The following is a 144,179-nucleotide window of genomic DNA, read 5'->3' as shown; positions in this document are numbered from 1 at the left end:
GAACAGTTCAGGGTAAAAATAAAACCAAGTAAAACAGACTGCGCTTTTTTTTTATTTTGTGCTTTTTTTTATTTTGCGCTTTTTGTCTATCTATTTTACCCAGTTTCATTTTTACATTGAACTGTTCCTTTGAAAGACCAGTACAACATTTCTGGTCTAAGTGTAAGAACATTTTTGTACACATGGAGGCATTTATGAAACAGTTGCTTGACACCACTGTGACTCTCCAGCAAGCTGATCCAGCTCAAATGGAGATAAATACAGCCTTCTAGCAAGTGACTGTTGCCTAAAGAGACTGAAAGAGTTAAATAGATTTTGGCAGGAAGACATTCTGCAACTTCACCCGGAGCAGTAAGAGGACAGAGAACCTGTAAATGCTCAGGTTTCTGCCTTGAAAGAAGCATTGGAAGTTCAACAGCAGCATGGGAGAACTAACTAACAACAAAACCGGGGTTTGGCCATTTCAAATAGCCCCCCAACCTTCCTTTCCCCTAGGACAGCCATACTTTTTGTCATGGAAGTCCAGGTCATTGGTGTTGGGATGTGTAGCGATGATCTTGGGTCCACCAGATCCTCAGCTGCCGGGTACCTCTCAAAAATGTCTACCATAAGAGTGGAAGCTTTTACATTACATGGTATAACTGCTGGTATACCCTGGTAACATGATCACATAACAGATATTGCAGATTAATACTAGTGGCTTTTACATAGTTTCCATCATTTAGTGAGTAATTCTAATGTTGCAATCTTATACAGTAGTGCATTACAACAAATATAATTGTAAAGAATCATTGTTCTAATTTAAAGCAGAAATCACATCTTTTTTCTGAAATAAAAATACAAAGCAGTTCTTGAATTTCAGACTTTGGTGTATTAGGTAAGAGGAAATGACAAATATAAGAAATAAGTTCATGTTTGCAGAATTGTTTTCTTTATGTATATGCATTAATATATATATGAGTGGAAGATTTTACATTGCATGGTGAACTGCTGGTATGATTAAAAGGTTCACCATGCTGCAAAAACAGGTTGCAAGAATGGGAAGATGGTAAAATTTGCTCTTGACACCTTAGGATACTCGGTGGTGATTCTGGGCAGGCCAGTGGTGCCCCCTCTCCTCGCTTACAACTTCACAATCACCCATCATTTTTGCATTTTGCACACTGCATTTCAGTTTGCACAAATAGCTGAAGGCCTTGGAGTGTGCTTTAAATACAATGCTGGCTGCATTAGTCAGTACTCCATTTAAAGGAAGCATGTAGGTGTCTTTTTCTCCCACCCCTTACCTACTCTCAGAATTACGTGCAAGGTAGGAACAGCAGGATGCACAGCTCTGCTCTGGGTTGCCTTTCAACCCAGATATTTTAAAATGCTCAAACATCACCACACACAAACACGCGCAATTAATTTATTAAGCAATAAAATTGCACGATTGTACTGACAAGCTCGCTCATCAAAAATTAATGCAGCAGTTCCCAACAAGTTTTATCGTAAAGCAACTTCATCAGAGGTAGGATGCTTTCCCAAATCTGAAGTTTTAAGATTTGTACATGATCATTCTTTGGCTGGACATTCTGGTATTCATAAGCCAAATCTCCTAAATACAGTTACATTTCTTTACGGGGTAAACTCACCAAAAATAATGCTGAGGGCCTTAAACCTTCAGCTTTTAATAACTGAAATGAAAATATTTCACGATGAAAAGGCTGGCACAACAGATTGGATCATTGGAAAATAACATGGTGCAGTTAAAAAATACATTTTATTTTGTTTAAAGAGAAAGCATCTCAAACACAAGCAGCCTAACTCATGCCATGCCAAAAAGAGGGCACTTAATCAAAGGATAAAGAATTGTTGAAATTACACATTTATAGATAAAAACAAAGTAAAATATCCAATCAGGTGATCGAGCCTATTTACCAATCAGAGGATCTTTTGCAAAACATAGTGAATGAATCAAAGTATCTTTTACAAAATATAGTACATAAAAAATATACATATATACAAAGTTTGCGAATCCTTTAGCTTTTCCAAAACCTTAATTTAGTATTATACTAATATAAGAAGTCAGTGTAGTAATATAATAATATAGTAACATGGTAAGTTAGGTTAAAAAAAAAATATGTCCATCAAGTTCAACCTTTTATAGTAACATAGTAAGTTGGGTTGAAAAAAGACATTTGTCCATCACGTTCAACCATAATGCCTATATATAACCTGCCTAACTTCTAGTTGATCCTGAGGAAGGCAAAAAACCCCACCTGAATCCTCTCTAATTTGCCGCAGAGGGGAAAAAATTCCTTCCTGACTCCAAGATGGCAATTGGACCAGTCCGAGAGCTATCTCCCATAACCCTGTATTCCCTCACTTGCTAAGAATCCATCCAGCCCCTTCTTAAAGTTATATAATGTATCAGCCAGCACGACTGATTCAGGGAGGGAATTCCACAACTTCACAGCTCTCACAGTAAAAAATTCTTTCCGAATATTTAAATGGAACCTCCCTTCTTCTAAACGGAGTGGGTGCCCTCGTGTCCGTTGGAAGGAACTACTGGTAAATAAAACATTAGATATTATATATTTATACATAGTTATCATGTCACCTCTTAAGCGCCTCTTCTCCAGTGTAAACAGACCCAACTTGGCCAGTCTTTCTTCATAACTGAGACTTTCCATACCCTTTACCAGCTTAGTTGCCCTTCTCTGGACCCTCTCTAACTCAATAATGTCCGTTTGAGCACTGGAGACCAAAACTGGACAGCATATTCTAGATGGGGCCTTACCAGCGCTCTGTAAAGGGGAAGAATAACCCACTCCTCCCATGAATCTATACCCCTTTTAATACAACTCAAAACCTTATTTGCCCTTGCAGCTGCTGCCTGGCATTGCTTGCTACAGCCAAGTTTATTATCTACAAGGACTGCAAGGTCCTTCTCCATTATGGATTTGCCTAGTGCAGTCCCATTAAGTGGCTTGTATATTTTTACATTCCAGGTGCATGACCTTACATTTATCCACATAAAATCTCATCTGCCACTTAGCCACCCAGATTGCCAGTTGGTCAAGATCCTGCTGCAGGGATGCCACATCCTGGATAGAATTGACTGGTCTGCAGAATTTTGTGTCATCTGCAAACACTGATACATTGCTTGTAATACCCTCCCCTAAGTCATTTATGAACAAGTTAAACAAAAGTGGACCCAGTACAGAACCCTGAGGGACCCCACTGAGAACCTTATTCCAAGTAGAGAACGTACCATTAACAACCACCCTCGTACCCGATTCTGTAGCCAGTTTTCTATCCATGTGCAAACGACTTCACTAAGACCAATAGACCTTAGTTTAGAAAGCAGTCGTTTGTGGGGAACGGTATCAAATGCTTTGGCAAAATCCAAATAGATTATATCTATTGCATCCCCACTGTCCAGCTTCTTACTCACCTCATCATAAAAAGCAATTAAATTGGTCTGACATGACCTGTCCTTCATAAAGCCATGCTGATTACTGCTCATAATTCCATTCTCCAGTACATAATTTTGTATGTGATCCCTTAAACAAGCCTTCAAATAACTTGCCCACCATGGATGTCAAATTTACTGGCCTATAATTGCCAGGCTGACATCTTAATCCCTTTTTAAATATAGGAATGACATTCGCCTTCTTCCAATGCCTAGGTACCATACCTGATTAAAGCGAGTCTGAGAATATCAGAAACAAGGGCCACTGTAATTCTGACCCTAGCTCTCTCAGTACCCGAGGGTGTATTCCATCTGGCCCAGGTGCCTTATTTACATTTATCTTGTGTAACCCTTTAAGCACCATATCCTGTGTCAACCACTGTGTAGTTCAGGGGTCTCAAACTCGCGGCCCTCGGTACAATATTTTGTGGCCCGCACCAACGCCTTCTCAAAAGCAATGAATGGATCGCGATCTTTATTGCGATTCAAGGGATAATGCAAGGCATGGCGGGCGGGAGCTGCTGATTGCGGAAATGACGTTATGCCATCATAACAGTTATTATGGGAAGGCGTTCTGTGTGCACAAGGAGCTAATTGTGCACACAGAACGCCTTCCCATAATAACTGTTATGATGGCATAACGTAATTTCCGCAATCAGCAGCTCCCGTCCGCCGTGCCTTGCATTATCCCTTGAAAGCCAATTTTTTGTGAAATCCCTTATGCGGCCCAGCCTCATCCTGACTTTGCCTCCTGCGGCCCCCAGGTAAATTGAGTTTGAGCCCCCTGGTGTAGTTGGAGCTGAGGCAACAGTGCAGCTATTGGGTGGGACTTGGCCCACTGGCTCCTCTACTGTATACACAGAAGGAAGGAACTGGTTAAGCACATCTGCCTTTTCTGTATTTGCTGTAACCATATTGTTACTATAACTCAATGGGGCCACACCCTCAACCTACATCTTTTTACTATTAATATACTTAAAAAACTTTTTGGGGTTAGTCTTGGCCTCTGCTGCAATGCGCTCCTCATTTTCTATCTTAGCCTTCCGGATTGCTGTTTTACAACACTTGTTATAGTGTTTATATTCATTAAACACAGCTACTGTCCCCTCTGACTTATATTTATTAAAAGCTTTCCTTTTTTTCCCTATTAACTTCTTTACCTCAGAGTTAAGCCACATAGAGTCATTCTTAACACTTCTACTTTTCCTTATTAATGGAATAAATTGAGAACAGTAATGATCATAATAAATGATCATAATAAATGATCATAATAAAAATATCATTTTAAATGACAACCATTTCTGCTCTGTGTTTTTATCAGAAAACATAATGCCCTGCTGCCCTTAAGGAGCTAAAATTTGCTTTTCTAAAATTCAGTGTCTTTGTTGCCTCAGTGTAAATTTTTTTCCTGCACCAAACATCAAATGAAATAACATTATGGTCACTATTACCCAGGGGTTCAACCACTTGCACATTTGCTATACGTTCTGGATCATTAGAGAAAACTAGATCCAATATAGCATGATTCCTGGTTGGCTCCTCAACCACCTGTGACATAAAGTTGTCATGCAGCAAGTTTATAAATTTGTTCCCATTTACTGTCCTGGCAGTACTATGGCTCCAGTCAATATCAGGATAATTAAAATCTCCCATTATTATCACTTGCCCCAAACTAGCAGCCTTTTCTATTTGCAACAGGAGCTGAGCCTCCTCCTTCGCTTACATTAGGGGGTCTATAGCATACCCCTACCATTAATTTGGTAGATTCTTTACTATCTGTGAGAAGCTCAACCCATAAGGATTCAGCTCCCTCTGTTACCCCCATCACTTCCTCTTTTTATATTTGCTTTTAATCCCTGCTTATGTCTGTTTAAAACCTGCCTAACTGCAAATTGATCCAGAGGAAGGCAAAACCCCCTTCCATCCTAACTCCAAGATGGCAATCGGACTATTCTGTGGATCAATTTGTACTAAGAGCTTTTTTTTTTTTTTTTTTAAATTATCTTTTAATTGAGTTTTTAAACAGGTGCAAAGATAGGTCCATCTATACATATGGCATGAAGACAAGGTATACCAAAAGCAGGTCATGTCAAATAACATTTGGCATACAAAAATAGGTCAGATAAGCATGTTAAGGCTTCGTATGTGTTCAGTTAGCGAAGTCTGTCATGATATGTCATAAGTAGCTCTTGCATTGCAGGAACTGGTTGTTTGCCATAAGGTAGCCCATCAAATTAAGTAAAACATTATAACAGCGAGATAGGTAAGAAACAGGGATACCAGCTTGGGGGGGAAGGGGAAATGAGTGGGGTATAAAGAACCGGGATAAGGGGTAGGTGGGGTAGAGGAGTGGGAGAGATCCTGTCTGGAATAGTTATGGGATTAATGTGTGGAGAATGTTCAAGAGCGTGTAGGTGGGATAATCTTTAGAGAACTTGGTGGGTACGGGGAGGGAGAATGGCTGAGACTCTAATATCCTGAGGGGTACGTACCTGGGGTCGGAGTGCCACCCGCGGCCCTCATCTGACCCAGCTCAGCTCATCCAGGATAGTATGTTCCCAGCTTTGGGCAGGAAGGTTTGCATAATTAAGACCTTACGCGAGACATAATCGCCTATAGGAATCTGTGTTTGTGAATTCCCTCCAATGAAACCATTTAGTGATAAATTTCTGGGAGTCCGCTGCAGAATTGGATTTCAGCTCCTCAAATCTATGGATCTCTGCCACTTTTTTGTACAGCCAATCTCTTATTGAGGGACTTTCAGTGGTTTTCCACTTGATTGGTATGAGGGCTTTAGCAGTATCTAGCAGTATCGGAACTAGATAGTTTCTGTATGCTTTGATTGAGATGGGGGTATCATGTAGAAGGATTGTCGAGGGGGTATCTGTGATCTCTAAGTCTGTAACTGTTTTGATGGTGTCTCGTATTGTGAACCAGAAAGGAGTTAGGACATGGCAACTCCAGAATGTGTGTGTAAGGGTGCCTGGGTGTTTCCTACATCTTCAGCAGTTTGGGCATACAGCGCTGTATATTTTGTTCGTTTATGTTAGTGTTGAGATGTTTTTCCCATTTTACTCTAAAGTGTTCTGCCGGGTGTGGTCTAAGACCCAAGATCTGTTTGTATAGAAGGGAGATTGCCCTTTTGGGGGCTCTGTCGTTAGACCATATTTGTTTACTTTCTGTTGGTTCTGGCTTCACTTTACGTGGTGGGAAGGTTGATTGTATAAAGTGTCTAATTTGGTGATATTTAAATCTGTCTGTCAGTCAGTGGGGAGTGTCGCCTAGTAAGTCTTCCAGGGTTTTAAGCTGGTCTCGTTTGTAGAAGAAGCTGGCTCCAGAGTGCAGTCCTAGCTTCCATCTCTTGTAGTTGTCTAGATCTAGGCCTGGGGTAAAAGCAGGGTTACCGAAAACGGGAAGGAGGGGAGTGGGTGAATTACACCATTTTTCTGACCTAGTTAGTGAATCCCAGGTGTCTAGGGTGTATCTTAGTTTAGTATCTGTTCTATCTCTGTACATTCTTTCAATGTGGGGTAACCATAGGGCTGCCCATAGCGGGATAATGGACGATTCCTGTTCCACTCTAGTCCATAATTTAGAGGTTCTGTGGAAGGCCCAATCTAGGCATCTGTTTATGACAGTCGCCTTGTGGTATCCTTCCCAGTCTGGGAGGCTGAGACCACAATCGGGTTTTAAGGCACAAAGTGTGTTTCTAGCCAGTCTGGGTTTTTGTTGCCCCAGACGAATGATTAGGTTAATCATGAGACAAAAGCTGGTGCACCCGAAAGACCCAACACCCAAGCACATGAAAAGTAATGTGGTCTATGCTGTCCAGTGTAGTGAAGAGTGCTCAGACTTATACATTGGGGAGACAAAACAACCTCTCTGTAAGAGAATGGCCCAACATAGGCGGGCAAACTCCTCAGGACAAGACTCAGCAGTCTATCTACACCTCAAAGAAAAAGGTCACTCTTTTGAAGACAGTAACGTGCATATTTTGGACCGAGAGGACAGATGGTTTGAAAGAGGTGTGAAAGAGGCCATTTATGCCAACCTGAAAAAACCATCCCTGAACAGAGGAGGGGGCCTGAGACACCGCTTGTCACCAACACACAATGGCGCGTTGACATCCTTACCCCGGCAGTTTCACAACAGTTCACACTTCCAGTCATGTACTTTGAAGGATTAACACCTTCATCAATGAGAATCTTGGTACCATTGTGATTGGATCATACCTTCTTACACCTGTCAGTTTCAGCTAACACCTAACTGAACAAGTTCAATGGAATGTTTTCAAGAAAAACTCAGAAAAGTCCAGTTGTTTTAGACTTAATTCTACTAGATACTGTATATCTTGACCTGGATGAATGAGAATCTTCATAGACAGATTAGGTTAAGGTGTTTAAGGTGCGGAATGTATTTCTTGGTGGGGGATAGCCTGTAAGATATAAAGGAATCTGGGTAGGACATTCATCTTAAGGGAGTTGACGCGGCCTATCCACAAAAGATTTGTTTTGGACCAGTTATGTAGGTCTAGTTTAATGGAATTGAGGATGTCTCCGTAGTTTTTGTCTATTGTAAGCTTTAAGTCTGGATAGATCTTTATTCCTAGATAGGTGAAGTAAGAGTGGAAGATTTTAATGGGAAAGTTATGCAACACCTCAGCAAACTTTTTTGCAGCTACTGATTTTGTTAAGTTAATCTTAAAGTTGCTTATCGAGGCAAAGTTTTTGAGCTTGTTTAGCAGATTGGGTAGCGTGATTTGTGGATTCTTAAGAAAAAAAGAGTAGGTCTTCTGGGGAAAATGGAAAGAAAGAAGCATAAAGAGAGAAACTCAAAACTTGAAATACTTGAGGTATAAGTGACCAAACAATGGGTGTCACATCCATGATATACCCAATGGTCTATAATCTGAGAAGCGTGGGTTTGGTGTTTCGGGGCCATGTGAGTGTGACTCCCACTCGCAAGCCGTAAGTGGTGATTTGGAGCGCTAGCCCCGCCTATTATGCCTACCGCTAGTATGGGGGTATTGGGTGACTGTTTTCTGAAAAAAAAAAACCCTAGGGGGGGGAAGGGAGGGGAGAGACACAGCAGAGTGATTATGAGGGGGATACTTTTAGATCTGAGAGAAACTCTTGTCCGTCTTTTCTCGCCCGAGTTACTTCCCACCCTCTCCTCACACCATATACCATTCCGGCCCTTTCTGTTCTCTGTCCCTGTAGCAGTGGGACTGACATTAATGCGTGGGAGTCAAGAGAGTTGATCTGGCTGGGTGTGTTTCAGATAAGAGATATATGCAGGAGAGTATAACCTTTCAGAGAGCAGTAACAATATATGTCAGATACTATAACCAGCATTAAGTCCGTTATGGTTTAGTTAGGCATGGGACTCCCTAGATTTTTCGGTAGTGTCCATGATGTATTGGAAAAAAAAAAAAAGGTATAAAGAGATTCATCAGTATGCTGATATTCTGAGTCACAGTGAGAATAAACCATGGTGTTCCGACAGTGTCCAGCATGCCCAAATGTTCAGGTTGTCCGTAGCTGAGAGGTAGAGATGAGAAGTGGTACTGGATTTCCACAGCTGATCATTGTATGCCGATGTGTTGTGATATGGAGTCATAGTGCGTATAGTTACATTTTGCTCATGTTTACTCCTTGTGCTGCAGGAGATAAAAAAAAGGTACAAAAAAGGTACAAAGAAAACAAAACAAAAATGTTCCTTCTTCCCTTTTCTCTTCTTCTTTCCTTTGGTTGTGTGTGAGAAGGCTGGGCTGGTCGTATTATAAATAGTTCTTAATGTTGAAAATATTTGTTGTCACCAGAGTCAGATATGTTACTTGTTGTAGTAGGAGTTATAGAGAGAACAGTTTATTCCAAGCGTTCTGGTGAGTTTGGGCTGGGGAGTTTATGCTTTCTGCCTCTGCATTCCCAGTGCTGTACGTCAAGAACATCTAGTGGGTTGCCATTGTAGGCCAATTCTCTCCATTCCTTAAGATCGATTTCAGAGAGGCCCAAAAAATGACAAAACCCGTCTGTTCCTTCTGGCTCTTTAAATGTATATTGTTTGCCATCTTTCATTGCGGTAAGGGCAAATGGGAAGCCCCACCTGTAAGCTATGTTTTTAGCTCTCAGAACAGTGGTGAGCGGTCTGAGGGCACGCTGCTGTTGTATTGTTAACCACACTAAGTCCTGAAATATGGCAATATCATAGTCCTGGTATTTGTAGCGCTCTACATTGCGCAATGCCCGTAATATGTCTTCCTTTATGGTAAACTTATGTACACAGTATATCACATCCATCCCTGGGTTGTTCGGATCTGGATCTGGGGGTTCCCAATGAGCGGTGGACTCTATCCAATTCCAGTAGGGTTGATGGGTCTTTACCCAGGATAGTATTAAAGATTCTGCTCACCGTTTGGCGTAACTCTGATGGAGGGACCGATTCAGGAATGCCACAATTCCTGAGATTGTTGCGTCGCCCCCGGTTGTCCAGGTCCTCCAGGTCATTGATTCTGTGTATTATTTGGTTGTGCGACTGTTCCATTGACTCGAGCCTGGCATCCATCTTACTGCGTGTGTCGCCCATGGCCCTTAGTTCAGCTTTGATCTCTGCAAAATCTGCCTTGTGGGACTTGTTGCGTTTTAGCCATAGCCCGTAAATCTTCCTTAGTTAGAAGGGCAGTGAGTAAGGATCACAGGTCTGGCGCCAAAGAAGTGGTGCTGTAGCCTGATGCTGTGGATCCGGTGGGGCTTGGGCTGTGGGCCCTGTCCTCCGCCATCGTGGATTCTCGGGCATCAGATCGGTGAGGGTTTTTTTTTACCCAGAAACGGGGACATTGCGCTCTGGGAGCTCTGTGTGGAGTTCTACTAGGGTTGCTCTGTCTTTTTGTTGTGTTTCCCTATAGTTAAGAGTTTGGGGCAATGCTTGTTCTAGCACTTCAGTCAGCTTGTGGCGGGAGAGACAGAGACCTGCATCCTTTAAGCATGCCATCCGGCCACGCCCCCCCGTACTAAGAGCTTTTTAACCCTGTATTTTCTCACTTGCTAAATCCCCATCCAAACCCTTCTACAAGCTATCAAATGTATCTGCCAGTACAATTAATTAAGGGAGAGAATTCCACTGTAAAAAAATATTTTCAGAATAATAAGATGCAAACCTTGTTTCTTCTAACTGGAATGCCCTTGTGTCTGCTGGAAGGACCTACTGGTAAATAAAGCATTATGATGCCCTTATATATTTATACATATCTATTATATTTCCCCTTAGAATAAGAACCCACAGAGTGAGTTACTCGCCCACGATAGATCTCTGCTATCGTGAGTGAGCAACCGCTCAGAAAAAGCTTTCCACTAGAAACAATAGAAATCGCTGCTGGAAAGCCCTTTGCATCGCTTTGGTAATCTGAAGTCACAAAAAGTTTACTACTGCAGGCAACTTCGGAAAACTAATCGATTTGAAGGGCTTTCCACCAGAGAAAGCCTTTTCTGAGTGGTTACTCACCCACGATAGCAGAGAAATATCGCAGGCGAGTAACTCGGTCCATGGGTTCTTACTCTTAAGTGTGTCTTAGCCAGTCTTTCTTTATAACATAGACTTTCCATACCATTTACCAGCTAGTTTGGACCCTCTCTAACTGAATAATGTCCCTTTTAAACACTGGAGACCAAAACTGCACAGCATATTCTAAATGGGGCCTTAACAACTTTGTAAAGTAGAAGAATTACCTCCTCCTGCAAATCTAAGCCCCTTTTGCTAGAATTCGAAACCTTGTTTGCCCTTGCAGCTACTAACAGCCAAGTTTATTATTTACAAGGACTCCAAGGTTCTTTACCACTATGGTTTTGCCTAGTGCAGTCATATTGAGGGCTTGCGTATTTTTACATCGCAGGTGCATTTAACCAGGGGTAGCAGAAGATGTTTTTTTGGGGGGGGGGCAAGAGAGAGAGAGAAGATTAGGTATGTGTAGTGCGCCGCTGAGAATTTTGGACACATCCACTATTTGTGCCCAAGCCCTTTAGATTCCACCCACTTTAATGTGTGTTTTCACCAAATTTTCAGGAAAACCAAACATTTGCTTCATCTGGTAACCCAAGACAAAACGATTATAAGATTATAAGTGCAGTTAGCCAACAGATGGCTGGTTGCTATGTATGGGTTATACGACCTTACCAAACCTGGCACCATTTACTACATTTCTGCTTAAAAGTAGAAACTGATAGAACAAGGGAGCTATATACCAAGTAAATAAGTTTTACTTTCTTTACTTTTGAGTAAGTTTTTGTTCAAAGAGGGTGAGAATAATCTTTAAGGGTTACATTTTGGAGTATATGGCAGGTGCTGCATAAGACATAATACATTTATGGGTATCAGGACACTGTTGATTTGTAGCATGTTATAGTTACATAGTTACATATAGTTACATAGTTACATAGGGTTGAAAAAAGACCATTGTCCATCAAGTTCAACCCATCCGAGTAAACCCAGCACACAACCTATACTAACCAATCTATACACTCACATACATAAACTATATATATACAACCAGTAATACTAACTGTAGATATTAGTATCACAATAGCCTTGGATATTCTGCTTGTTCAAAAACTCATCCAGGCCCCTCTTAAAGGCATTAACAGAGTCTGCCATTACCACATCACTAGGAAGGGCATTCCACAGCCTCACTGCCCTCACCGTGAAAAACCACCTACGCTGCTTCAAATGGAAGCTCCGTTCCTCTAATCTATAGGGGTGACCTCTGGTGCGCTGATTGTTTTTATGGGAAAAAAGAACATCCCCCAACTGCCTATAATCCCCTCTAATGTACTTGTACAGAGTAATCATGTCCCCTCGCAAGCGCCTCTTTTCCAGAGAAAACAACCCCAACCTCGACAGTCTAACCTCATAGCTTAAATCTTCCATCCCCTTTACCAGTTTAGTTGCACGTCTCTGCACTCTCTCCAGCTCATTAATATCCTTCTTAAGGACTGGAGCCCAAAACTGCACTGCATACTCAAGGTGAGGCCTTACCAGGGACCTATAAAGCGGCAAAAATATGTTCTCATCCCTTGAGTCAATGCCCTTTTTTATACAAGACAGCACTTTATTTGCTGTAGTAGCCACAGAATGACACTGCCTGGAATTGGACAACTTGTGATCTACAAAAACCCCTAGATCCTTCTCCATTAAGGAAACCCCCAACACACTACCATTCAGTAGATAGTTCGCGTTTATATTATTCCTACCAAAGTGCACAACATTGAACCTCATTTTCCAGTTTGCTGCCCAGTTTTCCAATTTTGTCAAATCGCTCTGCAAAGCGGCAGCATCCTGCATGGAACTTATAGTTTTGCACAATTTAGTGTCATCAGCAAAAATAGAAACAGTACTCTCTATGCCCACCTCCAGGTCATTAATAAACAAATTAAAAAGCAAAGGACCAAGGACTGACCCTAGCGGTACTCCACTAACCACACTGGCCCAATTAGAAAATGTTCCATTTACCACCACTTTTTGTAATCTATCCTTCAGCCAGTTTTCTATCCAATTACAAATATTATGTTCTAGGCCAATATTCCTCAATTTGATCATTAACCTTCTGTGAGGTACTGTATCAAACGCTTTAGCAAAATCTAAGTAGATGACATCAACTGCCATTCCAGCATCAAGGTTCCTGCTCACCTCCTCATAAAAGGCAACTAAATTAGTCTGGCAAGATCTGTTACGCATAAAACCATGCTGGCACAAACTAATAGTATTGTGAACTGCAATGTATTCATCTATCCTATCCCTTATTACCCCTTCCAGAAGCTTTCCTACTACTAATGTCAGACTAACAGGCCTATAGTTTTCAGGCTGAGAACGAGATCCCTTTTTAAATAATGGCACCACATTAGCAATCCGCCAGTCTCTCGGCACCATGCCAAACCTCAACGAATCCTGAAAAATTATGTGAAGAGGCTTGGCAATCACAGCGCTCAGCTCATTTAATACCCTGGGATGAATCCCATCCGGTCCTGGACCTTTGTTTACTTTTACATGTTCAAGTCTCTTTTGAATTTCCTCCTGAGTGACCCACGCGTCAGTAGCTAAATTACTAGCACTGGGTATATTAAAAGGGAAGCCTTCATTATCTGGCTCCTCAGATGTATAGACAGATGAAAAATAAGAGTTCAAAATTTCTGCTTTTTCCCCGTTCTCATCAACCAACGTACCCCCCCGTGATAATAAAGTTCCCACCCCTTCTTGCTTCATTTTTTTACTATTCACATAATTAAAAAATATTTTTTTTTACTCCTTGCTGCAATATCCCTTTCCATCTCTATTTTAGCTTGCCTGATAGATTTTTTGCATGCTTTATTTGCTTCCTTGTACCTGATGAAAGTTTCCGCTGTCCCAGCTAACTTGAATGCTTTAAAAGCACGTTTTTTATTACCAACCTCGACCTTAACTCTTTTATTCAGCCATAAAGGTTTTGCTTTGCGATGCCTCTCCTTGCTTACAAGGGGAATATACTGTTGTGTATACTTGCAAAGCAATGTTTTAAAGATGTTCCATTTTCCTTCTGTGTCTAACCCCATGAAAAGCCTTTCCCAGTTGACACATTGCAGAGATGCCCTTAAACTGGCAAAGTCTGCACGTCTAAAATTGAGCGTTTTAGTTACTCCCTTATAGAGCTGTCTCTGTAGCATTATCTCAAAGGAGACCATGTTGTGATCACTGTTCCCCAAATGCTCACCCACACAAATGTTAGAGATAAGTTCAGTATTATTAGATATTACCAGCACTCACTGCCATGGAGACATTGCAACTGTTATTCCCAACACATTATACCAACACAGAAATGGTTAATAGCATCAGCATATCAACACATATATGGTTAGAGTAGTCAGCACACAGCAGCAGAAACTGGCACTGTAAGCTCATTATATACAATTAACACTGAGAATTGGGAATGCAGGCACTACAAGCACATTATACCATGAGAGGAAAGTAATGCTAGCACCCAAAGTACATTATATGCAGAGTCTGTGGGGTACCCCAAGGACATTATACACAGAGAGAAGCAGTGGGTACTGATCCCCTAAGGACATAATATAGAGCAATTATGGCACCCCAAGCACCATACAGAACATTATATAGTAATAACATAGGGCACTGGTACACCAAGTGCATACACAAGAACCAATGGATAAAAACATCACAAGCAGTAAGAGGCAGCAAATACTGGCAAACTAAGCACAAAATACAATAAAACAAAGTGGGCACTGACATTAAAATATAGTAAGAAGCAGTGAGCACAGGAACTCCAAGCATATTCTAACATTTGAGATTTTAGCATCTCCCCAAGCACTGCTTGACACTCTCCCCTGCCAAAAAGCAAGGTATGTGGAGCTGCAGGTACTGTGTAACCTGTTGGAGGGAAAGCCATGCAGTGACTGCATGGGTAATGTTGAAAATTCAAATATCTCTCACTGCATTGGTCTTTTTTCTGCTGATAAGACATATTATAATGGGATAGTTGTACAATCCTTCCAATCCCAAAGCATCAGCATTAAAGGTCCATAATTATATATAGACATAGTAATTAATACATCCCAACAGGGTTGTACTGGGCCACCGGGAGAAATGCCAGTGGGCCCTGGCGGGCCAGACCTGACTCTTGCCAGCGCTGTAGAAATAGAAATTACGGTAAGCTGATAAAATTTCTCTAATTCCCAAGTCACCATGGCAGCAAATCACAAACACTGTGAATTGCCATGCTAAATGAAGGGAGGGATACTGGAGGCTGCTTACCGTATATACTCGAGTATAAGCAGAGTTTTTCAGCATGGAAAATGTGCTTAAAAACTCATGCTCGGCTTATAGAAGAAGAGCACAGAACCAAAGAGCTGGAAGGGGTGAGACAGAGGAAATTACTAAGCTACAGAGCAATAAATCAAAACAGAATGGTAAAAAAAAAAACCCAAGATGAATTTATCAGTAAATATTGTTGAGCTGGAGAGCAGTATGTTTTGTGTTGAGTCAAGATTTCAGTTAAACACTGGCTTTGGTGGGTTGCGTTATGCAGCTGCTTTTATGTAACAAATTGCAGTATATACAGCTTCTTCCTATTCGGTTAAGACTGGAAATCACCAAAACTCAAAGGTTCCGAGCTGTGCTATCTCCACTAGAATGCTGTATGCAGAAGTATAAAACAGCAACAATAAGTGCAGATGGGTTACAATCTGTTTGGAGAAGTGTTTAGCACTACTTGCAGGGCCGGATTTCAAAACCGCCCGCCCCAAGGCCGCCCCCGGTCGCACGCCCCCCCCCCCCCCAGTGCGCATGCGCGCGTGACCAGCGGTACTGCGCATGCGCGAATGGGGGGTGGGTGCAAGCGGGCATGCGACGTGGGCCAACTTGCATACGGAGCAATGGGGACTTCTCATATGGGAGCACACATTTCAAGATTATTGTGCGGCGGGGCGGCATGCCGCCCCCAGATCTCTGCCGCCCTAGGCCCGGGCCTTTGTGGCCTCTCCACAAATCCGGGCCTGACTACTTGCCACTGAAACACGTAACACATTAACACTAACTAGAACAGCCAGCTATTCTGAGAATCCTAGTAAGGTTTTGGATGTACTACTGTCAAGACAAATATGTTGTAAAACACTGAGATCTGACCTAATGCCTTTCATTCTATAAATGTAAATTACAGGGTAAAGACCTGCTACTTGAATAAGTTATGTTCATTTCAGCTGCTTTGTCTTTTATATTTATATGTATTACATCTAGCATAGGTCATGGTTTATTGTTCAGGGTCCCATACCTGGGAACAGGTTGTTGGAAACATCTTATGGTGGCTATACACAGCCAGATCTGCTTTTTTGGCTGAAATATTATAATATTATTTAAAACTGAAATCTGAAATGATCTATCATCTATCTAGCTCAAAAAGATCCAGCACAAATGTATTTTATAAAATCTGCTGCTGCCAACATGATATATTTATGAAGAGTTCACAGGGGTCACGCTGAGTGTTCTTTTATTATTTATTTGATTATTGAAACTTAGTAGTAGCGGCTGCATTTCCCACCCTAGGCTTATACTCGAGTCAATACGTTTTTCCAGTTTTCTTAGGTAAAATTAGGTACCTCGGCTTATACTCGGATCGGCTTATACTCGAGTATATATGGTAATGAATTTATTACAGAACATTCAGTGAATGACTGCCTAAAGAATTTTCCACCCAAATCTCGCCTCTTGGGACTGCAACACATCCAACCATGTAGTGCCGGATAAAGGTAGATGCAGAAGACCACCTTGCTGCTTTACAAATTGCTTCCGGTGGAGCCCTGGCTTCTGCCACCCAGGATGTAGCCATTGCTCTGGTGGAATGTGCCTTAAGATCTCTTGAGATCTCCCAGCCAACCAACTGATATGCTAAGACTATACAGGAATCCACTCACTGACCGTCACTTTAGATGGGGCACACCCTGATCGGTAATAATGAGATATTAATCAAACCAAATCTAAAGTATGCCAAAGTCTCTCCTGCTTAGACTTGGGATTTGAACAGAATGAAGGGAGAACCTCTTCCTTCTCTGAACAGAATTGCGATATCACCTTTGGTAGAAACCCGTACACTGGCCTCATCACCACCTTGTCCTCAAATACCACTGTGTGCGGCTCCTTGGCTGAGAGCGAACATATCTACCCAACTCCACAGGCTGACGTGATAGCCACCAAAAACAGCACCTTCAGTGTTGTTTGCCAGTCAGAGGCTTTCTCCAGTGGTTCAAATGGAGCCAACATAAGACTAACAGCAGATCCCAGAGAGGTATTCTGGGTTTAAAATATTGGGGAACCCTCTTTAAGGCATTGAAAAATCTTTTCACCAAGACATCCTCGGACCAGGCCCTCTCCGTCAATGCTGACACTTGGCCCTGCAATGTGCTATTGCTGTAGCCTTTCTTGTATCCAGAGAATAGGACCTGAACCACTAGGCTTGAATCAGGACTTTGAGGATCCGCATCTTTCTCTAAAACTATTCCACACTTTATAGCACTGAGCAGAGGTAGAGGTGTTTCTTGATTTTAAAAGCAATGATAACAGTTCTTCTTGACAACCTTTCCTCAACAACCTCTGCCTTTCAACTTCCAAGCCATCAAGGACAGATGACACACATCCTCGAAATAGACTGGGCCTTGCGACAACAGATTCTGCCAAGGAGGAAGTTTCCTTGGTGTCACTACTGCCAACTGCCGGAGCAGTGGGTACCAATGACATTTCAGCCAATGGGGGATTCCAGCTATGAATAAAGCCTTTTCCCAGTCTACTTTCCTCAATATTCTTAATATCATGCAAATTGGAGGAAATACATAAGCTAACATCCTGCTTCTGTCTTAAAGCAAAGCATCCATCCCCACTGCAGATTCGCAAGGATTTCATGAGAAGAACCGCCAATTTAAGCTTTGCTTTACTTCCTCTGGCAAGTGAAGATGACGATTCAACCTCAGGGGATTTAGAACCCCTGACTCAACTAGGAAGTTTTGAAGAGGCCTCATATGACATCTTGCCATCTTCACCATCTGTATGGCAGAGGACATCAGCCCCAGAACTGACATACTCATTTTCACTGACACCTTGGCCTGACTCCCGAGATACAGCATCTATTCCATTATCTTTTGGATCTTCTTCTGTGGAAGGCAGACCAAATTGTCAAACGTCTTGAGATGTACTCCCAGGAACACCAGGCTCTGTGTGAGAACTTTTCTGCCAATTTATGATCCAGCCAAACTACTGCAGTCTTCATATGGTTTTGTCCATGTTCCTGGCTGCCTCTGCTTCTGTACCCGCCACCAATAGAACATCATCTAGGTAGTGATAAGCAGCAATTCCTTCCTCTCTTAGGATTGCTATAATCGCTACCAGCACCTTCAAAAAGGTTCTGGGCTAAGTGGAAAGGCCAAAAGGCCGGCATCTGAACCGCACATGATGTTGCCCCACTGCAAAATGCTTCCTGTCTGCCCTGTGCACAGGGACATGGAAACACACATCTTTCAAATCAAGATTTATTAGCCATGCTTTTGGAGGAACTGCAAGAATTATGGATGCCAAGGACTCCATCTTGAACTGTCTGCAATGAACAAATTGATTTAACGGTCTGAAGGCTCCTGAGGACCTCCGTACCAGATAGAAATTTTGAGTAAAACCCACACTTCTGGGATGAGGGAGGGATCTTCTCCACAGCTCCTGATTCCCTGAGCATACTCCTGGAAAATTACATCTGCCTGGGGGATTTATGGAGGTACTGATTTTTTAAAAACATTTCTTCTGGATCTCCTCTGGAATTCGATCCGATGCCCTTCTCGGGAAAGACCCAAGAGTCTCTTACTGCTAAGGCCCAGACTTCATAGAAAAGCTGTAATCTTGCACCTACCTTCAAAGTCTGGCCCGGCTGAACCTCATTGTAACTTCCCAGAGGTTGAAGTGAAAGCAGAACTCTTTCGGCTTGTCTGCCTAGCCTCACCACATTTTGACTTTCAGCCTGGTATATGATCTCTCGTGCCTGGAAAATCTTGAACTCTGAAAAGGACCATTTACTCCGATAGTCTGTAGACTCTGTAGTCCCTTCTCCTGGGGCAAGAAGACACTCTCACCCCCTGATGCCTTCATAATTATGGAATCCAACTTCTCCCCAAACAGGCTAGCTGGCAAAGATTAGACTTGGAAGAAGAATCAGCCATCCACGGCTTCAGCCATAATACTCGTCTTGAGGCCATAGACAGGGCCATGGATCTAGCAGTCAACTTGACCAAATGTAATGAAGCATCCGCTATAAACTCAACTGCCAACTCCATTTCAGAGAGCATCTCCTTTTTGATCTCTTAACATTTGAGTTAATTGCACTCTCCAAACTATCCAGCCAGACCTTCATAGCCCTGGTTGTCGAAGTTAAGGCAACTGCCGTTCTGCAGGTTGCTCCAGCAACCACAAACAATTTCTTCAGATTAAATTCCAATTGTTTCTCCATCGGATCCCTAAATGCTGCAGCATAATCCACAGGAAGAGTAGTCTTCTTTGCCAATAGCAGAATGCCTCCTCAACTGGATATCTCTTTGCAAACTTCCCCTGTATCAACACCTTTTTCTCCATTACCTTTCATTCTCAGGTGATTATTTCCTTAATTGACTCGTGAACCAGAAAGGTGGCTACTTTTTTCTTCAGGGAAAGGAAGAATTTATCAGCCGCTGAACCTTTAGGGGTCTAGTTCAGTGCTGTCCAACTGGCGGCCCGAGGGCCGCATGCGGCCCGCGACCCCCCTCTGTGTGGCCCCCCACCTGTCTGGCTGCTTTGATGGCTTACCACCTGTCTGGCTGCTTTGATGGCTTTAAATGGTATCAGTACTGTGATTAACTGCCCCCCCCCCCTGCATGGTTCACACCTCAGATTCAGGCTGTAATCAGGCTGTATTGTTTAAATATGTAATCCCCTGTACTGTTAATCTCTGCATTGTTCACCCCCTGCAGTGTTCACACCTCAGGCTCAGGCTGTAATCACCCCCATTGTTCCCCTGTTCACACCTAAGGAGCAGTAGAAACCCACAAATAATCCCTGCATACTACAAAAAGAACATATACTGAGGTGGTACTGCAATTAAAAAGTTTTTTAATATATAGTTATTGTGCAGACTGTAGGAGCAGTGCCAACATTGTGTCACTGTAGGCTGCCTGTGTGTGCCATACACACAGGCAGCATAGGGCAAGCAGAGTATGGCATGCACAGGCAGGGTAGGGAAGACAGAGTATGGCACACACAGGCAGAGTAGGGCAGGCAGAGTATGGCGCACACACAGGCCAAGTTTGGCACAAACCAGCCAAGAATGGCGCACACAGTGAAAGTATGGCACACGCAGGCAGGGTAGGGAAGGCAGAGTATGGCACACACAGGCAGAGTAGGGCAAGGTATGGCACACACAGGCCAAGTTTGGCACAAACCAGCCAAGAATGGCACACACAGTGAAAGTATGGCACATGCAGGCAGGGTAGGGAAGGCAGAGTATGGCACACATAGGCCAAGTATGGCACAAACCAGCCAAGAATGGCACACACAGTGAAAGTATGGCACACACAGGCAGGGTAGGGCAGGCAGAGTATGGCACACACAGGCAGGGTAGGGAAGGCAGAGTATGGCACACACAGGCCAAGTATGGCTCAAACCAGCCAAGAATGGCACACACAGTGAAAGTATGGCACACGCAGGCAGGGTAGGGCAGGCAGAGTATGGCACACACAGGCAGGGTAGGGAAGGCAGAGTATGGCACACAAAGGCAGGGTAGGGCAGGCAGAGTATGGCTTACACAGGCAGGGTAGGGAAGGCAGAGTATGGCACACACAAAGGCAGGGTAGGGCAGGCAGAGTATGGCAGGTTTTTGCTGTACTACAACCATTAATATGGGTATGGTCATGTGATAACATGGGTGTGGTTTCAAGTGGGTGCGGTTTCAAAAAGGGGAGTGGTCAAAACTGGCTTCCATTATCGGCCCTCCACCACGTAGGTCGGAAAAATTCCGGCTCTCGGTACAACAGAAGTTGGACAGCACTGGTCTAGTTAATGCCTTTCTTACAGCTTTGACTAGGCTGTCTATAGCTGCAGAATCCAACAGAGTCTCATCCTCCGACAAGACTTTACCCTGTTCAGATAAAAATGACTAAGGGATGGGGGGGGGGTGGAGGCTTATATGGCATGTTAACTTTTTCCTGTCCAGTGACCTAGAGGGGCGGGATTACCCAATGTTGGTGATTTGCTGCCATGGTGACTTGGGAAATTTTCTTACAGGAAATATCAATATTTTGAACTGTAGAAGACACCTTTAGGGTAAGAACCCATGGTGTGAGTTACTCGCCCTCGACAGATCTCTGCTATCACAGGCGAGTAACTGCTCCAAAAAGGCTTTCCACCGGCAATTATAGGTCTGTAAATTTGACATCCGTGGTGGGCAAGTTATCTGAAGGCTTGTTAAGGGATCACATACAAAATGATGTACTGGAGAATGGCATTATGAGCAGTATTTAGCATGGCTTTATGAAGGACAGGTCATGTCAGACCTATTTAATTGCTTTTTATGATGAGGTTAGAAAGAAGCTGGACAGTGGGGATGCAGTAGATATAATCTATTTGGATTTTGCCAAAGCATTTGATAACATTCCCCACAAACGACTGCTTTCTAAACTAAGGTCTATTGGTCTTAGTGAAGTCATTAGCATGGATAGAAAACTAGCTACAGAATCGGGTACAGAGGGTGGTTGTTAATGGTACATTCTCTCTACTTGGAGTAAGGTTCTCAGTGCGGTCCCTCAGGGTTCTGTACTGGGTCCAATTTTGTTTAACTTGTTCATAAATGACTTAGGGGAGGGTATTATAAGTAATGTATCAGTGTTTGCAGATGACACAAAACTCTGCAGACCAGTCAATTATATCCAGGATGTGTCATCCTTGCAGCAAGATCTTGACCAAATGGCAATCTGTGCAGCTAAGTGGCAGATGAGATTTAATGTGGATAAATGTAAGGTCATGCACCTGGGATGTAAAAATGTCACGGTCGGCACCCAATACCAGAACAAGTGCCGAGCACCCTGGTCTCGGCTCGTGCTTCACCAGTAGCGTGACCGCCTTTGGCTTCGGGAGGAGCCCTCAGCTACTCGGATGCCACCTGGACTTATACGAGAGGTGCAGAGCAGGAGTTCTGGCTAGCAATGGGGCACGACGGTATATAAGTCTTAAGGCCAATGGTCACGGTACAGAAAGGAGTAGGCAAATACGTGGTCAAACAGGCTGGGTCGAGGCAGGCAGATAACTAGGATCGTCAGGCAGGCAATAGGTCAAACCGGGAATCAATCAGAAGGATGAGGCAGAAACAGTAGTCAAGGACAGGCACGGATCAGGATACAGAAATCCAGGCAGGGTCAAAACAGGAACAACAAAGAAGCATAAAGCACAATACAGGCACCAGGAATAAAACTTATCACGGGCAATGAGTAACAAAAGAAAGGCCCTTTAAATATTTCAAATTTGGCGCCATTGCGCGCTGACGTCATGCGCCATGCGTCATGACGTCATGCGTCAGCGCGCCTGCGCCTTTAAATAGAATGAAGGCGCGCGCACTAGTAGGAAGCCGGCAAGACGAGCGGCGCGGCGGGCGTCCCCGCCGATAGCAGCGCGGCGGGCGGCCCCGCCGCACCGGTAATTTTATTACATTACCCCCCTCTCTAGGGGGGGCCACAGGACCCCCAGGTTTCTCAGGAAACTTGGCATGAAATTGCCTCCGAAGACGGTCAGTCTTGATGTCCTCTACTGAGACCCAAGAGTTCTCTTCAGAGTCATAACCCTTCCACCTGACTAGATACTGGAGCCGACCACGCACCACACGAGAGTCCAGAAGCTCCTGGACCTCAAACTCGGACTGCCCGTCAACCAATACTGGGGGAGGAACAGGTAATACACGGACCTGAGGAGCTGGCTTTAAAAGAGAAACATGGAAAGAATCAGAAATCTTAAAGGTTTGCGGAAGTTTAAGACGAACAGAAGAGGGGTTTATAACCTCAGTAATAGCATAAGGACCAATGAATCTAGGCCCCAACTTAAGAGAAGGGATTCTCAACTTAATATTCTTTGTGGATAGCCAGACAGAATCACCAACTTGATAGTGGGGAGCCTCCCTGCGAGATCTGTCAGCAGATTTCTTTTGGATCGCAGTGGCTTTAGAAAGAGAATCATGAACATCAGACCAAATCTTAGCAAACAAACTAATCGAGGAATTAACAGAGGGCACAGACGACAATGAACCGGAAAACGAAAATGCTTTTGGGTGAAGACCATTAACAATGAAAAAAGGAGACTGACCAGTAGAGGAGTGAGTGGCGTTATTATACGCAAATTCTTCCCAGGGTAATAGCTCCGCCCAAGAGGATTGGTTGTTAGCCACATAACACCTCAAGAATTGTTCAAGTGACTGGTTAACTCTTTCAGTTTGGCCATTAGTCTGAGGGTGATATGCGGTAGAAAATGATAATTCAATCCCCACCAGAGAACAGAATGCTCGCCAAAACTTAGAAACAAATTGCACTCCTCTATCAGAAACAATGTTAATCGGAAATCCATGCAGACACAAATAAATCAGCCAAGGATTTAGCAGAAGGGAGGTGTGGGAGGGGAATGAAGTGGCTCATCTTACTAAACCTATCCACTACCAACCAAATTACAGTTTTTCCTTGGGACAGAGGAAGATCTACAATAAAATCCATCGAAAGATGGGACCAGGGTCTGCCAGGGATTGGCAGTGACCTTAACAATCCCTGTGAAAGGTTCCTGGAAGACTTAGATCAATGACAGACAGAACATGAATTAACAAAGGCTTTGACATCTCGAGTGAGAGAGGGCCACCAAAGACTACGAGACAGGAGAGACACGGTCTTGGCAATGCCAAGGTGCCCCGCCATTTTGGAATCGTGAGCTTCTTTTAACACCTGTTCTCTGAGATTTTCAGGAACAAATAGCCTCCCGGAGGGAGTCCCAACTGGGGCAGAAGACTGAACTGTGGATAAAAGGTTGGTGAGATCAACCCCTAGAGCTGCCACAATCAACTCACCCGGGATAATGGGTATGCACTCCCTAGGGTCAGGAGGATTAGCTTCAAAACTCCTAGAGAGTGCATCAGCTTTAGTGTTTTTGGAGCCAGGCCTATAAGTAATAGAAAAATTAAACCTGGAGAAGAATAGAGCCCACCTAGCCTGTCTAGGGTTCAACCGTTTGGCCGACTCAATATATAATAAATTTTTATGATCAGTAAACACAGAAACAGCATGTTTAGCCCCCTCCAGTAAGTGCCGCCATTCTTCAAAGGCCCACTTAATTGCTAACAGTTCTCTATTACCAATATCGTAGTTGGCTTCAGAAGGTGAAAATTTTTTTGAGAAAAATGCACAAGGATGCAGTTTGTTAGTCAAAGGGTGCCTTTGAGAGAGAACCGCCCCTGCCCCAACCTCAGAGGCATCAACCTCAACAATGAAGGGAAGGGCAGTATCTGGATGACGGAGAATGGGGGCAGACACAAATTCTTTCTTAAGAAAATTAAATGCTTGCACAGCTTCTGAGGGCCACAAGCTAGGATCTGCTCCCTTCTTTGTAAGGTCAGTGATAGGGGCCACAATCAGGGAGAAATTTTTAATGAACTGACGATAATAGTTGGCGAAACCTAAAAACCGTTGAGTAGCACGTAGGGAAAGAGGTTGCGTCCAGTCAAGAACAGCTCTTACTTTCTCTGGATCCATTTCTAGACCCTTACTGGAAATATGGAACCCCAAAAACTGAACGGAATTAACCTCAAAGGTGCATTTTTCAAGTTTCGCGTACAAATTATTCTCCCTTAATCTTCGTAACACTTCTTTAACATGACTACGATGGTCACTAAGGTTAGAGGAGAAAATCAGAATGTCGTCCAGATAGACTACTACGAACACCCCCAGCAGGTCCCGGAAAATATAATTGACAAATTCCTGGAAAACTGCCGGAGCGTTGCAAAGACCAAAAGGCATTACTAAATATTCGTAGTGGCCATCCCTTGTGTTAAAAGCGGTTTTCCACTCATCCCCTTCCCTGATACGAATGAGATTGTAAGCACCTCTAAGATCAAGTTTAGTATAGATGTTAGCACCCTTAACGCGATCAAAGAGCTCAGAGATTAGTGGAAGGGGATAGCGGTTCTTAATAGTAATCTTGTTAAGCCCCCTATAGTCAATACAGGGGCGAAGACCTCCATCCTTCTTGCCCACAAAAAAGGATCCAGCACCGGCAGGGGAATTTGAGGGCCTAATGAACCCTGTTTCTAGATTTTCAGAAATATACTCTCTCATTGCCTGGGCCTCGGGCAATGAAAGGGGATAAGTTCTCCCTCTGGGGGGAGTAGAGCCAGGAATGAGGTCAATTGGACAGTCATAATGCCTATGAGGTGGTAGTGTCTCAGCAGCTTTCTTTGAGAATACATCAATATAGTCATTATAAGCTGCAGGTAACCCCTCCAAGGACGTGACTGCCATTATAGGGGAAATACACGAACCCACACAATTAGGGCCCCACTGAATAATTTTCCCAGATGCCCAGTCAATTGTGGGGTTATGAGCCTGGAGCCACGGCAACCCTAAAATGAGTGGAGAGGTGGCACCCTTTATGATGAATAGTGCTAGCTTTTCACAATGAGAATTTATATTCAGAGAAAGAGACATCGTTTTCTCCGAAACCAATCCTGATCCTAAAGGTCTTTGATCTACTGCCATGATTTTCATGGGGGCACTTAAAGGAAGTAAAGGTACACCAAATTTGGCTGCAAAAGCAGCATCCAAAAAATTCCCCTCCGCCCCCGAGTCCACAAAAGCAGATACCTTGACCGAGCCCGTGGGCCAGGTTAACTTGACAGGAATCAAAATCCTAGAGGCAGATAGGGGAGAGGAAACACCTGCACCCAAATGGAGCTCCCCTTCTCCATTTAGGCTTGGGAGTTTCCCGGCCTCTTAGGACATTGTTTTAGGAAATGACCCTTTTCCCCACAGTATATACATAACCCTTGAGTACGCCTGCGAGCCTTTTCCTCAGGAGATAAGCGAGAAATGCCCAATTGCATGGGTTCTTCCTGAGGCAAAGGTACGGAGGGGCCAGCACATTCAAAATTAGACACAGCTTTGGAAGAGCTGAAGAAATTAGATCGAAGAGAGGAATTCCTCTCACCCCTTCTTTCCCTCTGTCTCCTATCTACCTGGATGGCTAAAGACATGAGGTCGTCCAGGTTAGAAGATAGGGGGAAGTTGACCAGACTATTCTTGATAGACTCAGACAGGCCTATACGAAACTGGCTGCTTTCTCAGAGTCCCGACTTGCTGGGAAGTAAGAAATATAAAGACAAGAAGTAGAAACAAAAGGGGAGAAATGGTGTTATATCAAAGCAAAACCAAACAAAACTGGTTAGGGCGCCTTCTCTCTGGGATCCGGGTTCTACCTGCAAGTTTTCTTTTTTGTTTCAGTTCTGCCTCATCCAAATGTCTTTTGGTAACATTTTTTTTGGTAACATTTTTCCATCAATTTCCCTCTACCCCCTTTATTTTTTCTCCCTCCTCCAGGTTTCCTTTTGTCTTAATATAAGGGGAAGGCATGGTTTAAATAGAGGGGATGGAATATTGCACCCAGGGGGCCCACACTTTTTGGAACAGTTCATGAGTGTCATTAAGAATGCTAGTTAATTTTTAATTGACAAATATCCAGTTTTTTTTAATTGTACTATGGGCAAGAATGGGGATTGCCATGATCTGGCTATTGTTATTTTAGCTGCAGTAAAGATTTGGTTTATTAACATCCTTGCATATTTGTCTACATTGGCTTGCAAAAGTATTCAGCCCCCTTGAACTTTTCCACATTTTGTCACATTACAGCCACAAACATGAATCAATTTTATTGGAATTCCACGTGAAAGACCAATACAAAGTGGTGTACACGTGAGAAGTGGAACGAAAATCATACAGGATTCCAAACATTTTTTACAAATAAATAACTGCAAAGTGGGGTGTGCGTAATTATTCAGCCCCCTTTGGTCTGAGTGCAGTCAGTTGCCCATAGACATTGCCTGATGAGTGCTAATGACTAAATAGAGTGCACCTGTGTGTAATCTAATGTCAGTACAAATACAGCTGCTCTGTGACGGCCTCAGAGGTTGTCTAAGAGAATATTGGGAGCAACCATGAAGTCCAAAGAACACACCAGACAGGTCAGGGATACAGTTATTGAGAAATTTAAAGCAGGCTTAGGCTACAAAAAGATTTCCAAAGCCTTGAACATCCCACGGAGCACTGTTCAAGCGATCATTCATAAATGGAAGGAGTATGGCACAACTGTAAACCTACCAAGACAAGGCCGTCCACCTAAACTCACAGGCCGAACAAGGAGAGCGCTGATCAGAAATGCAGCCAAGAGGCCCATGGTGACTCTGGACGAGCTGCAGAGATCTACAGCTCAGGTGGGGGAATCTGTTCATAGAACAACTATTAGTCGTGCACTGCACAAAGTTGGCCTTTATGGAAGAGTGGCAAGAAGAAAGCCATTGTTAACAGAAAACCATAAGAAGTCCCGTTTGCAGTTTGCCACAAGCCATGTGGGGGACACAGCAAACATGTGGAAGAAGGTGCTCTGATCAGATGAGACCAAAATGGAACTTTTTGGCCAAAATGCAAAACGCTATGTGTGGCGGAAAACTAACACTGCACATCACTCTGAACACACCATCCCCACTGTCAAATATGGTGGTGGCAGCATCATTCTCTGGGGGTGCTTCTCTTCAGCAGGGACAGGGAAGCTGCTCAGAGTTGATGGGAAGATGGATGGAGCCAAATACAGGGCAATCTTGGAAGAAAACCTCTTGGAGTCTGCAAAAGACTTGAGACTGGGGCGGAGGTTCACCTTCCAGCAGGACAACGACCCTAAAACATAAAGCCAGAGCAACAATGGAATGGTTTAAAACAAAATATATCCATGTGTTAGAATGGCCCAGTCAAAGTCCAGATCTAAATCCAATCGAGAATCTGTGGCAAGATCTGAAAACTGCTGTTCACAAACGCTGCCCATCTAATCTGACTGAGCTGGAGCTGTTTTGCAAAGAAGAATGGGCAAGGATTTCAGTCTGTAGATGTGCAAAGCTGGTAGAGACATACCCTAAAAGACTGGCAGCTGTAATTGCAGCAAAAGGTGGTTCTACAAAGTATTGACTCAGGGGGCTGAATAATTACACACACCCCACTTTGCAGTTATTTATTTGTAAAAAATGTTTGGAATCATGTATGATTTTCCTTCTACTTCTCACGTGTACACCACTTTGTATTGGTCTTTCACGTGGAATTCCAATAAAATTGATTCATGTTTGTGGCTGCAATGTGACAAAATGTGAAAAAGTTCAAGGGGGCCGAATACTTTTGCAAGCCACTGTATATTGGGGATTTTTTTCTCCAGCAATGCATGTTCTGGAGATTTAGAAAAAAATTAAGTTTTAAAGTAAATGCTTGCACTGTAAACATCACTGTATTCTTTTACAGAGCCAATCTGTTATTTGATATAAAAACACTTTTCCTTTTCTGCTTCTTCAGCATGAATTACTGCACCCGTGGCTACACAGCTGCTTGTTTAAATAAACTATAGTAGTCTTTCTGAAGCAAAAACAGGTGTTACTGTTCTTTTAAGATGGTGGGCAACAACAAAATCTCCTTGTTTCAGATAAAATAAATTACAGGACTACATAATATCTCAAAGAGTAAGATATCAGTGAATTCTATACATTAAAACAAAAAAAAAAAAGGTGTAAGCTTCCACGTCTCCTTGCAGAGACTTGGCTATAGACACTAATGCTGTTTAGCATGTCTATGCATGATCCAGCAACAGGCAGAAAATGTTAGACAGAAGCATAGAGTGCTCTGCAGAATGCTGGAGAATTGACAGGGCAACAAAAATTTTACATTTATTTATTTATTTTTTAAAGGCAAACAATTAAGGAGGGAGATGTACCAAATATTCTTCTCACACACAAGACTAGTAAAACTACAATGTAGTATTCTTAATGTATCTGACTTTCTACAAATTGTTAATACTGTACAAATTAGTTACAGTTTAACTAAATGACTAGGCTAATTACTGACCATTTTAATTAGCTGTTACTAAATTATACCTACAAAGAAAACAAACAGTTCACACTTGTCAATCAGTTTATTTTAATATAGTTTACCAGGCCTGTTAGGGTAACAACCCACAGAGCAAGTTATTTGCCTACGACAGATCGCAGCTATCGTAACTCCTCTGAAAAGGCTTTCCACTGGCAACAATAGAAGTTGCTGGTGGAAAGACCTTCGCATCGCTTTGGTAATCAGATGTCGCACAAAGTTTCCTCCTGCAGGCAACTTTGCGCAACTTCGGAAACTGAAGCGATGCAAAGGGCTTTCCACGCTTACCCTTAGGGTATAAGGCTGATAACAGGTCATACAGATGATGTAAAGACAATTACTATTTTATGGTTAGGCTATACATGGGATGATATCTGTGGATGCCTCTTTTCTTTTAAGATGTGAGAAATTTGTAGATACAAAAGGCAAATCTATCTTGTTGGGCCTCAGAATGGGACTTCATTAGAACCAATAGATTACTGCAGTGTTGGCACAGTGTTGCCTACCAACAGTCTATGACAGCAGATACATATTTTTGGAGTAAAATGTATACAAACAGCTTACATAGTAGCATTATAGGTCCAATTGGGGCAATTACTGGTTAGAGACTGGAATAGTTCACCCAATGTAAATCCGATGGAAGTCATTTGCTCCAAAAGCTGCATTGCACTTGGGACATTTTCGCTGCCTTGTATCATAGCGAGTCTTAACACACTCGAAGCAGAACACATGAAAACATTTTGTTAGAACGGCATCCATTTTACGAGAGTTGCAGCATGGGCACGTAAGTCGGGCCTGAAATAAAGACGATCATAAATTACAAATTAGAACATTTAATTAAATTTAATTAAATTTTTATATTAAATTTTGATGAAACTTTTCCCTTCAACTCCCTTTGTGTACCTAATTATATGTTTTTTAGCTGATAATTTAGCTGAATGAAATATACATTTGTATCTAAAAGGAAAGGTGTAGCAGATATTCCCCCTCTCCACAGAGAAACACAAAAGCTACTATATCAGATAAATGTGATGTAAAAACTGAAAAAATAAAAATAAAAACTTAGCACTATGCAAGAACAAAACAAAGGCAGGGTATAGGCTAAAGGGATATTAAAATATAGATGGCAGAAGACTGAAAGAGCAATAAAGAAGAAAAGAGCAAAGTTACAGGATGTTTTGAATGTTGGGATGCACTATGAGTCACCCCAGACCCATAATTAAAAAAAACCAAAAAGCATATTTCCCCCTTAGTTTTACGATGCGGAAATCCTAACATTGAAACCAATAGCGACAACCAGAGATACTTTGCAGATTAAAGTGAAGTATAGCAGCTAAAGCTAAGCAAGGCAATGTGTTAGATGGTGATGTCCATGATAAAAAATACTGTAAAAAAAAAAAAAAAAAAAATGTAGAGGAGCATTAAAAAAGAGCAGTTCTGCAACAGATGAACATTGTATGCCAACACCTAAATTCAAATCGTATGGCATGACACTTTCAATGAAAGGGGATTATGCTTCCAAGTACGTTAACACACAGTTCTGACCAGAAGAAGCAAAATCAGCTTGTCAGTGGTGTCTTTCCTTAAACTGTGAAAATGGGAGTACACCATTAAAGGAGATTAAGGGGCCCGTTCATTAAAGCACAATGACCACGATTAGAAAAAAATTCTTATTTTTTCTAAAGTTTAGAACTTTTCGTACTGTTAACTATAATATCTTTAAAAAAGTATGACTTTTTTGTGATACGTTCGTAACAGCACGAAAAATTTGTACTTTTCTTACTTTGCGCAATGATAACGAAAATTTCGGAATTCATTCAAGCTTTGGTATCGTGAGTATCTTTTGGCCAGGTTGGAGTTGCAGAGTGCTAAGAAAGGCTTACAAAATCATGCATTGAAGGTTCAAAGTCAGAAAAGTTTTGCGCCATTTACGATTGTTCGAATACGAAAATTTTGTAACTTTCGGATCGCAAGCACGATATATTTTCGTACGACCTTGATACAAATTTTCGTGCAATTTCCGTGCATCAGAAATGACTGTTGTTGCTTGGAATTTTTTCCAATCGTACTTTGATAAAAAAAAAACAAAAAAGAAAGAATAAGGTAGCACCCTCCACAGGAATGTTCCAGGCCTGACTCAGTTCCCCCCCTCGAGGGGTCTCGAGGTGAGGATGGGAGGGAAATGTGCAGCAGGAGTGTGAGACCAATATAGAAAAGAAAAAAGAGCACGATACAGGTGAACCTAATAGACTCCTAATGAGTGCACCATTCCCTTCCCCATCTGCCAGGTAAATTCATGTCCAGGAAAAAATAAAACGTAACTTTTATTTGTAAATTAATTAAAATTCCATATACCACTCTTATTGAGATTAAAAAGGTTAAAAAACACGTAGGGTGAAATATGCACCTCGTAGCTTTAGAGGACAATGAGGATCATTCACAGAGAAATGATAAGCGTTTTACTGCAGTGTTACTGAACTCTGAACAAACGCTTATCATTTCTCCGTGAATATTCCTCATTGCCCTCTAAAGCTACGAGGTGCATATTTCACCCTACATGTTTTTTAACCTTTTTAATCTCAATAAGAGTGGTAAATGGAATTTTAATTAATTTACAAATAAAAGTTACCGTATATACTCGAGTATAAGCCGAGTTTTTCAGCACACAAAATGTGCTGAAAAAATCCCCCTTGGCTTATACTCGAGTCACAGACCCTCCTGATCCCCTGCATGTGCTGCACGGACAGTCAAAATCTCCTGCAAGTCGCAGTCTTACATACTGGCACTTGCGTCCCAGCTTCCCAGAACTGCTAAGCATTATCCTGCTGACTGTGCTCTCTTCTGCGCACCGCAGTGCCGTCGAGGCACGTGACGTCACTTCCGCCCGATGCCACTGCGGTGTGCAGAAGAGCAAACAGCAGAAGAGCGCAGTCAGCAGGTTCTGCTCAGCAGTTCTGGGAAGCTGGCATAGAAAGAGAGCGGGACTGAGGGAACATTAAGACGGGAGTGCCAGTATGTAAGACTATCTTTTTTGTTTAAATAGATTGCTCATGGGACACCTCCATTCATGCATCTTTCCACCCATTAATCCACCCACCCAAATACATAGGTGCTGTGATATGGATTTGGGCAACAGTGATGCCTTCAGTTACTCATGGCCTCATCTTCCACGGTACTTGCCATAAGGATATATATCTATATGCAGTATATTTAATATAATATTCCCATTATATTAGATGCCTATATATCCTAATTATAGTTAATCATAATTGACTGGAGTTAAACACATATCATGTGTGTTTAACTTCAATCAATCAATAATTACCTATAATTAGTACCTAATTACACTATTTCCCATTATTAGCAATGCTGATCAGGTATATCCATATCATGTAATCAGCATTGCTAATACAGGTGAATACTGTTAATTATTATTAGTTACCATAATTTAAAGTTACACACATACAGTACAGTACGGTATAGAAGTAAAAAAAAAACAAAACTCACTACCACCCTAGGCTTATACTCGAGTCAATAAGTTTTTCCAGTTTTCTTAGGTAAAATTAGGTACCTCGGCTTATATTCGGATTGGCTTATACTTGAGTATATACGGTACGTTTTATTTTTTCCTGGACAGAAATTTATCTGGCAGATAGGGGAGGGAATGGTGCACTCATTAGGAGTCTATTAGGTTCACTTGTATGGTGCTCCTTTTTCATTTCGTACTTTGATAAATCTGCCCCTAAAAATCTTCTCAACCCCAGGTTACTGTAGAAAGTGTCCCTAGCTCTCTCTCGTGTTGCTTAAGATCCTCTTCTGTCAGATTTCTGACACAGAGCCTGGAGGAAAATGCAAAGTTGAAGATTGTGATAGGGTGTAGGGTGACCTTTTTGTTTGGGGAGGCTAAAGATGGGCTCCCAGTAGATAGGGCAATACATAGACTGACCTAAAGCTAATGTGAGATTCGCTGCTGGCATAAAAACGAACCTCCTAACCACCACCTGCGGTTCCCAATGACTTCCAGGGATACTGTGCAAGGAACCTAAGTGGAGCAAGATTGTGCCTGTCAACCCTGATGCATGACTCTGCATTTTTATACTAGGAACATTTTTCACAGTAAACAGTGGAGAGGGGAGGGGGTCGCTAAAGGGTGCCTGGGGTTGGGGGAGGTTTTTGTTCTCCTTTGTTTTGAATGGCAGATAGAAAGTACAAAGGCCTTTCTTACTAAGAGCAAGATTTCAGCAGCCACCCCACAGAAAAATTATTTTTAGGACTCATTTACCAATACTCATTTAAAGTGTTTATTATTCATAGTCTTATGGGGCCCCCTATATCTCTTGGGCCACCTCACAGACACGGGGTCTGTTTCTTCCTTAGTTACACCCCTGTTTTTTCCTATTGCTATGTGCACAGTTGATATGCAAACTTAAAGATGCTTCTACCTTATACTCTTTGATTTCCTCCATCAAAATCTTATCGCAAGTTGGCACCAGATCAGGTTTCTTTGTAGATTCCAATTTCTTTCGAAGGCGAGAGATATCTTCCTGCATGTACAATAAGAGAGACATGTAAAGTTAAAGGAATACTGTCATGGGAAAGTTAATAGAGCTTCCCCAGCAGAATCTTGCATTGAAATCCATTTTTTTTAAAAGTGCAAACAGATTTTTTTTTAGATTTCATTTTAAAATTTCCTGTGGGGCTAGCTATGATCTTTATGATCTTGCGCTCAGCCATGTGACTTGTGCTCTGTTAAACTTCAGTCACTTTACTGCTGCACTGCAAGTTGGACTGATCAGCCCCCAACCTTTCCCCTTCAGCAGCCGATCAGCAAAACAGTGGGAAGGTAGCAAGATAGCAGCACCCTGACACTTGTATTGCTAAGTCCAGCTTGGGACTCCTTTAGCTACGTGGCGAGTAGGAGAATTAATAGGTTATATCTGAAAGCTCAGGATCATACATAATGCAGAGTTGGGTGTCTACACACTATTAGAATTAAAAAAAATACATTTGTTGGTTCAAGAATTACATATTAAATGGTAGAGTGAATTCTTTGCTATATCAACAGTGTAATATAGTAATAAAAAGTGCACCATAAAAATCAAGACAGAATAACTTAAAGCTACTGCTACACATGTGAATCTATCTACTGTATGTATATTATTGTGGCATATTATTCTGCATCTGTTTAGTGTATATACACTTGATATAACAAATGTAAACACCCCTGCAAAATGGCAGATTTTAGTTTAAGAAAAAAAAGAAAAAGAAACCAAGATAAATGCCATCAGAACTTATTCCACCTTCATTCCAAAACTGCAATCTATACAGTGAAAAACAAATCAGAAACAGTTTAGTGAAAAATGAAAAAAAAGAAATCATACAGAATCCTGGTTGCCCTAGTGTGCATACCCCCTAAACAAATACTTCGTTGAAGCCTATCAGATTGGCACATCTGGACTGCAAGTTCAAAAATCTACTTGTAGAGGTGGTAGAAATAGGTTTTTAGCAAGATGCAACTGAATCATACTGATGATGGTTTCTAGTGTAAACAATGCCAACTTGGCAAGTCTTCCTCCATACACTTTACCAGGTTAGTTGCCCTTCTCTGGACCCTTTCTAACTTGACAATGCCCTGTTTGCACACTGCTGGTTTCTGCTTACAATGCCATTCTCTAAAACATTGCTGTCCAACTTCTGTGGTACCGAGGGCCAGAATGTTTCTGACCTAAATGGTGGAGGGCTGATAATGGAAGACAGTTTTGACCACTTTCCTTTTTTAAACTGCACCCACGTCAAACCACACCCATGTTATCACTAGAGCTTTTAAGACCATACACACATTAATGGTGGTAGTGCAGCAAAAACAAAAATGCTTTGTGCTCACTACGGGGATATCAACCTTCATTTATATATTCATATATTATGTCATATTAAGGCACACCCTTAAATCAATAAGCCACCACCGCCTCCTACTCCCCTGTGGATAGCACAGCAACCCCCAGCACATACTTACACACCTTAGGGACCATTTAATGGCTATTTCCAACTACTAACAAACTCCCAGAACAAACCCCTGCCAGATTCACCTCCCCAGGCAGCATAGGGCAGGCAGAGAATGGCACACACACAGGGAGCATAGGGCAGGCACAGTATGGCACACACAGGCAGGGTAGGACACAAACAGTATGGCACACACAGGCAGTACTCTGCCTGACTTAAGCTGCCTGTGTGTGTGCCATACTCTGCCTGCCCTACCTTGCCTGTGTGTGCTATACTCTCCCTGCCCAATGCTGCCTGTGTGCCATACTCTGCCTGCCCTATGCTGCCTGTGTGCCATACTATGCCTGCCCTACGCTGCCTGTGTATGCCATACTCCGCCTGCCCTATTCTGCCTGTGTGTGCCATGCTCCGCCTGCCCTATGCTGCCTGTGTGTGCCATGCTGTGCCTGTACTATGCTGTCTGTGTGTGCCAGGCACACATACAGCATAGGGCAGGTAGTACATACAGTGACACAATGTTACACAATGTCTGAGGTGTGAACAGGTGAACAATGTGGGGGTTTATAGTCTGAGCCTGAAGCCCCTGTGTTGTTCACACCTTTTAGTATCTACATTGTTCAAATACAGATACTAAAAGGTGTGAACAACACAGGGGCTTAAAGGTGTGCAGTACAGGGGATTACAAGATTACACAATACAGGGGTCTACATCTTGAATCTGAGGTGTGAACCACGAAGGGGGCAAGTTAATGTCAGTATTCACACCATTTAAAGCTTACACAAAGGTAAGCAGTCACAGCAGCCAGACAGGTGGGGGGGCCACACTGAGGGGGTTGCACAGCACTGCTCTAGAACATAATTTTGAATGTGATCCCTTAAAGAGATACTGACACCAGAAAGTAAATCTTTTTTTACATCTATCATAACATTGTCTTTGCAAGAACTTTATAATTTTGCCATAAAAATATTTGCCTGATGCATTTACATTACCTGTCTGATCCCCTGTGTTCCTCTATGAGGGGGCGGACATATTTGTCTGTTAGCATTAGAAGCTATAACTGACAGGTTGGGAAGGGACAGTCAGGTTGGCAAAACAGTCAGGTTTAGGAACTTCAAGTAACAATTACTTACAAAACCAAACCTGTCAGCAAAAACCGTCAACACGACCTATAGGTAGCTTTTTATGTATATTCATATTTTGAAAAGTAGTTTTTTTGTTTCAGTATCACTTTAACAAACCTTCAAATAAATTGCCCACCACAGATGCCAAACTTACTGGCCTATAATTGCCAGGCTGAGATCATAATTCTACAACTTTCTAGCTCCGCTGTAAAAAAACCCTTTCAAAATATTAAGATGGAAACATAGTAACATAGTAAGTTGGGCTGAAAAAAGACATACGTCCATCACGTTCAACCATAATGCCTATATTTAACCTGCCTAACTTCTAGTTGATCCTGAGGAAGGCAAAAAACCCCATCTGAAGCCTCTCTTATTTGCCGCAGAGGGGAAAAAATTCCTTCCCGACTCCAAGATGGCAATCGGACCAGTCCCTGCATCAACTTGTACTAAGAGCTATCTCCCATAACCCTGTATTCCCTCACTTGCTAAGAATCCATCCAGCCCCTTCTTAAAGCTATATAATGTATCAGCCAGTACGACTAATTCAGAAAGGGAATTCCACAACTTCACAGCTCTCACAGTAAAAAATCCTTTCCGAATATTTAAATGGAACCTCCCTTCTTCTAAACGGAGTGGATGCCCTTGTGTCTGTTGGAAGGACCTACTGGTAAATAAAACATTAGAAAGGTTATTATATGATCCCTTTATATATTTATACATAGTTATCATGTCACCTCTTAAGGGCCTCTTCTCCAGTGAAAACAGACCCAACTTAGCCAGTCTTTCTTCATAACTGAGACTTTCCATACCCTTAACCAGCTTAGTTGCCCTTCTCTGGACCCTCTCTAATTCAATAATGTCCCGTTTAAGCACTGGAGACCAAAACTGGACAGTATATTCTAGCGCTCTGTAAAGGAGACAATTGACCCTCTCCTTTCACGAATCTATACCCCCTGTGGTAAAATGACCCAACAAATGAGAGAAAAGTTGAGTTTTCCCTTTAAGTTCTCCATAGTGGCAGAGAATGTTTTCTGTGTTTAAAGGGTTTTGCTGTCTGGCCCTGGAAGCTATAGGGTTCTGGAAGGAACAAGCTGATCAGGCGATCCATTCCAGTAGTCCAGCTCACCTATTGTAGTTTACATTCCACAGGAAGGCTGTCCTGTTGAAAGGTATTTTATTGTATGAAAAGGTGTGTAGCACTCTCTCAGAGCAGGGCACAGAGTAGGAAGGATACCTCTCTGTGTTAGGACTCCCAGATGGGCTGGGGGTGCTTCCTGCCACTGCAAGGAGCAGAGAGAGCCCAGACTTGACTTGAGAAAGTGATCAAGAGACTGAGGATCTAAATAGCTGAAAGGAAAGCCAGGAGGCTGAGCAAATCCCCCAGAAGTGTTGTGAGTACAGGGGTGACCCCCAACATCTGTGTTTTCTCGCTAGTAGTCCACAAGGGGCCCAGGTTAGTGAGGGAACTAATTTAATGTGTGACGGTAGCGCTCAGAGGGCAGGATTTATTTTTATGATTTGTTTTGTATTCTGAAATGGGCACTCTTGTGTAAATAAACTGCCTTAAAGCTGAGAAAGTGTCTGTCGTGGATCCTGCAATTAATCTTCACTACTGCGGGCGACTAATCTCCTAATCTCCCGGACATGCCATCCCACCGGCAAAAATGTAAATCGCCAGTGGGATTGCATAAGCATTGCTTTCCGAAGTCGCCCAAACTTTCCTTGTGAGGCAACTTTGGGCAACCGAAGCAATGCATATGACATCCCACCAGCGATTTACACTCTAGCCGATGTAATGGCATGTCTGGGAGATTAGTCGCCTGCAGTAGTGAAGATTTATCGCACGCAACTAATCTCCCTGTGTGTCACTGCCTTAAGTGGCTAGCATATTTTTACATCACAGGTGCATGACCTTACATTTATCAACATTTAATCTCACTTGTCACTTGACCACCCAGACTGCCAGTTTGTCAAGTTCCTGCTGCAAGGATGCCACATGGAATGTGGATGGAATTAATTTGTATACATTTTTTTGTACCATCTGCACACACTAACATTCCCTTACAATCTACAATAATGAACAAAATAAATAAAAGTGGACCCAATACAGAACCCTATAAAACCAAATTAAGAATCCTTCTCCAAGTAGAGAATGTATGACAGCCATCCTCTGTACCCAATCCTGTAGCCAGTTTCCTATCCATGTGCATACAACTTCACTAAGACCAATAGACCTTAGTTTAGAAAACAGTCGTTTGTGGGGCACTGTATCAAATGTTTTGGCAAAATCCAAATAGATCACATCTACTGTAACCCCACTGTACAGCTTCCTACTAACCTATCATAAAAAAGCAATCAAACTTGTCTGACATGATCTATCCTTCATAAAGCCATGCTGAACATTATTTATAATGCCATTCTCCAGAACATAAAATGAACTGTAATCAAAAAATGTTCCCACTACAAACTTACAGGCCTATAATTACCAGGCTGAGATAGTTATCCCTTTTAAAATACATAGTAACATAGTAAGTTAGGCTGAAAAAAGACGTACGTCCATCACGTTCAACCATAATGCCTATATATAACCTGCCTAACTTCTAGTTGATCCAGAGGAAGGCAAAAAACCCCATCTGAAGCCTCACTAATTTGCTGCAGAGGGGGAAAAAATTCCTTCCTGACTCCAAGATGGCAATCGGACCAGTCCCTGGATCAACTTGTACTAAGAGCCATCTCCCATAACCCTGTATTCCCTTATTCCCTCACTTGCTAAGAATCCATCCAGCCCCTTCTTAAAGCTATATAATGTATCAGCCAGCACAACTGATTCGGGGAGGGAATTCCACAACTTCACAGCTCTCACAGTAAAAAATCCTTTCCGAATATTTACCTCCCTTCTTCTAAACGGAGTGGGTGCCCTCGTGGGCACTAAGCATTAGAGAGGTTATTATATGATCCCCTTATATATTTATACATAGTTATCATGTCACCTCTTAAGCGCCTCTTCTCCAGTGAAAACAGACCCAACTTAGCCAGTCTTTCTTCATAACTGAGACTTTCCATACCCTTAACCAGCTTAGTTGCCCTTCTCTGGACCCTCTCTAATTCAATAATGTCCCGTTTGAGCACTGGAGACCAAAACTGGACAGTATATTCTAGATGGGGCCTTACCAGTGCTCTGTAAAGGGGAAGAATAACCCCCTTCTCCCGTGAATCTATACCCCTTTTAATACAGCTCAAAACCTTGTTTGCCCTTGCAGCTGCTGCCTGGCATTGCTTGCTACAGCCAAGTTTATTATCTACAAGGACTCCAAGGTCCATTATGGATTTGCCTAGTGCAGTCCCATTAAGGGTATAAGTGGCTTGCATATTTTTACATCCCAGGTGCATGACCTTACATTTATCCACATTAAATCTCAAATAGATTAAATCTCCTGCATCCCCACTGTCCAGCTTCTTACCTCATCATAAAAAGCAATTAAATTGGTCTGACATGACCTGTCATTCATAAATACATGCCGATTACTGCTCATATTGCCATTCTCCCGTACATTATTTTGTATATGATCCGTTAACAAGCCTTCAAATAACTTGCCCACCACAGATGTCAAAGTTACAGGCCTATAATTGCCAGGAGATCTTACTCCCTTTTTAAATATAGGAATGACATTTGCCTTCTTCCAATCCCTAGGTACCATACCTGATGAAAGAGAGTCTGAGAATATCAGAAACAAAGGCTACTGTAAATCTGACCCTAGCTCTCTCAGTACCCGGGGCTGTATTTCATCTGGCCTGGGTGCCTTGTTCACATTTATCTTGTGTAACCCTTTAAGCACCATATCCTGTGTCAACCACTGCATAGTTGGAGCTGAGGCAACAGTGCAGCTATTGGGTGGGACTCGGCACTCCGGCTCCTCTACTGTATACACAGAAGAAAAGAACTGGTTAAGCACATCTGCCTTTTCTGTATCAGCTGTAACCATATTGTTACTATAACTCAATGGGGCCACACCCTCAACCTGCATCTTTTTACTATTAATATAATTAAAAAACTTTTTGGGGTTAGTGTTGGCCTCTGCCGCAATGCGATCCTCATTTTGTACCTTAGCATTCCGGATTGCTGTTTTACAACACTTGTTATAGTGTTTATATTCATTAAACGCAGCTACTGTCCCCTCTGATTTATATTTCTTAAAAGCTTTCCTTTTTTTCCCTATTAACTTCTTTACCTCAGTGTTAAGCCACACATAGGGTGATTCTTAACACTTCTACTTTTTCTTATTAATGGAATAATTTGAGAACAGTAATGATTTAATATCATTTTAAATGACAACCATTTCTGCTCTGTTTTTATCAGAAAACATAATGCCCCCAAACTATGCCCTAAAGTGCTGCCCTTATGGGGGTAAAATTTGCCTTCCTAAAATTCAGTGTCTTTGTTGCCCCAGTGTAAATTTGTTTCCTGCACCAAACATCAAATTAAATAACATTATGGTCACTATTACGCAGGGGTTCAAACACTTGCATATTTGCTATAGGTTCTGGGTCATTAGAGATCACTAGATCCAATATAGCATGGTTCCTGGTTGGCTCCGCAACCACCTGTGACATAAAGTTGTCATGCAGCAAGTTTATAAATTTGTTCCCATTTACTGTCCTGGCAGTACTATGGCTCCAGTCACTATCAGGATAATTAAAATCCCCCATTATTATCACTTGCCCTAAACTAGCAGCCTTTTCTATTTGCAACAGGAGCTGAGCCTCGTCCTCTTCGCTTACATTAGGGGGTCTATAGCATACCCCTACCATTAATTTGGTAGATTCTTAACTATCTGTGAGAAGCTCAACCCATAAGGATTCAGCTCCTTCTGTTACCCCCATCACTTCCTCCTTAATATTTGCTTTTAATTCCTGCTTAACGAACAGACACACTCCTCCTCCTTTTCTATTGAAATTATGTCAGCTTTCCTGCAATCAGTAGGTACCACACCAGAGGGTCTGAGAAAATCAGAAAAAGAGGCCTGGCTAAAACTAAAAACTGCCTAAGTTTCCAATAATGCATTATATCTGATCCTGGTGCCTTATTTATATATATAATTTGATTTGATTTAATATATATTAATCAAAACGGTCTTGATTGAGCTGAGCCATCTTTGCCCCTATGTGGTGTGTCTTGAAACTCTGCCTTTTCTATTGTATACACCAAAAAAAGAAAATAGATTAAGCACACTGAGTTATTGAGCACACAGAGTTATTATACACAGGGTGGTCCTTAAAGGACATGTAAACTTCCCCCAAAAAATGTAATATGTGGACAGTACAAGTGATGCCGTTTAGGTGTCGGAGATGTGCCCAACATATATACATGGTGAGAATATTTAGGGTTTAGCATCCTTTAAAGTGGACCTGTCACCCAGACATGAAAATCTGTATAATAAAAGTCCTGTTCAAATTAAACATAAAACCCAAATTCATTTTTATATTAACATATCCAAACCCATTATAAAGGCATTTAAAAATCACAGCTGTCAATCATATATTGCTCGCCCCGCCTCTATGCCTTAGGCATAGAGGCGGGGCAGACAATAACTTTAGCTTTCCATTCAGCACTTCCTAGATGTCACTGCACATCTCATTTTCCCCCTCCCTTTCCCCCTCCATTTCTGTTTTGTTTAGTTTTAATATTATTAGTATCTGGGCTGTACATTTAGGATGTAGCATGCAAAAGTACATTAACCAGATTGCTTTGTTAAATGGGTTCTCCATTGTGTCAAAGCATTTTACAGATTTGCTATTCAACTAGTTCTATGTTCTGCAGCTCAATTACCCTTCATCTCCCCTCCCTTTAAAAGCTGCCTGCAGAAATCTTTAGAAGGCCACTGGCTGGAGAACTGTGAAACTATCAATGCTACTCTGCATTATAAACAGCAGGAAGCAATATGTGGGGTTGTTCCATGTGTTTGCTTCTCACTGAGGCTAATCGTGGAGAACCAGATAATTGGCTATATTTTTTGCCTTTACAATCCCATTTAAACGTTTAGGGGCAGATACTCGAATTTAGCTTTTATTTATTTTTGAAACTACAAATTCATTTCCATAAATGTCAGACATTTATCAAAAAATCTAAAGTGAAAAAGCACAAGGGAAAAAGTTGCAGAAAAGTCTTGAAAAGCGCAACCTTTTCGACTTGTTACATGATTTACTGCAAGTTTTTCAAATTTTTGCACAAAACCCAGCATCAAAAGTGCAAAAAACTTTCAAAATAAAAAAGGGAAATCTGCCATTGACTTCTACATGAATTAGACAGGTTTTAGGTAGAGAGTTTTTGGATTATCATGGAAAAAACACATAATAAATCTCTAAAAGGTTGTGCCTTTCTTGGGGTTTGTGAATTTTTCGGTATCAAAAACCTTGACCCAAAAGAGCCGCAGGTTAGTAAATGCCTCCCTTAATCTCCTCTTTTTGCAACAATCTTTTCATCATTTTGTCCACATGTGTTTATGCATCACACTAATAAAATGTGATGTATATTTAAATGTTTAGAGTTAGGGAGTGTCTTCGATTGTGATGTCACATTTGGTTTTAAGTTAACTGATGTTAATATGGATTGTACCTATAATGACATGTCACTGAACACAAAACGCATCAGCTGTATTTTTTCCTTAGTGCAAAGGCAGACAGGGTGGATTGCCAGCCTGCAAATAAGTCTAGGCTAACATTCCCCTTTACACAAAATCTTCACGTTGCGCATGCACCACTTTTTTTAGCAGATATTGGCTGTGTGTGCACCCGGGCGGATTCAATACTTCCGGGTGCAGTTACAGCTAGAAGATTCTTTTAAGTGTTTGGGTAGATTGTCAGCATGCACTTATCCGCAGGCTGACATTCTGCACCATGTGCCCTTGCCCTTATTCGCATGTACGAATTAGTGACAAAAGTGTTTACTGTTCTTTTATTGTTCAATTTAATCCACCTTCGGCTATGTGTTCGGGGCAATGCACCTAAGTCAACTAACAAACTCCATAAAAGCCAACTGTAAGGAGATAAATACAATAACTCCTAATGTTAGGACACTATAAAGTAAAATGTATAAATTTTTAAGAAAGAGATAATACACCAGCTGCAGTTAAAGTATTTAGCAAGGTGCGACTTTTCCCATGCTGACTTTTTCAGTTCATAAATGTAAGACATTCATGGAAAGAAAAAAAAGAAAAAAAAAAAAAAAGAAACGTTAGAGTTTTAGCAAATCCTCAACTGCTCAAATTCAATTGGAGGGCAGGTTACAGATATTTTTCTTCAATACTAAGCCACTGCAGGAAGTTCAACATAAAACTTTAAATATTAGAAAGCAAGTAAAAGCCATGCTTTTAGTTTGTGCCCATGCCAAGCTGTTTTGTTTACTGCTTATATGTTTATGCACATTTTTGAAAGTTAAAGAATGCAAGGATGCTGCAATAAGACAGAGGGAAGAGTAGGAAAATTAAGGGTTAATCCACCAGTATCATACATGCTTGGTGGAAGAGTGTATTAACAGCGTAAGACACTGGGGGACAGGTTACAGAGAATTTTTAGATTGGCTATAACTCTTAAACAACAATTGCAGTGCCCAACATAGTTCAAACAGGATAGTTTGCTTCATGGGGACCTCAACACTGATCAAGCTAAACCTAATTTAATTTTTACTACAATACTCCTCAATTACTAGGTGTTGATCACAACATATGCCAAATAACTGGATTTAAAAGACAGATGAGACTTGCAAGAAAAGATAAAGGAAGACTGGGACTATATAAAATATCTGTATAACAGCCATGGAATCCATTGGCACTCTAAAAATAAAGCATAACAAAATCCATACGCAAGAGTGGTGTTTTGGAAGCAACATTCTGAGGACACAAGGCAAGGTTTAATCCCCGTATAAAACATTAAGGATTTGGTTCTTTTAAGTTGCAGTATTCCCCCTTGTATAATATGAATTGAATAAATAGGGCTTAATCGTAAAATATTTTTTGCCCTTTTTAAAAAAAAAAAAAAAAATCACAGAGGATATGGAGGCTAAAGTAACATAATAATCACCAGTGGACAGATAATCAGCATAATCTACTTCTCAGGAACAAGCATGGGGTAGCACCAGTTATTGGTGTTTAGCTCATAGGTTTTCATGATTAAAATATATTAGTTCAAGCACTACTTACTTAATTTATGCGGGGAAAAAAGAGCATACTGCCTCTTTAAAATTATAGATGAAAATGAGCAGTACCATAAATTTCCTTCACTGCTAAGCCATTGCAGGAGGTTCAACATAAAATTTTAAATGTTAGAATGTAACAGCTATGCTTTTAGTTTTGCTGTCCCAAGTTTGTTTTTCTGGAGATTAACTGTACCCTGGCAGATCTTAAGTGAGGCTACTGAAGCATGGTTTATGCGGTTTATGTGCTTATGTAAATTAAAGTTAAAGTTAGGATGTTGCATTTTTAAGAGCCGAGTGCAGGGATATTAAGGGTATCATACATTGCTTGGTAGAAGAGTATATTAAAGTGGACCTGTCACCCAGGCATAAAAAGCTGTATAATAAAAGCCCATTTCAAGTTAAATATGAACCCCAAACTCATTTTTTTATTAACACATCCATACCCATTATAAAAGAATTTAAAAATCCCAACTGTCAGTCATTTATTGCCTGCCCCGCCTCTATGCCATAGGCATAGAGGTGGGCCTGGCAGTTACTTTCACTTTAAATTCAGAACTTCTTAGATGTTGCTGCACTCCTCACATTCCCCCTGACTGCCTGCTTGCTGCAACTGTGAATTCCAAGGCTGAAGGAAATAAGATTAAACTAATTTATATGATGTAAGTAAAGTTTATTTTGCTTGACAAACGCAACAATCTGGAATTATTTCTTAGGGTGACCGATCCCCTTTAAAAGGTAGTGAATATCAGGTTAAAGAAACAGTACAATGTAAAAATAAAACTGGGTAAATGAGCTGTGCAAAATCAAAAACGTTTCTAATAATTTAGTTAACAAAAATGTTATCTATAAAGGCTGGAGTGAGTTGATGTCTAACACTACTTTCATCTCTCAGCTCTCTAACCTCTTAGGCTAATGATGAAAGAGGTGTGTGTATGTATGGAGGAGGTCCAAACATACACAATACTGATGTGCAGGTAGAGTTTTAATCAACCTGCACCCGACTCAAACCAGCCCACTCCCAGCCGGAACCGTACCCGGCTAGTCCCATCTATTTATAGACCCGCGCCTGGCCTGCCCACTGAGTTTCTATGGGAAACAGCAATGCTGTTTACTGGCTGCTAGACTGGAGGGCGTCTTTAGTAATCTGAGTCTAGAACAAACTGAGCATGCCCATAAGCCAGAAGTCAAAGCAAATTCCTGAGGGAGGGACAGAGTGGATTTCAGGAGGAGAAGGAAATCTAAGTGATTAAGGAGATGTTGCAGCCTTCTTTTTAACCTCTGGACAACCAGTGTGAAAGATTTTAAAGAGGCTGTTCATTGATTACATTTGTGTGTGGGGTTTACATGTCCTTTGAGAATAGTCATTACTATTGAGATAAATGCTTACATTGTCCATAGTCTCAAAAAGTCCTGTTTCCCTTTGTAACTGCAGCAGTCTTTGGCAACTTCTCCTTTCCTAAATGTGTACATCTCTGCAGAGATTTTCTAGATCACATGAATAAAATGTGAACATGCAGACAATTTTATTGAGTTTTTGGCAAGCTATAAGAATAAGTAGTAGTCGCCAATGTCTTTATCCAGCCAAGACACTCTCCTTTCTCAAACCACATCTCCCTGAGTTCTTCTACTGGGTGCTCCCTTGTACTATACACCACAGTGCAGAGGCCAAAGAGGCCTAAAAGAAAATGTTCAGTGAAAAAATTAAACTAGGGTAAATAAATAGGCCTTAACTGTAGTGTAACAACATAAATGTAGAAATATACAGCCTCACAAACTAAAAGAAGCCAAGGTAATACTAACATAATAAAGAAAAGATGCAGGAAAACAGCAGATATGGAAAACTGACCTGAGCTCTTTTATAATTAAAAGCATCCTTCTCTCGACTTGAACTGTTCTCAATTATTTCCTCACGTAGATCTTGCAGCTTCTTTTGAGACAGCTCCAGCTGAGCTCTCAATTCTTCTGCTTGCTGAGAGGATTCTGTTGTCTTAAAACACATAATTCATATTTTCATGTGAGTAAGCAAAAGGTAAACAGCATGTTTCGAAAGCATCAATGAGCTGACAAGCCAGTGCCATGGTGATCAAAAAACACTTTTCTCCACTGGCAGTAATTTTCAGTCAGCAGAACCTTGAATTTTATGCCTCCAGATTTTACAATTTCACAAAACTGATAATAGTAGTTGAGAAATGTCCACAACATTCTGCTTAAGTATATCCAATATTTTAGCAGCATAATAGAAACTGTTTTACATTTTTGGGATCCTGAAACTGTTTTCTTCCTTGTGAGGTCTAATTGGCTGAACTTCACTGCTTTTTTGTTCCCCATATACTACGGTGCTATGAGATATAGAACTGGTGACCTACCTTACGTTTGCACAGATCCAGAGCCTGGGTTCGGAGAGCAAGTTCTTTCTCTCCAGTATTAATGCTACTCTGAAGTAAATGTTCCTTCTCTTCCAGCTTCCTTAGAACCTGGAGTTGTGCATCCACCTGTCAACATTTTAAAAAATAACAGACAGATTAGGCTGATGAATGCAGAAAACTTCAAAATATAAAATTAGAAAAGTGAAAAAAGGCAACCAAAAGACATGTATCTCGGGGATAGGCTCTATATTCTAAGAAAATAGGAGATACTTTCTTGCAGTTTCAGTTTCTTTCTGCACAAGTGTAGAGAGTCAGTAGCAATGACAACCCCCTCAGAAGTAAGCCAAGGGCACTGTCATGTTGGTCCAGAGATAGCTAGGCACAGAGAGCATGCAGACCCTGGACTCAAGTGCTTTTTGAATACGTACTAAGGGGTGCGCATAGACATGGCAACTGTTGGGATATATCCTACCTATCTAAATATTATCTGAGGTTAATTTTTGATGTTATTAACCACCATCTGGTTATACCCTGTCTTTGTGCAATTATATAATGATCAAATTCCTTTCAAAAGAGGGTTTTTTTTTTTTAGTAAGCCCACTAAATATTGCCCTTTTAAAAAAAAAAAAAAAAAAAAAAAAAAAGCTGCCTAACAGCTAGTTCATCCAGAGGAAGTAAAAAAAAAACTCCATCTGAGTCTCTCCAATTTGCCTTAAAGGACAAGGCAACGCAAAATATAATTTTTTGGCTTATAAAAGAAACCAAAATTCTAAGCAGCTTTGCAATATACATTTATTACAAGTTTGTAATGGTTTTTTATTTATTTGTATTTATAATTGCTATTAGAAGCAGTGATTGCCTTCCTTTTCTATTCTCTGCCCTGGTGGCTCTAACTGTTGAAACATTGTAACACAAGCCAGCAGACTGACAGACCTGCCACTGGAGAAAAACACAGTGGGCCGACCCAGACCTGATCCAATAATTGGCCCTCCCTCGTTCACCTCCCTTCCCCTGATCATGGAAAAGTTAAGTATAAGGCAGTGCTGTCCAACTGGCGGCCTGCGGCCCACGACCCCCCCTCTGTGTGGCCCCCTCCACCTGTCTGGCTGCTTTGATGGCTTTTGTGTAAAATTATAATTGTATCAGTATTGAGATTAACTGGCCCTCTGCATGGTTCACACCTCAGATTCAGGTTGTAATTCACCTGTATTGCTTAAACGTGTAATCCCCTGTACTGTTCACACCTTGTAATCTCTGCATTGTTCACCCCCTGCAATGTTCACACCTCAGGCTCAAGCTGTAATCACCCACATTGTTCACCTCTTCACACCTCAGACTGTAGGAACAGTGCCAGCATTGTGTCACTGTGTGGCACACACAGGCAGCTAAGGGCAGGTAGAGCATGGCACACACAGGCAGCTAAGGGCAGGTAGAGTATGACACACAAAGGCAGCATAGAACAGGCAGAGTATTACATACACAGGTAGGGTAGGGCAGGCAGAGTATGGCACATACAGGCAGCATATAACAGGCAGAGTATGACATACACAGGTAGGGTAGGGCAGGCAGAGTATGGCACATACAGGCAGCATAGGGCATGCAGAGTATGGCACACACAGCAGGGTAGGGCAGGTAGATTATGGCACACCGGCAGCATAGTGTATACCATACTCTGCCTGCCCTATGCTGCCCGTGTGTGCCATACTCTGCCTGCCCTATGCTGCCTGGGGGAGGTGAACCTAGCAGGGGTTTGTTATGGGAGTTTGTTAGCTGTGGGTTGCTGTGTTATCCACAGGGGAGGAGGAGGCATATGGGTTTAAGGGTGTGTCTTAATATGACATAATATAATTCTTTCACATATGAATGATGGTTGATATCCCGCAGTGAGCACCAAGCATTTGGGTTTTTGCTGCACTACCAACATTAATGTGGGCATGGTGTTGTGATAACATGGGTGTGGTTTGAAACGGGTGTGGTTTTAAAAAGGGGAGTGGTCAAAACTGGCTTCCATTAGCGGCCCTCCACTATGTATGCTAGAGAAATTCTGTCCCTCAGCACCACAGAAGTTGGACAGCACTGGTATAAGGTGTGGACACTCTGGGACCCCTGGGGTGGCAGCCCAGTGAGCCCTGCATACCCCAGTTTGATACTGCTTGAAGCTATCCAATGATCTGCCAATACAACTGGTTCAGGGAGAGGATTCCACTACTTCACATATCTAGCATAAATAAACAAGTCTAGTTGCTTTAGATTTCTTTAAACTAGATATACTATGACCTGGATAAATTAAAATCACACTACTTCACAGCTCTCACTGTAAAAAGCCTTTTCCAAATATATAGACAGAAACTCGTTTCTTCTAATTAGAATGGATACCATTGTTTACTGCTAAAATTGCAAAGTATATGCTAGATTAGGCCTTACCAGATGGCCCTTTCATCCTGCAAATCTATGCAGGGTATACAGTGCTTTACTAAAGTATTCAACCCCCTTGGCATTTTTCATATTTTGTTACATTTCAACCAGTAATTTAAATGTTTCTTATTCTTATTTTATATGATGGATCTGCACAAAATAGTCTAAGTTGGTGAAGTGAAATGAGAAAAAAAAAAAAAAAAAATCGGCATGGGCATATGTATTCAACCTAGTGCTGGGCGGTATGACCAAAAATTTATATCACGGTATTTTTCAAAATTATATCGGTATCACGGTATTTGACGGTATTTTTTTTTCCCCATGCATGATTAGGTGACCACCCCAAACACCCGCCACCCGCACCCCCCCCGCCACCCCAAACACCCCCCCATCCGCACGCAGCCCCCCCACCCGCACGCACCCCCCCATCCGCACGCACCCCCCCACCCCAAACACCCCCCCATCCGCACGCACCCCCCCACCCCAAACACCCCCCCATCCGCACACCCCCCCCCACCCCAAACACCCCCCCATCCGCACACACCCCCCCCACCCCAAACACCCCCCCATCCGCACACACCCCCCCCACCCCACCCCAAACACCCCCCCATCCCCTTCACATAAATATAACCCCCCACCCCACCCCCCAAACACAACCCCATCCCCTTCACATAAAATATAATTACTGGCCAGGCACCCCCGACAGCTCACATTGGTATCCGACTCTGAATGCGTCCTAGCGATGGCGCTTTTGTAGAGTGTGCGCGCTGACGTCACGTGCGCGCTGACGTCACGTGCGCACCCGGAAGTATTCAGCACACCGGTATGTAGAAAATTCATATCGGTTTCAAAAAAAAAACCGGTGATCGGTTTTTACCGGTATACCGCCCAGCACTAATTCAACCCCTTTGCCATGAAGCCCCTAAAAAGTCCTGGTGCAACCAATTACCTTCAAAAGTCACATAATAAGTGAAATGAAGTCCACCTATGAGCAATCTAAGTGTCACATGATCTGTCAATATAAACACATCCTTTCTGGAAGGCCCCAGAGGCTTCAACACCACTAAGCAAAAGACATCACACCATGAAGACCAAGGAGCTCTCCAAAGAAGTCAGGGACAAAGTTGTTGAGAAAAGTCAGGGTTGGGTTATAAAAAAAAAAAAAAAATATCCAAATCTTTGAGGATTCCCCAGAGCACCATCAAATCCATCATGTTTAACCCTTTAAGTGCCAGCAGAATTTGACATTTCGGTTCCCCTCAGTGCCAGACGTTTTGTAAACATTCTGTGCTCTCTCAATTTAGGGGCTTTTATTGGGGGAAGGGTAAAGTTTAGGTAGGCAAACTATATATTGTTTTTTCAGGAGAACCTGAGCTTTTCAAATCTGCCTGAGTTTTTGTGTATTTCCACTTCTGGAACAAGATTTAGAGCTTGAAATACAAAAGAAAAAATGCTATTTTTCATGATATAGGGATTTATACCAGAAACATGTTTTATTTTGTGGACAAAAATTCAACTGATTTGGAAAGCCTCATGTCTCCTGAACGAGCCAATACCTGATATGTATAGTTTTATTGAGATTTCTGACTTCTATAGATCAAAAACTCCCAGCAGAATACAGCATACTTTAGATTCCAAAGCCAAAAATCCTAGAACATTAGGTTTACCCCAGGAAACCATATATTTTTGAAAAGTACACATTCTGCCGAATCCGAAATGGGTAACTATGTCTTCCAACTCCTAAGTACCAAACGGCAATGCTTTACTGAATTTAGCATTTTCTATAAAAAATTAAGAAAATTCTAAAAAATCGCCTCAAATCTTCCACTTTCAAGCACCTTATCTCCCACATAACATTAGGTACCAAGAAAACACACCCTAAATATGAAAGCCAAGGGTCCGCTGAACAGTTTGATGCCCATTGTGCATAGAATCACCAATGTATCTGGCTAAAGGAAGTTAGTGCATAGAAATTGCCCCAGAGGTCTCTTTAGCTACTGAAAATTCAACACGTTGACTGTATTTTCTGTGGGGTAAAAACACAAAAAAATACATTGACCCCCCCCAAAACCATATATTTTTGGAAAGTACACATTTTGGTGAATTCAAAATTGGTACCCAACTCCAAACTACAGAGTCGCAATGCTTTCCCAAAATTGCCAGTTTTGCTGAAATACCTGAAAATCACATCAAATCTTCCACTTTCAAGCACCTTGTCTCCCACATAACATTAGGTAAGAAGAAAACACACCCTAAATATGAAAGCCAAGGGTCCGCTGAACAGTTTGATGCCCATTGTGCATAGGATCACCAATGTATCTGGCATTTAGAGACCCCAAAAGGAAGTTAATGCATACAAAGTGTATACGCTGCAATATAAGCTACCGGCATGTGCATTATGTGCCATAAGACCCCCTAACAGTACGGAGACCCTAGAAAACTATACATTTTTCGAAAGTACACCCTACACAAGTACAACCCTTTTAGTGCCACAGGACGTAGAATCTACGTCCTATGAATCAAAGTACCTAAGTACCACATTGCACTTCCGGGTTTGGGAGCGGCTTTTCAAGCCGCTCCTTCACTCCCCACTCGTTCCCCAGCCCCTAGGCAATGAGCACAGGGGGGGAATGAGATCGCCCAGGGGCCCCATGGGAAATACATCTTCAAAGCTGTAGGCATGTTCTGTAAATGAAATGGTGCAAACTCTCACAACAATTCATTTTAATTCCAGGTTGTGAGGCAACAAAACATGAAAAATGCCAAGGGGGTGAATACTTTAGCAAAGCATTGTATCTAGCTTGCATAATTTTACATCCCAGGTGCATGAACTTACAGTTATAAATGCCGAATTTCATCTGACACTGATTGCCAGTTTGTCAATGCAAGGTTGGCACATCCTGGAAGAATTACATGAGCTGCATAGTTTTGCCAACACCGATACATTACTTAGTATGGCCCTAAATCATTATTGAATGAATTACTGATTCATTATATAAAACATGGCATTTTAGACCATATTCATTTAGTCAACAAGCTTACATTTGAAACACATGCTAGTACGATTACAGCTAGCTGTGACACCTTAGGTTTTGTAACTTAAAATTACACATGGATTACAACTACACTTATTTCATGGCATTTTTAAATCTGTTTACAGCATCTACCTATCAAATTGGCTAGTGGGTAATTTTACTTGGGCTTATCTGCAAAAAGCAACTTGCTCAAAATTCCACATTAATACTACTAGGACAAAAAATGTTTATTCAACATCTATTTTATTAACAGCTATTTCAAGTTTTCTGGGTACAAGCTTATTCATACCTGTGTCCGCAGTGTAAGAAGTTGGTCTGCCAGCTCCTCCTTTTCTTCCTTGAGCAGCTTATGGATTTGGTTTGATTTGATTCTCTCAGACATAAGTTTAAAGTTTGCATCATCCTTCTCCCTCAATTGCTGCATAAGACGAATATTTTGCTCCTGCATGTCTTCAAATGCCTGTCCTGTGACATCCATTTCTGAAAGCAGGGCCTCTTCCTCCTAACATATAAACATATGAATAACTTGGCATTTATACACAGAAACATAAATAACTGGTACTATTCATCTAGAGAAAAAAAACATTAAGCAATGTTTGTTTTTTTACAGTTGCTTGCACTGCTATTTGCAGTCAATGAGCTGATGCGGTCCCCAATGCGAAAGGAAAATCAAATCTACCCACTCAACACCTGCCCAATTTTCAGCAAGAGGCCTGTTGGGGGTCCCCATACATGGGCTGATAAGCTGCCAAATCAGTCTGAAGGACTTGAATCTGCAGCTTAAATCCTCCCGTGTATGGCGACCTTAAGGAAGTGTATTTTCACCTGCTTAGCCACTGATAGTCTTTTTTGAAGAACCTCTGTCTGCTCCTCAGCTGTTCTCATTCTACGTAAGGCATCTTCGTCTGCCATCTTCTTGCTGTCCCTGCGTTCCCTTTCTTCCAGCTCTCTAAGCCGAAGACGAAGCTCCTCCAACTAAGAGAGGTTATAAAGATTAGTTAAAACAAGAGAAAGCAATCCCAAGGAAATATGCACATACTCCTGGGTCACCACTACCTCTGCTTTACTTTTTTTCTCCGCTGCCATCAGCTGCACTTTGTCTCTTTGTTCCTTTGGTGCCGAACGATACATATCTAATAGCAGCTTCATGTCTCGTAGAGATTCCTGGACTCTCCTGAAAGACATATAGAAAGACTATAAGTGAGACAGCCATTAAGAAGAATTCATTGCCTGGTGCAGATAGTTCTTTATTAAAGTAACATAATGGAATTGTATAAACAATCTGTTAAAAAAAAAATTGTAAATGGAACCATTATAACCATTGCAATTTAGCACAAGAAATGCCACTATCCTATACAAGAAAGTGTAAAGGCTATTTCTGTCATACATCATAAACTAGGAGAAGAATAAAATGTTTCAGACTTATAAATCTACTTATAAAGTTTACCTAAATATTTCAGCTCAAGAGACAGCCTACATTCTCTACTTGGAGAAGGATTCTAAATGGGGAGCTACAGGGTAATTTGGTCACTATTTTAAAGTTTGTTCTTGGGGTGGGCACTGTAAGCAATGTATCTGTATCAAAACAAATCAAGCCAATTAATTCCATCTGGGATCCTTGCAGGGGAATCTGGACAAACTGGTAGACTGGGCAGCTAAGTGGCAGATGAGATTTAATGTTAATAAATGTACAGTTATGCATTTAGGACACAAAAATATCCAAGCCACTTACAACATTAATGGAGAAGGCCCTGGGGGTACCTTTAGACAATAAAACATGCACAAAATATAACCATTGATGCAGTGGACTTCACCCACTTACTTTAGCTCTGCCTTCATCTGTTTGACCGTCTCTGCCTCTTTGCGCTTAGTGTCTGCCTCATGCTTTGGTTTCTCCTTTGAAGTATCCCCTCTCTCCTTCTCTCTTCCACGATCTCTTTCACGCTCCCTTTCCCTCTCTCTTCTATCCCGCTGTGGTTGTTGCAGTGGTGGCTGTACCTCCTCCTCCTCCCTCTTTGGAACTACCTCTGGCTGAGAAAGGGCAGAAGCATTTGTGGTTGTATCTTCAGGTTCAGTCTTAATTTCAGCTGTCTCTTCACGAGTGTCCTCAGTGCTGGACTGTGATGGCAGAAGGAAAAGACTACTGCTACTGCGAGAACGCATCTAGAAGAGAGAATTCATGTGTTATAGATCTCTCTTTCCTATATGTCACCCCTGTTTGTCCTCACTTACTTTGCTTATATCCCCTTGGATCTCTCTCAGACGTCTTTTATACCGCAATACCTCTCCTTTAAGTTGGTGATTATGATTCTGTAGACTGCTGATTAAATGTCTCATTTCTCGGTTAATAGGCCCTGAAGCAAATAAAACAAACTAATTATACTCTGAGAAGATAATAATAAAAAGCCCTGTTAATATAACACATACCTGCTTGCTCATTGGCTGCCAGGGTCTGCTCAAACTCTATCCTCAGCATTTCATATTCCTTGCGCACCTGAGCAAGGGTGTCCTCTAACTGAATAACCTCAGTGCGCACCTTTTTCTGGAGGGAAATTTCATCACGCTACAAAAATATGTAAATAAAAGATTAGAATTACCAGCAGCAGTTTCAAAAAAGTGGTGAGGGCAACAAGTAGCTCCTGGAGCTTGATAACCTGAAGACCCAGCAGACACGAAAACCACGTGTGCCTGCATTTAGGTTAGTGTTATTTAGACACACATACTTTTTAGGGAATGGAGGGGGTTTGCACACAGCAAAACCTATTTTAAATTGTGTGTGTTTTTGCCCTAAAAATGCTTTAATGTAAGTGTAACTGGATTGATTAACTGTTTTAATCACAGATCTATGCAAAAAAAAATTGCTTTGATCTTTTTAGTGTTTTTAAATACTTGTTTTGGCCCATGAAAACTGTAAGGAATATTTTTGATTTGGAAGTCCCAGACAGTTTTTTCCTCAGGCTACAGTTACAGGTACAGTTTACTCATAACAGGAGCACCCGTCTAGGGAAAAACTTAGCAATAAATTACCTTGAGAGAGCAATCAAAGTACGGACAGGAGTAAAGTATTTATTATTTAAAAGTATAACTTTTATTAGGCACAAAACACATTAGGCTTTGTATGACCTAAGGGGCACTTACTCATAGGCTAAGATACAACAACCCATGCAAATGAACATGAGAGAATAGCAAAAGTAATGAGCCAATAAGAATGGTGTAAAGAATTAACAAACTGAAAAAATGAAAAAAAATAAAGTAATAAAAATAAGAAAAAAAAATAAGATGTAAACAAAAAACAGTCCCCTTACAAAGCATGGCAAAAAAATACTACACTTATACAAACTGAAGCCTCCAATCCTATCCCCACACTTGCCATTGAGGGGAAACTCCTACTTACCCAACTTCCAACAAATTGCCCCATACCGGGTGTGGCCTCACCGGGGCATATGTACACTAGATGTGACCAGTTCTGGGGCCCTGCTACCTAGGAGCCAGATCAGACACACAGATACTGGAGAGCTGTTACCCTAGTTCTCATATTTACAACTCCAACAGGCCTTCCAACACCAATTCCAAAGAACCATAGTCCCCTTTGTGCTCACTAAGCTCGAAACCACCTTTCGAAACCCCTCCTCTAAAAAGCTGATCACTACACTATACTCCCTGCTTCTCTCTACCCTCCAATCTCCCTTTCTCAAAGCTCAAAAAGCCTGGTGCCAGGACATACCGGAGTTAGACAACGAAGATTGTGAGGAAGCGACAGACAGGGCCTATGACTATCTGATCTCTACAAGAGACAAACTAATCCAATTCAAAATAATACATAGGCTTCATCTGACCCCATCCTACGATTATATTGCATGGGGTCGACTTTTCTCAGTGCCCTAAATGTGGTGCCCCCAAGGCAAACAACTTTCATTTGTGATGGTTGGAGAGACAAGATCAGATGGCATCAGAGGCACTTTTACTGCACAGGATGTGACCAGCAGGTGGGACTGTTGTTACAAAATTCATTATATGAACAGTTAAATAGCTTAATAACTTTAAAATGTTCATAAAATAATCAAATACAAAATGGCAAACCTCAATAAGCTCTAGCTGACGCTGATGATTGGACCGTGTTCCATGTAGAAGTGAACGAGCCTCGTCTAGCTGAGTTTTTAGCTGCAGTGATTCATTGTACAATACAGAGAATTGAGACTGCATGCAGCGATACTCTGGAGACAACCGCACATTCTCTTCAACTGCACTGGCTAACTCAGCCTGCAACAGAACACAATGTCAGTCAGAAATACAGTATGGTACTGGGAGTCTCTCAGCCCTTACCAGACATGAAATACACAAGATGAATATGGATATGGGGTCCCTCAGCAGAGGTATGTGCAGTAGATAAACATTTTTTAGATTTTACTCTACTGTAAGTGCATGAGTCTATGTATGAACCGGCATGGTGCTGTCCTACTTTTTATCCCTGGGCTGCTGCGTTATTTTTTTATAAAAAATAAATAAATAAATCTTCCAGAAAACTGTATTTTTATTACGCTTCCAGCCTTAGCAACCAGAAAGGCAACAGCCGCAAACAAGTAGGGTGTAGAAATATAATGGTTTGTTTGCTTAACAACCACTGCTACACTATACAATTCCACTACTATACTACTCTGTTGCTTTATCTATAGAGGAGAGGCTGTGGCTTTTGTACAGGTTTTTATGCATTGTGTTAGTAAAAGCCCAAGACAAAACAAAATCACTTAAATTAAATATTTTTGTTAGCTCTTTATTGTTAAACCAATAGCACCTGTGTCTCCAATAGTTAAGTACCGACTGGTGCATCTTAACAGTCTGGACAGAGAGTCAAACATCTACAAAATGAGAAAAATGTGTCACCTGTAAATCCTGATTTTCTGAAGTCACTTCTTGTAAATCCTGCCTCAGTTTTTCAAGCTCTTGCAGTCGATTTACAGCCAGCTCTTTATTCAAATCAACTTCAGAAGTCATTTCTTCAAACTAGGACAGAAAGACAAGAACATATAAACTTGTTGTAGACTTGCAGCATATGCAAAACTACAAGGTACTTGAGGAAAGACACATAAAAAGAAAGCAGCTAAAAGACAGGTTTGGAACAACACTACAGAAAAAAAAGGGGTAAACAACTAGACTGCAACATACCTTGCGAGAATTTATAGTGATTGTTCCCCCATAGAGACTGCTTCCTGCTCCATAAACCTTATAACCTTTCGAGTTCACCTGTTGATCAGTAAATCAGTAAGTATAAAAACTTTCATAACAGATTATTGATTGATTTATAACAGATTTCTTATACTTAAAGGAGAAGGAAAGGTAAAAACTAGGGATGCACTGAATCCAGGATTTGGTTCGGTATTCCGCCAGGATTCTGCCTTTTTTGGCCAAATCCATGGTCCTGGCTGAACCGAATCTGAATATGCTAATTAGGATTTTGAAGGGTTAATGCCGCCACATAAACACGGAATTGTAAAATTTTCGACATTTACCCCTTCCAAATCCTAATTAGCATGTGCTAATTAGGATTCGTATTTGGTTCGGAATTCGGCCGAATCCCTTAACATTCGGGGATTTGATCGAACTCGAAAAACTGGGTGCATCCCTAGTAAAAACTAAAGTAAGCTTTATCAGAAAGGTCTATGTAAATACAGACATAAGTACTCACAGAAAAGCTGCATCAAGTCCATTATCAAAAGGAACACAGGATGTCTTGTCTCCTTTTTTTGTAAACATGTTCTTTGGTTATCTGACTTCCTCTCTCAGAAAAATCCTTCATTCCTGGGGCAAGAGTCTGCACAGTTCTCCCCTCTCCTGCTCCCCCTCCCAAAAGAACTCCCTCTGAGCTACAAAGGCTAGAGCTATACAGCAGGAAGCTATGAAGACCAAGCTAAAATGGCAGCTGTAATCTTAAACAAACAAAGAATGCTTCTATGGCTGTTTACACAGGTATGGTAATGCTTTCTGCAGAATAAATATAGTGTTCTAGGTAGCAGTAATATGGCAAATCTATTGGCAGCAAAATGCCAAAATGACTTTCCTTCTCCTTTAATGTAACTGATAAGTTAAATTTTCAGTTCTCTCTCTTACCCTCTCAAGAACTTCAGATAAATGTCTGTTTAAGCGCTGTTCCCTTTTCCGAATTTTATCAATGTCCCACTGAAGATCTTCAATGTGACCATCTAGAACTAAGACTCGAGATTCAGCACTCTCTAATCGTGACTGCAACTGGAGGAACTGAAGGAAAGAAAACAAAACAAAGCACACATAAGGAGTGAAAGCACTAACTCCAACATCTATCTCATATATGATATATTTCACTGGAAGGGGCACTCAATCCAAAAAATATATAACTTGCCTGGGTGCATATAAAAGTTGCCATAGATGTACACTAAGAATTATACTCAACAGGACTTTATATCAAGTGAAAAACGTATTTATAACCCAACATTTCAATCACTTAATGTGAACTTTACCATGGGAAACAAGCAATGAAACATTTTTTGACATAATATAAAGTCCTATTGAGTGCAATACGTCATCTATAACTGTGGAGCCAGTGAATGAGTTCCCCCATTCTGGTGCATAAACTAGATTTTGGGATGATGCAACGCATGCCTTAACAGTGTCCACAAATCTGCCTGCTTGCTGTGATTGTGAATTCCAAGACTGAAAGAAACAAGATTTAAAATAATTTCTACACTAAGTTTATTTTGTTTGACAAAAACAATGCTAAAAACAGTTTGGAATTATTTCTTAGGGTGACTGGTCCCCTTTAAAGAAAATGCTGCATAGAAGTGAGCAATTAAGTAACAAAATACAAGACAATCATATATTAGTATATAATATAAATATAATATTTTTCTTTGATCAAAAACAATAAATCAGAGTTTGGTGGTAGTGGTGGAACTCCCATCAATATATTCAAAGTTATACTTCCTCCCTTCTTCCCTGTCTATGTATTAATCTGTCAAATCAAATGGAGGGAAAACTCCCTGGTGAATGCTTCCATGGAAAGTGACCAGGAAACAGAAATTACAGTAAGTAGGTAACCATTAACTGTTTTTCCCTAGTCACACATGGTGAGCATTCACCAATGGGAAATCCCAAAGATTAAAAAAGGAAGGAAATGCTTAAAGGAGAAGTAAAGGTAAAAACTAAGTAAGCTTTATCAGAAAGAAATACAGGTATAGGACCCGTTATCCAGAATGTTTGGGACCAAGGGTATTCCGGATAAGGGGTCTTTCCGTAATTTGGATCTCCATACCTTAAGTCTACTCAAGAATCCATAAAACATTAATTAAACCCTATGGGATGGTTCTGCATCCAATAAGGTTTATTTATATCTTAGTTGGGATCAATTACAAGGTTCTGTTTTATTTCTACAGAGAAAAAGAAAATCAGTTTTAAAATTCTGAAATATTTGTTTAAAATGGAGTCTATGGAAACGGGCATTCCGTAATTCGGAGCTTTCTGGATAACGGGTTTCTGGATAAGGGATACCATACCTGTACAGCCATAAGCACAGAAAAGCTGCACTGAGTTGGCTATCAAAAGAAACACACAATTTCTTGTCTTCTTTTGTGTAAGCATGTTCTTCGGTATCAGACTTCCTCTCCTTTAGGGCTCCTTTAGGTTTGGGGCACGAGTCTGCTCAGCTCTTTCCCTCCAATAAGAATTCATTCCCCCTTCCATAAGAATGTTTGATCTGAGCTAAAAGCTGCTAGAGCAACAGCACGGAAGCTACAGAGACTGAGCTAAAATGGCAGCTGCTATCTTAAACAAACAGAGGGAGCTTCTATGGCTGTTTAAGCAGGTATGGTAAAGCTTTCTGCAGAATAAATATAATTTTGTAGCACTTTCCTCCCAAATGTATCTTCTTGGGAGGCAAACACATATAACTTATAATTAGGGATTCAGGCAAGATTCAGCCTTTTTCAGCAGGATTCGGATTCCACCAAATCTGCAATCCTAGCCGAACCAAATCCTTAAAATCATGCGACTTTTTGTCGTATATAACATAATAGCCAGAACTCAAAATATTTCTAATATAGTTAGCTAGGCAAAAATGTAATCTATAAAGAATGGAGTGAGCAGATGTCTAAAATTATAGCCAAAAATGTACTTCCTGCTTTCAACACTCTAACCTCTTAGTTAGCCAGTGACTTTAGGGGGGGGGGGCACATAGGACATAACTGTTGAGTTAGTTTGTGAGCCCGCAGGTTCAGATTCAAATGCAAACTACCTGAACAGTTATGTCCCATATGGCCCCTATAGTTGGTGCTTGTCCTTTAATGAAACCATTGGACATGGTCAATTGAACAATTGCTCTAACTTCCTCCATGACTCAGTCCTTTGTAAATAAATCTTAATGGCTTTTGTAAGATGCAGAGTGTGCCGCAATACCTTTTTTTAGGAGACTCAGAAGCTGCTTATGCCAATACCTCTCTTAACCTATGGACAGAAATCACTGCCACTAGGAAAACTACCTACCTTTAAAAGTCAAATTCCACAAGGAGAACTCCTCTAAAGGCTCAAACGGGGAACCAGGTTTTCAAAACAAACTGAAGATCCCAAGAAATTATACAACTTCTCTTAATGGGTCTGACTTTGATTAGGGCTCTACTACCCAAGTTCTCATAGTTAACGCTGAAATTGATTAAACTTGGCCTTAACGTCCTAAAATGAAGATCCTTCTCATAGCCTGAAAATAAAAACTCTACCAGCATGAGGGTAAGGGAGATAAGGGATTTTAATTCCTGGATAAGACAAACTCTGCAAACTTCTTTCATACTTATAATATTGCAGAGCCATACTATTGTTTCTTGACAGAACATAGTAACATAGTAAGTTAGGTTAAAAAAAGACATACGTCCATCACGTTCAACCATAATGCCTATATATAACCTTCCTAACTTCTAGTTGATCCAGAGGAAGGCAAAAAACCCATCTGAAGCCTCTCTAATTTGCTGCAGAGGGGAAAAATTCCTTCCTGACTCCAAGATGGCAATCGGACCAGTCCCTGGATCAACTTGTACTAAGAGCTATCTCAAATAACCCTGTATTCCCTTCACTTGCTAAAAAGCCATCCAGCCCCTTCTTAAAGCTATATAATGTATCAGCCAGCACAACTGATTCGGGGAAGGAATTCCACAACTTTACAGCTCTCACAGTAAAAAATCCTTTGCGAATATTTAAACGGAAACTCCCTTCGTCTAAACAGAGTGGGTGCCCTCGTGTCCGTTGGAAGGACCTACTGCTAAATAAAGCATTAGAGAGGTTATTATATGATCCCCTTATATATTTATACATAGTTATCAAGTCACCTCTTAAGCGCCTCTTCTCCAGTGTAAACAGACCCGACTTGGCCAGTCTTTCTTCATAACTGAGATTTTCAATACCCTTTACCAGCTTAGTTTCCCTTCTCTGGATCCTCTCTAATTCAATAATGTCCCGTTTAAGCACTGGAGACCAAAACTGAACAGCATGTTCTAGATGGGGCCTTACAAGCGCTCTGTAAAGGGGAAGAATAACACCCTCCTCCTGTGAATCTATACCCCTTTTAATACAGCTCAAAAACTTGTTTGCCCTTTGCTGACTGGCATTGCTTGCTACAGCCAAGTTTATTATCTACAAGGACTCCAAGGGCCTTCTCCATTATGGATTTATGGATTTGCCTAGTGCAGTCCCTTTAAGGGTATAAGTGGCTTGCATATTTTTACATCCCAGGTGCATGACCTTACATTTATCCACATTAAATCTCATCTGCCATTTAGCTGCCCAGATTGGCAGTTGGTCAAGATCCTGCTGCAAGGATGCCACATCCTGGATAGAATTGACTGGTCTGCAGAGTTTTTTGTCATCTGCAAACACTGATACATTACTTATAATACCCACCCCTAAGTCATTTATGAACAAGTTAAACAAAAGTGGACCCAGTACAGAACCTTGAGGCGCCCCACTGAGAACCTTACTCCAAGTAGAGAATGTACCATTAACAACCACCCTCTGTACCCGATCCTGTAGCCAGTTTCCTACCCATGTGCAAACGACTTCACTAAGACCAACAGACCTTAGTTTAGAAAGCAGTCGTTTGTATCAAAAATTTTGGCAAAATCCAAATAGATTAAATCTATGCATCCCTACTGTCCAGCTTCTTACTGACCTCATCATAAAAAGCAATTAAATTGGTCTGACATGACCTGTCCTTCATAAAGCCATGCTGATTACTTCTCATAATGCCTTTCTCCGGTACATAATTTTGTATGTGATCCCTTAAAGGAACAGTAACACCAAAAAATGAAAGTGTATAAAAGTAACTAAAATATAATGTGCTGCTGCCCTGCACTGGTGAAAGTTGTGTGTTTACTTCAGAAAGTCTACTATAATTTATATAAATAAGCTGCTATATAGCCATGGAGGCAGCCATTCAAAGGAGAAAAGGCACAGGTTACATAGCAGATAACAGATAAGCTCTGTAGAATACAATAGTGTTTTATCTGTTATCTGCTATGTAACCTGTGCCTTTTCTCCTTTTTTCCAGCTTGAATGGCTGCCCCCGTGGCTACACAGCAGCTTATTATATAAATTATAGTAGTGTTACTGTAGCAAACACACCAGTTTTACCAGTGCAGGGCAACAGTGCATTATAGTTTTATTACTTTAAAGCTCTTTTATTTTTTGGTGTTACTGTTCCTTTAACAAGCCTTCAAACCACGGATGTCAAACTTACAGGCCTATAATTGCCAGGCTGAGATCTTACTCCCTTTTTAAATATAGGAATGACATTCTCCTTCTTCCAATCCCTAGGTACCATACTTGAGAGTCTGAGAATATTAGAAACAAAGGCCACTGTAAATCTGACCCTAGCTCTCTCAGTACCCGAAGGTGTATTTCATCTGGCCCAGGTGCCTTGTTCACATTTATCTTGTGTAACCCTTTAAGCACCATATCCTGTGTCAACCACTGCATAGTTGGAGCTGAGGCAACAGTGCTCCTCTACTGTATACACAGAAGAAAAGAACTTGTTAAGCACATCTGCCTTTTCTGTATCTGCTGTAACCATATTGTTACTATAACTCAATGAGGCCACACCCTCAACCTGCATCTTTTTACTATTAATATACTTAAAAAACTTTTTGGGGTTAGTCTTGGCCTCTGCTGCAATGCACTCCTTATTTTCTATCTTAGCCTTCCGGATTTCTGTTTTACAACACTTGTTATAGTGCATATATTTATTAAATGCAGCTACTGTCCCCCAGCCACTGTCCTTTTTTTCCCTATTTACTTTTTTACGAGTTAAGCCATATAGGGTGATTCTTAACACTTCTACTTTTTTCTTATTAATGGAATAAATTGAGAACAGTAATGATTTAATATCATTTTAAATGACAACCATTTCTGCTCTGTGTTTTTATCAGAAAACATAATGCCCCAATCTATGCCCTGAAGCGCTGCCCTTTGTTGCCCTAGTGTACATTTGTTTCCTGCACCAAACATCAAATGAAATAACATTATGGTCACTGTTACCCAGGGGTTCAACCACTTGCACATTTGCTATACGTTCTGGGTCATTAGAGAACACTAGATCCAATATAGCATGGCTCCTGGTTGGCTCCTCAACAACCTGTGACATAAAGTTGTCATGCAGCAAGTTTATAAACTTATTCCCATTTACTGTTCTGGCAGTACTATGGCTCCAGTCAATATCAGGATAATTAAAATCTCCTATTATTATCACTTGCCCCAAACTAGCAGCCTTTTCTATTTGGAACAGGAGCTGAGCCTCTCCTCTTCGCTTTCATTAGGAGGTCTATAGCATACCCCTACAACTAATTTGGTAGATTCTTTACCATCTGTGAAAAGCATAACCCATAAGGATTCAGTTCCCTCTGTTACCCCCATCAATTCATCCTTAATATTTGTTTTTAATTCCTGCTTAATGAACAGACACACTCCTCCTCCTTTTCTATTGCCCCTGTCTTTCCGAAACAATGTGTAACCCCCAATATTAGCTGCCTATTATGCGAAAGAAGATTTATGCCTTCATTACTAAAAGAAAGTGGTCAAGGTAATGATAAACAGCTATGCCCTCCTTCCTAATGGCGGTGTGAAGTGTTGTGAAACCACTAGGGTAAAGATTTTTTTTTTTTTAAATCTCTAAAATCACTGTACAGTTCTTTAAAATAACATACCTATCTTCTTGCATTCATATAGTTACATAGTTACATAGGTTTGAAAAAAGACCAGTGTCCATCAAGTTCAACCCATCCAAGTAAACCCAGCACACACAACCCACACCTACCAATCTATACACTCACATACATAAACTATAAATACAACCACTAGTACTAACTGTAGATATTAGTATCACAATAGCCTTGGATATTCTGATTGTTCAAGAACTCATCCAGGCCCCTCTTAAAGGCATTAACAGAATCTGCCATTACCACATCACTAGGAAGGGCATTCCACAACCTCACTGCCCTCACTGTGAAAAACCACCTACGCTGCTTCAAATGGAAGCTCCGTTCCTCTAATCTAAAGGGGTGACCTCTGGTGCGTTGATTGTTTTTATGGGAAAAAAGAACATCCCCCATCTGCCTATAATCCCCTCTAATGTACTTGTACAGAGTAATCATGTCCCCTCGCAAGCGCCTCTTTTCCAGAGAAAACAACCCCAACCTTGACAGTCTCACCTCATAGTTTAAATCTTCCATCCCCTTAACCAGTTTAGTTGCACGTCTCTGCACTCTCTCCAGCTCACTAATATCCTTCTTAAGGACTGGAGCCCAAAACTGCACCGCATACTCAAGGTGAGGCCTTACCAGGGACCTATAAAGGGGCAAAATTATGTTCTCATCCCTTGAGTCAATGCCCTTTTTTATACAAGACAGCACTTTATTTGCTTTAGTAGCCACAGAATGACACTGCCTGGAATTAGACAACTTGTTATCAACAAAAACCCCTAGATCCTTCTCCATTAAGGATACCCCCAACACACTACCATTTAGTAGATAGTTCGCGTTTATATTATTCCTACCAAAATGCATAACTTTGCACTTATCAACATTGAACCTCATTTTCCAGTTTGCTGCCCAGTTTTCCAATTTTGTCAAATCGCTCTGCAAAGCGGCAGCATCCTGCATGGAACTTATAGTTTTGCACAATTTTGTGTCATCAGCAAAAATAGAAACAGTACTGTCTATGCCCACCTCCAGGTCATTAATAAACAAGTTAAAAAGCAAAGGACCAAGGACTGACCCCTGCGGTACTCCACTAACCACACTGGTCCAATTAGAAAATGTTCCATTTACCACCACTCTTTGTACTCTATCCTTCAGCCAGTTCTCTATCCAATTACAAGTATTATGTTCTAGGCCAATATTCCTCAATTTGATCATTAACCTTCTGTGAGGTACTGTATCAAACGCTTTAGCAAAGTCCAAGTAGATGACATCAACTGCCATTCCAGCATCGAGGTTCCCACTCACCTCCTCATAAAAGGCGACTAAATTAGTCTGGCAAGATCTGTTACGCATAAAACCATGCTGGCACAAACTAATAGTATTGTGAACTGCAATGTATTCAAGTACCCTATCCCTTATTACCCCTTCCAAAATTTTTCCTACTACTGATGTCAGACTAACAGGCCTATAGTTTTCAGGCTGAGAACGGGATCCCTTTTTAAATAACGGCACCACATTAGCAATCCGCCAGTCTCTCGGCACCATGGCAGACCTCAATGAATCCTGAAAAATTAATTGAAGAGGTTTGGCAATCACAGCGCTCAGCTCATTTAATACCCTGGGATGAATCCCATCCGGCCCTGGACCTTTGTTTACCTTTACATGTTCAAGTCTCTTTTGAATTTCCTCCCGAGTGACCCATGCGTCAGTAGCTAAATTACTAGAACTGGGCATATTAAAAGGGAAGCCTTCATTAGCTGGCTCCTCAGATGTATAGACAGATGAAAAATAAGAGTTCAAAATTTCAGCTTATTACCCCCCCGTGATAATAAGGTTCCCACCCCTTCTTGCTTCATTTTTTTACTATTCACATAATTAAAAAATAATTTTGGATTCTTTTTACTCCTAGCTGCAATATCCCTTTCCATTTCTATTTTAGCTTGCTTGATAGCTTTTTTGCATGCTTTATTTGCTTCCTTATACCTGATAAAGTTTCTAACTTGAATGCCCTAAAAGCACGTCTTTTCTTACCAACCTCAACACTAACACTTTTATTCAGCCATAAAGGTTTTGCTTTGCGATGCCTCTCCTTGCTTACAAGGGGAATATACTGTTGTGTATACCTGCAAAGCAATGTTTTAAAGATGTTCCATTTTCCTTCTGTGTCTAACCCCATGAAAAGCCTTTCCCAGTTGACACATTGCAGAGATGCCCTTATACTAGCAAAGTCTGCACGTCTAAAACTGAGCGTTTTAGTTACTCCCTTATAGAGCTGTCTCTGCAGCATTATCTCAAAGCAGACCATGTTGTGATCACTGTTCCCCAAATGCTCACCCACACAAATGTTAGAGATGAGTTCATTATTATTAGATATCACCAGGTCCAAAATAGAGTCATTCCTAGTAGGTTCTTGAACCGCCTGAAATAAAAAGTTGTCATTTAGCATATTTACAAACCTACTAGCTTTTTCTGACCCCATTACTCCAGTCAATGTCCGGATAATTAAAGTCCCCCATAATAACAACTTGACCCAGTTTTGAAGCCTCCTCCATTTGCAACAATAGCTGGGCCTCATCCCCCTCATCTATACGGGGGTGGTTTATAGCATACACCAATGACCATTTTCTTTGTGACCTTCAGCCCTACTGAAATTTCTACCCAAAGATATTCGACTTTTCATTAGTAATGTCTTTATTACATGGCTTTAAATCTGACTTTACATAAAGACAAACCCCTCCACCCTTTTTAATCTCTCGGTCCCTCCTAAAAAGTGTATAACCATTTAAATTCACAGCCAAGTCGCATTTATCATCCCACCAGGTCTCAGTGATATCTATTAAATCATAATTTTCAATACATGCAATAGCCTGCAGCTCCCCTAATTTACCCGACAAGCTACGCGCATTAGCCAGCATGCAGCGGAGATTACTTCTTCTCCCTCTGATGTTTACATTAGCTAATGGAGAGTTAGAGCTAAGGCAAATATGAGACTGTTTTCCTTGTAACGGAAGCTCCTTATCTGATAAACTATATGCCCCCCTCACTCCTCCCCCACAACCCTTTGCTAGTCCCCCTGCCCCGTCTACACTAATATTCCCATAGAACTCTAGCTCACCCACCCCCCCCTTGTCTAGTTTAAACACTCCTCCATCCTCTTAACCATTCTCTCCCCTAGCACAGCAGACCCCCTTCCATTGAGGTGCAATCCGTCAGGGCTGTATAGATTGTACCCCAAGGAAAAGTCAGCCCAGTGCTCTAGGAACCCAAACCCTTCCTTCCTACACCAAGACTTTAGCCACGCATTTAGCTCCCTAAGCTCCCGCTGTCTCCCTAAACGTGGCACCGGCAAAATTTCCGAAAAAATGACATTGGAGGACCTTTGCTTAATCTTAGAGCCTAGATCCCTGAACTCACCCTTTAAGGTCCCCCACCTACCGTTCATTTTGTAGTTAGTACCGATATGTACCAAGACAGGCGGGTCATGCCCAGCCCCTCCCAATAATGTGTCAACCCGATCAACCACATGCCGAACCCTGGCACCAGGAAGACAGCAAACTGTCCGGTTGAAGCGATCCGCTTGACAGATTACCCTGTCCACTTTCCTAATGATTGAATCCCCTATAACCACCATCTGTTTAGGCCTAGCTCTGCTCTCCTCCACACCACTACTAGAGAAACTGGTCTCCCGGCTGTTAGCGAGATCAGCCTCATCAAGAACCGCCAGTCCAGACTTCACACTCCCATCTTCTTCACACAATCTGGCAAATCTGTTGGGATGCGCAAACCCTGGAGCAGCCTCCCTTTTCCTTTTACCCACACTAGATTTTCTAACTGTCACCCAGCTTACTGCCCTATCATCCTTTTGCTGCTCCCCTCCCCCCATACTATCTGACCCCGCTAGTTCTTGTTCAGTTAGCAAGAGACTTCTTTCAAGATTGTTAATCGAACGCAGTGTTGCAACGTGTTCCTCTAGTGCTCTAACGCGAGCCTCTAAAGTGGCAATTCGCTCACATCCACAACAGAGGTATGCACTTTGGAACTGTTGTTCCACAACTGCATACATGTGGTAGGCTGTGCACTGTGTCAGACCTTCAATGTTGCTACCACTCATTCTCCCAGCTACAAGAACAGTTAAACCGAAAAAAAGGTGAAAGGATTTGTAGTAAATAATACCTTGTTTACCTTGTTTTTAACTCCCTTAGTGTTTAACTCCTGAGTTTATAACTCCACTTACAGAGCCCCCACTTCAAGAGCAAGCACTTACAGAGCACCTATCACCAGAGCAAGCTCCACTTCCGACTGGAAGATTAATTCAGTGTTCCTTTGTAACTGCGCCTCACTCTCCAGCATAATTGCCTCATTCCCTTTGTCAGGCTTATTTTGTAATCTGACAGCATTTCAGACAGTTTCCAACAGTTTTGGTCTTTTTACATTAGACATGATTGCTTCACTCAGATCAATCAACCAGACTTTTAAGTGCTCTAGACAGAAATGTTAGCATCACTGTCTGTTTACAGTAGAAATGCTTTCCATAAAGTTAATTTTTCTCTCCATGGGTTTCCTGAATACATCTGCATCATCTACCGGAAGGGTAGTTTTCTTCTAGCTAGTCTGGCCATAGTTGCATCTACTTTCAGAAAAGAATCCAAAACCTTGAATCTTGCTGATCACAGGGCTATATTTTTTCTAAATGAACTTCCCCACCGTCACAGCCTGTCTTCTTCCATTCTGTCACAATAATCTCATTAATGGGAAGAATGAACGTAAAGAAAAGGTTTTCTGCAGATGAGACTTTAGGCTAATGCCAGACAAGGTGTAGGGCGGATTATTTTCGGCAAGCGAAAAAGGGCTTTCTGAAAATTCAGCCCTATGCCTCCTACATGTGCCTGCACCCGAATGAATGATACACGCTCGGGTGTAGGCACATGTAGCCCATTTACACAGAAAAATACGAGACTCTGCATTATCTCGCGTTTTCAACTAAACTAGAATTTAAAAGTTTATATATTGTGATTCCTCACAATCTTGGATTAATATCTGCGGGAAAGCCTTAAATTCTGACCAGACAGCACCCCCTACTGAGTTTTTTAAAGGGATGGTTTACCTTGGAGTTAACTTTTGGTATGTTATAGACTGTCCTATTCTACTAACTTTGCAATTGGTTGTCTGCCTTCCTTTTCTAGCCCTTTTTGTCTTTCAACTTCAGAAAGAACGCAAATGGACATATAAACTTGACTCTCTGGCAATATAATTGTGTCAATATTGTGCTCTCAGCTATATGATTACTTAAGTCCAGACAGGGGACCATAATAATGTCATTGTCCACATATAGCTGCTCAGATGCACATGAACTCACTACTACCATCTACCTTTAGTGGCTGCAACAGATTTACCCCAGATATGTTCTCCTGATGTTACATGACATCTAATTGTGTCAGAATCTAATGATCTGTTTGTGCCAATCATATAACTGGGTAGTACTAGTGCCGGGTCCGGTGAACCTGACCGTGCCAACCAATAGACCCATTTGGTTGCTACTTGCTATGCCCCCGCTTTCTTACTGCTTAAGTACTTGCAGCTTTGTACTGCTACTGTTGCAGAGGGTAGTGCTAATCACAAAAGCAGGTATGCATTTCTGAGGAAGGAGGGGCATCCCCCGAAATGTTGTGTGCAGAGATCTCGATAAACAAAAAAGTTATTTAGCGCAATTGCTGAATTTTGAGTGCCATCTGTAACAGTTCGATGTTGTTACTATGCATTGGGCTCCAGGGCTTACAGATTTGAACACCACATCAACTTTTGAACATTATTTACAATTTGTAAGGATTGTGAAATATTCTCTATGACAACACACTTCAACAATCCTTCCTGCACTGCTATGTGAATGCCGGCTTAACATACGTGCGCTTCCATGACAACACACCTTAGTTTTTATGAGTGTGCTCCGGGTGGAAGTAGTTCTGAGAGGGTCTGACAGACTTAGGTTCCCTGACCAAGTTACAATAATGGGGGAGGATGTGGCACTCCTCAAAAAATTGAGTATACAATGTTGTTCACTTCTAAATGTTGGATACAGACTGCATTCACTCTGATTATTTCACACATGCTATTCTGGCACGATTTCTCTACACTAGGGTATTTAAGTTTGGGTGGAGGGGTAAATTCTGTTTGTGTGTCTTGGGGCTCACAAGAAGAATGAAATGTTGACATTTTGATATATATATACCAAGCAAAAGATACCGCACTCACAGGACTTACTTGAGAAAAAGGTGATTTAATATTCACAACATAGCACTGACGTTTCGGCTGTCTCCACAGCCTTTTTCAAAGAGACAGCCGAAACGTCCGTGCTATGTTGTGAATATTAAATCACCTTTTTCTCAAGTAAGTCCTGTGAGTGCGGTATCTTTTGCTTGGTATACATCTGGAATTTATAATACTGCACCCGGGCATCCAGTGACCTTTAAACGTGAGTGCCGGCTTCTTGAAAGATATATATATATATATATATATATATATATATATATATATATATATATATGTATATATATGTATGTAGAAACAGAATCGCACTCCCAGGACTTGTGAAAACCATACCTTTCTGTAATTTAGGTCTCCATACCTTAAGTCTACAGAAACATCAAACCTAATAGACTCTCCAGTTAGTTATCTACTTATGTGCAAAACATATTATTAAAATGTATGACATGTTTTCTCAAAATTACAAAAAATGTCTATATTTAACATTGTATAAACAAAAACTTATATATTTAACATTATTTTCATTAACCGGTTACAAAAAAACCCACTGACCTCTTGGGACATATTCTGCTGTTTCTCTTGTAGCAAGTTACAAATCTCCTGCAATCGTGCATTCTCATTTGAGAGCAAGGAGTTTAAATCCCTGACAGCCTCTTCCACGTGAGATGGATCTATAGAGAGAGTCGGAAGATACAGGAATAGAGATGTAAAAGTTCTTCAGTGTGGTAATAACAAAATTAAAGCCCAAGAAAAATAAAACTCAAAAAGAATAAAATGGAACAAAAATCATAAAATTGAAAGACTGCTTCCCACCAGTGCTATTCAGTTTCTTGGCAAGATGGTCCAGTTGGTCATGCAGTCGGTCATACACCAAAACAATACGAGAGACTGCACGTCGTGAAGATTCTACACGTTCTTGTAGCTGAGATTCAATTTCTTCACTGCTGCTGCTGGCCAGAGTGGCCAAAAAGGAAAGAGGAGCTTCCCATAGTCCTTCGCCTACAATGAGTTAACCAGTCAGAGATTGTTTGGATTTTAGTTTAAAGGTTCAATACAAAAGAAATAAAAACCCATTTTATGTTACAAAATCTAAAAAGTTTCCTCAGTTTTTTATTTCCACTGAAAACTGATTTACTTAGTGGATATTTATTGTTATAAACATCATCTTTTTGAGAAAATAAATGGTGTTCTTGTTCACCACTATCCCTCCCTACTGCTTACCCCTTTCATTTTCTTTGCGTTCTGGATTGCTGTCAGAATCTGGCTCTGGCTCTGGCAGAACCAATGCTTTGCGTTCTGTCAGAAACTCCCCCAAGTCTTGATCCAAGTCATAACGACCCAAAAAAATGCCAATATTTTCATCAAACTGCAATAAAAGATTTTAAATGAATGAAAAATAAAAGAAATTTAGGGCATAAGCAGAAAAAATGAAAATGTGGCCATTTCAACATGCCTCTTCTATACATCAACAAATAGGTATTCAACCGCACAGCCCTTAGATCAGGCTTGATGCATCAATCCTCGCAAGGCACACCGCTGAGCCATTCAATACAATCCAAATATAGAGGAGAGCACCATAAAGCAGAATTCTGCTAAAATGCTATTTATTTCAGACAAAAAAACACAACATGTTTCGGGCAGTGTGACACACTTGATAAAGGGCGTCACACTGCCCGAAACATGTTGTGTTTTTTGGTCTGAAATAAATAGCATTTTAGCAGAATTCTGCTTTATGGTGCTCTCCTCTATATTTGGAATGCCTCTTCTATACATATGTGTTTGTGGCTTTATAAATATTTATGTGTTATACACTGAGTAATGTGGACTGGACAGTAGTCAAAGAGAAGCAACTGGGGAGAGCATCTACACACAGCATCTGAAGTGATCAGGGCAGAATGTGAGGGCTGCAGACCAGAGGGAAGCCATGATCAACTGGCTAGAGAAAAGGAACCAGACCATCATGTTCTGTGTTTGTGGGTAGCTATAATAAGGTAGACTTCATTATTAATCTGTAACTAATGTAAATATATTGTTTTGTTTTAAATAATCACTTAATTTTAACAGTCAATTGATTTGTTATTCAATAAATTCATTTTATATACACTTATTGGTGTGGATTATTTGTCTGCTTCTCAAAAGAAGCGTAACCCTAGTAAGAGGGGTGATTAATATATTATTATTACATATTTATTTATATAGTCAGAATCTTACACTATACTCTTATTTTCATCAATTTCTTTACATTTATGCAAAATTCATACTTTTGCTATCAATTTTACATCCTTTAAAATTAACATTTTAATACCCAAGGCATTATCCCTTCACAACAAAATCTGCAAGTTTTCTTGCGAGAGACCAGTAGTTCAAAGTTCAAAACTTTTTATAAACTGGTCACAAGGACATGAAACTAGTGTAATTTTAAAAACTTTAGGCTATGATAATATGATTTAGTGGCTGCCTTGTTTTGAAGTTCTTCACAATCCCCAGATTTGAACTTTATTAAAAATCAGTGGGCTGATTGCAAGCCAACCTAAGAATAGATCTGAATTGAACTATTATGTGTCTACAAGAAACATTTGGAGGCTAATTCTGATAAAGTGGACATGCCCGAACTGTTACATATGCCACTTCTTATGTTTTGTTTTCAACAAATACATTTTGTTTGTGCATTAACCCTTTCACTGTGTACTCAGGCTCAAAACCCACGCTCCTTGCTGAATTTACAAACCAAATTCCATCGCTCCTGTGAAAGGTCTGCAGAATGTATGTGGAGGAAATCCCGTACGGAAGCAGACTTTATCCATTATAAATTCCAATTGGCCTGCCTCAACTCTGCCTTGTCAAAGGTTAAACAGGAATACTACAATACCCTTACAAACAATAATAAATCCAACCCATGACGCCTGTTTTCTATATTCAATACCCTTTTACGTCCCTCACAGACTTCATTACCTAACTTTATGCACTCTCCCCAGAACTTCGCTGATTTCTTCATGAACAAAGTGAAGTCCATCCATCCAGTTCTTACTCACATCTTCAACTCTTCTCTGGCTTCTGGTTTCCCCTCTCTGTTCAAACAGGCCTGTGTCAAGCCTATCCCGAAAAAGGCCACGCTGGACCTGTCCTGTCTCGCTTCTACCGCTTGCCTCCAAAATCCTCTTTAATCTGGTTTTTGACCTGCGCACTCTACTGAAACAGCGTTATGCAGCGTTACAAAGGATCTTCTGGTTGTTAAAGCCAAAGGTCACTTTTTTTATACTAATCCTCCTCAATCTACCGCCTGTGTTTGATACGGTCGACCACTCCCTGCTGATGCAAATTCTTCATTTGATTGGTATCCATAGTCAGGCTGCATCCTGGATCTCTTCTTACCTCTCTAATCTATCCTTCGCGGTCTCCTATGCAAACAAAATCTCGTCTCCAGTTCCACTTAATGTGGGGGTACCCCAAGGCTCTGTACTTGGGCCGTTGTTGTTCTCCCTCTACACACTGTCTTTGGGAGATCTTATCTGTTCATTTGGCTTTAAATATCATCTGTATTCTGATGATACCCAAATCTATTTTTCAACCCCTTCATTAACAGTTGAAAGTGAATCTCAAATCTCTAACTGCCTCCTAGCTATCTCCAATTGGATGAACCAACGCCACCTCAAACTGAACAAAAACTGAACTAAATGATCTTTCCGCCTAAGCCTGTTCCTGCCCCCCCCCTTTACTATCTCTATCGATGGCACCCTCATCAGCCCTGTCAATTCGGCATGTTGTTTGGGGGTGATCTTTGACTCCTGTCTCTCCTTCTCTGACCATATTAACAACACTGTCAAAACCTGTCACTTTTTCTTACGCAATATTGACAAAATCCGTCCCTTTCTTTCTACTGCAACAGCTAGGTTGCTCATGCATGCTCTCATCCTATCCCAACTTGACTACTGTAACCTGCTACTAATTGGCCTCCCTAACTGCCATCTTTCCCCCCTACAGTCTATATTAAATACTGCTGCCAGAATTCTCCTCCTCTCATCCAGGAGAGTTCAGGCCCTTCCCCTGCTAAAGTCCTTATTGTGGCTTCCTATTAAACAAAGAATATCTTACAAACTCCTTCTCTTAACCTTCAAAGCCCTCCATTCCTCTGTTCCTCACTACATCTCTTCTCTTGTGGAATGCCCTCCCTGATTTTCTCCAGAGAGAATCCTCCTTCAGTCTTTTTAAATCTAATCTTAAAGACTACCTTTTGGAGCACTCGCACAGCACCTGATCTGGGAACTAGCACTTACATTGTAGTGTAACCCACTGTGACCTGTAGCACTTATATTTGCCTCATTTGTGTCTGTAAGTTAACCTCCCATATAGATTGTAAGCTCTATGGGGCAGGGACCTCCATCCTCTTGTGTCTTTGAATTTTAACTTATTGCAACTGTATCTTGTATTTATTGTTATACTTTGTATTCTATTCTGTATTCTATTATTATCTTTACCCCCCTGTTTGTATTAATGTATTCTACTGTACAGCACTGCGTATATAAGTAGCACTTCTTTAATAAAGATATACATACTTACATACATACTGCTATGCAATTTGGTCACAGTGGAACTTTTATTGCCAGTTTTTGAAAATTTTGCGCTTTTTCACTTTAGGGGCCTTTCCTTGTGGGGTACTTTTAGTTTACCGTAACTTACAGACACAAATGAGGCAAATATAAGTGCTTGAATATGCTAGAATTTGTGGATAATTCCACTTATGTAACAAGATATAGAATTATAAATATTTACAAAATTAAAAAAAAATCCATAATATGAAGACATATCAGAAATCAGCATCCATCCAAGTCAAGGGGACAGTGCCAGGTGATAAGACCGACTTTAGAGCTTTAACTCCATTGGTACCAGAATGAAGGGTAACATGAACATGCTTTACATCTTTCATGGACCACAGAAGGGGGAGCATAGGAAATTTGCCTACACAGAATTTATTCTTTATCAATTTCAAGACCAAAGATTCCACCAACAGGAGGTTTATCCCAGAAAACTATACATTTTAGGAAATAACTAAAAATCTCCTACAGGCCATAAGGTTACCAGATAAAACATCCTAAATATCAATGCAAGGGGTCCAATGAACAGATAGTTTACTTAAGTATGTGGAATGTAGGGGTCCCAAAATGAAAATACCCCCATATGAGCTATCATTTCTGTCATTCCAGCCACTGCAAAACACATTTACTTCATTTTTATGTGGGCTACAAAAAAAGTACGCTCACCTCAGAAAACCATATATTTTTGGAAAGTACACATTTCCCCAAATTCAAAATGGGTACCCATGTCTTTCTACTCCAAAGTACCAAGCCGAAAGCTTCCCTAAATTTGATAATTTCTAAAAAACATCCACCTTGCAGCATCTTATTTTCTATAGGTCATTAGGTAACCATTTAAAACACCCTAAATATGACCCCAGAGGCCTACTTAACAGTTTGATGCTCACTGTACATAGGTTTATGAAAGCACATGGCACTTAAAGACCACAAAATATAACTTAAAGGAGAAGGAAAGGCTAGTAAAGCGTTAATCTCAAAATGCAGGCATACCTTCAGTTGTCTCAATAGTGCCCTTAAGTCTCCCCATATTTCTCCCAGTCAGAAGATCTGAAGCCAAACATTTAGAAAAAACGCTGAGCTGGGTAGAGATGATTCCCATAATGCCTCGCTCCTTCCCAGACTTGGCGACTTAGGACTATAGGCGGCGCATGCGCACCAGCAGGAGCTCTCCCCCCCCCCCAAAGTCCGGTTGCCATGGGGACTGCCGCCCTTATGTAGCGTATGTAGTGTATGCAGCGGCAGAACAAGAAGAGACAGTCAGCAGGCAGGTGGGGGGAGAGGCAAGCGGGTAGCGTGCGATTGTGCTAAGAGGACAAGATGTGCAGGTGGGGGGGGAGAGGCAAGCGGGGAGCATGCGCCTACTCACAAGAGGCGGCGAGCAAAGCTGGGGGGGGTGGGGCGGGGGGCAGGGGTTGATGACAAAAGGTGCGGACTGGAGCGGGTGGTGGTGCAGACACAAGGACGCAACGGGGGGGGGGGGGGTCTGTATGTATATTTTTATTTATAAAGCGCTACTTATGTACGCAGTGCTGTACAGTAGAATACATTAATACAAACAGGGGGTTAATAAGATAATAGATAAATACAAAGTATAACAATAAATACAAGATACAGTAACAGTTGCAATAAGTTAAGAGTCAAAGACACAAGAGGATGGAGGTCCCTGCCCCGTAGAGCTTACAATCTATATATATATCTTTTGTCTGATGACAAAAGGAGCGTACGGGAGCGGGTGGGTGGTGGTGCTGACACGAAGACGCAGGGGGGGTGATGACAAAAGCAGCGGAGCAGGTGGTTGTGGTCGATACACATAAGGACGCAGCTGCTGGGGGGGAGACACAGAAGGACGCAGGGTGGAGCGGGGGGGGGGGGGGCGCATGCACAGTGGAGACAGTGAGGGAAAGGGCGCTGTTCACTGAAACAAGTATGTAGAATGTAGTATGTGTATCTCTGTAAATCTTTCATTAGGCAAGCCAGAAATATAGCGTTTTTACACAGCAATAGTAGTACTATTGAATAGTGTGCTTCATAGGTTTTGACTTTCCTTGTCCTTTAAAATCTACTTAACAGTTTGATGCCCAATATGCACAGATATACCAAAGTATGTGATATGTACAGACATCAAATGAAAATAAGTGCATATGAATTTTCTTGGGCGCCAACTCGGCTTCAGATAACAAGACCCCTTGTTAGCATAATATGTATCGTAAGACCCTGGAAAACAATATATTCTTGGAAAGTACACATTCTGATGGATTCAACATGGGCACAGACGCCTTTCTACACCAATCTGCAAAGTACCAAAGCTTTCGTAACGTTAGTGTTTTTTTATGACTTTTCTAGAAATCCCCTAAAAATTTTGCAATCTGATGCATTTATCTCACGCACTCTTACATACAAAGGCAAATCACCCCAAATATGAACGCAGAGGTCTACTGAACAGTTTCATGCCTAATATGCATAGGTATACCAAAGTGTGCGTTATGTATGGACCCCAAAATAAAAATAGCCAGTTTGAATTTTCTTGCCTGCTAACTCAGCTTTTTGCTGTAAGACCCCCACAGGGACCCTCATATTTCTGGAAAGTACATTCTGATTTATACTAAATAGGTAACATAGTAAGTTAGGTTGAAAAAAGATACAATCAAATTGGTTTGACATAAAGCCATGCTTATTAGTGCTCATTATACCATTCTCCATAGCATACTTTTTTGTATGATCCCTTAACAAGCCTTCATATAACTTGCCCAACACGGATGTTAAACTTACTGGCATTTAATTTCCAGATTGTAGTCCCTTTTAAAAATAGGAATGACATCAGCTTTCCTCCAATCCATAGGTACCATACCAGATGAAAATGAGTCGGAGAATATCAGAAACAAAGGCGATTGTAAAACTGAACCTAGCTCTCTCACTACCCGAGGGTGTATTTCATCTGGCCCTTGTTCACATAAATTTTGAGAAAACCTTTATGTGCCATATCCTGCGTCAACCACTGACTAGGATTGAGCTGAGCCAACAGTGCAGCTATTGGGTGGTCTTGGCACTCTGGCTCCTCTGCTGTATACACTGAAGAAAAGAACTGGTTTAGCACATTTGCCTGATCTGTATCCATTATAACCATATTGTTACCATAATTCAACTGGGCCACACTCTTAGCCTGCATCTTTTTTTCGACTGATCGAGCCTAGCCTTCCTTCTGTATAGGAAGGAGTCAGGCTAGACTCGATCAATCGATCACCAAATAGTTAAACTTCACCCGATACTTTCTCCTGCATGGCCATATCCCCTGAAACTTTCCCTGCGTCGCCATATCGCCTTTGTTGAACTGACCGGAAGCCAAGTTTTTTACAGGTATTTTTTATCCGGATTGCTATTTTATAACACTTGTTATAGTGTTTATATCTATTAACAGCTTCTGTCTTAAAGGAGAAGGAAAGGCTAAGTCACTTGGGGGTGCCAAAATGTTAGACACCCCCAAGTGAATCAAAATCGCTTACCTTGTAACCTTGTACCCTGGGCTGGTGCCCCTGTTGGGAGAAAAAAGCACCAGCCCGGGGTACCTGTAGCGAGCGCTTCCTCCTTCTTCTGCCGGCAAAATCCCTGGGCCGGAACATGCACAGTAGAGTGAAAAGCCAACTTTCTTGTTAAAGTTCGGCTTTTCACTCTACTGCGCATGCACAACAGGAAGAAGGAAGTGCTCGCAGGTACCCCGGGCTGGTGCTGTTCTCTCCTAACAGGGGCACCAGCCCTGGGTAAAACATTAGCGATTTAGTGTGTGGATGTGCTTGTGTGCCACATCTAAAAGTTGTTTGACAGTGTGTGTGTATATGAGTATCTATAAACACAAAATGTACAAAAAAAATAAAAATGAACTGGGCTAAATTATGTGTGTTTACCTGTTATGGAGCAGGATAAATGCAGGGATCGCTTGAGGGGTCCTGGGGGGGGTCTGCCTTGGCAGAGTTCTGCCCAGCAGGAAGTGAGTGGGGGGTGCTGGGAGAGTAGGAAGCAGGTGAAGCTGCAGATGTGATGTGTCTTGGAGGGGACTGTCATCTCTCCTGACTTTTTGCAGAGAGAGATCTCTATCTGCCCAAGAATGTATGCTATACATGCTTGGATAGAGCCTTTTTCTGCCAGCACATACAGGATGTGTGCTTAGCAGTTGAAGAGTTAAAGGGACTAATAAATAGAGCTTATGATGAACATACGTTCTTCCTATTGTAAATAAATATAAGACCACATACACTATTACCTGCTGGCACTGTTCATTGACTTTATCTAAGTGCATAAACATGCATTCACAGCACTGAACTCAGAACAGGTGACCTTTCGTCCAAGAAAAACAAGGGTTATTACCTTTGTAAGTACTAGCTTTCTATTGACCTTTATTTTATTGTGACATTAGAGGAAGAAAGAATGTTGAAAGACACAGAAATGTATGTAGTTGCATGTTACTGCCTGTATTCTAAACAGGCATATAGCATTATTCATTAAAAGTATCGGGAAAAAAACAAAAATAAATAAATATGTTTTTTAAAAAATGGGGAGAGGAATAACCGTATTTGTTTGAATGTTTGAATAAAGTGATGCATACCTGACTCCAGTATCGGTTTATGATGAGAAGAGAAGCATCATCTGTTGCTTGCCGCCTTTCTAAAGTCTCAATACGATCACGCAGTTCATCTTCTATGGCCTGTCTCTGGTCTAACATTCCAGCCAACTTCTTGTTTTTCAGTTGAAGGGTCCTCAGATCTTGCTCCTCCTGCAAATGTATGGAGTAGTATAGATTTTATATACATTGCACAAAAATATATATATATCTTGATAATGGTCAAAGCATTGACCAAAATACTGACTTGTCTGTCAACCAAACTAGGTGCACAGTGTATTATTTGGTGTGATATATAATATGCTATTGCAATTTCTCTCTCTCTCTAGATCTATATATCTCATATATATATATATATATATATATATATATTACACACTTTATACTACAGGTGACCCTGAAGTAAACGGACAGTCTGCTCAAACAGTGTCTTACCACAGGGCCAAACAAGGTCTCATGTAGTATGTTCAGCTGAGTGGACTGCCTAGCAATTGTAGCATGTTGCAGCTACATCCAACAAGTGCGAACAACGTAAGCTGTACGAAAATCCTCAGATCACAGACTTACAGTTTAATGCAATGAACAAACTGAGTGGAAGTGTAAACAGCTAAAAAGACTAAAGCTAGCCATACATGCAACGATATTATCATACAAAACCTTGTTTCATACGATATTGGGTGCATTTATGGTGGCGAGACAAGACGACCAATATCGCAAAGGCTGCAGATATCAGTCATCTCGTCGATCGGGCAGGTCTTCACCTCTTGTATCGGTTATTGATTGCTTTATATGTTACTCTGTATGTCCAATGTATGTAACCCACTTATTGTACAGCGCTGCGGAATATGTTGGCGCTTTATAAATAAATGTTAATGTAATGTTAGAAGATTTTCATCAGCAAAATCTACGTTTAAGGCTGAATCGGCAGGTGGAGGTAGAATTTCTATTGCTTCTGACAATTCAGCCCTGAATGGCAGCATCAGATAACTGGCACAGCCCTTGTGCAGATACATGAGAACTAGATAAGAACAGAGGCATAGGTTACTCTTTTATAGAAAACCAGGGTGAACAAGTTAGACTTTATTGCTCTGATACAGTGTCTTAATTGAGAGTTGTCATTGCCTTCCCAGGCTTGGGCATCAAGGGATATCTGGTAAATGTTGATGGGTTTTTTTTTGGAATTTAAAATGTATTTCCTAAATATGGAAGCGAAACAACATAGCTGGGGCAAAGACATACGGGACGTTTTGATAAATCTTGGCTACCACAGACAAAAAAGTCCCTTGGTTCCTTCCCACCAGCAAAAAAACAAATGCCAGTGAAAAAAACATAAGATTTATTGTGGCAACAAAACGCCACAGTGTGCCATAAAGCTGCATAGTAAGTAATTATTTGGATGTTTAGGGATAAAAATGGCTGAGACACTATCCCTATATTATTGGTTAAGATGCATGCTTAACATGTGTTCTGCATACAGAAAGTTTTTTATATAGTTGGTAGCAATACTGTGGAGGCTGGATCCTTCCCCTCATTAACATAGGACAGCCAATATTTAACTACTGTAGGAGCACAGAATTGTATTGATCAGTCCTCTTAGTGCTTTATAAATAGTTTTTAACACAAAATAACACACAGTGTTACAAATGTTCCCTTTAGGCAAACTAAATTAGATTTCTGAAGGTTATGCCTCAGGCTGGAAGGATTTAAAGGTGTAGTACCAGATGGCAAATGCCAGCTGTATTCAAAATGCTACATAAGCTATAGACATACCAAAAAAAGTCCTAAACAGATCCGCAGTAAACAAAATTGATAAGTGCACTTACTGTTGAAGACACACTTCCTAGTTTAATCGTCTCGACAGTGGTTCCAGAATCTTCCACTGCTGCCTTTTTTTCAGGGGGTCCTAAAGAACCTACATCCCCCACAGTACGTTTACTTCCAGGCCCTGACATCCCTGTAAGCTTTTCAACATCTATTTCAGACACCTAAAGAGGGCAAAGTGTAAACAGAGAAAGAAATTCACATGCAAATGAATGAAATAAAAAGACATATCAGATACTTGAGTGTACACTCACCAGACCAATATACACACTAGGACTAAGCTTATGAATAGCCTACCTAAAAAAGGAAAATGCTATGAAAATAAGAGTATTACCACATGAAATCTTTATGTAAGGGTTAGTAACCTAGTGTTACAATAAAGCCATTAAAGGAATTCTGCACAAAAAAAAATAAACATTATTAAACATTTTCAATGGTTTTAAAAATTATGTGAAAATGGAATGGAAAATGGAAATTAAAAAACATATTTATTTATCATTTTCTATCCTCTGGGTCTGACTTTTAAAAAAATGTCAAAGGGTCTGATCTTTCTTTTAATCTGCTGGCTTGCATCAGCTTGTTTCACAAAAGCAAAGAATATAGGCAACCAGACAGAGACAGCTTTTTAAAGATATTACATGTACAAATAACTTTAAAACCCCTTCAATTTTAAAAACATTGCAATGACAAAATGTGCATGTCCCATTTTCTAGGAATTAATGTATTCTTGCAGCAGGTCAAACGTTATCAAACCTGATCACATCAAACCACATAAAAACTAAACGTTATGTGTTAACAGCAAGCAAGATACATGCACATTGCTGCTGATATAAAGGTATATTCTGCACAACTTATTTGGAAGTTTATTGTTTCAAAGCAAAGAGTCATTCCCTCTCACTCTGCAGTATGACGGTTTCTCCTTTTTAGAAAAGAAAATAATACAAAACCAGTTTTGCTCTGCAATATCCCTTTTTTGCTTGCAAGCATGCCTAAAGGATTAATCTTATTAGTTTAAACTAAAGGTGACCCCTGCTATATGGAAATACATACCAAACGTATTCCCGCAGAACAGGCCAATTTTTTAATACAGCCCGCAATCCCTGATCCGCTCGGTAGCTGCTAGTTCCCGACTGCCGTGAGTGACGTTCAATCACGTGAAGACGTGGCGACGTCTCCAACACGTAACATTCGGCGCCTTCTTTAAATGCCTGTGTAAGTAAATTATAGGTGAGTGCGTTCCACAGTGGTTACTCGGGGATGCTATGGATAGAATGGCTCATTAAAGGTAGTGTCACAGTGCGCTATTCTGTGAGTATTGGGTTGCGCTGGGTAGCATTATTTTTTTCTTGGGACAGGATTAAATGCAGGAGTTCTGTTCTTGCCTGAATACTGGGACACTTGCTTGTTCAGTGGAGGCTGTGGATCTTTTACGCACTTGCTGGTCTCTGTAAGGTGTGTTAGGGGGTTAGTGGAGCCTTCTTATATTTGGAGTGCTTGTATTTTTTGGGGGTAAGGGTGCTGATGAATTTTGGGGTGTGTGCATTTTTTGAAGGGTGGTTGTTGATTTTTTTTTTTCGTTTGGGTTGGTGAGACGTGCTGCACAATTTCGAGCCCTGGGAAGAGTTTTGGAGTGTGCTGATATTTTTGGTGTGTTAGATAATTTTGGGGGATGGCTTTTTTTGGGTTAGTGGGGGAGGTACAGTGTGTGGTGAGATTACATGAGCTGTGGTAGGTTTATGTCTTTGGGGTTATTTGGCTCAAGAGCAGTGTGTAGGGAAATTAGACTTATGGGTTGTGGCAGCAAGTGAGGTCTCTAGTTATGGATGGGGGGGTGGTTTGGAGGTGTGTAAGTAAGGCATTATTTATGTATATTAGGTATGTGTATGCCTTGCATTGTTTGTGTTCCTAGTTTTATACCTGACTGTGGGAAAGTGAGGTAGCATGTGCCACTCCTAGGTTTGTTTGTGTCTTTGGGGGTCAGGTTAGGGAAATGAGGGCACCTTCTGTTTGTCAGGAATGGGGAGATAGGTTGGGTTAGTCTGTGTGCCTCCAAGGTATGTGTTTCATTGTGGGTACACATACTGGCAGAAAAATGTTGTAAGTGCCAAACACTTAGTGCCTACTTGCTTTGCATTAAAGAGCTTCCTTACTGCACAGCAATGAGCCAAGGGGACACCCATTTCTTACCTGATTGTCAAAGGACCTGACTTCCAGTGCCCACCCACTCCTTTCCTGCTGTGTAGGTTCTGCAATCCTTTTTACACATTTACACCCATATACACGCACTTACACAAACATTACACATTTTACTAACGTTCGTTTTTTTCACATATTTACACACTCACATACACATTTATATATTTCTAGAGCTGTAAACGTGCATACACAAAATATATTAATAAAATATTAACAGCATGGCTATTTGATCAAGTATTCTGACTGCTAACCACGCTGTTGGATCAGTTATTTGATTTGCCTAATTGTATTTGATTTCCAGTGATTTCCAGAGCTTTCCAGCTTTTTTAATTATAGTCAAGAACTGTGGTGCAGGGTAGGCTATAAATCATGGGGATTGCAAAATGTATCCTTTAGGGCGAAGACACACAGGGTGATTAGTCGCTGAAACTTTTTGAAAAGTCGTGGCGACTAATCTGAGCAACAAAATTGCACGTTGCGATTTGTCGTGGAAAGTCGCCACGCCTCAGTTAATTAAAAGTCCCGGCGAATAATCTCCTCATGTGTCTTCGCCCTTAGCAATGACATGATTTAACGGCTTTGGCACAAAGGCATTGTGGCCACAGCTGCCATCCAGTGGAATTGGAAAACAACATCAGAAAAATGCCTGGCACCATTCTTACAGTACTAAATTAATCTGATATTTGAACCAGTGACATTTGGGCCACTGAAGTCTATCTGTCACCAGTGTGTGCACGTTCAGTACAGCGCTTTTCATTTTGTGTTATGAGGTGCCCACAGCCCCAAGGGCAGAGCTGGAAATAAACAATTCTCTGTGCAGATGAAGTCCATCAGGTCCCTGTGTCCAGTAGCAGCCCAGGCAGTAATTCAGCAGTTTGGTTTCCTTGGTCTTACTTGACCAGCTGAATCCAACATCCACATGAAGAAAATATTGGAGGGCACTTTTTCCATAATATATTAGTAAACAAAATAACATTATTCAGTCCCCAGCACAGTGCTGCATTAACCTTTTAAGTGCCACCCAATGTAGAATCTACGCTCTGTGTATAAAAATACAGAAGTGCCACAGAACGTAGATTCTACATTGTGCTACACTTCCGGGTTTGGAATCATGTTCCCCAGCCCTTAGAACGAGTGGCCTCATAGGAAACGACAGGCACGTTGTTACAGGTATAGGACCCATTAACCAGAATGCTCGGGACCAAGGCTATTCCGGATAAGGGGTCTTTCCGTAATTTGCATCTCCATACCTTAAGTCTACTAAAAAATCAATTAAACATTAAACCCAATAGGGTTGTTTTGCATCCAATAAGCATTATTTAGATCTTAGTTGGGAACAATTACAAGGTGCTGTTTTATTACTACAGAGAAAAAGGAAATCAAGTTTTAAAATTCTGAATTACTTGATTAAAATGGAGTCAATAGGAGACAGGCTTTCCGTAATTCTGAGCTTTCTGGATAACTGGTTCCCGGATATTGGATCCCATACCTGTACTATGTGCCTGTCATTTCCTGCACGACTCACTGGATCTGCAGAGTAGATGGCTGCTCCTGTCCCTGGGTCCCTCCTGCCTTGTCTAGGATGATCTTCATACCTGCCAACCCCAGGTAAGTGTAAAACAAATACACAAACCCATACTTATTACACTAATCTATACTTACACACATACATTTTGGGGGGTTTCACACGTTCACAGCACACACACTTACTTTAACATGCCCACACCACACATTTTGCTAAGTGTACACACACACACGTACAATTATTTTTTTTTTTCATTGCATCATCTTTTGTTTTTCTTTGCCTGAAGACAATGTTTTATCACCATTTCGGATAGTGTATTCGCTAAACTCACTGTGCAATACCTTTTGTATGTTATTTCAGTGTGTTTATTACATTTTCTGTGATTTTGGTGCATTTGTATTCATTTTATTGTATCGTTAGCCATTTTATTGCATTTTCAGTTATGCATAGGTGTTATTCCCTTGATTTTTTCCGTAAAACTAGTTTGTCTAAGCCAAAATATTCAAACTGATTCTGACTACACTAAATACACTAGGCGAAACAAAACATTGATTTTAGTGTTTTTTGGGGGGATTTTAACAATGTTATTGCATTTCGCATTGTTCTTTGTTACTTGTCTTTGCCTATGGAAAGTTTGTCTGCTATATATTGATTTGGGTGCCTCTATATACAACATAGTTTGGTAAATCTATACATATTGGGCATCAAACTGTTCAGTAGGCCTCTGGCAGTGGTATTTAGAATGTTTTATGTTGATACATTACAAAATGTGGGGGTACATAATGGGGTAAAATTAAAGCTTTGTGACTATTTTTAAAAAATGTGTACTTAGAATGTGTACTTTTGGAAAATATATGGTTTTCTGGGGTCAATTTACTTATTTCCCACTTTTACCACATTTATTTCTACTACCATAAAATACATATGCACTAACTTCCTTTTGGGGTCTATAAATGCCAGCTACTTTGGTAATTTTATGCACAGTGGGCATCAAATTGTTCAGTGAACAATTGGCTTTCATATTTTGGATGGTTTTTTTTTGGTACCTTATGTTATGTAGGAGATAAGGTGTATGAAAGTGGAAGGTTTGATTTTCAGGCATTTCATCAAAACCACCAAAAACAAACATGGGTGCCCATTTTGATTCGTCTTAATGTGTACTTTCCAAAAATATACAGTGGCTTGCAAAAGTATTCGGCCTCCTTCAACTTTTCCACATTTTGTCACATTACAGCCACAAACATGAATCAATTTTATTGGAATTCCACGTGAAAGACCAGTACAAAGTGGTGTACACATGAGAAGTGGAATGAAAATCATACATGATTCCAAACATTTTTTACAAATAAATAACTGCAAAGTGGGGTGTGCGTAATTATTCAGCCCCCTGAGTCAATACTTTGTAGAACCACCTTTTGCTGCAATTACAGCTGCCAGTCTTTTAGGGTATGTCTCTACCAGCTTTGCACATCTACAGACTGAAATCCTTGCCCATTCTTCTTTGCAAAACAGCTCCTGCTCAGTCAGATTAGATGGACAGCGTTTGTGAACAGCAGTTTTCAGATCTTGCCACAGATTCTCGATTGGATTTAGATCTGGACTTTGACTGGGCCATTCTAACATAGATATGTTTTGTTTTAAACCATTCCATTGTTGCCCTGGCTTTATGTTTAGGGTCGTGGTCCTGCTGGAATGTGAACCTCCGCCCCAGTCTCAAGTCTTTTGCAGACTCCAAGAGGTTTTCTTCCAAGATTGCCCTGTATTTGGCTCCATCCATCTTCCCATCAACTCTGACCAGCTTCCCTGTCCCTGCTGAAGAGAAGCACCCCCAGAGCATGATGCTGCCACCACCATATTTGACAGTGGGGATGGTGTGTTCAGAGTGATGTGCAGTGTTAGTTTTCCGCCACACATAGCGTTTTGCATTTTGGCCAAAAAGTTCCATTTTGGTCTCACCTGACCAGAGTACCTTCTTCCCCATGTTTGCTGTGTCCCCCACATGGCTTGTGGCAAACTGCAAACGGGACTTTGTGCAGTGCACGACTAATAGTTGTCCTATGGACAGATTCCCCCACCTGAGCTGTAGATCTCTGCAGCTCGTCCAGAGTCACCATGGGCCTCTTGGCTGCATTTCTGATTAGTGCTCTGCTTGTTTGGCCTGTGAGTTTAGGTGGACGGCCTTGTCTTGGTAGGTTTACAGTTGTGCCATACTCCTTCCATTTCTGAATGATCGCTTGAACAGTGCTCCGTGGGATGTTCAAGGCTTTGGAAATCTTTTTGTAGCCTAAGCCTGCTTTAAATTTCTCAATAACTTTATCCCTGACCTGTCTGATTTGTTCTTTGGACTTCATGGTGTTGTTGCTCCCAATATTCTCTTAGACAACCTCTGAGGCCGTCACAGAGCAGCTGTATTTGTACTGACATTAGATTACACACAGGTGCACTGTATTTAGCCATTAGCACTCATCAGGCAATGTCTATGGGCAACTGACTGCACTCAGACCAAAGGGGGCTGAATAATTACGCACACCCCACTTTGCAGTTATTTATTTGTAAAAAATGTTTGGAATCTTGTATGATTTTCGTTCCACTTCTCACATGTACACCACTTTTGTATTGGTCTTTTACGTGGAATTCCAATATAATTGATTCATGTTTGTGGCTGTAATGTGACAAAATGTGGAAAAGTTCAAGGGGGCCGAATACTTTTGCAAGCCACTGTATGGTTATGTGATCTCTGGGCAATTTGTATGCACTAACTTACTTTTGGGGTCTCTAGATGCCAGGTACTTTGGTAATCCTATGCACAATTGCACAAGTGTTTTCTTGGTACCTAATGTTATATGGGAGATTTGATGCTTGAAAGTGGAAGTTTTGGGGACATTTTTTAGATTTTTTTTTTTATTTTTTACAATACATGTAAACCATAATAATTACACAACTTACTTTATCAATATCCCCAGAGAGAAAAGAAAAACACCATAACTTAACATAACTAGTAGGTCCTCAAAAAAAAAAAACCCCAGACACATTAAACCTATAACTATAAATTATCCAGAGGTAAATAGATAGGCCACCATGCGGGGTTTACCTTGATGTGGTATGGCGGCTTACCAATCTTATGATCATAATTTTGTAACTAAAAACCCCTGGTTTTTGTGAATACACGCACTAGCATAGACAATTTATTTATGAAATGGGACCAGGAAATGTGCATTGTACATTCCTGGCCGACTCCTTTGTTCCTCACAGAGCAATCGTTTGGTTGCGCCCCCCCACTACTACTGCTGTGTCCCGCCTTAAACCTTTCTGTCTTGCTGCCCCTTACATTTGGAATGCCCTCCCTGATTTCCTCCGGAGAGAATCCTCCCTCAGTCTTTTTAAAACCAAACTTAAAGACTACCTTTTGGAGCACTCGCCCAGTACCTGACCTGGGAACTAGCATTTATATTGTAATATCACCCACTGTGACCTACAGCACTTTTATTTGCCTATTTGTGTCTGTAAGTTACCCTCCCATCTAGATTGTAAGCTCTACAGGGCAGGGACCTCCATCCTCTTGTGTCTTTGACTCTTCTCTTATTGCAACTATATCTTTTATTAATTTGTGTTTATTGTAATACTTTGTATTTATCTATCTCAATACCCCCTGTTTGTATTAATGTATTCTACTGTACAGTGCTGCGTACATAAGTAGCGCTTTATAAATAAAGATATGCATACATACAATCCCCCCTATTTTTTTGTATGCTTGTAGTTAATTTGGCCAGATCAGTCACACTTCCATTGTATTTGTATACTCTATTTAGCCTTTGAGTGCTCCCACAACCCCAGGACCAGAAATGTTCTTCCATATTTTTTGAGCTTCCTGTAAGAATCTTTTTAAAAATATTTCTTGGAATTGCCTTTTCATATTCTATATTACTGCTAACTTCTCTCACAAGCTGGGAAATGTTTGGGACTTCCTGTTTTTTCCAATTTCTGGCAATTAAAACTCTGACTGTATTTGATAATTGAAAAATTACTATTTCCAGAGCTTTGTTAGGAATTTTGTCATAACACCAGTTCTGGAGATAAAACGAAATCTCATGAAATATAATTCGATATCAGAGAAAATGCTGAAGTCCAGAAGGATTGGATGAGAAAACAGAACCATCAAATGTGTAACATATCTCCTATTTCTTTGTTACATCTCCAACAAGTATTAACAGTTCCTGGATAAATCTGTGACAATTTTAGGGGGGTTAGGTAACAATTGTATAAAATTTTGTAAAAATTCTCTTGGTGTGTTATGCATTTCGTATAGCTCTGTGTCCTGGTTATTGCTTGTTGCCAATCTTTTATAGAAAAGTTTTTATTTAGACATTTTTCCCATTTCTCCATTACAGGGATTTTTGTCAAATCTTTAGGTCTCTTTAAAATATTATAGATCCTTCACAGACCTTTTTCTCCCTCCCAGAAGAATTATTTTCTCAATCTGATAATGATCTTAACTTGCTTTGGGGAAGAGATGTTAAGTACGTGCATATTTGTAAATATTCACAAAATTCAGCTTTCTCAAGGCTATATTCTTCCTTTTAGAGAAGTAAAAGTTTTAAAATGATCTATATTGTATAAGTTTTTTAAGCTGGAAGAACGTTCTTTACCCCAACCTTTTGTGATCCGTTTTCAGAATGGGTTCCAGAATATAAATTGGTGCGGAGAAGGAAGAGGAGAGTATAATGTATCAATTATGTTTTTTCCTCTCCAAATTTTGACTCTTGACTTTAACCGTAGGAGGCAAATTTACGGAATTTTTCTTAACACCTTCGCCATTTGACCATAGTAGTTTATCCCATGAAAATGGTTTCAAAAGAGTAGTTTCAATTTCTACCCGTTTCTTTTGTGACTGTATGGTTAATAAATCTACAGTTAGATTTAAAATATTGGCTTTGAAGTATTTCTTTAGATCTGGAGCTCCCAGACCTGTTTCTGCTTAAATGAGGAAGTGAGGCAGAACACGATTTTAAATAAGACACATTCCGCTCTGATTGGCTGACCCTACATGATTAATAAGGCTGTTAGAGAAAAGTCAGGTGAAAGGATCAGAATCACCAGGAACTTGCTTGCTGCTCTCCAGGCCAAGTGGCTAAGGCATTTCTGTCAGTAACTTATGTATTTAACCTAGCCCCATAGTAAAACCTGCTTTTGTCTGCTGCTGTAGCATTTTTCTTTCTCTGACGTTATCAGCAGTGCTGTAACTCTTCAAGGCAGGAGGGTCAAAGGGTCCTCCATCCACCTTTCCCTAATCTGCAGCTGCCAACATGATATATTTATGAAGAGTTCACAGGGGGTTACGCTGAGTGTCCGTTATTATTTATTTGATTATTGAAACTTAGCAGTAGCTGCTGCATTTCCCACCATAGGCTTATACTCGAGTCCAATAAGTTTTTCCAGTTTTCTTAAGTAAAATTAGGTACCTCGGCTTATATTTGGATCGGCTTATACTCGAGTATATACAGTAACTATTCATATATCACTAAAAAAACAACTCTCTTTTAGAAGCGAAAGAAAATGCATACAAATCTATAGCATAAAGTCATTTATTTTTAATCAAACACACATACAACATGCTGTAAAAACACTAATAATGTTTAATTTTGTGCTTCGTGTGTTACTGTGGAGGTGTGACCGCAAAGTGGGTGTTCTTAACACGTTTGCCGGAGGTTAGCTATTCTCCCTTTTTTTTAAGTGTTGCCAGGTATTCAATGATCTTGCTCGCACATGTTGGGTTAGTTATATTTACTGAATCTATTTCTTGGAAAACTAGATTATTGATAATGTTTAACTGTAAGCTGAGGCCAGCAGCACGTGTTAAGGTCCCCATACACGGACCGTTCTGCTCGCTTGGCGATGTCGCCAAGTGAGCGGATCTTCTCCCAATATCCCAATACGGGTGGGTGATATCAGGAGAATCCAGGATAATTCGAGGTCCCCGATCCGACTAGATTTTTTAACCTGCCCGATAGAGATCTGGCCGATTTCAGGCCAAATATCGGTCGGGCAGGCCCATCGGTAGTGCTCATACACGGGCCGATTAGAATCGGCCCGTGTATGGGACTGATGTGAATGATGAATAATCTCTATAAAATGCTGCAGAAATGTGTTGGTGCTATATAAATAACAGGAAATATATAAAAATAAAATTTTGACGACAATTCTAACTCTTAACTGGCTTTCTAAATGATAATGTGATGTAACCTGTACATTTCATGACAGTCTGCTAAACAAATCAGTCAAAAAGGCTGTACCATTACACTATTTAAAAATAGGCCTTTCTCAAGATTAAAAATATCATAAGGGCTCGTACACCTGCATTCAAAAATTACATTTCCATGTGAGAACAAGCACATACTGAAGAATGAAATGAGTTCCTTGCTGCGCTCCTCTGATGTGGAATGCAGGAGAACGCCACCGCTGGGGAGAGCAGGAAGGAGCCCATTTCATTTTTCAGTATGTGTTGTACTCACACAGGCGCATGTTAGCATGGAACACAGCAAAACACCACTGCAGGGAAACGCAGAAACAAACACTTGTATGTATGAACCCTAAAACATATTTGAATACGACAACTTCAAAAAAACAGGGAAGAGAATCCATTTAAGTACATCAAAAAGCAAATAGGTCAAGGATATATAGAACAGGTAATGGACCCCCTTATCCAGAACCCATTATCCAAAAAGTTCAGAATTACGGAATGCCCATCTCCCATAGACTCTCTTTTAATCAAATAATTCACATTTTTAAAAATGATTTCCTTTTTCTCTATAATAGTAAAACAGTAGCTTGTACTTGATCCCAACTAGGATATAATTAATCCTTATTGGAGCCAAAACAATCCTACTGGGTTTAACTACTGTTTAAATATTTTTTTAAGTAGATTTAAAATAGGAGATCTGAATTATGGAAAGACTCCTTATCTGAAAACCCCCAGGTCTCGAGCATTCTGGATAATGGGTCCCATACCTGTATGTATATTATATATATATATATATATATATATATATATATATATATATATATATATATATATAATGTATATATTTTTTTTAATATATTTATAGTATATAAATATAATATTGAGTAATGACCATGAACAAATGTATCAGTGCACAAAGTAACAATAATACCTTCTGTACTCTTAATGTATTGCAATTATAATTGGGTATATTATTCCTATTATTATATAAATTCCTCAATTTCATAGTGTGCATGATATTTAAAAGTGAAAAATTCTAAACAGAGATGTTTATAAGGAAACTATTCCGCCAAAGGGCAAAAATGATATTTAGCTCTGCTTGACCCAGTGAATTCTGTAAGGCAGATATGGCTGAGGCACATAGTTAAAGGCGCTGCTGTCATGAGGGGTGTTGAGAAACTCGCCACAGGTGGCAGCACCCCACAAGTTACCAGGGGTGGAAAAGGTCACTCCTAGTAACTTTAAGAAACACATTTCCAGGTTTAAATTTGGCTCTTTTGGTGCAGAGAGCACAACTGTGCTTTCTGTACTACCAATGCATGCTGATCAATGGATACAGTCCTATGGCTCCCTACACCAAATACAATTTAAGCTGAACAGAAGCTCATAACATGCTATGTATGTACATTTTAAATTACACCAAATCACTAAACAAATAACCTTTTTAGTTGAAAAAAAATACATATTAGTGCTTTTCATATCCACTTTGCACTAGTAAATTAGTGCCATTAATCACTAACACTGTAAAGGTCCCCATACACAGACCAATTGTAGCTGCCAATATCGGTCCCTTGGACTGATTCGGCAGCTTATAGGCCCGTGTAGGGGCAGAAACGAGGGGCCTGCCCGACTGATATCTGGCCTGAAATAGGCCAGATATCGATCGGCCAGTCTAAAAGATTCAGTCGGATCGGGGACTGCATCGGCTCGTTGATGTGGTCCCCGAACCGACTGCCACATTGCCAATATAATTCGATTGTTTGGCCCCAGGGCCAAACGATCAAATAAGCCTACATGCTCCCCGATATAGCCCACCTGTAGGTGGGGATATCGGGTGAAGATCTGCTCGCTTGGCGATCTTGCCAAGTGAGCGAATCTTAACATGTATGGGGAGCTTAAAGGTCCCTTGGACCGATTCGGTAGCTAATCGGCCCGTGTATGGGGAGAGCAGAGCGGCCTGGCCGACCGATATCTGGCCTGAAATTGGCCAGATCTCGATCGGCCAGGTTAGAAAATCTGGTCGGATCGGGGACCGCATCGGCTCGTTGATGCGGTCCCCGATCCGACTGCCCCATTGCAGCCCACATAATCCGATCGTTTGGCCCCAGGGCCAAACGATCGGATTATTTTATTTTTTTACCTAAATGCTCCCCGATATCGCCCACCCGTAGGTGGGGATATCGGGGGAAGATCCGCTCGCTTGGCGGCATCGCCAAGCGAGCGGATCTGCTCGTGTATGGCCACCTTTACACTGTTCATCTTAAGCAGCCTTTGGATCAGGTCATTTAAAATAACAAAAAAAAGACAAAATCATTTATGTTGGGAAAACAGCAAACAAAACTGGTGCCTGTACTACAAATTTCCAGAGTGTCCTAACTAACAGCTAGTTGCATCAAGCCCATTATTAAAAAGTGGTAGGATGGGTGGAAAATTATTGGAAACTAGGGGGCAGCTTTACTAAAACACATGGAAAAGTCTTGTCACCATGAAAATCCATATTTTATCGAATTGTCAATGCGACAATTAAAAAAAAAAAAAAAGTCAGGATTTTCAGGTGAAACCCAGCAAAATCTCTCACACAAAAGAAAAAAAAAGAAGGGATCTTTACCACTGACTTCTACACAAACCCAGCAAGTTTAATCTGGTACATTGTCGGCTTCGGATTTTTAGCCATTTAGATGCATAGTAAATCTTGGAAACCTAGCAGCATTCTTTCACTGTGATTTTTTTTTTTTTAAAAATACTCATTGACGCAGGTATTGCTGGTAACCACACGAAATAGGTATCTTTCGCTTTCTACCCTTGAATAAGTAAAAGCTGTAAGCTGAAGAAAAAAAAACATTAAAAAAAAAAAGTCCCTCGTTTACTGCACTTAGCACAGGCTAACGCGTTTTACTAACAGTTATCATCTCCACTCCGAGAAACACAACCCAAGTTCATCACTCCCCCAAGACGGATACGTGTAGCGTAGCTACGCCTATGTACGTTAGTGTGACATCACAGTCTCGCGCGATGAGACTTGTGACGTCTAGATTACCTATCCGGCAGGAGTAAAGGCGCTAGACGTTAACGGCTCTGCGGGACTTTTAAACAGCGGTCTGAGACTGAGGGCTTTGTTGAGAAAAATCGGGACTATAAGGCGGTATGGAGGTATGATACAGACCAAACTTAAAGAAAGTTTATGCAGTGTATCGTTAGGTTTGAGCGGGTTAGCGTTATTTCTCGAAAAAACATAAAGCGTTCCGTTAACTATTTAGAGAAATCAAATGAATAAGTTTATATATGCTTACAAATAAGTGCTGTGTTCTAAGCAGAAACAAACCTAACAGTTATGTCTGAAATGTGCATGAAGTGGTGCTACACGTAAGAGACTGACAAACGTGCATGTATTTACCAAATAAGATTACTAACAGTTGAACTCTAAAGCAAAAGTTATAGAATATAACTCCTTACCTTTATTAGAGGACACTTATGTAATATGCATATTCTGCAATGTTGTATACCTGACTACTATTTTACTGGTTTGTAAAAATGATTTTTGATGCCTGTGTTATAAAAGGAGAAGGAAATACATCAATGCTGGGTGCTGAAATGTTAGCCAGCCCCTCAGTGATTATACTTGCTTCCCTGAAAACTGCACCAGACTTCTTCCTGGATCTTTCTTCTAAAGCCATGGGGCTTCAGCTATGATCAAAGAAGTTGGAGAAGCTTTTAATGTGGTGCTCCTACAGAAGTACCCCAGATTGGTGCAGTTTTCAACAACCAGGAACGCCAGCCCACAGTCTCAAGTAAGTGATTATAATCCCTTTGTGGGGAGAGTTAAGGTGGCCATACACGCACCGATATTATCGTACGAAACCTCGTTTCGTACGATAATCGGTGCGTGTATGGCATGTCGGCGAGTCGACCGATATCGCAGGAAGCTGCCGATATCGGACGACTCGCCGATCGGACAAGTTTGAAAATTTTGATCGGGCGCCATAGAAGGCGCCTGATCAAAATTCTCCCTTCAGAGCTGAATCGGCAGAAGGAGGTAGAAATCCTATTGTTTCTACCTCCTTACCTGCCGATTCAGACCTGAATGGTGTGTGGCGGATCTTACGATGTTTCGTGCGACCAATGGTCGTACGAAACATCGTCAGATCGCCACGTGTATGGCCACCTTTACTAACAGTTGGCAACTGCAGTAATTATATTTGTTATTCTCTTTTAATTGGAAAGAAAGCTGAGCATTTAGGAAGCCCGGTATTATTTTCCAGAATAGGTGGCAAACATTTGCATAAAAGCCTTAAAACAGTCTATGCAGGTTAATTGTAATAGTTTAAAGTCTGCCCTTCGTTTACTGCTAGACTGAAACACCAGAGAGAAGCATACAATTTTAAATGGTAGAGTGAATTATTTGTTATGTAAACATTGTAATTTAGAAATAAAAGTACGCCATAAAAATCATGACAATCCTTTTAAAGGAGATGTCAACGCTAACTTTAATGTTAGGGTGCCTTACCCCCACCTCAACCGCAGGCTCCCTCAACCTGTTCCTACAGCCTGCACCACCGCATTAGTTTTTTCGCCATTTTGCTTGTCACCTGGTGGCCATTTTGCCAGGTGACATCATCTAGCGCTCAGTATATGTCCCAAATGTGCATGCGCGCATTTTTTTATTTTTTGAGCAAGCTTTATTAAAAAACGCCAACAACAGATATCAGTTGCCCTGTAGAACATACACACATTAAAACGGATTGGAAGTGCGCATGTGCACCACGCCAGGCAGACAAGCAGAATTCAGAGGGGAGGTGGGAGAGGGAGCTATTGAGCTGTGCAGTGAGAGAAACATCAAGGGATCACTGCAACTTCACCGTTTGCTTTTGAGGGACCGGAGTTGCAGGTATTTAAAGAATGCTGTGAGGCTTTTCACTGCTAAAATTTTTGGTTAGAGGGTTGACATGTCCTTTAATGGATGAGAGGTATGTTTGTCATTTTGGGGCTGTTTAGAGTCTTTCTAGGGATTTTGAAGAAAAAAAAAAAAAAAAAAGCCTTACTTATCCTTTAAGAAACATTTTAATGTGTGCAACTTCTTATTTTCAACATATTTCAACATTTCTTTAAAATACAAGGAAAGGCTAAGTCACTTGAGGGTGCCAAAATGTTAGGCACCCCCAAGTGAATTTAATCGCTTACCTGGTACCCCAGGCTTGTTCCCCTGTTAGGAGAAAACAGCACCAGCCCAGGGTACCTTCTACCTGCTTTGTTTTGCCGGTAAATACCTGGGACCGGCGCTTGCGCATTCGAGTGAAAAGCCAACTTCTCTGTTCAAGCTCGGCTTTTCACTCTACTGCGCATGCGCACACGAGCGAAGCAGGAAGTGCTGCAGCTACCCCAGCTCGTGCTGTTCTCTCCAAACAGGGGCCCCAGTCAGGGTAAAAGGTAGGCGATTAAAGTCACTTGGGGGTGCCTAACATTTTGGCACCCCTAAGTGACTTTGCCTTTCCTTCTCCTTTAATGCATGCCACATTTTAAATATATATTATAAAAAATATATGAAATATCTATTATTAAATATCTATTAAAAATATTTAAATATCTATTACAGGTATGGGATCTGTTATCCGGAAATTGTCTCTAAATTCAGCTACTGAGTCTTGTAACTCCGTCCTGGGTGTCTTGGTAGCCCCCCTCGTAACGCTTTCTTGCATGGTTACTTATTTTTGGTGAGATAAAAACCAATAGTTAGGGCTCCTTGGGGGTAAACCTTGAACGAGATCTTCATTGCTATATAACTGTGCGATAATGTGCTGCTTCCTCTTAAAACAAACCCCCCTTTAGAAGTGCTTCCATCATCACTATTGTGCATACTTATTTTTGGTGGACTGCCTGTTTTTAGCATATTTACATCTGTCATATTTTTTCCATTTCACAATTGATTTTAAAGGGATTCTGTCATGATTTTTATGGTGTACTTTTTATTTCTAAATTACACTGTTTACATAGCAAATAATTCACTCAACCATTTCAAATGTTATTTTTGAATAACAACAAATATATTTTTGCAACTAGTTGTAATATTATAATGCGTTTGAAGCCATCTCAGTGCATTGTGCCTGTTTATGAGCTTTCAGAAGGAGCCAGTTTCTACTACTGCCATGTAACTGGAGGAGTCCAAAGCCAGACTTGGATTTTTTACTGTTGAGTGCAGCAGTAAATTGTAACTGAAGTCACATGGCTGTAGTACCCTGGCAAATGAAGAATATGGGTAGCCCTATGTCAAATTTCAAAATTAAATATAAAAAAAAAAATCTGTTTTTGAAAAAAGAATTTCAACACAGGATTCTGCTGGAGAAGCTCTGTTAGCTGATGCGTTTTGAAAAAAAGATATTTTCCATTACCGTATTCCTTTAATGATATTTAGTGATATGGAAATTATTACATTGCATCAGTGATGATTGACGACTTAGGTATTTCATATTTAATGGGGTGTGTACTTTTGTTTTTTTATTAAATTAATTTAAATCCGTATAGAAATCTGATTTCACTGTAACATGTCTGTTTCCCTTGATCGGTGACTAAAATGCAAAATTAAACCAGTGCAATTCAATATTCTATTACAATAAAAAATGAAAACTTCTAAGGTGTGTGGGAGGATGGGTGTGAATACGTCTTATAGGCGCTCTATATTTCCATTAAATTGATTGAAATTGGCTAAATATTACTACAGCATCACATGAACCTATATTACCCATATTATTATGTACACAGATCTAAACTTGAAAATATAGCCCCCAAATTTTTTAAGGGGAGAAAACTAATACCATAGAACCCCCATTTTGCGTTTTTTAGGAGACCAGAACAAAAGTGCTAAATCCATGAAATGTAAAATCGGTAAAATGCATTATATGGGTGGAACCACAAAAAATGTCGTAAAATTGGGGAAAACTTAAAATCGGTGTATGTAAAATTGAGCCTTCACTGTAAAATACAAAATAAAATCCAATTAAAAAAATCTAAACATTACAATTTTTTTCACCTACAATTTTTTTCATCTATCCAACTGGTGACCAGCACCTGTCTGGCTGCTTTGACTGCTTACCTTTGTGTAAGCTTTATATAGTGTCCGTACTGAGATTAACTGGCCCCCCTGCATTGTTCACACTTCAGATTCATGCTGTAAACCCCTATATTGTAAAACCCTGTATTGTTTACGCCTTTTAGTCTCTGCATTGTTCGCAACTCAGCACCCACGTTGTTCACCTATTCACACATCAGACAGACTGTAGGAGCAGTGCCAATATTGTGTCACTGTGTGTACTGCCTGCCATATGCTGCCTGTGTGTGCCATACTCTGCCTGCCCTGTGCTGCCTGTGTTTGCCATACTTTGTCGTAAGCCAACTGTGGGAGGTGAACTTGGCAGGGATTTGTTCTGGGAATAGTCATTATATGGCCCATAACGTGTGTAATTATGTGTTGTGGTTTCTGTGCTATGCACAGGGGAGGCATATTGATTTTAGGGTATGTCTTATTATGACATAATAAACTTTTTTCACATATGAATGAAAAGTGATATCCTTGCAGTGCACACCAACCATTTGAGTTTTTTCTGCACTACCATCATTAATGTGGGTATGGTCTTAAAAGCTCATATGATAACATGGGTTTGGTTTGAAGTGGGTGCAGTTTAAAAAAGGGGAGTGGTCAAAATGTGCTTTCATTATCATCCCTCCACCATTTAGACCAGAAAAATTCTGGCCCTCTGTACCGCAGAGGTTGGACAGCACTGATCTGTGGTCAACATGCCATTTTTATTAGTTTTAACATGCTTTGATTGCTTGTAAATTTCCAATCAGCAGCTATGCAGAACTGGAAACACATTAAATTGACTGGATATGCAATAAAATCATCAAAATATTTAGTTAATTACCCATTGTGGTCAAGGATCACACTACTTGCACTGGCAACAAAAAAAAAATTCTGGCAAAACAACAAAATGCAGTCAGGTCCAGGTATTAATAAATACATTATTTGGACAGAGAGAACTTTTTTCTAATTTTGGTTCTGTACATTACCACAATGAATTTTAAATTATTCTTAACATTTATTTATAAAGTGCCAACATATTCCGCAGCTTTGTACAATAAGTGGGTTTCATACATTGGACATACATATAAAGCAATCAATAACTGATACAAGAGGTGAATAGAGCCCTGCCCAAAAGAGCTTACAATCTACAAGATGAAACAACGCCGATGTATTTGAAGTGCAGACTTTCAGATAATTGTGTTAAATTAAATAAGTGTGACGTAATTTAAAAGCTTGTGCCGAGGTAAAAATCTCTGTATGTAGGCACAAGACACTAACCTGGTAGATACCCAGTACAGGTATTGGATCCCTTATCCGGAAACGCATTATCCAGAAAGCTCCGAATTACGGAAAGCCCGTCTCCCATAGACTCCATTTTAATCAACTAATTCAGAATTTTAAATCTGACTTCCTTTTTCTCTGTAGTAATAAAACATGATCTTGTAATTGATCCCAACTAAGATATAAATAATCCTTATTGGATGCAAAACAATCCTATTGGGTTTAATTAATATTTTATTGATTTTGTAGTAGACTTAAGGTATGGAGATCCAAATTACAGAAAGACCCCTTATCCGGAATACCCTTGGTCCCGAGCATTCTGGATAACAGGTCTTATACCTGTATATGTAATTCCTAATTAAGCTTGTTTGTTATGTGGTTGGGCAGTTTTCAAACTTTAAGTAAGGGTACTGAGTGCCGGCCGTTGTTTCACTAGCGTCATCGAGCATTAAGTATAATATGCCGAAGTACCCACATCGGGACCTCCTGTTCTATTTTGATGTAAAATCATTAAGTGCTGGCAGTTGCTTAATCGATGCAGGGGGGACAAGTGTGTTGAATGAAATAGGTGCGTCGTAATCCTCAAAGCTTGTGCCGAGGTAAAAGTCTCTGTATGTAGGCACAAGACGCTAACCTGATGGATACTCCGTATATATAATTCTCAATCAAGCCCATTTGTCACATCGCTGGGCAGTTCTCTAGCTTTAGGTAGAGTGCCAGCACTTGTTTCATTAGTGTCATCGAGCATGAAGTATAATACGCCAAAGCACCCACGTTGGGACCTCCTGTTCTATTTTGAGGGAAAGGCATCAAGTGCCGGTAGTTGCTTATAATCTATACAGGGGGGGACTGGGCACCGAGGTTTGGGTATAATTTACACTGTGCATTAATCATAAATTCGTGGTAACATCTATATGTACTAGACATCGGGACTGTGGGCTCAAATTCTGAACAGAAGCCACCAGTATTTGAAAATGTATATTCATCACATCCCACTGAGGTATTTACACGTAATATAAACCAGGACTGCATGCTCAAACTTTGTGTATGATATGACACAGAGCATTGACGCCCATTTTTATTATTTCTTGATCGGAGGTTTGTTTTGTGGATCAGTAGACCTATCCACCTCATGTACAAATTATTCTTTGGCAATTTTTATGCTGAGGTAAAAAAAAAATATTTTTTAAGGCTTGTAGGTATAGGATTCCCCTCCAATCATAGTTAACTGCGGTAGCTGTTGAATTTAAGGAAATTACAATATTTGCACCTAAAGTGTATATATTCTATCTAGTTATCTAAACCATGTGTGATATTCAAATTATTTACTCCTCATGTGACATGTTTTTAAATAGTGAGGGCTAACACTTATTAATGGCTAGTGGTAAAGGCGTCAAATGCCGATTAGGAATTATATGCTGAGGGGGTAAAGCACTTTGTTGAACCCCATATTAGGGGATTTGAAGTCTGGTGGCTGTTAACTTTGGGAGTATAATAAAATATGGGATTAGGTGTTTAGTGATGGCGGTTTCCCCTCCCTTCCCCCCTTTTCTATTTCTTTGTGTGATCCTGCATTCACCAGTCTAGATATTAATCCAAAGAACCGTGGTCGTTTAATACATCAACAGCTTACAAAATAGTTATGGAATAAAGTTACACCACACAAGTTGCGTATGAATAAAACAAGTGTTTTATTAACAATGACTCGTGGTATTTGAAAACATATCATTCATAATACAGTCTCAAGTTTATGGTGATATCTCCACACCTAATAAAAATAAGGGAATCATACTTACCTCCGCTTTAGTCCACTCTCCCTCTTTTTGTCAAATCATTAATGAGAACAGGTTTACTTTAATGTGGATTTCTCCCCACGATGACATCAATAAACTGGATTCATTCCAATGCTTTTAGTAACAGTTTCAAATAGAATAGATCTGTTACACTCTCCTTTAATAATTGTAACATGTTAAGATCCTCCTAGACATAGTCAATATCTGGAGCAATAATCTAGTTGGTAATATTGTTACAATTTAGAGTAACACATGACACCAAAATCATGACAGACATATGTATTGGTTCTATCAACGCGAAAGGTCTTAACTCACCTATTAAAAGGTATAGTCTTGCGCGAGACATGAAACGCCTTAAGGTACAAATTATGCTTGTCCAAGAAACACATTTTAAGAAAAATCAAACTCCGCTCCTCAGATTTAGGGGTTTCTTCACAGCCACCACTAGCATACCATACCATAATAAATCCAGAGGTGTAATGATTCTTGTGGCTGACTCGTTAGGCTTCACCCCTCTAGCATCACACTCCGGTAACTCAGGCAGATATCTTTTTCTAAAAGGCCTCATAAATGGAACTAAATACACACTTGCTTCAATATATCCCCCCCCGACTAAACAACATACTGCCCTAACAGAGACGCTGCAAGCCCTGCTAGAATTCGAAGAAGGCACACTCATCCTAGGAGGTGATTTAAATGTTACCTTAGAACCAAGCCTTGACTCCTCCTCAGGCCGCTCCACTATATCCTACAGAAAAATTTAAATATTTAAAAAGCAACTCAGAACCTACACACTGATGGATACATGGCGTGTCACTAACCCAACAATGAGAGACTACACATTCTATTCACACCCGCATAACACGTATAGCAGACTGGACTATATTTTTATCCGCCACACGGATATCGGACTCCTGAAAGGTGCCGACATTGACATGATATCGTGGCCAGATCATGCCCCTATCACATGTACACTTTTACATAAGATACCCCACCACCAACCTTCAAACCTGGAGACTAAATGATTCCCTTCTGAGAGACCCATCTACCAAAAAAGATTTGATCCAGAAAATTCAGCAATATTTTATAGAAAATAAAACAGATGGAATGGATCCCTGGATAATCTGGTTAGCCCATAAATGTGTCATCAGAGGGGAAATAATCAAAATAGGCGCCAGGAAAAAAAAAAGAACAAAACGCTAAGCTACAACAACTAAAAACTAAAATTCAATCTCTAGAGACACAACATAAACTCTCCAAATTTGCCAACACATTAGATACCCTTACACAAGCTAGAAAGGAACTACGTGACACTTATTCCTCATATCTATGGAAAGTGATTGAGTTTAATAAAAAAACTTTTTTTGAACATGGCAACAAATGTGGCTGTCTCTTAGCTGCAGCCCTAAAGAAAAAACAATTAAGAAACCATATAACAAAAATAAGATCCATAGGGGGTTCCACAGTAGCAACCTCCTCAGAAATAGCGGAAGTTTTCCGTCAATTTTATACTAAACTATACCAATTAGCTGACCCTAACCATCAACAACACCTCTGTAATACATATCTCCAAGAATCCAAAATCCCTACAATATCAAAGGACGCTTTAACCACCCTAGACGCTCCCCTGACCAATGAGAAGTTTCTATGCGCTATTAAGTCTACCAAATCTGGGAAGGCACCCGGCCCAGATGGGTTCTCAATTTCATATTATAAAGAATTTGGAGACCACATTATCCCACACTTAGTGGAGGCTTCCAACTCTATTTCCAACAACAAAAATATACCCCCAGAGGCACTAGAAGCCCACATTGTACTTATACATATGAAAGGAAAGGACCCCCTCGATCCAGGGGGTTATAGACCAATCTCCCTATTGAATACAGACACTAAATTATACGCATTATACGCAAAAGTTATTGCTACCAGGCTTAATCAAATTATAACAGACTTAATATCCCCAGAACAGGTCGGGTTTATTCCAGGCTGAGAGGCAAGTGATAACACCAACAGATTATTTAGCATAATGCATCACTGCAAAAGACAGTCCATCCCAGCAATGCTTCTCTCCACCGACGCGGAGAAGGCCTTCGACAGGGTGGACTGGACTTTCTTAAAGAGCTTTCTAGCTGCTATTAATCTAGGCCCCAGAATGCAAGCATGGATCTCCACACTATACACATCCCCGACTGCAAAGCTACGCATTAACGGAGAACTCTCCTTACCATTTCATATTCGCAATGGGACCCGCCAAGGCTGCCCACTTTCCCCACTTTTATTTGTCTTATCCTTAGAGAGCTTCTTAGGTAGAATTAGAAATAACCCAGACATTAGTGGCATTAAAATAGGGAAAAGAGAGCATAAAATCGATGCATATGCAGATGACTTACTTTTCTTCCTCAGGAACCCACAAATTACGCTACCCAATCTGCTAAACGAGCTCAAAAATTTCGCCCTGATAAGCAATTTTAAAATTAACCTTACGAAGTAAGTAGCTCAAAACTTATCTATCCCTCCCGCAGAGTTCACAGAGGTAATGCACAATTTTCCGATTAAAACGTCCCACTCCTATTTCACATATCTAGGAATTAAGATTTACGCAGATCTAAAGCTCACAATAGACAGAATCTATAGAGACTTTCTTAATACCATCAAAACAGACCAACACAATTGGTCTAAACCAACCCTATCATGGATAGGTCGCATTAACTCCCTTAAGATGAATGTGCTACCCAGATTTCTTTATATCTCCCAAGCTATCCCATACCCCCCACCTAAAAATACATTCCGCACCTTAAACACTCTAACTAAATCATTTGTGTGGGACAAAAAAAAACCCCAGATTAGCTAGAAATACACTTTGCGCTCTAAAATCTGACAGGGGCCTCAGTCTCCCTGATTGGGAAGGATACCACAAGGCGACCGTTATAAACAGATGCCTAGACTGGTCCTTCCATAGAACTTCAAAGTTATGGATCAGAGTAGAACAGGAATCCTCTACCACTCCATTACGGGCAGCTATCTGGCTACCCCACTCCGAAAGAATATATAGAGATAAAACAGATACTAAATTGAGATATACCCTAGATATCTGGGACTCCCTAACCAAGTCAGGAAAATGGAGCAACTCACCTACGAAATAGAAGCTAGAATTGCACTCTGGAATTAGCTTTTTTTTACAAATGAAACCAACTCAAAAACCTAGAAGACTTACTAGGCGACATCCCCCCCACTGATAGGTTAAAATATCGCCAAATCAGACTCTTCATACAATCAACCTTCCCACCACACAAAGAAAAGCCAGAACCAACAGAAATAGAACGTATTTGGTCCAAAGACAGAGCCCCCAAAAGGGCCATTTCTCTTTTATACAAACAGATTCTGAACCTTCGATCACACCTGGCAGACCATTTCAGAGCAAAATGGGAGAAAGACCTTAACATCAATATAGACGAAATTCAATGGGCCAAAATAATCCGATTAATACACACCTCCTCCCAATGTACAAAAATACAAGAACTCCACTATAAAATACTAACCAAATGGTACAGATATCCCACAAAATATATAGCGCAGTCTCCCCAAACTGCTGGAGATGCGGTAAACACCCAGGCACTCTCATACACATATTCTGGAGCTGTCCAGTATTGACCCTCTTTTGGTCTACAATACGGGATACCATCAAATCACTCGCAGATATAGAGATCCTAGATACCGCCCCGACAATTCTGCTACATGAAACCCCCTTCTCAACTAAAACATATAGAAATTCCTTAGTCCCAATACTGTTAGATACAGCCAAAGCTCTTATACCGGTAAAATGGAGAACAACAGAAAGCCCCACGATAAGGGATTGGCTGCATAAAGTGGCAGAGATTCATAAATTTGAGGAGCTGAAATCCAATTCTGCCGCAGACTCTCAGAAGTTTATTACTAAATGATTCTACTGGAGAGAATTCACAAATACAGATACCTTCAGGCGTTTATGTCTCGCATAAGATCTTAACCACATAAATTTCCCTGCTTAGAGCTGGGAATCTGCCTACACGGATGAATAAAATAGGGTTACACACGGGCCCTGGTAGGCACCCCGACCCCATGTGTGCACCCTACAAACCAGCAGAATCTCAGCCAGCCTTCCTCTCATGTCCACTGAAGCCTCCTAAGTTTTTTCCCACCACCTATCCGTATGCTTTTGAGCATTTTCCATACGGTAAAATCATAACTATTCCAGACAGGTTTTTCCTTACCCCCTCTACTCCCCTACCCCACCCACCTCCCTATGCCAGTTTTATATACCCCTTTTATCCTTCTCCCTCCCAAATTGATATTTTCCTTTTCACCCCCTTGTTATAATGTTTTAATCATTTTGTCGGACAATCCACTGTCTTATGGGTAACAATTGGCCCACGTAACTAGAGTAACAACCAATTAGCTGGTAACAGTGTGATATTTGCTAGCTCAAGCCCCAGACCATTATAGAAAGTTATTAAGGTTTAAAACAATTTAAATTCTTTCCTTCTTTTCTTTCCTAGTAGTTTTAAGGCAGGTCTGCCTAAACCTTGTGTCTTTCCAAACAAAACTTGGTGTGTGTAAATTGGAGCCCTTACCGTTTCTTGTGCATTGAGGGAGCAGCATATGTATTAAATATGTGCTTGGCAGAAAAGCATTAAAGCATTTAAGGGCACCAAAAATGTTTTCCCCCACTTAAGGGTAGGGAAAATGTTTTTTGTTTTTTTTGTAAATGCAGGTGCTTAGTGACCTGCCTCAGGAGGGAGCTTCCAGTGTAGGTGGCCATTTTCAATGACTTGCATGTGCATAATGAGTGAGTCTTCACGCATGCACATTATGAGTGTGTCTCTGGGCATGTACATAATGACAAAACCTGGAACACTTTGCTTAGTGTCCCAGCATATACAGTGGAGCAAATAATTATTTGACCCCTCACTGATTTTGTAAGTTTGTCCAATGACAAAGAAATGAAAAGTCTCAGAACAGTATCATTTCAATGGTAGGTTTATTTTAACAGTGGCAGATAGCACATCAAAAGGAAAATCGAAAAAATAACTTTAAATAAAAGATAGCAACTGATTTGCATTTCATTGAGTGAAATAAGTTTTTGAACCCTCTAACAAAAAAATTAATGCGAATAAGTTGTCCTGTGCCCTTAGCAGAAAAACACCTCCAAACACAGCGAGTTGAGTTAATGCCAAAGAGCTCTATTTTGGTCTCATCAGACCACAGCACCTTCTCCCAGTCACTCACAGAATCATTCAGGTGTTCATTGGCAAACTTCAGACGGGCCTGCACATGTGCCTTCTTGAGCAGGGGGACCTTGCGAGCCCTGCAGGATTTTAATCCATTGCGGTGTAATGTGTTTCCAATGGTTTTCTTGGTGACTGTGGTCCCTGCTAATTTGAGGTCATTAACTAAAGGTGGCCATACACGCACCGATATTATCGTACGAAACCTCGTTTCGTACGATAATCGGTGCGTGTATGGCATGTCGGCGAGTCGACCGATATCGCAGGAAGCTGCCGATATCGGACGACTCGCCGATCGGACAAGTTTGAAAATTTTGATCGGGCGCCATAGAAGGCGCCTGACCAAAATTCTCCCTTCAGAGCTGAATCGGCAGAAGGAGGTAGAAATCCTATTGTTTCTACCTCCTTACCTGCCGATTCAGCCCTGAATGGTGTGTGGCAGATCTTACGATGTTTCGTGCGACCGATGGTCGTACGAAACATCGTCGGATCGCCACGTGTATGGCCACCTTAACTCCTCCCGTGTAGTTCTAGGATGCTTTTTCACCTTTCTCAGAATCATTGACACCCCACGAGGTGAGATCTTGCGTGGAGCCCCAGAGCGAGGTCGATTGATGGTCATTTTGTGCTCCTTCCATTTTCGAACAATCGCACCAACAGTTGTCACCTTCTCTCCCAGCTTCTTGCTAATGGTTTTGTAGCCCATTCCAGCCTTGTGCAGGTCTACAATTTTGTCTCTGACATCCTTGGACAGCTCTTTGGTCTTTCCCATGTTGGAGAGTTTGGAGTCTGCTTGATTGATTAATTCTGTGGACAGGTGTCTTTTATACAGGTGACTAGTTAAGACAGGTGTCCTTAATGAGGTTGACTAATTGAGTAGAAGTGTCTAACCACTCTGTGGGAGCCAGAACTCTTAATGGTTGGTAGGGGTTCAAAAACTTATTTCTCTCAATGAAATGGAAATCAGTTGCTATCTTTTATTTAAAGTTATTTTTTCGATTTTCCTTTTGATGTGCTATCTGCCACTGTTAAAATAAACCTACCATTGAAATGATACTGTTCTGAGGCTTTTCATTTCTTTGTCATTGGAAAAACTTACAAAATCAGTGAGGGGTCAAATAATTATTTCCTCCACTGTAGATATAAATCTAAGCAGTACTCCAGTCTATTGAAGGATGGTGCTGCTTCTTGCCCAGCATGAGTGATAGTACATCTTATGTGCTCCTTTGCATCTAAATTGTATGATGTGCTTTTTTGTGATAATCGACTAGCTTTGGCACACCTTTATTTTTAGACTGCTATTTTAGATCTTCAGTCATTTTCTTTAAATAACTTTTGCTGTTTGTTTTTTTCAGTCTCTAGAGGATGGTGATGGGTTTCCGGACTTGGAGGAAGATGAAGAAATTGATCAATTTAATGACGACACTTTTGGAGCTGGAGCAGTGGGTGAGCAATATGAGTTGAAGGTTGGCTGGGAATTTAAGTGAAAGGAATGTCGACATTGGGAGATTTTGCCTAGAGAAAGATATTAGACTCCCGTGCTGCATAACAAGCTAATTATTTTGATATTCTTAAGTAATTACTGCAGCGTTTCAACCTTTTTACTAAAATCTTTCTTTTAGGCATTTAGACATTTTACTAATTGAATAAAGCATTTCTTAAATTTAATTTTGATATGTCCTCTATTTATGTTTTTAGGTAGAAAGACAGTACATTATTGAACAAACAGCTGCACCTATTACACCCAGAAAATATTGTTGTATATAAATATATCTATATATAGTTATAGTTATAGTCATGGCCAAAATTCTTGGCACCCCAGAAATTTTTCCAGAAAATCAAGTATTTCTCACAGAAATGTATTGCAGTAACACATGTTTTGCTATACACATGTTTATTCCCTTTGTGTCTATTGGAACAAAACAAAAAAAAGGGAGGAACAAAAGCAAATTGGACATAATGTCACACAAAACTCCAAAAATGGGCTGGACAAAATTGTGGATAAATAAGATAGTTTCAAACATGCGATGCTCCTTTAAACTCACCTGGGGCAAGTAACAGGTGTGGGCAAAATAAAAATCACACCTGAAAGCAGATAAAAAGGAGTCTTTGCATTGTATGTCTGTGTGTGCCACACTAAGCATGGACAACAGAAAGAGGAGAAGAGAACTGTCTGAGGACTTGAGAACCAAAATTGTGGAAAAATATCAACAATCTCAAGGTTACAAGTCCATCTCCAGAGATCTAGATTTGCCTTTGTCCACAGTGCGCAACATTATCAAGAAGTTTGCAACCCATGGCACTGTAGCTAATCTTCCTGGGCGTGGACGGAAGAGAAAAATTGATGAAAGGTTGCAACGCAGGATAGTCCAGATGGTGGATAAGTAGCCCCCGAACAAGTTCCAAAGGAATTCAAGCTGTCCTGCAGGCTCAGGGAGCATCAGTGTCAGCGCGAACTATCCGTCGACATTTAAATGAAATTAACCGCTATGGCAGGAGACCCAGGAGGAACCCGCTGCTGACACAGAGACATAAAAAAGCAAGACTACAGTTTGCCAAAATGTACTTGAGTAAGCCACAATCCTTCTGGGAAAACGTCTTTTGGACAGATGAGACCAAGATAGACCTTTTTGGTAAAGCACATCATTCTACTGTTTACTGAAAAACGGAATGAGGTCTACTAAGAAAAGAACACAGTACCTACAGTGAAATATGGTAGAGGTTCAACAATGTTTTGGGGCTGCTTTGCATGTGTGCAAGGCATCATGAAATCTGAGGATTACCAAAGGATTTTGGGTCTCACTGTAGAGCCCAGTGTCAGAAAGCTGGGTTTGCATCTGAGATCTTGGGTCTTCCAGCAGGACAATGACCCCAAACATATGTCAAAAAGCACCCAGAAATAGATGGCAACAAAGTGCTAGAGAGTGCTGAAGTGGCCAGCAATGAGTCCAGATCTAAATTCCATTGAACATCTGTGGAGAGATTTTTAAATTGCTGTTGGGAAACGCCGCCCTTCCAATAAGAGAGACCTGGAGCAGTTTGAAAAGGAAGAGTGGTCCAAAATTCCCAGTGAGAGGTGTAAGAAGCTTATTGATGGTTATAGGAAGCGACTGATTTCAGTTCTTTTTTCCAAAGGGTGTGCAACCAAATATTAAGTTATGGGTGCCAATAATTTTGTCCAGCCCAGTTTTGGAGTTTTGTGTGACATTATGTCCAGTTTGCTTTTTTTCCCTCCCTTTTTTGTTCTGTTCCAATACACACAAAGGGAATAAACGTGTATAGCAAAACATGTTACTGCAATACTTTTCTGTGAGAAATACTTGATTTTCTGGAAAAATTTCTGGGTGGCCAACAATTTTGGCCATGACTGTGTGTGTGTGTGTATATATAATATTATTATTGTTTTATTTTATTATTGTTATTATTAATATTATATGTTATTATGATCAGTTAGGGACTATTATCAACTTATATGCCAGAAGGCAAGTTTAAAGTATCTTGAAAGATACAGGCTTCCTTAGGTGTGGCTATCCTCGCATATTTGCTTTCTGTATAGGCACCTATGTCTATTACTACTATCAACCATACTGTTGGGAATATATAACATTACATAATCAAGAAAAGCATTCCTTCCAGGAAAATGGAAACAACGTATTTAAAATGTGTAACTAATTATTTTGGATTATGAGATTAATCATATCAGCTGTAAAGGAATTGGTTTTGTTATTTTATGAAGAATGATGAAAGTAAAATGCAGATTTTTTTTAATTTTTAGTGGGTTATGTAATAAAAAGCACAACTTTTGTGCAGGAGCAGTAACCCATAGCAACCAAACAGCAGGCAGAATTTACTGGTCACCTGTTTAAAAGCAAACATCTTATTGGTTGCTATGGGTTACTGCTCCTGGACAAGCAAAGTGGTTTTCATTACATGGGGTCTGTGATTATTTTCTCAGTTGGGTATAACTGTTAGTTCAGGGTCTGCATATAAAAGCAAAACTATACCCCAAACAATTTGGATGTCTAAAATATCCCCTCATCTAAATAAACTGATTTCATAAAAATATACTTTTCTATTAGTATGTACCATTGGATAATTGGACCATTGGAAATTGCCTTTTAAGCACTAAGGGGCAGATTTATGAAAATGGTCATTCCTGTGGGATTTTTAGAAGCATATTTATCAGTGGGTTAAATTTAAAACTTATCATTTTGATAAATACGCTTCTAAAAATCCCATAGGGATTAATAGAATGTAGGTGAGTTTTTATGTATTAAGATCTAAACTCACATTTTCATCAGCCCCAAAGTGTTTGTTATGTCATGTCTTGTGTGCCCTGTTCAGATTCCTAGGCTGAGAGTTTGCGAACCAACAGGAGCCTGTTTGCTGATAATCTGTGCATTGTGAAGTGACCCCTGGTACAGTTGTAGCTTTGTCACCTTCCACCCTGCCATGCTCTTTAGCACCTTTGGTGTGAGGTAATTTCCATGGGGTTGGTCCAGGGTGTAAAGCTGTATTGTGATGTGCAGCACTTGTAGCAGATGCTTTTTTCCTTTAAGAAGGCTTTGCGGTCCTCTATTGACTTTCCTCTGAAGGCTCTGAGGCTTTCCGTGTAAGGGACACCACTTACCATGGCCTTTGTTCTTTTTCTCCTCCTGAGAGCTATTGGCAGATCTGTGGAAAGAAGCTGGAGAGGAAATATTAGTTTTGTGAACTGTTACTGCTTTGCAAGTGTTAGGTACTGAAGGGGTGGTATGTGGCAGAGTAAGATCAAAACTGTGGTCATTCCTCATCTTGGCTTGCTGGTATACAAAGTCCACAAACGCTATGAAGGGAGGAAATGGTACATTGTATGCTTGTTTGAATTTAGACTCATGTGCTATCCACTGTTCTTGCAAGTTGTAGGGTATCTTTTGCTCTATGGGGTTAACACCTCTGGCTGTGTCAAGGAATGCGAGTCCCGGTACCAAGTTTTTGGTAACCTTTATAAGATATTTTAGAGATTGCACTTTTCAAAAGAATTGACTGTTTCCTATTACCTCTGCTGAGTCATAGCATTAGTTAAATCTTTGCCAGATCATTTTGAGACCTTTCTCTGGGTGGTTTATGTTGATCACCCTTATCCTTTTGGCATGCTCTGCAGACTTGGTTCCTAGGTATTTGATTAGAAGGTCTATCTCCTCACTATGAGAGGTCGAAGCCTCTGATAGTGTTTTGAAAAGGGCAGGTGCTGTAGTTATCATTAAACTTTACAAGTCCTTTGCTAACTAGCTCATGCCATGCAAAGAACTTGGCAAAGTTCAGTGTGGTCCGGTTGGTGCCAGGATAGGTAGGTGAAGGAGTGTAATAGTGAGGTGTCATGTAATCATACCTGTCTGGAGGTTCTCCTATAGGCTGATTTCTGACATACCGCTTTAACATAGCAGAGGAGGCGGTTGTAGGGTTACCAGTAAGCTTGGGTAAGCATGGCTTACGGGGGTGCCCAAAAGTAGGATCACTTTTGTCATTCTTGGTCTAGCTTGCATTTATCATTCTTGGTCTAGCTCACAGGGAGAGCGATGACCTGGTTCTTGTGCATAAATTTATTTATTTATTTGCCCGGGCAGTGGGTACATCGTGCACCTGGGGCTACAAGAAGCTATTTTCACTGTGTAAGCTCATGTTAACTGATTCTAGTAGAAATGTATAGTTACCCAATTTGGATTCGGTGCAATGTCTTTTTTTTGGTTTTTTTTTAAAAAGAAAGAACGTTTTCGTGGGGTAAACCTACTGTTTTGGTATTTAAATCTTGTTCCAGAAGTTGAAATACACAAAAAACGTACGATTTAAAAGCTCAGATTCTCCTGAAAAAAAAATTAAAATAAAAAATTGTTTTCCTAGATAAAATAAGCTTCCCCTGAATTGAGAGCACAAATTGTTCAAAAGTGCGCAAATTAAATATGAAATTCTGCAGACACTTAAAGGGTTAAATATTGAGCTTTTCAGAAGATCCATTATTTGTATTTAGGATATTTTTATCTTTGAACGCATAGATAAGTGGGTAAAACACAACCTTTAAGTAATTTTAAGGAATTTCATTCCCTAATTTTAACTAATTTCGACAGATATTTACTCATTTGTAATTCAGAATATGTAACCTTGTTTAGTATGATATTCGGGGCATGTATGGCGGCTGTGGATATCCGTCGACTCGTCAATTGGCCAGGTTAAAAGATTTTGTTTGGGTGCCATTGAAGGCGCTCCAGTAAAATCTACGTTCAAGGCTGAATTGGCAGAAGGAGGTAGAATTTCTATTGTTTCTACCTCCATATCTGACGATTCAGCCCTGTATGTCAGCGGAGGGTGAAAGATCATAATTGCTACGTGTATGGGCACCTTTACACACACATACAGCACACAATTCAGCAAAGTGTTTTTTTTGTTTGTTTTTTTTAAATTTTGCACACTTTAGCACACTTTGTAGACACTCTAGACGCTAGCATACACACACACCGTCACACAACTTATAAATATGTACACATTTATACACAATTTTTTTTTTATTCATTTTACCCCCCTGTCTTTTGTTTTTTCCCTAAAAACTATTTATTTTGACAGCGTGACTATTGGATCAGGTATTTTGAGCACTAATTAAGCTGTTGTGTGACTTTTGTTATGTCATTGATTGCCCAATTTTGTGGTTTTATTGCATTTTTAAGCCTGTATTAGTGTTCCTGATCTGTTTTTTAGCATAGCTTTGCCATGTGGTAAATGTGGTGTACTTTCCAAAAATATATGGTTTTCTGGGGGTCTTTCGTTACTGGCGTGGGGGGTTTCTGTATGCAAAAATAGGCGAGAAATCCCTATGCATGCTTTTCATTTTGGGGTCTGTACATACCACAGAGTTTGGTATATCTATGCATATTGGGCATCAAACTGTTCAGTAGACCTGTGGTGTTCATATTTGGGGTGATTTGCCTTTGTATGGAAGAAATTTTCATTTGCAGATTGGTATTTTGGTGTAGAAAGGACTCTTTACTCATGTTGGATTTGTCAGAATGTGACAAATATAAACCAATATATGGTTTACTTGGTGTTTCTATACAGTTAGGGGGTCTTATGAAACATAATACGCAGTCATGGGACTCTTTTTGCAGAAACTGCATTTGGAGTCTGTACATATCACATATTTTTGTATATCTATGCATATTGGGCATCAAACAGTTCAGTAGATTTCTTCTTTCCTGGGGTTTTTTGGGGTGATTTGCCTTTGTATGTACAAGAAACTGTGCAAGATAAATGAGGCGAATTGCAACATATTTAGGCAATTTTCAGAATTGCAGCTTTTACCCCACATAAAACCGCCGTGTGTTTATGAATTAGGTAAAGGTAAGCAATGAAATTAGTGTGCACAAGGTATATTATGGGGTCCCAAGTGCCATGTGCTTTGATAAACATATGTACAGTTGGCATCAATTTGTTCAGTAGACATACATATTTAGTGTGTTTTATATAGTTACCTAATGACCTGTTGAAAATAAAATGATGCAGTGGAAGTATTGAGGTAATTTTTGGAAATATCAAAATCGGCAAATTTAGGGAAGCATTGGGGCTTCGTATTTTAGAATAGAAAGACGTGTGCCCATTTTGAATTCAGGTGAATGTGTCCAAAAAATATATGGCTTTCTAGGGTGAGCGTATTGGTTTTGTAGCTTTATCCCAATTAGGAAAAAGAAAAAAGGACAACCCAAAGTAATAAACAAAACTCAAAATTCTAACTGTTAATTACTAGTGACCTAAAGTTTAATAAATTAACCTAGAGTAAACATACCTAGTAATAGTTGTGACCCGGGTGTGTGTATAACCCCGGGTCAGTCGCAAGCTTCAAACGTAAATTAAATAAAGAACAACTTGCAAAGCAAGGAACTCACCACTGTCAACGAATGGTCCAGGTGCAGAAGCCCCGAACCATAGCTTAAAAGGGTAAGCAACCATACATGAAAAAAATATCTATACAAGTACACCAGGACCATCCACCGGAGTCTATTAAATTCAGGGTTTTTTTCGTTCATTTAAAAGAACAAAGCCTAATGCAGTTTTTGTGCGCAGTCGCACTTAATCATAGCCATGAGTCACATACTATATAAAGTTGTAATGTTTTGTGAGTGCAATTAGTGAATTGGACTGTTGCCTGCACACAATTTGTCCAATATGTTTCCGCATTCTGCATTTCAAAGGATGAACAGTGCAGCCCACATATTGAATATTACAAAGTGAATAGGTCAACAAGTATACTACAAAACGGGTATTGCAATTGGCATACATATACATATCAAAACTCTCACCCCATGCTGTGCTAGTAAATGTGGTGAAGCATTGAAAATGTAAGAACACGTAATGCACCGTAAGGGTAAGTGCCCTTTATTGTGAGCCAAGAGGTCCCAATCGGTCGGGATCTCAAGAGAAAAACGTTCTAGGCTTTGTTCTTTTAAATGCATGAATAAAATTGGATTTTAATTGACTCCGGTAGATGGTCCTGGTGTACGAGTATAGCTTTATCCCACATAAAATGATGTAAATTGAACTGTTGATTTTGCAGGAGTTAAAATGAAAGAAATTATAGATTATATGGGTTATGTTCACATTGGGACCCCTAAATGCCACATACTTAGGTAAGCCTATACATATTGGGTATAAAACTGTTTAGTGGACCCCTGGCGTTAAAATGTAGGGTGTTTTATCTGGTTACCTTATGACCTGTAGGACATAAGATGCTATAGACTGGAAGCTTTGAAGTGATTTTTTTAACTTTTTTTGCAACTTGATAGTTTGGAGTAGACAGGCAGTTTCACTTTTTCTGGCTTCCCCAGAATCTGTTCTTTCCAAAAATGTATAATTTTCTGAGATAAACCTTCTGTTAGTCGACTTTTTGGCCTTGAAATTTAAAGTATCCAGCTTTCTGGAGCAGTGCTATAAATTTGGTAGTGTAATGAGTTTTTGACCTATACAAATGAGAAATCTTCATAAAACTATATATATAGTTTTATGCTTCAGTTTTTGCCTCCTGATTAAAGTCCCAGTGGGGACTGAAATGTTGAGGCTTGCTATGTTTATTTTGCGCTTTTTTTCCTCAATAAATATAATTTTATATACATTTGTATGAAACCCTGTGTGTGCTGGCATTACTCCTGCAATAGCGCTTTCAGAAGTCATGGGACTTTCCAAATCAGTTGTATTTTCGTGCATTTTTTTGTTTATAGTATGGAAAATGTTTTTTTTTTTATTTTTTCTTTAGACATGTAGAAGCCTATATTTTGTAACAGAATTGGAAGTGCGCAAAATTTTGAAAGCTTGGGTTGTCCTGGAAAAAAAAAATGATATATTGTTTTCCTGGATAAATGAAAAGTTCCCCTATGGAAAGACCCCTAAAGTGAAAGAGTGCAACTGTTAAAAAAATTATCTAGCAATAAAAGTTCTGCTTTGACCAAATCTGCTGGCAGTGAAAGGGTTATACGGCTGGCAGTGAAAAGGTAAAACAATTGTGTGCAACTAACATAGCACGAAATCCCTGGATGGCCTTCCTACTATGTAAACCGAACAAGGTCACACGCAGTGGACACAGATTCTGCATACATCTGTGTATCAGTACTAGATGCCTGATAGCTAAGAAGTAGAAAGGCATGCCCCCAGAGATGCAAGAATTACACTAATAAACTATGGTGGACAGTGGAGATGGGAAAAACTCAAGACACTAATAATCTAAGCAAAATTGAGAAAGTGTGGAATATACAGCAAGGAAAATAAGTATTGAACAGGTCAAAGTTTTTCTCATTTCTAATGGGTCTATTGACAAGAAATTTACACCAGATGTCTGTAACAACCCAATTTACACATAAAAAGAAATCAAAACAAATTAAGTTATGTGTAGTAGAAGTGGAATGACACAGGGAATAAGTATTGAACACGCTTACTGAAATGTATTTAATACTTAGTAGAAAAGCCTTTGTAGCTTCAGGGTGCTTCCTGTATGGAGAAACTATACATTACTCAGGTGTGCTGTGCAGTACTATGCCTCCCCTATGCTGCCTGTGTGTGCCATACTCTGCCTGCCATTAGTTGCCTCTGTGTTTGTGCCATACTCTTCGTGCCCTTAGCTCCCTTTGTGTGTGTGCCATACTCTGCCTGCCCTACCCCACCTGTGTGTGCCATACTTTGCCTGCCTATGCTACCTGTGTGTGCCATACACAGTACATACAGTGACACAATGCTGGCACTGCTCCTACAGTCAGAGGTGTGAAGAGGTGAACAATGTGGGTGATTACAGTCTGAGCAGACGGTGAACAATGCAGATATTAGAAAGTGTGAACAATACAGGGGATTACATGTTTAAACAATACAGGGGGATTACAGCCTGAATCTGAGATGTGAACTGAGATGTTGCTGTATTTTTTCGCTTTGTATAATACCTGCGAGATACTTTATATCTTGGTGGCTTTGTTTCCGTTTTCCTTCTATAGTATATGATTCTATCCCCTTCACTTATTCTCTTTTGAATTCTCCCTCCTTTCTTCTACTTCTGCTGTTTCCCCTATGTAATAACCTGTGCTGTAGGCAATGAACACACACGCTGTAGTTCTATAATATTTACCACAATAAATAGCAATAGTCCTCCTTGAAATACGTGCTTCCAATACAGGACCTCCACATATTCAACAATGGAACATCTAACTAAGAGTGGGTCTATAATTTATGTGGGATCGCTGAATTGGCTGAATGTGAATGTGTGAGTCCCTGTGATTAACAGGGATATCACATTGAACTATAAGCCACCATTGCTCCCTAAGCGCGGCTACAGCTTCCCTGCATGGGACCACGATCAGCTCTTCAGCGTACGTCCACCGGCTGCAAGGTGGTAAGATTGTGTAAGACAAGACAGACCTCACTAGTGCTTGTTCCAATTCTTACTCCTTAACCGCTACTTTGCCTCGTTATACTTTGGACACGGAGATCCGGAATCGGTACTTTGGCGTCCTGGTTACCATGGCAACCTGTGTATACGGCGGTTTGCTCTTAGCAAGGAGGATCGCACAGCCACAGCTTCTGCGCGGATATGCCCTTAACTTTAACTTATTTGGCTTTAATTATTCTCCCCTACTTGGCTACTTGTTACCCCACACTTTAAGTAGCGATATACAGGATGGCGTGCGAGGTTTGCAGTTCAGCGATACAGGTTACTTTACATTCTCGGTTCTTTCTTATATTCACACTCTCTCTGTGCCTATACTATTTTATTTTACCTCTATTTGATTGTGCATACATAATGTTCTGCATATTTTATTTTATAGTGTTGTCTTTGTTGTACTGTTTTTTTGTTTTTTTACACGGATGGTGGGCTTTGATATGTAATTACATTGTGTGACGTTACAGGATGTATTTTGGCGCCTATTTGGGTTTAAATGTGGGTTTGCTGCTATGTTTGTTCACTTTGAGGAAGGCTGTGGAAACAGCCGAAACGTCGGCTTGATACAATAAATTTTACTGTTTTTCTCACTAAGACCTGTGAGTGGGGCATCTGCCTTATTTTTGTATTATACCTATGTGTATACTGCACCCAGGCATCTTTTGCTACATTTTTATGTGAGTGCCTGTTTTTACATTGCTATGTATGTATGTATGTCATTGCCTCTAATAAGTGCTAAGTTTTTTTTCAAGTTTTTGTTAACCTATTAAAAAATGATGAGCATATTATGAATTCAGTGCATTAAAATGTATAAATTCATATTTTGATAAATAAGCCGCAATGTGTAACAAATGACTAAGGGCAGCATGAGCTCATTAGTCTGCACTTCTGTCAGTTTAATCAGAAACCGCTTAACCTGCATGCATGGTTTAGGTCTGTGGGAGCAAACTTGAGGAAACCCCAAAGACATGGGAGAACAGAGAAAATCCTCACAGATGCCCAAATCAAAATCACACACAAAGCATTTGTGCTGAAAATTTACATAGCTCTTTATTAAAATGATTTCTTTGAGTACAAACGATTACGTTTCACAAACAGTTGATGATGCATTCATTAAAATTGTGTAATTGCACTGTTAAAAAACAAAAAAAAAACCTTTTTGCCTAGATGATGATTGGCGAGAAGAACATGAGCGCTTGGCAGAAATGGAAGAAAAATTACCCGCGTCTCACATCCTAGCTAGAGTCACGTCTTCCCCAATTAATGACCTACTGGGGGACCAGCAGGAGGAGCTGGAGCAGAGTTTGAACCAGCTGGTGAAGGAGAATGAGGAACCAGCCCTACCACAGGGTTCACTTTCACAGGTCAGACATCATATTTGTTTTTGTTTGTTATCTTATTCTAGGCATAGACACAGAATAGAGGAATTTTAAAAGTCTTATGTCAAGTATAAGTATGGAAAAACACTCAAAATCACCAGTTTTACACTTTGTCTGCCAAGCACATATCCTGTTTGTGGTGGCAGGAAAAGACTTACCAAAAGCCTACATTTTAAAAACGTACAGATTAACTGGTTCTGATTAAATTGACTCTAGTGTGGTTAAATGCGATAAGGACCTTTCGATTGTAAGGTTACTGGGACAGCGACTGATGTGATTGATGAACAGTCTTTGTAAAGCACTGCATAAATTTGATAGTGCTATATAAATATCAGTATAACTCAGCATAATATCGCTGGTGGAAATCCTGTATCTGTTTGTGTCCAATATGAATGTAAATAGATAAAATGCAAGTGTCACATGTGACATTTATTTTTCTTTTAGATTTCTTCTGGCATGAATTCAAGCATCTGGGACACGGCAAGAATGATACGACCTATCAGAGGGCCACTACTTATGGAGGTATACAAAAGTTAATTGAATACAGTTTGCAACATATCAATGAATAATTCTGTGCTGAGATCCAGATTCAAAAGAGTAAATTGATTGTTGTTAACTTCCCACCACACCTATAGAAAAGAACTTTACCCATTAACCCTTTCACTGCCAGCCGTTTTAGTCAAAGCAGAACTTCTACTGCCAGGCAGTTTTTGAACATTTTGCACTTTGAGGGCCTTTCCTTGGGGGGGCCTTTTAGTTTACCCAGGAAAACAATAAATTGTTTTTTTCAGGACAACCTAAGCTTTCAAAATATGGTAGAATTTTGGTGTAACAAGATATAGGCTTCTCAAAATCACATTTTCATAATATAAACACACATACCAGAAACAAACATACAACTGATTTGGAAAGTCCCATGTCTCCTGAACATGCCAATACCAAATGTAAATACTGCATACTTTAGATTTCAAGGCCAAAAATTCCACTAACAGAAGGTTTATCCCAGAAAATTACACATTTCTGGAAAGAACAGATATAGGCACAACTGTCTGTCTACTTCAAACTATCAAGTCACAATGCTTTCCTAAAGTTATTGTTTTTTATCAATTTTTTTATCAAAATTTGTTAAAATTAAAATATCACTTCAAAGCTTCCAGTCTATAGTATCTTATCTCCTATAGGTCATAAAATAACCGGATAAAACATCCTAAATATGAAGGCCAGGGGTCCACTGAACAGTTTGATGCCCAATATGTATAGGTTTACCTAAGTATGTTAAAATGTGAATATACCCCCATATGATCTGTTATTTCAGCTCCTGCAAAATCAACACATTTACATCATTACATGTGGAATAAAGCTAGTATAACCCTTTTACTGCCAGCCATTTTGGTCAAAGCGGGACGTGTATTGCCAGACAGTTTTTGAACATTTTGCACTATTTCAATTTAGGGGCCTTTCCTTGGGGGGACTTTTAGTTTACCCAGAAAAACTATATATTGTTTTAGGACAACCTAAGTTTTCAAAATATGGTAGAATTTTTCTGAAATTCCAATTCTGCAATGAGATATAGGCTTCTAAATGTCTAAAAAATGAAAAAAAAAAAATCACATTTTCCATAATATAAACACATATACCAAAAACAAAAATAATTTTATGCATGAAAATACAACTGATTTTGAAAGTGCTATGTCTTCTGATCGTGCCTTGTATAGGTCAAAAACTCTTGGCAGTACACTACCAAATTTCCAAAACACTGCTCCAGAAAGCTGCATACTTTAGATTTCAAGACCAAAACTTCCACTAACAGAAGGTTTATCCCAGAAAATTATACATTTTTGGAAAGAACAGATCCTGGGGAATCCAGAATAGGTAGAACTGTCTGTCTACTCCAAACTACCAAGTTGCAATGCTTTCCTAAAGTTATTGTTTTTTATCAGAATTTGTGAATTTTTTAAAAAATCGCTTCAAAGCTTCCAGTCTATTTTATCTTATCTCCTACAGGTCATAAAGTAACCAGATAAAACACCCTAAATTTGAACGCCAGGGGTCCACTGAACAGTTTGATGCCCAATATGTACAGGTTTACCTAAGTATGTGGCATGTAGGGGCCCCAATGTGAACATGCCCCCATATGATCTATCATTTCTGTAATTTCAGCTCCTGCAAAATCAACACATTTACATCATTATATGTGGGATAAAGCTACAAAAAAAGTATGCTCACCCCAGAAAGCCATATATTTTTGGAAAGTACACATTCCCCCGAATCTAAAATGGTTACCCATGTCTTTCTACTCCAAAGTACCAAGCCGCAAAGCTTTCCTAAATTTGGCGATTTTGATGACATTTCCAAAAATCCCCTCAAAGCTTCCACTTTGCAGCATCTTATCTCCCACATAGCATTAGGTACCAAGATAAAACACACTAAATTTGAACGCCAGGGGTCCACTGAACAGTTTAATGCCCAATATGTATGGGTTTACCAAGTATGTGGTATGTAGGGGCCCCAATGAGAACATACCCCATGCAAGCTATCATTTCTGTCATGACTTTTCTGAAAAACGCCTAAAAATGTTGCAATTTGCCACATTTATCTTACAACATTTTTTACATACAATGACACATCACCCTAAATATGAATGTCAGAGGTCTAATGAACAGTTTAATGCACAATATGCAAAGATATGTGTTGTACAGAGGCACCCAAATGAAAATAGTGCATATGAATTTTCTCATTTGTCAAAATAAGTCCAATGACTGTGTATTATGTGCTGTAACACCCCCCCAACTTTACAGAAAATCATATATATTTGGAAAGAACACATTCTGACAAATCCAACAAGGGTAAAGAGTCCTTTCTACACCAAAATACCAATCTGCAAAGCTTTCCTAAAGTTGTCTAAAAATGTTGCAATTTGCCGCTTTTATATCACACAATTTCTTGCATACAAAGGCAAATCACAACAAATAGCAACACCAGAGGTCTACTGAACAGTTTGATGCCCAATATGCATAGATATACCAAAGTCTGTGGTGTGTACTGAACCCAAAATGAAATTAGTGCATAAGGATTTCTCACCTGCCAACTCAGCTTTTGCACACAGAGCCCCCTGTCAGCGTATTTTGTGCCGTAACACCCCCTAACTATACAGAGACCCCCAGAAAACCATATATTTTTGGAAAATACACATTCTGATGAATTTAAAATTTCTACACCAAAGTACCACATGGCAAAGCTATGCTAAAAACAGATCAGGAATACTAATACAGGGATAAAAATGCAATAAAACCACAAAAATTGTGCAAATTAGTGAAACGGCAAAATAAGTCACATAAGTGAATTAGTGGTCAGAATATCTGATCCAATAGTCAGGCTGTCAAAATAGACAACTTTTAGGAAAAAAACAAAGACAAAGGGGTAAAATAAATAAGAATAAAAAAAAAAAAAGTGTGTGTGACTGTATAAGTGTGTATATGAGTGTGCTAAAGTGTGCAAAATTAAAAAAAAACTGTTCTAATATGTGTGCTCTGTGTGTGTAAATGCATGTAATTGTATGTAAGTGTGTATAATAGTGTAACGAAAGGGCACTTGCCTGTTCTGGATTTAGATGGCCGATCAGATTGCTTGTAGATGTCTTCAGTGATCCAGCAGGGTCCTCTGTGCAGGAAGTTAGTGGGCGTCACCGGAGGGAGGGGGAGAAAGCAGGAGGGGAAAGAAGGGAGAGCCGACGGAGAAGCAGCAGGTGCGATTGCATCGCAAGACCCACATGACAGCCCCCTGGCTCGTTGCTCAGTGGGCTGTCATCACTCAGAACTCTCTGCAGAAGCGACACATGCCGCTTCTGAAGAGAGAAACCTAGATCTGCCAAACAACGTATGACATACGTGGTTGCCAGATAACGCATATTACTGCAATCACGTATGCCATACGCCGTTGGCAGGAAAAGTGATAAAGTACGCTCACCCCAGAAATCCATATATTTTTGGAAAGTACACATTCTCCTGAATCTAAAATGGGTACCCATGTCTTTCTAAGCTTCAAAGCTTTTCTAAATTTAGCAATTTTGATGACATTTCCAAAATTCCCCCTCAATCTTATCTCCCACATAGCATTAGGTCCCAAGATAAAACACCCTAAATTTGAACGCCAGGGGTCCACTGAACAGTTTAATGCCCAATATGTATAGGTTTACCAAAATATGTGGCATGTAGGGGCCCCAATGTGAACATAACCCATATGATCTATCATTTATGTCATTTCCGCTCCAGCAAAATCAACACATTTACATCATTATATGTGGGATAAAGCTACAAAAAAGTACGCTCACCCCAGAAAGTCATATATTTTTGGAAAGTAAACATTCCCCCGAATCTAAAATGGGTACCCATGTCTTTCTACTCCAAAGTACCAAGCCGCACAGCTTTTCTAAAGTTAGCAATTTTGATGACATTTCCAAAAATCCCCTCAAAGCTTCCACTTTGCAGCATCTTATCTCCCACATAGTGTTAGGTACCAAGATAAAACACCCTAAATTTGAACGCCAGGGGTCCACTGAACAGTTTGATGCCCAATATGTATAGGTTTACCTAAGTATGTGGCATGTAGGGGCCCCAATGGGAACATACCCCCATATGATCTATCATTTCAGCTCCTGCAAAATCAACACATTTACATCCTTTATGTGGGATAATGCTACAAAAAAAGTACGCTCACCCCTGAAAGCCATATATTTTTGGAAATTACACATTCCCCCGAATCTATAATGGGTACACATTTCTTTTTACTCCAAAGTACCAAGCCATAAAGCTTTCCTGTTTGATGCATTTATCTCACACATTTTCTTGCATGCAGAGGCAAATCACCCCAAATAGAAACACCTAATGTCTACTGAACAGTTTGATGACCAATATGCATAGATATACCAAAGTCTGTGGTATGTACTGACCCCAAAATGAAAATAGTGCATAAGGATTTCTTGCCGGCCAACTCAGCTTTTGCATACAAAGCCCCCTGACAGCATATTATGTGCCTTAACACCCCCTAACTGTACAGAAAAACCCAGAAAAGAAGAGAAATACTCAGCGCTTCTCATGGTCTTCGTAAAGTGTGTATAATCTGTGTTGATTGTGTGCAGTCAACGACTCCCCTTTGACTGGGTATTCAAAGATCTCCAAACAATGTGCATTGGTAGTGCATACAAATAAACAACATGTGAAATTATGGTGTAATATTTCTTAAATAAAACACCCACAAGTGCAAGCTTGAAAAATGTGACGATAAATAAATTAAATAATACATTTTGTCCACCAGTGCAAAATGGTGAGCTGATGCACTCACCAGATGTAAAATACAGCAAGGAAAAGTAAATCTGCAGATTCTTGATGGTAGTGATAAAGCGGCACCTCAAATTATGATAAAATGAGAGAAAACAAACATAGTTTAATACTATTTATTATAAATAAAACCTGCCCCATATACAGGCTACTCACAGGATTGTAGTTCAAATCAGCAAAAACAAGAACAAGCTCTACGCGTTTCGCGTGATTCCGTCAGGAGCTTCCTCAGGAGCTGGATCATAAATATTATATATTCTGCAGAAAGTACCTTTATCTGCCAAACAACGTACTGCGCACGTTGTTGGCAGATAAAGCCTTTTACTGCAACAATTTACGCCGTACGTTGTTGGCAGCAAAAGGGTTAATGTAACTTCTTTCGTTTTAGGAGTTGCATTTAATGTTTATAAAAGTTTATAAGCAGTCCCTTTTCTGCATTTTTTTAGGCATTACATTTTAGGCAATACAGTAAACCATTTTTATTCTAAATGGGTTTTGTAATAAATTTGTCAAGTGGCTGCAAGCAATGGTGATGGAAATTCAAATTGAGGAATGGTAAACTGGCCCCTGAAGGCTATACAATAACTTAACAATGATATACCAGATCATCTTCAAATCTGTTATATGAGAGTACAAAATCTGACCGTGTATGGCCACCTTAAGTTGCTTTGGTAAGTTGTTGGTCAGCTTGTAGTTTCTATTCAGATAGGGCTTGGTAGGAACTATTGGTGATTTTATATTTTGCTGTAGTGAATCATGTGAAAACCTAAATAACTAATCTGAACCAGGTTGAAATGAGATATCTGATTGATAACTGCACTAAAGCAGTTTATCCCACTATCTGCATAGTTAATTCTTGCACTTTGCACTTGGAGGTTTGCTGATATTTTGGGGTTGCTTTGTTGCCCCTGGAACCCGGTTACATTGAGTCCTGTACACTGCATCAAGAAATTGGAACATTACCAAGGTATTTTATTAAACCCGATACCTAATCCTTCATAGTTAAAGTAGGACAATAACGACACACAGGAATGTTTAACCCTTTTACTGCCAGATGTTTTGGTCAAAGCGGAACTTGTATTGCCAGAAAGTTTTTGAACATTTTGCACTGTTTCACTTTAGTGGCCTTTCCTCGGGGGGTCTTTTAGTTTACCCAGGAAACCAATATATCGTTTTTTTCAGAACAACCTAAGCTTTCAAAATATGGTAGAATTTTTCTGTAATTCCAATTCTGTAACAAGATATAGGCTTCTAAATGTCTAAAAATGAAAAAAAAATCTAATTTTCCATAATATAAACACACATACTAGAAACAAAAATAATTTTATGCACGAATATACAACTGATTTGGAAAGTCCCATGTCTCCTGAACGTGCCAATACCAAATATATATAGTTTTATGGAGATTTCTCACTTGTATAGGTCAAAAACTCCCAGCAGTACACTACCAAATTTCCAAAGCACTGCTCCAGAAAGCTGCATACTTTAGATTTCAAGGCCAAAAATTCCACTAACAGAAGGTTTATCCCAGAAAATTGTACTTTTTTGAAAAGAACAGATTCTGGGGAATACAGAATAGGCACAACTGTCTGTCTGCTCCAAACTATGAAGTCGCAATGCTTTCCTAAAGTTATTGGTTTTTATCAAAATTTGTGATTTTTTTCTAAAAATCGCTTCAAAGCTTCCAGTCTATAGTATCTTATCTCCTACAGGTCATAAAGTAACCAAAAAAAACACCCTAAATATGAATGCCAGGGGTCCACTGAACAGTTTGATGCCCAATATGTATAGGTTTCCCTAAGTATGCGACATGTAGGGGCCCCAATGTGAACATACCCCATATGTACTGTCATTTCTATCATTTCAGCTCCTGCAAAATCAACACATTTACATCATTAGATGTGGGATAAAGCTAGTAAAAAGTACGCTCACCCCAGAAAGTCATATATTTTTAGTACACATTCCCCCGAATCTAAAATGGGTACCCATGTCTTTCTACTCCAAAGTACCAAGCCACACAGCTTTTCTAAAGTTAGCAATTTTGATGACATTTCCAAAAATCCCCTCAAAGCTTCCACTTTGCAGCATCTTATCTCCCACATAGCATTAGGTACCAAGATAAAACACCCTAAATATGAACGCCAGGGGTCCACTGAACAGTTTGATGCCCAATATGTATAGGTTTACCTAAGTATGTGGCATGTAGGGGCCCCAATGGGAACATACCCCCATATGATCTATCATTTCAGCTCCTGCAAAATCAACACATTTACATACTTTATGTGGGAAAATGCTACAAAAAAGTATGCTCACCCCAGAATGCCATATATTTTTGGAAAGTACACATCCCCCCCCGAATCTATGATGGGTAAACATTTCTTCTTGCTTCAATGTACCAAGCTGTAAAGCTTTCCTAAGTTTGCAGATTTATATGACATTTCGAAAATCGCATAAAAATGTTGCAATTTGCCGCATTTATCTCTCACAATTTCTTTATAAAGATCAGATAAAGGCAAATCACCCCAAATAGGAACACCTATGGTCTACTGAACAGTTTGATGCCCAATATGCATAGATATATGTGTATACATAGATATATATGTGCCAAAACTTCCCCTAACTATACAGAGACCCCAACAAAACCATATATTTTTGGAAAGCACACATTCTGACAAATCCAACATGGGTAAAGAGTCCTTTCTACATCAAAGTACCAATCTGCAGAGCTTTCCTAAAGTTATTGGTTTTTATGACATTTCAGAAAATCGCCTAAAAATGTTGCAATTTGCCGCATTTATCTCACACAATTTCTTGCATACAAAGGCAAGTCACCCCAAATAGGAACACCAGAGGTCTACTGAACAGTTTGATGCCCAATATGCATAGATATACCAAAGTTTGCGGTATGTAATGAACCCAAAACAAAAATAGCGCATAAGGATTTCTCGCCTGCCAACTCAGCTTTTGTACTCAGAGCCCCCTGACAGTGTAGTATGTGCAGTAACCCCCCTAACTATACAGAGACCCCCAGAAAACCATATATTTTTGGAAAGTACACATTCTGATGAGTTCAAAATAGGCAAAGTTATTTTTGTACACCAAAGTTACACCTGGCAAAGCTACGCTAAAAACAGATCAGGAACACTTATACAGGGATAAAATGTGATAAAACCACAAAAATTGTGCAAATCAGTGACAAAATAAGTCACATGACAGTGTAATTAGTGGTCAGAATATCTGATCCAATAGTCACGCTGTCAAAATAAACAGTTTTTAGGTAAAAGAAACTAAAAACAAAGTGGTAAAATGAAAAGAAAAAACAAAAACAAAACAAAAACCAAAGTGTTCGTGTATACATGTGTGTGTACATGTGTAAAAGTTGTGTGATAGTGTGTAAGTGTGTATATGAGTGTAAATAAGTGTATAAAAGTGTGAAAAAAAAATAAAATGCTAAAATGTGTGCTGTAAGTGTATATAAATGTATGTAAATGTGTGTATTAGTGTGTAAATGCAAAAATAAAAAAAAAGTCCTTACCTGTCCTGAAGACCTGATCGCTCCTCTTCAGTTGGGCTGGCGCTGGGGTGGAAGGAGGAAGCAGCAGACGCGATGCGATCGCGTCTGCTGCTTCCTGGAGGGTCCTGCGAGCGATCGGCTCGCAGGACCCTCATGACAGCCCCCCTGGGACATTGCCCAGGGGGGCTGTCATGGATAGAAGCTCTCTGCAGCGGCGGCACATGCCCCTGCTGCAGAGAGCAGCGCTTAAATGCCAACGACGTATGGGACACGTCGTTGGCAGTTAAGCCCTTTTACTGCCACGACGTATCCCATACGTCGTTGGCAGTTCAGCCCTTTTACTGCCACGACGTATCCCATAAGTCGTTGGCAGTAAAAGAGTTAAAAACTAAAGACTGGGCTGTTCTGAGTGACCAGAAATGCAGACCTAAATCTTATTGAACACTTTTGAAAATAAATAAGCATCTGAGGCTTTTTAAAATTGGAATAAGAAAAGACTCTCCAATTTACAAACAAGAAAATTTGAAATGCCCTTTAGTCTGAGGTGTCAATGTGTCTATTTAAAAACAACTGTTTTCTTTGTTTTCGGCAAGGACATGACCCCCCTCTCAATTCTGCATGAATATGGTTTGGCTACTGTTGCACCCCCAGGTCGAGATGATACCGAAAGGGATGCTTCTGAAAGAGCCTTGCCTCGCCGATCTACCTCTCCTGTAATTGGAAGTCCACCTGTGCGAGCAGTTCCTATTGGAACACCTCCAAAGCATGGAACATCTCCTAATTTTAGTCACACACAGGTAAAATAAGCAATAGCCCCTTTCTGTTTAATGATGTCTGCCTGCCTTTCCCTGCTCTGACAGTTTGACACAATATAGTACAACTATATTGCACCCTAACTTACATGATATGGGGGATTATGTATATTATTTAAAATGTTTGTGGCTACTTATCATATTTGTTCTATGTTTTTATGGCTTTCATGATTCACTATGCATTACTCGATGGCGATCATGTCATAATATTTTTTTGACACCAAAACATGCTGGTAACACTGGGTATTTAGGTGGGGGGGGGATATTTGAGTGTTGGTTATCTTGAGAAAGGTCTATGTCAATCCACTAATAAAGATTTTTATTTTGTCTTTTCAAATCCGGAAAGTGCTGATATATTTTTGTACTAATTGATTTTAAACTACATCTTGGCACTCAGGTCAAGAGCTTTGTTGGTGCATGCCCTGTTCATACATATATAAAGATGAAAAAAAAACAAAACACTGACAATTGAGTTTTTATCATCATTCATTGTATTTTTTATTTAAATATTGCATGTACAACTGATGTTTCAGTCCCTATTGGAAGCTTTCTCAAGGCACACACTAAAGCAAAATGTACTTAGGTAACCTTCTTCCCCCAGAATTGCAAGTGCTTGATTGAAAAATCACCCCCATAGTGTTAATATTTTATAAATGTGCTAATAAAAATTACTAAATGCTTCCTTACTATTGCATTATTGTCAATCAAATATTAAACACACTGTAACCATGCAGTTTATGTAATATGACAATACAGAAACTCAAATATATCCTAAATATGACCATATGACGTCTTCAAAGTAATTAAAATATATTGTACTGTTGCCCCGCACTAGTAAAAGTTGTTTGCTATAGAAACACTATTAATAATAATAACTAATTAATAATAAACCAAAAGTTTATATAAATAAACTACTGTGTAGCCATGGGGGGCAACCATTCAAGCTGGAAAAAGGAGCAAAGGCACAGGTTCCATAACATATACAGTTAGGTCCATACATATTTGGACAGAGGTAACTTTTTTCTAATTTTGGGTCTGTACATTACCACAATGAACTTTAAATTAACAACTCAGATGCAGTTGAAGTGCAGACTTTCAGCTTTAAAGTGATACTGACACCAAAAAATTTCTTTTAAAAATATGAACCTACTTCCAAACCTACGTATAGGTCATGTCGACTGTTTTTTCCTAAAAGTCCTGTTTCTCTACATAAATCTTATCAAGATCCTGAACCCAACTATCTGGCAACCCGACTGTAGCTTCTCAATCTGTCAAAAGTACTACGTCATAAACTGGGAGGATTCAGCTTGCCGTTTGCTTAAAAGAGTTCCCCCTTCCTCCCTCCCTCCCTCGCATAGCATCGCATGGTGTTGTAAACTAGATAGCAGGCAGGCTTGACCTTTCCGTTGACTGCCTACTTCAAAGGGCTATGCCCCCCCTCTGCTCTTCCCACAAAGAATTAAATAGCAGGTCAGCTTAAGCTCTCCAGTGCCTGTCTGCTCCGTGGGTCTGTAATTCATGCTACCATAATTATGAAGTGAAAAAACTTTGCAGATTTAGTTTATAAGGAATTTAAAGCTGATACAAATTAAAACACAACAGCTGGTGTAACAAAAAAATGTAACTGGCTGTCAGTATCATTTTAAAGGAGAATGCAAGTCAAAATTTAAAAAGCATACTGCCCAATAGTTTAGTAAAACGCCACACTTTTGGCTCACCTAATCAAATATTTACTCAGTCACACTTACTTCACATTTTCTATCAGGCAGCCATCTTTAAAAAGGTATACTCCCTTCTTTTCCCTCCTTGCTTCATACTGCACATGTGTCATTACCTCCCCTCCCCCCCCCCCCCCCCCCCCCCCCCCCCCAGCAGATCCACTTCTGATTGGCTGGTGGGCATGTGTAGCTCAGAACAGGAGACAGGATAAAGTTACACACATGTTGCTGAAGGGGAGAGAGATTTCAGTGATGTCACTGTACTTCACACTGCTGTAGGCAACCAGCACCATATCTCAGAGAAGCTAGCACTAGCAGGGATGTGGGAATTTAGATATGCAGTAAGTACTTAAAAAAAAAATGCCTTTAGACTTACTTTTAATTTATATTAACCTTTCCATGTCCTTTAATCCAGTGGGGTGAACAAAACGTTTGCATAAAAATGTGAGGCCACTAAAGCTTTTTTCAACACAATCCCTTCATTTCAGGGGCTCAAAAGTAATTGGACAAATTAAATAACTGGAAATAAAATGTTCATTTGTAATACTTGGTTGAAAACCTTTTGCTGGCAATGACAGCCTGAAGTCTTGAACTCATGGACATCACCAGATGCTGGGTTTCCTACTTTTTAATGCTCTGCAGTGGCTTTTAGTTACGGTTTGTTTGTGGGCCTCAATTGCTCAATTGGGTTAAGATCAGGTAACTGACTTGGCTATTCAATAATTTTTCACTTTTTTGCTTTAATAAACTCCTGGGTTGCATTGGCTGTGTGTTTTGGGTCATTGTCCATCTGTATCATGAAACACTGCTCAACCAATTTGACTGCATTTAGCTGGATTTGAGCAGACAGTATGTCTCTAAACACTCAGAATTCATTCGGCTGTTTCTGTTTTGTCATATCATCAATAAACACTAGTGTCCCAGTGCCACTGGCAGCCATGCATGCCCAAGCCATTACACTGCCTCCACCGTGTTTTACAGATGATGTGGTATGCTTTGGATAATGAGCTGTTCCACACCTTTTCCATACTTTTTTTCTTGTCATCGTTCTGGTATAGGTTAATCTTGGTTTCATCTGTCCAAAGAATGTTTTTCCAGAATTGTGCTGGCTTTTTTAGATGTTTTTTTAGCAAAGTCTATCTAGCCTTTCTATTCTTGAGGCTTATGAGAAGCTTACACCTTGCAGTGCACCCTCTGTATTTACTTTCATGCAGTCTTCTCTTTATGGTAGACTTGGATATAGATACGCCTACCCCCTGGAGGGTGGTGTTCACTCGGTTGGCTGTTGTGAAGGGTTTTCTCTTCACCATGGAAATGATTCTACGATCATCCACCACTGTTGTTTTCCGTGGACATGCAGATCTTTTTGCGTTGCTAAATTCTCACCAGTGCTTGCTTGCTTTCTTCGGATGTACCAAACTGTAGATTTTGCAGCTCCTAATATTGTAGAAATTTCTTGGATGGGTTTTTTCTGTTTTCGCAGCTTAAAGGAACAGTAACACCAAAAAATGAAAGAGCTTTAAAGTAATAAAAATTTAATGCACTTGTTGCCCTGCCCTGGTAAAACTGGTGTGTTTGCTACAGTAACACTACTATAATTTATATAATAAGCTGCTGTGTAGCCACGGGGGCAGCCATTCAAGCTGGAAAAAAGGACAAAAGGCACAGGTTACATAGCAGATAACAGGTTCTGTAGAATACAATCATGTTTTATCTGTAATCTGCTATGTGCCTGTGCCTTTTCTCCTTAGAATGGCTGCCTCCATGGCTACATAGCAGCTTATTTATATAAATTATAGTAGACTTTCTGAAGTAAACACACAACTTTTACTGTGCAGGGCAGCAGCACATTATATTTTAGTTACTTATACACTTTCATTTTTTGGTGTTACTGTTCCTTTAAGGATGGCTTCTTTCACCTGCATGGAGAGCTCCTTTGACCGCATGTTATCTGTTCACAGCAAATTCTTCCACATGCAAGCACCACACCTCAAATCAACTCCAGGCCTTTTAGGGCTCTGGCACACGGGGGAGATTAGTCGCCCGCGATTAACTCCCTGTTCGCGGGCGACTAATCTCCCCGAGTTGCCTACCCCTGCCATCCCACCGGCGAACATGTAAGTCGCCGGCGGGGTGGCAGACGCGGCGGCGCGATTTCGCGCAAATCGCCGAAAAAGACTTGCGAGGCTTTTTCGGTGATTTCCGCAAATCGCCCCGCCGCGTCTGCCATCCCGCCGGCGACTTACATGTTCGCCGGTGGGATGGCAGGGGTAGGCAACTCGGGGAGATTAGTCGCCCGCGAACAGGGAGTTAATCGCGGGCGACTAATCTACCCCGTGTGCCAGAGCCCTTATCTGCCTAATTGATAATGACATAATGATGGACTTGCCAACACCTGCCCATGAAATAGCCTTTAAGTCAATTGTCCAATTACTTTTAAGCCCTTCAAATGAAGGGATAGTGTTAAAATGCTTTAGTGGCCTCTCACTTTTATGCAATCGGTTTTTTTTCACCCCACTGAACTAAAGCTGAAAGACTGAACTTCAGCTGCATCTGAGTTATTTCATTTCAAATTTATTGTGGTAATGTACAGAACCAAAATTTAAAAAAAAGTTGTCTGTGTCCAAATATTTATGGACCTAACTGTAACAGATAACCTCTGTAAAATATAATAGTGTTTTATCTGTTATTTATTTTGTGACCTTTCTCCTTTGAATGGCTGCCCCCATGGCTACACAGCAGCTTTGTTTATATAAACTATAGTAGTCTTTCTTAGTCAAACACACAACTTTCACCAGTGCAGGTCAACAACAGTACATTATTTTGTAATTACTTTTATACACTTCAATTTTTTTGGTGTTACTGTTCCTTTAACCCAACCACATATTGTTTCCTACCGACTCTTGTGTGTTATAGATTCCACATTATTTTTAAGAAACCTTGAAGGATTATTCAAAAACATTGTGATACCTAACATCTTAATTAAGACACTTCATCTCTCTGTTAAAAATCTGTTCAATTGCAATATTCCATTCAGTCCTGTGGGAGCCACACAGTCCAATTCATGTGTCCAAAAGGCTTCTTTTAGTAACAGGAGATGGATATTCCAAAGATAAAGATATCAAATACACAATTACATCCACAACAATCACATTATTGAGGAAACCGAAAAAGACTTGCGAGGCTTTTTCGGCGATTTCCGCAAATCGCCCCGCCGCGTCTGCCATCCCGCCGGCGACTTACATGTTCGCCGGTGGGATGGCAGGGGTAGGCAACTCGGGGAGATTAGTCGCCCGCGAACAGGGAGTTAATCGCGGGCGACTAATCTACCCCGTGTGCCAGAGCCCTTATCTGCTTAATTGATAATGACATAATGATGGACTTGCCAACACCTGCCCATGAAATAGCCTTTAAGTCAATTGTCCAATTACTTTTAAGCCCTTCAAATGAAGGGATAGTGTTAAAATGCTTTAGTGGCCTCTCACTTTTATGCAATCGGTTTTTTTTCACCCCACTGAACTAAAGCTGAAAGACTGAACTTCAGCTGCATCTGAGTTATTTCATTTCAAATTTATTGTGGTAATGTACAGAACCAAAATTTAAAAAAAAGTTGTCTGTGTCCAAATATTTATGGACCTAACTGTAACAGATAACCTCTGTAAAATATAATAGTGTTTTATCTGTTATTTATTTTGTGACCTTTCTCCTTTGAATGGCTGCCCCCATGGCTACACAGCAGCTTTGTTTATATAAACTATAGTAGTCTTTCTTAGTCAAACACACAACTTTCACCAGTGCAGGTCAACAACAGTACATTATTTTGTAATTACTTTTATACACTTCAATTTTTTGGTGTTACTGTTCCTTTAACCCAACCACATGTTGTTTCCTACCGACTCTTGTGTGTTATAGATTCCACATTATTTTTAAGAAACCTTGAAGGATTATTCAAAAACATTGTGATACCTAACATCTTAATTAAGACACTTCATCTCTCTGTTAAAAATCTGTTCAATTGCAATATTCCATTCAGTCCTGTGGGAGCCACACAGTCCAATTCATGTGTCCAAAGGGCTTCTTTTAGTAACAGGAGATGGATATTCCAAAGATAAAGATATCAAATACACAATTACATCCACAACAATCACATTATTGAGGAAACCACAATCTAGTATGTAACTGATATCAAAAATAGAATAGACCTCCAGGTGCCTGGTAAAAAAAAAAAAAAAAATTCATGTAACTTCAGAGCAGAATAATCTTGCAGAAATATTGCTCTGTCTCATCTGGCAGTACTGTCAATTAGTTGTATCTGCAAATAAGACACATTGCCCTCACTACATTGTATAAAGTGTCTAGACACAGGACTATTACTGCTCTTAGAAACAATGTGTCCAACTGCATTCTGCACTTAAAGGAACAGTAACACTAAAAAATGAAAGAGCTTTAAATTAATAAAATTATAATGCACTGTTGCCCTGCACTGGTAAAACTGGTGTGTTTGCTACAGTAACACTACTATAATTTATATAATAAGTTGCTGTGTAGCCACGGGGGCAGCCATTCAAGCTGGAAAAAAGGAGAAAAGGCACAGGTTACATAGCAGATAACAGATAAGCTCTGTAGAATACAATAGTGTTTTATCTGTTATCTGCTATGTGCCTGTGCCTTTTCTCCTTTGAATGGCTGCCCCCATGGCTACTCAGCAGCTTATTTATATAAATTATAGTAGACTTTCTGAAGTAAACACACAACTTTTACCAGTGCAGGGCAGCAGCACTTTATATTTTAGTTACTTTTATACACTTTCATTTTTTGGTGTTACTGTTCCTTTAATGGCAGAGTAGGGTAACCCCCATTGTGATCATTTAATTAGACAACATGATGAGTATTACAATTGTCATGCATACACATATTATAGACCCTTCCTTTGACCATGCTATTAAAGTCAATGGAGTACAAGTACAATGAAGTACAAGTTTCACACCTACGTGTGTGCCACAGGGAAAGGCACTCCCCATCCTGGAGGTCTGAATTCTCTTTGATATTAGTTGTTATGTTTGATCATGTTTGTATATATTAGATTGTAGTTTGTTAAAGAATAAGCTTGCTGAGAATGTAATTTTGTACGTGATATCTTTGTTTGTCCATTATTATTGGGGGTTTTTCGGGGGGTGGGGTTTTAATATATAATTGGATTTGTGGCAGTCAGTTTATGACGTAATAATGTTATCACTATTTAACCTTGCACTTTCCTTCCTATGTATGCCTATGATTAAGTGCACATGCACACAAAATGCGTCAGGCCTAGTTGCTTTTAAAGGATTATTAAAATCGAGTTTTAACTGGCATCCTATGGTTGGTATGTGAAAAGCTGTTTTTGAATATATGTTATTCTGTGCACTATTTAGAATAATTTCGACTTTATAGATTAGTAGTCAGTTTGTCCACACCTTTTGATGTTTGAAGACTACGGTTAATAGTATTCTGTATTCAGTTGGAACTTTGAGAAACTGACAGAACGTAACAGAATGTGTTCTTCTTTAAATAGGTTTTGTGTCCTAACCCAATCCATATTCGGGCTTCATCTCCATTCAGTAGTCACCATGTAAGTAAAAAAAATATTCAGTTTGGATTTACTACAGTAGAACCCCCATTTTATGTTTTTCAGGGGCCCCCAAAAAATGGTGTAAACCAGGAAAATTCATTAGGGGAACCTCAAATGATAGTGAAAATGAGGGAAAACTTGAAATCAGGTTACGTAGACTTAAAGGAACAGTTAAGTGTAACACAATAAAACTGGGTGAATAGGTTGTGTGAAATTAAAAAATATTTCTAATATAGTTAGTTAGGCAAAAATGTTATCGATTAAGGCTGGAGTGAGTGGATGTGTAATTTAATAGCCAGAACACTGGCTAAAACGCTCTAACCTCTTAGTTAGTCAGCAACTTGAGGGAGGGCCACATGGGATATAACTGTTTAGTTTGTGAGCATGCAGGTCAGATTCAGAAGCACACTAACTGAACAGTTATATACCATATGCACCCTACCAAGTCACTGATTGGTTATTGATTGCTAAAAGCTTAAAGAGTTGTAAAGGTTGAAGTCGTGTTCTGGCTATTATGTTAGGCATCATCACATTATCACATTGAACTGTTTCTTTAGGATTTTTAGCTTTATGATATAGCTTAGGGCCATGTCACATGTGGCATTTTCTAGTCCATCAGCATATAATACTTTTGAATACTAAAACACATTGTTCAGTGAGAAAACACAACCATTTATTGGCTCAGAATTTAAATACAAATTTCAAAATTCTAAAAATAAACCATACTATACCAAATGGAAAGGTACATCCCATGCTATATGGCACCCTCTATCCTTCCTACCGCGTTTCGCACACTAAGTGCTTCATCAGAGGAAGACTGCCATTTGGTATAGTATGGTTTATTTTTTGAATTTTGAAATAATAATAAGTACGTATATAAGTCTGTTTTTATCTCATATATTTATGGTTGAGTCATTTTCTGCAGAGCAACCCAGCTTCCATCCTGAGGCATCCGTTCCCTTCTGCCCTATCCCCACTTCAACGAGCACAGCTCTTAGGAGGCGCTCAGGTAACCCACTGAAATGTTTTTTTTGTTTTTTGGGTTTTTTTTTTTTGCTTCATTTAATGCTTTATCTTATTTTTGTGTTTATATAGCCAGCGGTTGCTGGTCAGATGTCTCCCAGCCAGTTTTCCCGTCCTTCTGGACTACATGGCCCAACACTGGCCTCAGTTGCTCCTAAACTTTTGCAAGGCCATGTCGGCCAGATGATGACGCCTGGAGGGGTTGGATTCCGCCCTTTCTTTGGTGTTCCTTCTGCTCCAGGTGCTCAAATAAAAAATATGAGGTTAGTGTGCTTTCAAAGAATGAAGTTAAATTTGCACAGTCAGTATGCGGTTCAGAACTTTGTAATTGTGATTATTTTAACCCTTAGGTCACAGCAGCAGTTCCGTCCAGATACAACTCACCTGCACCCACAGCACCGTCGTATGCTTTACCAGCGCCAACAAAACCGCAAGTAAGAGTGGTAATCAGAATATAGGGTTAATAGGGGTATAGGTCCATTAGAACCGGCATTACAATTAAAGTTATAATACGATATCAATAGGCTGGTAAAAGGAATGGAAGAATTACAATATTTACAATTACATTAAAGGACAGATAGCAGGGGATGTTTTCTCCTGTAAAAATAAAACGATGAAAGGCCATCTATTTAGCTTATGCCACACATAGAGGTTCCTTGCTCTGTGGGTAAAGGTAAGCCAAGAATCTGCCCATACGCAGATAAATGCATGCCAAGAATCCACCCCTATGCATAAATTTGTGCTCTTTTCTACAGTCACACGGAGCAGATTTCAGCACAAAATGCTTCTATTTGGAGCTGAAATCTGCCCAGTGTGCCTGCACCCGGTCTGATACAGTGTCTCTAGGTACAGACTTAACACTGATTTAAGCATAGGGATGGATTCTTGGCCTGTGTTTATCTGCAAACTGAGAATCTGCCACCTTTGTTATAAGGTCTTAAACTTGAGGATATGCCCTTTTTTCATTAAAACATCCTAGGCGTTACTTTACAATGAGGGTGGTGAGGTTGTGGAATGCCCTGCCAGGTATTGTTTTGATGGCAGATTCTATTAAAGTAGACATGTTGTGTATAAAACAAATATGTGTCGTGCATTACACTCTTAATACAGAAAGAATATTCTGAGAAATTTGTCTTTTCACCAAAATCCCTGCCCATTTCTTTGGGCCCTTCTGCCTCCTTTCCTGGGCAGTGTAAACAAGCCAGCAGCACTCGGCACACAGTGTACTGTAGGATAAGAAACAGTCAGCAGCTAGGCAGACCTGATAGGGAACTGAAGTCTTTGTGTTTGTGACTGCAGGGCTGTGATTCACTATCCTCCATTTACTGTGCGTCTGGCAGGGACTCCAAAGAGGATCTACACTTTACATAAAAAGTCTACAAATCTGCAAAATGGCAGGTTTTTGTTCAATAAAAAAGAAAGAAATCAAATTAAATCCTGTCACAACTTAATGCACCTTTATTGCAAAATTTCCATCTATACAAGAAAGCTGGAAGCAAATCAGAAACATTTTAGCAAAAGGAAAATTAAAAAGCATTCAAAAACCTGGTTTAGTTGCTGTGCACACCCTTTAATAATCAAGGTGGCTTTAATTGAGCTCAGATAAAGTTTGGCTGTTCCTTTAGGATGTTTTTGGCTTACATTGTGGATTGCTGACAATGGAATTTAGTTTTGGCCACTCCCTTTTTTAAACCACACCCATGTTATCACAAGAGCTTTTAAGACCATACCTACATTAATAGAGGTAGTGCAGCAAAAACCCAAATGGTTGGTGTTTACTGCAGGGATATCCCCCTTTATTCATATGTGAATGAATTATATTATTAGAAAAACAAAAAGCAAAATGGCACTCAGGGCTACAAGGGAATAATTCCTTTAAGAAATTTTTTTATTGTGGAGGTGCAAAGCTTCGAGGCAAAGTAGCCCCTTTATCAAGCCTCTTTATCAAGATCCCTCCAGCAGTGTGCACCGGGCGTTCAATTTTGGAGAGCTAGGGTGTGTGGAAAAAGGTCTCTGTTGTGAATTATATTATGTCATAAGACATACCCTTAAATCCATATGCCACCTCCTCTTCACCTGTGGATAGCACAGCAACCCTCAGCACATAATTGCATACCCTAGGGACCATATAATGACTATTGCCAAATGCTAACAAACTCCCAGAACAAACCGCTGCCAGGTTCACCTCCCACAGGCAGCATAAGTCAGGCAGAGTATGGTGCACACACAGGCAGTATAGGGCAGGCAGTACATACAGTGACACAATGCTGGCACTGCTCCTACTGTCTGTCTGAGGTGTGAACAGGTAAACAATGTGGGGCCTTAGAGTCTGAGCCTGAGGTGTGGACAATACGGGGGATTGCAGGTATAAATAATACAGAGGTTTACAGCCTGAATCTGAGGTATGAAAAATGCAGGGGTGCTCAGTTAATCTCAGTACTGATACCATTTAAATCTTACAGAAAGGTAAGCAGTCAGACAGGTTTAGGAATGCCAGTTGGACAGCACTGAATTAGTTAATAAGTACTGGTTGTTCTCCATATGTGACAAAAATAAGTTGTATTCTTCATATGTCTGGCTTGTGGGGTAGGGTAGCAAGACGAAAGCCTTTACTCACATAGAAAAACCTCCAAGCCCTGCAAAACTTTGCAAAAAGTTATACCTTTCTCCTACAACCATGTGGAAAAATGTATTATGGTCTGAGACCAAGGTTTACCTATTTGCCCATAATTGCTAAAGGTATTTTTGGCACACAAATAACACAGCACATCATCACAAGGACACCATACCCACAGTGAAGAGTGGTGGAGGCAGCATCATGCTTTGGGTCTGCTTTTCATTAGCTTGAACTGGTGCTTTAGTCATGGTGGATGGAATCATAAATAGCTCCAAATAGTCTATTTTGTTACAAAACCTTCAAGCATTGGCTAGAAAGCTGAAGATGAAGAGAGACACTTTTCAGCATGACAACAACCCAAAACTTACATCTAAATCAACAAAGCAATGACCTCACCAAAGGAGGCCATTCTGGAATGGCCAAGCCAGAACCCAGACTTTAATGGACATGTAAACCACCTACAAAAACATTTTTGGAAAATGTTGGCAATTTTGCCCATCCCTTCTTGCAAAGTCCAGATGTGCCAAACCGATAGACCCCTTACCCAAAAAGACCTGAGGGCTTTAATAAAATAAATAAAAGGTGCTTCAAGCACGTATTAGTTTAGGGGGTGTGCACACTAATGCAACCAGGTTTTTGTACAATTTATTTTTTCCCTTTTCTGTTTCTGATTTGTTTTCTACTTCTTTGTATAGATTGCAATTTTGCAAAAAATGTAAAAACGTTCTGACAGGTTTTACCTCAGTTTCATTATTCATTAAAAACCCATTTTGCAGGGGCAAAATATATATCCAGTCTTTAGAAAGCTCCACTAAAGGGACCATTTTTAAAGTTATGATGTAAAGGAATCTGCACTCACAAGGCTTTTAATGCAGCAAAAGTGAGTTTTATTAGTGGAGCACACTAATGTTTCGGCTAACACAATAGCCTTTGTCAAGGTGAATCAAGTCACAGTGTTTAAAGGAACAGTAACACTAAAAAATGAAAGCTTTAAAGTAATAAAAATATAATGCACTGTTGCCCTGCACTGGTAAAACTGGTGTGTTTGCTACAGTAATACTACTATAATTTATATAGTAAGCTGCTGTGTAGCCACGGGGGCAGCCATTCAAGCTGGAAAAAAGGAGAAAAGGCACAGGTTCCATAGCAGATAACAGATAAGTTCTGTAGAATACAATAGTGTTTTATCTGTTATCTGCTATGTAACCTGTGCCTTTTCTCCTTTGAATGGCTGCCTCCATGGCTACATAGCAGCTTATCTATATAAATTATAGTAGACTTTCTGAAGTAAACACACAACTTTTACCAGTGCAGGGCAGCAGCACATTATAATTTAGTTACTTTTATACACTTTCATTTTTTGGTGTTAGTGTTCCTTTACCTATTTGCATCATGCTTTGGGTCTGCTTTTCATTAGCTGGAACTGGTGCTTTAGTCATGGTGGATGGAATCATAAATATTATACATACATGAGTGGGCAGAGAATGAGGCGCTGACATCACATCACATGACCAGAGTGACACAACACACCAAGTGAGATAAACAAAAAGTTAAATAAATAAAATAAGACCGAAAGTAGCAAAGCACACTTGTTATGTCACATCATCCAAAAGGAAATAAAGAACTGCACAAGATAGAATTAGACAAATACGTTTGTCCTTGTATTAAAATAGATATTGTTGCTCAGTGTTTGCAGCCATAGAAACTAAAAGGAAAAGGAGAGAAGAAATGCAAACAAAATCAGGCAAATTGTGTGTCCTTGTATTCTGGTAATCCGTTTCTGTTATTAAGTGCTTGCAGCCATAGTAATCAATGTCTGTCTTAGAAGTAGAAGTGTCAAGCCAGTGTGAGCATACATTCTATTACAGGACTTTCTTGTGTGCACATCATTGCTAGAAATTTGGAGAAACACAAGCCACAAAGCGGGTACGGTTTCCAGTGTGTAAGATCTTTTACTGTAACACGGGTTACCATGGGAACAGAACCGCTCATTCGTCACTGTAATGCATTGTAGCGGACCCAAAAAGGAGGTGGAGCTGGAAACTCCTAAGAACTCTCATTTGCACTGTATTAAAGAGTAGCTACAACTAAGCTATTTTAACCCCTTTAGCACCATGAATGTTCTATTTAACCAGGGTGTACTTGTAAATCTTAAGTTTAAATCATGTGCACCATAGATTCATGGAAAATGCAATAAAAATATTCATGATCCCTATCAAGACCAACAATGGGGTATCAAGGTATGCATTAGTGCTTGCAGACAGTCTGGATATTGGAACTGGTAGGACCACCCAAATATGGCTTGGGCAAAGTACCAAGAATTATCCTCAGGGACCGCTTTTGTGGCCATGGTAAAAAAACATTTATTTCCTCTACGCCAGTGGAACAATTAGTGTACAAAAAAATACATATTGGAGTGTCCACATCTGTAATACTAACAGGAAGTCCCAAGAATTTACAATAGAAGCTGATTGTTGTTGAGGAAAGAGCTTCAAAATCATTTAAAGAAACAGCATTTATGAAATCAGTTCAATTAAACCAAAAGGGCTTATGGTGTTTTACCTGGGAATCTCTTCTTTAAAGCAATTATCTCTCTCGGTCTCTACCTCGAAGAGGGACAAGTACATGGTCAATTATACATCTGAAGATTGCAGGAGTGTGTTGAAATTGTATAAAGTGAGCTGCCACTGGTGTATCTCCTTTTCCCACTGAAAGTGCAGAACGGATGGCTGTCCGGTGATTTGCCATTCTGTCCCTAAAGTTGGTGTTCATTTTTCCAATGTACTTATATCCACAAGGACATTTGATTAAATAAATAATGTAACTTAAAGGACAAGTCAGTCTGTTTAGTTTGTATACTTTTTCCTGAATGTGGATGGTTGAATGAGGGACCGGAAATCATCTGTCTGCAAGTAGTTCAGTCTGTACATCTGTAAAAGTGTTGAGGGCTAGACCATTAACATTGTTGGGGGTCTGTTTTTACCAAAATGTCCCTGATGTTAGAGCCCCTTTTGTGTGCAATCCTAGGGCTTTCTCTGAACACTAGTGGAAGTGATATCCCTGGAAGGTAATGATGTGAATAGGGAATGTTTCTCAGTAAATGTGGTGGATGGCAAGATTGTCAGTGGTCAGAAGCTATTCCTGTCAGTTCTCTTGTAGTATGTCTCGTGGTCCCTGACTTGATTCACTTTGACAAAGGCTATTGTGTTAGCCGATATGTTAGTGTATATTATATATATATATATATATATATATATATAATTAATAGGAGGATCAGCACTCTCTTCAGGTGAAAAACGTATATTATTACATGGTGAAATACAAAATGTCCAACGTTTCGGTCCCTCCTGGGAGCCTTACTCAAGGATCTACAGATGTATGTCTGTGTAAATGTGCACATTTGGAGGGGTTGAACTTGATGGACTTTCTGTCTTTTTTTTCAACCCAAATGAACGATTTAAATACACAGATGTTACATTAATATATTTATTGTAATAACTTTCTGCTTTCAGCCAGCATCGAGGTGTAAATGGCACTGGTGGGGAACGAAATTGCAGACCTGCACAAATGGAGCTTAATCACAGAGACCCCTATGCAGGGCTTATGCTGCAACGGGAAAAGGAATGGGTATGCCGTATTCAACTTCTTCAGCTTCAGAGCACTGACCCATACCATGATGACTACTACTATCAGGTAACATTATTTAAAAACAGGTATCTAAAAACAGCAACAATGCTCTTCCTTTTGACTTTTTATGCTGTGCCGATGATTTCACCAATTTTAATATGTTCTACACCTATTGCCAATTTATTTTAAGCTTGCACTATTCTTTATTAACTTAAAAGTTCTCCTTCTTTATAGAAGTGCTTGCATAATCATTTTGTATTGGTCCTTCCGTAAAGCCAAAAATGTATCTTTTTCTTCAAATTTTTATCCTTTATTTCTATTTGTGCTGCAGTTTATAGCAGTTGATTGGTGACATTAGCTTTCTTTAAGTTTTAAGGCGGCTACACATGGACCAATCACATATGCTTTCTGACAAGTCTACCCACAGTGCAAATGG

The 144,179-nt window shown here is 40.2% G+C and overlaps 2 protein-coding genes and 1 long non-coding RNA gene across 7 annotated transcripts in view; 1 reads left to right on the top strand and 2 right to left on the bottom strand.

Annotated features, from left to right (window-relative positions):
* Nucleotides 1-8,713: 8,713 nt before the first annotated feature.
* On the bottom strand, nucleotides 8,714-9,916 carry LOC116412256. The gene is made up of 2 exons (XR_004223627.1): nucleotides 9,869-9,916; nucleotides 8,714-9,116 (listed from the first exon to the last, which is right to left on the bottom strand). It is a non-coding gene; the product is annotated as an uncharacterized LOC116412256 (long non-coding RNA).
* Nucleotides 9,917-28,977: 19,061 nt separating this feature from the next.
* On the bottom strand, nucleotides 28,978-82,977 carry rnf20 (ring finger protein 20). 5 transcript variants are annotated; one of them, XM_018095910.2, is made up of 21 exons: nucleotides 82,852-82,977; nucleotides 81,804-81,965; nucleotides 79,966-80,133; nucleotides 71,998-72,142; nucleotides 71,590-71,775; nucleotides 71,329-71,447; nucleotides 58,418-58,564; nucleotides 57,476-57,553; nucleotides 57,194-57,313; nucleotides 56,393-56,572; nucleotides 54,740-54,875; nucleotides 54,545-54,666; nucleotides 54,135-54,475; nucleotides 53,369-53,486; nucleotides 53,138-53,287; nucleotides 52,602-52,814; nucleotides 46,863-46,988; nucleotides 46,343-46,483; nucleotides 45,884-45,981; nucleotides 33,627-33,728; nucleotides 28,978-29,979 (listed from the first exon to the last, which is right to left on the bottom strand). In XM_018095910.2, the coding sequence occupies exons 2-20, from the start codon at nucleotides 81,930-81,932 to the stop codon at nucleotides 33,650-33,652; spliced, it is 2,796 nt and encodes a 931-aa protein (XP_017951399.2). In that variant the 5' UTR covers nucleotides 81,933-81,965; nucleotides 82,852-82,977; the 3' UTR covers nucleotides 28,978-29,979; nucleotides 33,627-33,649. The 5 variants fall into 5 exon arrangements, with proteins under 5 accessions (XP_017951399.2, XP_002941911.2, XP_004910948.2 ...); XM_002941865.5 differs by lacking the exon at nucleotides 45,884-45,981; XM_004910891.4 differs by lacking the exon at nucleotides 45,884-45,981 and having other exon boundaries at nucleotides 54,135-54,430.
* An 11,820-nt stretch (nucleotides 82,978-94,797) lies between these two features.
* Nucleotides 94,798-144,179, top strand: part of patl1 (protein associated with topoisomerase II homolog 1) — a 94,807-nt gene continuing 45,425 nt past the window's right edge. The window contains exons 1-10 of the mRNA NM_001102823.1: nucleotides 94,798-94,910; nucleotides 108,526-108,616; nucleotides 119,277-119,473; nucleotides 119,933-120,010; nucleotides 128,932-129,135; nucleotides 136,420-136,476; nucleotides 137,402-137,485; nucleotides 137,572-137,762; nucleotides 137,850-137,933; nucleotides 143,629-143,809. Coding sequence (NP_001096293.1) covers nucleotides 94,905-94,910; nucleotides 108,526-108,616; nucleotides 119,277-119,473; nucleotides 119,933-120,010; nucleotides 128,932-129,135; nucleotides 136,420-136,476; nucleotides 137,402-137,485; nucleotides 137,572-137,762; nucleotides 137,850-137,933; nucleotides 143,629-143,809 — 1,173 coding nt within the window. The 5' untranslated portion in view covers nucleotides 94,798-94,904. The remainder of the gene's footprint in view (nucleotides 94,911-108,525; nucleotides 108,617-119,276; nucleotides 119,474-119,932; nucleotides 120,011-128,931; nucleotides 129,136-136,419; nucleotides 136,477-137,401; nucleotides 137,486-137,571; nucleotides 137,763-137,849; nucleotides 137,934-143,628; nucleotides 143,810-144,179) is intronic.

The sequence above is a fragment of the Xenopus tropicalis genome, chromosome 7 (genome assembly GCF_000004195.4).
Source record: "Xenopus tropicalis strain Nigerian chromosome 7, UCB_Xtro_10.0, whole genome shotgun sequence".
In the NCBI taxonomy this organism is placed as follows: Eukaryota; Metazoa; Chordata; class Amphibia; order Anura; family Pipidae; genus Xenopus; species Xenopus tropicalis.
The sequence above is the reverse complement of the archived record's forward strand: the minus strand, read 5'-3'. Positions and strand labels throughout refer to the sequence as shown.

What these genes read in the sequence shown, in the direction of transcription:
- rnf20 (XM_002941865.5), bottom strand. Translation starts at nt 81,932, where the DNA reads ATGTCAGGGCCTGGAAGTAAACGTACTGTGGGGGATGTAGGTTCTTTA. An exon ending in TAAACCGATACTGGAGTCAG is followed by an intron (nt 72,143 to 79,965) that starts GTATGCATCACT and finishes CTTTTATTGCAG; the next exon opens with TTTGATGAAAATATTGGCAT. An exon ending in CAGATGAAGGCAGAGCTAAA is followed by an intron (nt 53,487 to 54,134) that starts GTAAGTGGGTGA and finishes TATGTCTTTCAG; the next exon opens with GAGAGTCCAGGAATCTCTAC.